The 144,179-nt window shown below is 40.2% G+C and overlaps 2 protein-coding genes across 5 annotated transcripts; both read right to left on the bottom strand.

The window, feature by feature from the left end:
* Window positions 1–40,904: 40,904 nt before the first annotated feature.
* Window positions 40,905–42,989, bottom strand: BBS10 (Bardet-Biedl syndrome 10). The gene is made up of 2 exons (XM_051795908.1): window positions 42,775–42,989; window positions 40,905–42,706 (listed from the first exon to the last, which is right to left on the bottom strand). Exons 1-2 carry the CDS (start codon window positions 42,972–42,974, stop codon window positions 40,933–40,935), a joined length of 1,974 nt encoding a protein of 657 aa, XP_051651868.1. The 5' UTR covers window positions 42,975–42,989; the 3' UTR covers window positions 40,905–40,932.
* A 776-nt stretch (window positions 42,990–43,765) lies between these two features.
* On the bottom strand, window positions 43,766–129,877 carry OSBPL8 (oxysterol binding protein like 8). Of its 4 annotated transcripts, none has more exons than XM_051795904.1 (24): window positions 129,733–129,877; window positions 99,542–99,647; window positions 94,066–94,102; window positions 91,643–91,780; window positions 74,356–74,426; window positions 70,944–71,024; window positions 69,969–70,070; window positions 68,551–68,754; window positions 63,979–64,063; window positions 62,705–62,876; window positions 59,204–59,438; window positions 57,666–57,850; window positions 56,877–56,958; window positions 56,077–56,175; window positions 55,521–55,617; window positions 55,111–55,209; window positions 53,529–53,626; window positions 52,164–52,253; window positions 51,458–51,594; window positions 50,964–51,149; window positions 48,568–48,655; window positions 48,062–48,164; window positions 47,397–47,502; window positions 43,766–47,163 (listed from the first exon to the last, which is right to left on the bottom strand). In XM_051795904.1, exons 2-24 carry the CDS (start codon window positions 99,581–99,583, stop codon window positions 47,028–47,030), a joined length of 2,673 nt encoding a protein of 890 aa, XP_051651864.1. In that variant the 5' UTR covers window positions 99,584–99,647; window positions 129,733–129,877; the 3' UTR covers window positions 43,766–47,027. The 4 variants fall into 4 exon arrangements, with proteins under 4 accessions (XP_051651864.1, XP_051651865.1, XP_051651866.1 ...); XM_051795905.1 differs by having other exon boundaries at window positions 91,643–91,777; XM_051795906.1 differs by lacking the exons at window positions 94,066–94,102; window positions 129,733–129,877 and having other exon boundaries at window positions 91,643–91,777; window positions 99,542–99,557.
* Window positions 129,878–144,179: the final 14,302 nt, after the last annotated feature.

Genomic DNA, 144,179 nt, shown 5'->3' with positions numbered 1-144,179 from the left:
AAGAGTATAAGAAGCTGACTAAAACCAATTTTTTTTCAAAGAATAAAATCCCTTTTCTGTAATGAAATATGCCTTTATATTGGTGTTTGATTTTTTTTCAGCCAACTGAACAAACACAATAGCAGACGGAGCCCCTGTTTCTTCTCCCAGTATGTTCGCAGCTGGAATGTGCAAAGCCTTAATCTCCATTTAGAAGAATATTAGGAAACATATTTACATTCAGTGTTGCTATGGAGGCTGAAGGGTAAATAATGATGATCTCAATATACGGAGATGGTTGGCAAAGTGTTAGTAATTGGGACTACAATACTTTTCTATCATACTGCAATATTAGAAGATTTCTTTAGAAAAATACCTGTTTGATACATTAATACACACAACATATACAGAATTTTACCAGTATAATCCTACAGAATACTGAGATCATTTATATGGACTTTATTTTTAAAAAGAACAAATTCTGAAATTATTTTTTTAGTATGACAAGGCATAATCTGCTAGTGACTCTCTAAAGACTAGGATACTTTTAAGCTACAGTTTGGGAGAAAGAAACCAAAAAGTTGGGTATCCTTTTTACTATGTCTGATTTAAAAAAAAAAAACATCCCTTCTGGGGTCAGCCCTTCAGTAATGACCTCAGTATGTGAGGGTGCCAATTAAATTTGGTGTTTACACAAACTTATGAGGTTTTGTTGGTCCAGGGGCAGACGATGGGGTGGTAATCAGATGACCCAGAGGACTGAAATAGCAGGAATCAAATTGCATCCAGCAGTGCAAGGTGGAGGACCAGGTACCAGGGGACTAATAAGACCGTAAACCCAGAGCTCATCAGCTGGAAACTGCAGAGGAGGAGGAACACTTCGGTACAGCAGCCAAACTCAGGGTGACTATGTGCTGGCAATGTGGTGCCTCCAAATGTCCCTAAGGGGGTATTTCCAGGGGCAGGTAAATATAAGACAGTGGCTATCTTAAGGTACTATAATAGTTTGATACTATGAATGATTAATATCATAAATGTTAGAGATTATCAATACATCAAAACCAAACATAAAATGGAGTAGCAGAGCAAACCTCCCACCTGCCTTCAGTGTAGAGTTTGTCCAGTTTCTGACACAGCCACATGCTACTACAGTAGATTGGATATGAAGAGCCAGCTTGTTCCTGGCTAGAATCTGCCCCACCTGCCTTTAAGGACAACTCTTGCATCATCCAGACTCCAACATCAGAGCCTGCCACCCAGGCTTGCTCTAGCACCGAAAAGGAGCAGGTATTTTAGGAGCTGCGATGTGTCTGATCTATTTTAGACAGCTACTCTGGGATAAGATGTATCATGCCCTGGAAGTGCCTATTCCACTCTGTTGCTAGACACCTACATCTGCTCTGATGACTCCCACCCTGCCTGCCATAAGCAGGCTCAGCTGTGTCAAGGCAGTCTAGCTGACTTGCTAGACAAACACATTCCTCTCCGCATATTACTATTGACATTCAATATACACAAGTATTTTAAAAATTTTATTTACTTTTTGGGGAACTACTATTTAGTTAGTTATATTTTTGTTCAGAATCCCTTAACAGGTTTGAAGAGTGAACTTGAGTTTGAATTTTTGAATGGCAAATATCACTTTAAATACTTACCTGTTCAAGAATAAGTATTTTTCCTGGAAGCTTCTTTCAGAGAGTTCTTTGTGGGGGAAGAAAAAAAAGATATTAATTACTGGGGACTTTTTGCACTTGTTTTTAGAAAACTGGATTTTTTTCAGAATATATATAATAATTAGGGATTTCTGCCCCTTGTCTAATTTAAGTAAGCTGGCTCTGAGTGCTTGTGAGAATCCCAGTTGCAGATTTTGGATCTCATTTTGACTGATGCATTCTTTGTTTCAGTATGGCAAAAACTGAGAAAATGAAAGATTTTAACATCATTTATCTTGGTTTTACACCAGTTACAGGAAATTCATTTGCTGTTTCAGTCATGCCTTGTAAGTGATTGAAGGCCAGTTTTGCAAAGCAGTACATTCCTGGGGTGATATCACTTGTTCATGCATGAATCATAGGATCCTAGAATCATCAAATGGTTTGGGTTGGAAGGAACTTCAAAGGTCATCTACTTCCAACTGCTCTGCCATGGACAGGAACACCTTCCACTAGACCAGGTTACTCAAAGCCCCATCCAACTGACCTCGAACACTTCTAGGGATGGAGAATTCATATTCCCAAATTGCCCAGAACACATACATTTGGGAACGTTGAGCCTGTATACTGATGATCAGGGCCTGAAGTGCTTCCAAGAGAAAGCTGTGGGTAATTTTTCTTGGAAAACAGGAGAAAAGAATGTGATTGTGTCTCTTCCTTCAACATTGCTGAACACCAGCTCTGTTCCTAGCAGACAGCCGTTACTTATTACGTCTGAGCCTTGCCATTATTTTGAGGCCTCAACATTAATGTTGTTGCACTCTGTTATGTTGCTTGAGGTGTTTTGAGGCAGTCCAGGCATACACAGCAACCTCCGAGCAGCGCATACCTGCCCTGTATTCACACAGGCAATCCCCGCTTGCTGAAGAAGTCCTGCTCAAGTAAATGGCAGCACCAGCACAAGTACAGATCTCCATAACCAGATTGATCACTCTGGAAAATTTTGCCATCAAAAAAAAGACAGCTTTCTAGATTTATGCTTTTCATATTCGTGAAAGATGGCAAAACCGCAGAAGAACAAAAGTAAACACCATGCATTATTTAACAAGTATTCACTGCAGATATTTTTAAGATTACCTGCAGAAGACTCAGAAAAACGTGAATAATTAATGTCCTGTGGAGTGGAAAACAAGAGAGCTCTCATGCAGTTTGCCATGCTGCCTGCCTGGTGGTCCTGCTGGTGGTTCAGCTGCACCAGTCACTGTAGAGATATTCTTACAGTGTGGTGGTGTTGGTGTTCTCAGGGCCATGCTCAGGTTCATGAATGCACCTGCAGCCCTATTTCCACTGGCAGGCAGTACATCTGCTTTCTCCCTGTCCTGAGAGCCCAGAGAGGTTAGGAGTGTTGGATTTTGGCTGGGTTTCCCTGGCATTCGCCTCAGTGTTATTTCCCTCCAGTTGTTGTTTGCCATGGCACAGAGTAAAAATGTCACTAAATGCAACTTTTTGATGGGTTAGGATTTGAGGTGGAGGATGGATGGAAAAGAGTGGAAGTCCTGTTGGGATGCCACATCTATGTACATACGCCTGCTTTGAAATAAAAAGGAAAAATACAGAAGATGGAGTATAAAGCACACGTTATTAGCAAGAAGCAGAAGACTAGCAATACTGGTTGGGACTGCCATTCCCTCCTGAACAGTATCCTCTGTCTAAAAGCAGCTTAGCACAGCTGCTTCCAAAAAAGAAGAAAAAACCTGGACACTGCTATTATTGAGTAGTTTCCTCTGGGTAAAATGCCTTTCATACCTATATTAAATGAAGGGATTGTTATGCTCTGAGAAATGAGTATTTGCACTTATGTCAAAATTCATGTCTTTTTATCCTTAGCAAATAATCACCTCCAGCAACATGAATAGAAATAGAAAGCTTTTCTTAAACAGGTGCAAGGATTTCTGCATTGCAGTCTGGGTATATGGTTTGATTCTCTTCCAGTTTCAAGTCAGTGAAAATAAAAACCTATAATGAAATAAAAGCAATGAAAAGCAAGCAAAACTAGGGCAGAACAAAGCAAGAAATCTTTAAGAATTTAATTTCAGAGACCAAAGAGGGAAGGCATTTTTAAGTGTTGCAGAGTGCAGGAGAGAGGTCATTGTCGTTCCAGGATGGGTTAATGCAAAGCTGCAGAGCCCTGGGAAGGTGGTTTGCTTTCTTCCCTCTGTCTACTATGTAGATATGGCCTTTGGGTAACCTGGGCAGCAGAGATGTCAAGAAATCAAATTGAGTTTATTTTTTTGGGAATACCCATCAAGCTGCAAGAAAGAAAAGGTCACTATCTATTTGACAGGGTTTAAAAATATTCCCCAGATGCTATGGCCAGTGCAAACACAAAGCTTGCATAAGTCTGGGAAAGCTGGAGTGGTCCCAGTGGTGCTTCTTTCTCTGTTCTCTGAAGAGAGAAGGCAATGAGAAAAATTAACTGCACTTTTCAAATTCTTCTAACTGCATCAAGTGTAGGCTTTTATATCTGCTTTATTGTATTGCAGGCATTGCAGTTAGAAAAATCACTGTGGGATTTGTGGGAAATTTGACCTTACAGGACACCTCTTTCAGGAATGGTTGCAGGTAAGTCCTCTAGAGCACCATTTAATCAAATGGTGGCAGCCATAAATTGTTTTTTCACAGAAGCCAGATAAATTTAAAAGAGTGAGATGCTGAATCTTGAACACTCCAAAACTAGTGAAAAAACCTCCCCATTTACTTGCAAATAGCCTTGATTTACTCAGATGTAATTAAAATTTCATTTTTGTTAAAAAAAAAAGTAAATTGTTACTCTTCTACAAAGAGCTATTTTTTAATTAGAGAAACTTATTTCTCCCTAGCACATTTATGGCTTTGTCTATGTTGAATGAAGTGTTGTGGATTCGAGAAGCATCCCCCCTGCTGCCCCCTATGCATTGCATTCAGGGCTGTACAGGTACTGGGTTCAGGAGACAACAACACACTTTTGTGAGATCTTCCAGGCAGGCATTTTGGAGCCATTGCAAGTATGACTCAATATCTGGAGGTGAGATCATTAGGTATTAATAGTGATGTTGGTTTGCAGATGGCACACAGAGCCTAAGGGACTGATGACTGCATCTCTTGTTGTGCACTGGAAGGACAAAGTGCCCAAGCAGCACATTGCTTTGTGTTTGCACAGCCATTGGCTGCAACTGTTGTCCCGAGATTCTTCTCCAGCCTGGGCCATGCATCTTCCAAACGGACAGTGGGCAAAGCCAAACATCTCAACACTGGGCAGTGGGGCCTGAGAGTACTTCCATGGGTGTTTGGGGGGGTGTATGCATGGGGGAAGGTGGAGGCAACCACAGCACTTACTGTGATAAGGATGGAGCAGGGGCCAAACCTGGCATGAGAGGAATTGCCCAACAGCTGAGTCAGAGCCCAGATGCAAGAATCACTGCAGCCACGTGATTCACAGCCCTTCTTGACTTCACAAGAAACATAGCTGGTCCAAAAAAAAAGTCCACCCACATTTTATAGGGGAAAAAAAAAGGCGTGTTTTTCAAAATATGTTTGGTTTCTCCAGGTTTAGTCAATAAGCTGAGCTCAAACTCCTGCTTTAAGTTTGCAGACACCCAGACACCCACAGGTTTCTCCTGTGCTCTTGAGAGTGAGTCAGGGCCCTCACTCCCGCTGCTCCCTCCCTGTGCAATGGAAGTCACCAATTTCCTTATGTCACAGGTGTGTGGTCAGGCTAAGGGCACTGAAAGCCAGGCTGGCAGAAAAATGCAGGCACAGACCCACTCTCAAATCCAAAAGGCAAAGAAGAGCTCTTTCTCTGGAAAACCTTTGGCAATGAAGAAAAGAGTCCTGCTCAAAGCCCCTGCCAGAGAGTTGCAAGTGAGTTTCTGTATGCAAAGAACAGAGTTCCCCTGGGAAAAGACTTCTACTGTAATTCCCACCTGGTCCATGTTTTTCTTTCAGCCTTTATTCACTGTTAATTATTTTTTGAGACTACCCATTTCTCCTGTCTTTTTTCCCCAGGTAATTGCTGCAAGGCACTTCAGCGTTAATAGGCCATGTGTTTAATTTTAGCTCCACATTTCTTTAATGTAGGAGAAGCTGGCTGATGGCAAAATAAGCACCTCTAGCCAGAATGAACAAGTCCTGACTCCAGTGCCCTTCCAGATACTATTTCATAATTTTTTTCAATGAAGTGACAGCAAATACCTGGTGACCTGCTGCACAACAATCAACATGTGGACTCCTGCCTCTCTATGACAGGCACCTACAAGGTAGAGACTGCCTGGAAGGGCAGAAATGCTCCCAGTAAATTGTGGGGCACCAGCTTCACCTCTGCTGCAGGTGCACAGATACAGTAAAGAATGGAAGAACACTTCAAAAGGACACCATTCCTCCGTACAAATTGCAGACTAGCCCCTCCACCCCAGCTGGAAGGACTTCATGAAAGCCACATCAGTGCTGAAGCACCCAAAAAACCATGAAACTGTACAGAAGATCTAACAGGTGGTGATGGAGGGTTGGGACAAAATGCTTGGATAGCCCAGAATAAGCCTTGGGCTTCTGAATAGAATTTGCCAAACAATCTCCTGGCCCAGGCTTGTAGAATCTGAAACAGCTTGTGTGCCAGCACGGCAGGGTGGTGCAGAGCCCTCAGGAGTGGAGATGGAGCTCAAAGATGATGACCATAACAGATCTGCATACACTCTTCACGAGCCATGAGATGTCCCAAAAGAAGGAGGGACCAATTTGAAATCAAAAGGTATCTTCGGTATCTTCAAGTACCATGGAGGGGTGCCAAGTGCCAGAATTATTGTCTTTGGGCATAAAGAAAATCCAGGAGCAGTGGAAGTGGGTAAAACTCATTTTGTGTTACAGAGACCACACAGGAGGTAGAGGATCTCAGGATAGAAATCATCAGATGGACCGTGGATGTTTCTAGGGCATGATTAATCTCATCCCAAAGAAGATGTTGGCACTCAGTCAAAGGAACTGTACCATTTCTCAGTCACAAGACTGCAAAGGTACATCCCTTTTGCATTAAAAGAGAGCACCACCAGAATGGTTCAGTCACAGGTGATTGCTGGGAAAAAAAATAGACCCCCATGGACAGAGAGAGATCTTTTGGGCTACAATAATACCAGGAATATAACTCTGTATGATGGGACACAGCCTTGCAAAACAATTGTCACAATGATTAGCACTGTAAGGCCAAAGTGGCTCCTTCCCAGACCCAGTTACGGCTACATGGGAAAGCTCTTATTGCTAAATAGAACTTTTTTCAAAGGCATCAGGGTGTTCATTCAAAGGAGCTAGAGGAAAAGATGTTTAAAAGGTCAAATCTGAACCTTTTCATTTACTTTAATTTAATTCTTTTAATTTCCTTAGGGAATTGAGAAGTCTAAGGAAAGAACCAGATATATTTTATACTGGTCTTAGATGAACAACATTACTGATACATTGCTAAGACTTACTGTGTGTGCAGAAAAACCCAGGGAGGTAGAATAGGCCTTTCTCAGTAGCATCTGGACAAACCACACATATGTTTTGGCTTTTTATTTTTCCAAAACTAGCCCTTGCTGAGGCCCTCTTGTGTCACAGTTCCTGCTGTTACTGGTCCAGGCATTGTCAGCCTGGCAGGCAGGCATGGCAGCAAGAGGCTGGAGGTGGTGAGAGGAAAGGAGATGTATGTGGGGAATGTGTTGTAGGAGGATAGTGGGGACCAACAGGGTATTCATGCCCTGGATGAAGGGGCCCTGGGAATGCCCCCACCAACACTGAGGAATAGGAATGTTGGGTTTCAGAGAAGACTTGGTGTGACCCAGAAATCTCAGAGCTGGTTTGTTCGTATTTAGTGGGTATGTTGTTTGTATGCAGCTGGAGGTCTCTCTGAGGTCCACATGGGCTGCTAGCTGCTGTTGAGGGGGTGTCTGAATGAGATCAATGTGGCGAGTTGGGAGATGCTCTCTGAAGAGCTGCTGGATGCCGCAAGTAGGGTTGTGCTCAGTCCCAGTCAGCCACAATTAGACACCAAGAACCAGAATTCTGATAGAACCAGAATGCCTGCTGGCTTGTAGTCTGAACCACAAAATGTGAAGAAAGGGCATGGGGCAGGAAGGGCACCATGCACCATGGAAAGCCCAGGGGACACCACCAGAGCTACAAGCTTAATGCCTGACCTCTTCTAGGGGCAAAAGAAGATGGGGTCCAACTGTGGGAGCTTTCAACTCTCTTCTGAGTAACTGCTGCTCACAGGCTGCTGTTTGGCCTTGGGACTTCTCACACATTTTGATTATTTTTGAGGGTCATTTTAAAATTGGCGAGGGTACCTACAGTGGCAGGTCTGACTCAGCAGTGTCTTGATCACTGAGGCACAAAAGAGGGAGAGACACCTTCAGCCTTGCACCATTGCCCAGTGTCACAAGGCAACAAAGCTCCTGGTTCCCCCATCTGCCCTCACCACTCCAGCACCTCAAGGACTACACTGATGCCTCGTGAAACACCCACCCACAGCCTTGTGAGGGGTTGTACAATGGGCTAAGAGGATTGCTTGTCCATCAGATTGTCAGAAACTCAAAAAGCTCCAAAAAGTCAATACATGTGAATACTAGATTCATCTCCTTGAAAACATGTGTGTGTGAAGGACTGACCAGCTGCATGGTTTCCTTATGACTGTTTAGCATGTGACATTTTGACCAGGGCTGTGATAGGCGGCATCTTTTAGCAGCCTTTTAGTGGCCACGTCATGCTTGAATATTCTACTTTGGAAGAAGCATGTGATCTTGGCATTCATTTGCATGATTCCAGATTTTCCATAAAGCTGTACTTACCCCCACCAGAAAAATGTAGGACTGTATAGCTTAATTAACTGGAACAGGGCTTATTCCTGCAGTGTTGTGGTTGCTGCTCAATGTTGAGCATGAATTTTGACCAGTGGGACACCCTTCTCAGGCTGGCATTTATTTTATATTCTGCTTGGTGTGCATGGTGCTTTTAAATCTCAAGGCTTTTCCTAATTGTTCCCTAGACTAGTTTTCATATTGACCTGAGGGCTGCAGTGCCAGAAGTTGCACCACCACAGCCTTCTCTAAAGCACTTCCAAAACATTTCATTCACCATGTGTGGTCGCCTGCCAATGACTTACTCAGCAGTTAGGAGGAGCAATGTGACTTTGCTGGGCTGTAGTATAGCAGCCTAATTACACGAAATGCAGAGCTCTCATGACTGCCCAGCCCTGGCACCTTGCTGATTGCACAAACAAAACCTGTAGATGAAGGCTGTGTGTAACACTACCTCTTTGCAGGGTGCTGACACAGAAGTGTCCTGTGCAAGCAGCAGAAAAACAGGAGCCAGGGCAAGTCACCCCAGGACTGGGCCATGTCTGCAAGGAGAAATGCCTTCTGATAAGCTGCTCTTTTTAGTAGGTGGGTCTGCACACTTATCTTTGGGTTTGAAGGACTTTCTTCAAAGCAGGTGGCAGGGAAAAACACCACCTGTGGCTTGAATGCTCTTGGCTTCCTTATGGCCTTCCCTCAGCTCCCCTCCAGGAGTGAAATCTAGGCAAAGGCAAGGATCACCTCTCTTGTATCAGCAATATAGTGCAAAAGGATAAGGAGACAAACTCTGAGATTTCACCCAAGAAAGGACAGAACAGGGGACTGGGGACTTATCATGGGGCAAAAGTGTGGAGGTCAGGATACCACCCATCCTGGTGTAGAGCTGGGCAAGGATGGGTGAGCAAGCCCCATTCATGGAGACCAGTTCATTCTGTGAAAGCCATTTTGCAAAATCTTGCAGTGTATTTTATCTCTTTTTCTTATTTTTAACAGCAGAACTCCATACCAGATGTTCTTTCATCATCTGGCTTTCCTTGCCTGTTGTTGACAGTGATGCAGATCCTCTGAGGGCAGAAAAGCCACACAAGAACTTAGATTTTGAAACATAAAGCTTAATAATTAAATAAAAACTTGCACAAAGATTAGGCATTTTCCTGTAATTAATACCAATCTATAATTTTTACTAATGAGCATTTCAGCCAAGAAATGCATTTTCTAAGTCTATAAACTATCTGCTGTATTTTCCTGTGTTCCTTCATAGTCTTACAATTATCAACACTCAACATGTTTTTATCTCCATAACAGAATTGCCACCCGTGATCAGGAACAAATGTATCTGTATGTCATATAGATATGTACCACTATCCCAAGTGCATTACAGTGTGGGTTTGTTGTTTTGGAGGGGTTTTTATTTTGTGGCTTCTGTGGCTTCATAAATAGATCACTGCTAAGAAACATGAGACCATTGTCAAATTCTGGTGTCATAGCTTATGCATTCCTGTACGATCTGGGAATCTGATGTGACCAGGGGAATCCTCCTTGCAGGGGGGTTGGACTAGAGGTACCTTTAGATGTCCCTTCCAACCCTATCCTGGCCTCTGGGTCAGTGACATCTTGGTCCTTGTTCCCAAATCTGGTCTATTTTGCTGAGGATTAGGATAACAGGCTGGAAGATATTGCAGGAGTATTTATGTTTGAAGTCACTTTTTGGGTTCACTACAAAAGGGAAGCCAGCACTGGTGCAGGATTTGACTGATGAGGATGAATATGATGCCATCTCAGAAACAGGGAAAGTGAAGGAAGACATTTAGGCAGGAGGTGTTGGCTCATCTATGTCAGTAAGGCCAGGGCTTTCCTGGAGAGGGGGAAGAAGGTGTGTGTCTCCTTGAAGCCATGTGAAAACAGGGAGAAGGAGAGGGCACATAATGCTGCAGAGACCAGCACTCTGTGTCAGACAGAACCAATATGGGGATTGGAAAATCCTTCTTATTGGACTTATGAATTAATACTCAGACCTCAGGCAGGGAGGTTGCTTGAAGGCCTCCTTGTGTGTAAGTTTGTGTAAAGGGAGGAATGATGATTGGGATGACAGGATGCAATAGAGGCTCTGCCAGCCATGCTGGATGTCCTTAGCATAGGGTCACCATCCTAGGGCACAGACATGGGGCTGCAAACCCATGTGTCAAATGCTGTAGCAAAGCCTGATCATCCAAGATGGCATGCAGTCCTGGCCATGTCGGCAGCGGACCATTCTCCAGGAAGCAGTGGTGCAGGCAGGGATCAGTGGGGGATGCACCCCTGGGATGTAGGTGAAAAGTGTGAAGAAGGTCCTTTCCCCACATGAGTGTGTCCCTCCCGGCAGCATACTGCACTTAGTGTGCAGTGTTGCATTCTCCTAAAGCTTCTTGCTGCCTTTCAGCTGGAAATGAGCATTACTTAAATACTTTGAAGGTGCCGTGTCATAATTCCCCCAACCCAAAACGACAGATTCTGAAAAGCACTTTGTGATGAATAAATGATGTGACAAAAAGGAAAAAGAGTGAGTACGCAGGCGCTTCCCCCCCTCACATGCATGGGCAGAGCTCTTCCCTACTGCCTCCTCACAACTTCTTTACCCCTTAGATTTTATATTCATACAAGTACGCACCCTATACTCTAATATACCCTATAGTGTAGCTTTATGATCCTCTCAGGTATCATTTCATCTACCAGCATGTAACCAGAACATGCTGCACAACCTGACCCACCTTTGAGGTAACTCATTTATGCTCCCTCTTTGCATGGTTGAGTTGAAGCACCCCACAGCTGGCCCATTGCTCAGTGCCTTTGTGTCCCTCTGCGCTCCAGTGAAAGCAGGGCACCACATCCAGTGGGCTCCCTCTCACAGCCCCCAAATACATGACTGCTCCTGCTGCCTTCATGTAAATGAAAACTACAGATCAAAGACTTAAGGGCTAGAAAATATTCTAGTGTTAATATTTATTCATTCTCCTTTGGCAAGTCAGCTTGTTCTTTGTTAAGTAACAGCTGAGAAAGAGGCAGTGGACAGGAGTGCTTGGGGAGGGAGAGTGACGGGCCAGCAGAGGGAAGAAAGGGATGGATGGGACTCGCAGTAGGAGCTCCTAACTCCAAAACCTGAGCAGCTCAACCAATACATGCTGCCTGTCAGAGGTGAGGAACAGATGAGGCGACAGGTTTTCATTTAATAGGGAAACATAATTTTGCAAAATGCTGCCTGTAATGTTTTGCCTCTCTGCAGCACAAGTGGTGTTTGTGGGAAAGCTCAAGCATTTGCAAGTCACTGAGCAGGAAACAGTCACTCTCCTGTTTCTCCCAAGTGTCTGACTGCCTGGGGAGCAGCCATCCCCTGGACACATTGAGCCAAAGTCAATGGGAATGCAACATTGTGGGTCTGCTTCTCCGGGGATACCGGCACCCTTTTTTGCAGGCAGTGTGCTCTGTTCCTATCAGTTGAGCATGAGCCACATGGCACCTGGAGCAGTGGCAGGACACCCAGCTTGTTAGGTCCTGCTCAGAGCTGGGTTCTAGGGGCCCAGCTCACCCTGCTAGTCAGAGTCAGTGCACAGGCAGAGCAAGGAAAAGGAGATGTGGACATCTCCCTACTCTCCATCTGATTTTCCTACTTGGATTGCAAATTCTTTGGGATAGAGGTCATCACTGGAACACAACTCAAATATGGTTGGGATTGGAAATAACCCAGTAATAACAGGAGATATTCTTTCTCCAGAATGTTCGTTGCTGGACACTCATCTCTTTGGGTGATTCATTATTAATGATCTCCACGTGACTTTTTCTCAGCAGTTCCCTTTAAGTTCAGTTACATGCTTCTTCATCTGTAGAGAAAGAGGAGCTGAATGAACATGTTATCAGCTTGTCACTTTTTCATTCCTCTTTCTGCTGCTGCCCTTCCTTTAATAGTCTGAACCAATTTTAGAAAAGTCTCTGATGCCATTGATGATGTATGGCCTCTGAGAAGTGGAGAGCCAGCCACCAGTCAATGTGGGCTCGCTGTCACTACCAAGGAAAGAGCAATACTAACACAGGTAGTGTTGGTGCAAAGCTGCTGATGTTCTGTACAATCTCCTGCAGCTGCTTCGAAAATTCCATTTTTAGTTCTTTTTCTTGATTAAACTGACAGATCCTACACCTGTTTAAGAGACATTTTAGGCTGAACTGAATTCAGCTATCAGATATAGAGGTACAGAATATGCTACAAGAGAAAAGCAATGAATATTTAAAGCCCTGGTGCCCTGTGAAGAGAGAACTTGTGATCTGCCTCAGTTCCCTTCACTCACACAGTCCAGCATTGTGCTCAGCACAAGTTTTTGGTCCTGGCATTGGCATACCTCATCCTTGTTGAAGGAGGAATAAATGAGGGATGTGAGCCCAGGCATCCCCCACAGCAGAGCAGTGGGTCCTCATTCTGGCTAAACATGTCATTGAATGAATAAAGAGGCAAATCTAGTTCAGCTCTGTCTCAACCTCACTGCTGCAGCCATGAGCATCAGCACCACAGGCCCTGTAGACAGAGCCTGGGAGAGGAGCTCCAGGTGGTAGCTCTGCTCTGTGCCCAGTTTGCCACAGTCAGTGCCAAAACTAACAAAGAAAAGCTATCCAAGGCCTTTCAGATTTTCCTTAAAGTCGTTGCTGAACTTCCCTGCTTGGGCAGGAGCAGTAGGAACAGGGAAGGACAAACCCAGTATTTTTCCTTCTCCATCAGTGAAAGGCAGTAAAAAAGATGAGGGTGAGATGATAAGGGTGAAATCAGCACTCTGCAAAAATCCAGTCAGGAGTCTTCCATGGATTTCAGAATCTGACAGAGAGAGGGGAAAAAAGAGCACATTAAATCTAGCCACACTTGAAAACTATAGCACAAAATCATTCCTCCTCAGATGCCAACCAAAACTGTGGTGGGAGACAGACTTTGCTTGGCTAGAGGTTGGACTAGCAACACACTTGGTACCAGCTGCTGTGCAGGCTGTGTGACTTCTTTTCAAGATATGTATTGGAAGATGTTGCTCAGGCCTTGTAACTGCAAATTCTTACTAATTCTGGGTAGAAAAATCATCCAATAAAGGTGTTTCAATAATACTGCTTATTGTATCAGTTAGCAACAGCATGAATTAAAATCCCATCTTACTACAAAGAGCCTGTTTACAGCCTGACATGCAGGGAAGGCCATTGGCAAGGCTGTAGTTCACAAATCCAGCGAAGTCCCCTGGTGACTGCACATGTCCCTAGGAGAGCCCTCACCCTGCAGGAATAACAGAGGCCTGATGTAAATGGCTGCGTAGCCAACCCAGGAAACACTGGAGGAGAAGTAGCTACAAAACTTTGATGAATGGAGTCTCTGGACTACTCTTCTGCACGTAGGAGCACACTGGTTGCTGTCTCTGTCTGTGGCTGAAACAGCAGCTGAGCATCTCAGTGCCACAGAGTTGCCTCAGAGAAAATGTTCCCATTTGTCAGACTGGTCTCTCCAGGACCGTGGAGCAATTTCTGAGCAGCTCAGAAACATGAGGTCCTCAAATCCCTTATCTGAATGTTTAGGACACTCTCCCTTGGATGGCTGAGGGTTGCTTCAGGACACACACTGGTGACATGTCAAAGTCAGGCTGGGGACCAGCCTTTGTGGGCTGTCCTGTGCCAGTGATGTGGATCTTCCACAGCAGAGGCAATTTTGACAAAGCAGTGGTTGATGTCACAGATGTCACTGACCAGGTAGCTGTTGCTCCATGCCTGGTGAACAACAGGGACCAAATCCCATACTAGGCAAATTCTCTAGAAATAGAGTCCTATAGTTACACTAAATGGGATCTTTCCACATTTAGTTGGGGCATTTTGTTTAAAGTATCCATATGCGCTGATCTGCAAGCAGCAGAAAGCTCTGCTTGAGGCACATCCACATTACAGCTTTTTTTTTTTTTTTGGCCAACACTTCTCATTTTATGACTGTGAATGGTAATTTATATCTCAAGAGATTTATTGCTTTGCTGTCACTCTTCCACCATGGTGCTACCCAGCCCCCAATGCTGGTGCCCAGAGGTGTGCCTTGGCATGCAACAGCATCAGGCAAAACAGGCCGAGCTAGTTTTATCCCTGTGCTCATTATCACTTCAGATTTGTAGATGGCCTTCACACTGAAGTTAGAACAGGGTTCAAGCAACATAACTTCAAATCCCAGCCATGCCAAATTTTCCCATATTCTCTGCAGGGACTTACATAAACTCCTAAGCTGCAAAATGAAGACAAACCTTCCTAAATCTTTTCTGTTCCTAAGGCACTGTATGGCTGGTCTGGTTGGACTAGTTCTTTTGGGCCATGAGCTGGTTCTGCAGAGATGTTTGCACATTTGGCCCTGAATTTGGCTGAGACTTTCTCTCCATGTGTGACAAATCAATGAATAAAGAGTTTACTCTGTCTGGCCTTCAGTAAGGTGAGAGGCTGCATAAAAAGCCTCTGCAGGCTCAGGATGCCAAACAGGGTAGAGCAGCCAGGCACCACAGGAAACCACACAGTACAACAGATAAACCAGTGAGTGTATTCCTAATAAAACTATGCTTTGGCATAGCTGAGATTGATGCTGGTCCTAAACAGTTGTGAGGAGACAAGAAGATCCTGTTGGGAACTTGCCCCTCCTTAGATCCATGTTCCTGCTCTTATACATCCCCAATGCTGTTCAAAAACATTGCTGGGGGTATTTGCAGCTTGTGCCCATCAATCTTCAGCAACTCATCAGCAGTGACTGTTGCCGAGGAGGTCGGGGTAACTTGTGCCAGCTAAAACTTTGTCCTCCTGTCAAAAACCATGCCAGGCAATCACGACATCGTACCCCAAGCACAGAGGAAATGGCAAGGCTGTGCTCTCGTAACTGAGAGCAGATGACAGCTCAGGGTTATTCTATTTATTTTAATTTGTGGTATGCAAATGCAGATGCTGCAGCAGATGCTCTGTACTCTTTAGTCAGAATATGTTTTCTGAATGTCACATTAGTGATCTTTCCTGCTTTTTTATCAGGTTGCTGATCCTCTGTATAACATTTCTCTTTAGGGCTTCTTTGTTATTTTGCCATAAATGCTGCAAAAAAAGCATTTATTCTTCTAGAGGTTACTGTGATCTGAACATCATCTGGCCCATTTTATATATTTTGTAAGAATATCCACAACCTTCTGCAAAGCTGGTGTGGAGAGACTTCTGACAGTCATCAAGCTATGCAAAAAATCTTAAACTATTCTGTTTGTGGAATTTCAACCGGAAAGATGACACAGTGATGCACTTCACTCAAGTGTCCTTGAAAATACTTTTTATCACATCACTTTTGTGTCAAGAAAGTGCTGAAAGCACTGCTGGAAAAAAATTCAGCATTCAATGTGTTTTCTGAGAGCTTTCCAGCAAACATACAGGAGTGCAGCAAGCCTCTATTTTTATTTTAATATTTGCATAGAACTCCTCATCAGAAATCAGTTCCAGGTGTGCTTAGAGGCACTGGTGAGCTCCAGAAGGGCTGTGGCCAGATAGGAAATGGGAAAACATTCCCTGGTGCAAAAAAAAAAGACAACTGAATAAATACAGTTTTCCATCCTCCAAAAAAGACAGTAGCCCCTTTAATAGCTGGTCAAAAAGCAGAAACAAGGGAACAGAGGCTGGGACACTGTGAGCAACATCTCCATGGGCTGTGGGTTTGTGGTGATGTGGTGAAATTTTGGAGTCAAAGATGAGTGACATTTTCCCATGTAGCTCTGTGAGGATGCTGCAAAGTTCCTGTCTGAGAGTCAGTTTGAGGGTTTTGTTGCTTCAGTCTCTGCTCACCATTGTCTCCCTCAGGCTGCCTCTCTCAACAGGCTGTTTTCCCTCCTTCTGTGCTTCGTTTTGTGTAATAATGCTTTAAAACCTGCCTCTGTGTGAATAACAGATTTTATTGTAAAGGAAATAACTAGAAACATTGTTCTAGAACAAAATTTCTGTTTCTCTGTAAGAGTAGTCAAATTGAGTTGATTTTGCTATATGTTTTTTATTTAAGTACAGCCAGAAGAAACCCTTTTAAAATACGTTTTTATATATATATATATATGTATATATATTTGTATATATATACACATATATATATATATAAAAGTCAGTTCAGTGATACTGTTATTCTAGTCAGCAGTGCCCTGGCAGCCAGGAGGGGGGGGCATCAGGCACAGCATTGCCAGTGGGTCAGGGGAGGGGACTGTCCTGTGCTGCTCTGCATTGGTGTTGTCTCACCTTGAATGTTGTGGCAGTTTTGGGTACCACAATATAAGACATTAAGCTATTAGAGAGTGTCCAAAGGAGGGCAATGAAGATAGTGAAGGGCCTCGAGGGGAAGCCGTGTGAGGAGTGGATGAGGTCACTTGGTCTGTTCAGCCTGGAGAAGAGGAGACTGAGGGGAGACCTCATTGCAGTTACAACTTCCTTGTGAGGGGAAGAGCAGGGACATGCACTGATCTCTTCTCCGTAGTGACCAGTGACAGAACCCAAGGGAATGGCCTCAAGTTGTGTCAGGGGAGGTTTAGGTTGGATATAAGGAGAAAGTTTTTCCCTCAGAGACTGGTTGGGCACTGGAACAGGCTCCCAAGGGCAGTGGTCGCAGCACCAAGCCTGACAGAGTTAAAGAAGTGGTTGGATGATACTCTCAGGTACATGGTGTGATTCTTGGTGTTTTCTGTCCAGGAGCTGGACCTGATGATCCTGATGGGTCCCTTTCAACTCAGCATACTCTATGATTCTTTTATTCTATGATTCTATTAATTATGAGACTCACCTGAGAAAAAAAAATTTAAAAAAACTTCTTTGTCTAGAAAATTATTTTAATTAGCAGTAATTTACTTAATAGTTCTCATGTGAATGATGAGAAAGATTAATGTCACACATTGAAAATACATTCAAGTGACAAATGTGTTTCTTTTACAAGACAACATTTGACTCACTCCAATTTCAGTGGGCACTGGGAGATTAGCCTCTAGTAAATATAATCCTATCCAAAGCTATCTTGCTGAAGGGGGAAAATGTCTGTTCATTCATATGAAGTATTAATTACTCTGACAAGAGCTAACTCAAAATCTCAATCATCTGAACTTATTTCTCCAGCAAAGTTGGGGTGACAAAGGTATGATGTGTCCAGCCCAAGGGGCTTTCCCTACTAGATATTTCTGAAGCCAAGCCACCACACAGAGGCTCTGCATAAGCTAAAATGTGGGCATTTACCTCCTATTTTCTGTGGCAGCGATCAGGAAAATGTGCTTGGAGAAATTACTGGGAGTGCTGCTTATAGGAGAGAGAGCACAGGGTCAAAAATGGAGGTTGGTGATTTTGACCAGCCATTTGCATGGTTTTCATTTGCTGTATTTCAAAGCAGGTACTCTGGTGGTGTGTACAACAGTGTACATATGCTAATGTGTGCCCTCAGTTATGTATGGAGGAGTTCGTTTACCTGTGTGAACCATTAGTTGGGGCCAGGCTTTGGGAGGGGTTGAGTGGGATAGTAGCAGAGTGCAGGGCAGGGGCACTGGCTGCAGTTCATGTCTGCTAACCAGAGCAGTCAGAATTTCTGGGAGATGCAGCTCATACACCACAAAACCATTAGCCCTAAGAAGAGGGAAGCAACGATTGCAGCGAACTGCTTTGAATTGTAGAGGTGTTTAAGCACGGCCACTGTTGCTCCCCAGGGCTGATGATTCTGTAAAAAAAAGGGGTGTGAGGTAACCCCCAATGGTCCCCAACTCCAGCACCGCTCACCCCTTGCATCCTCACAGGAAGGAGGACAAGCTGGCTTTCCCCATCCTAATGAAACAGGTTCATGTTTTCAAAGCGGTTCTTTCCCTGTGCAGTTCCCTGGTTCAAGAAGAAACTCAACCCCTGAAACACCGACCTTAAATTCCCATGGCTTGCTCTGTCCCTGCCTAACGAAAGTGGGGATGGAAGAGAAGGGGAGATGAAATGGTGCACATCAGGCTTCACAGATGGGGAGAGGCCATCTGTGCCTGGCACAAGGGGGTAGGTTGCAGCCCACAGTTTGTCTGTGCAAAGAATAAGGTGAAGCAAAAAATGCTCCCAATAGCATTCCGTGTGTCCCACCCACAGCCCAATACTTCTGTTTATGGAGGTTTCTGACATAAAAATACATCTTACTGACTAATGGTAACTAGCAAATATTACCTACATGTCTTCAAACAACAATATCTGCTTGACAGTGATAGGAGTCAACATGAACAAAATGCTGTAGTCCAGAACAAGGATATCCCAGTTGTTCAGGCTTAACACAGCATAGTTCAGGGCAGGACTGAAGTCAACATTATGGACAAAAATAAACCCCAGTTGTTGGAAGCCTTCAGAACAAAAGCAGGCTTGAAGCACAGCCAGTACCCTTCTCTGATGCCTCTCCCACGAGGAATAGTGAGGAAGGCACAAAGAAGTGGGATTTTATTTATTTTTAATTAGCTGCAATGGTGTTTCCCCTCCATCTCACTTGTTCTCGCCGTGGCACTCAGTGTGTGTTTGCCCACCATTTTCTTGTTCACTACTATATTTTTATGTGAAGAAGCACACAATACCAAGTAGGCTATTGCTACTGCCATGGTCTAAGGTCAGAGGAGAGGTGAGAATAGCAGGGAAGGGTCGTGTCTTTTAGACCAAACAATACACTCAGAAAAAATTGGAGATACCTGTGTGCACCAAAACTTGCCAGCTCTTTTCTCCTGCCTGTGTCTGGTGGTCTAATAAAAGATAACGAGCTCTCCTGACAGCCTGTCTCCTGATGCCAAGGGATGTTCGCTTTGCCCTAACATTTTTGGTGAGCATAGAGACTGCAGGGTGCTTTGTCTCTGCATTCAGCAGTCCCATGAGAGCCTTCCCACATCTTTTGGTGGGTGCAGACCCAGAACTCCAAAGCAGGGAAAACCTCCCTTTTGTGCAGAGGAGTCCTTTGCATAGTCAGATACATTATCAGGGTGCACTGAGCCACCTGGCTGGCTAATTGTCTCCAAATGTCTTCCAGTGTGGATAGACAAACTTCAGAGCAAGGAAGCTCTGCATTTAGTGACGTGCTGTGAGAAACACACAACCAGCCAGTTGCCTTTGTCCCCGCTAACCAGTCATGCCAGCTAAGAGAGCGAAGACAGACAAGTCCCAGGCATGAGATTTGCACTGTTGGGCTGGAAGAGCATTTAGTACATGGGCTGGTTACAGTGCAGAGGACAAGCTCTGCAGGGTTTTTTTCCATCCCGGGGCTATCTTGCTTAGGGCTGAGCAGGCCAAAGTGGATGCTGGTGAGCACAGGCTGGGGTTTCCTTGGCCAGTGGAGGTCTTGGCAGTCTCTGCCTTGCAAAGCCAGAGACCCCTGGGAGTCAGGTGGCTGCTTGCTGCCCCAGGGACAGGGGCTGCCAGCAGGAGCAGCTGGATGCAGGGGACATGAGGGATGGGATAGTATCTCACCTTGAACTTTCAGGGCCCCTAGGAGCCTGGGCCCTGTGGCTGGTGTCTGAGTACTAAGGAGTGTAATTTCTCCTTCTGCCCTAAAGGCAAATGGTTATGGCTCAGCAGCAGAGAAAGCCACATGCTGACACCCTGTGGGGCAGCCACAGCTGAAAATGCTGGTTTCCTTGAGCAAGGATTAAACAGCTCACCAGAATAATGTTGCTGTGGTTTCTGACTGATTTCAGTTTTGCAGAAATATAAAAAGAGGGTAAAAAGAGAAAGGGAAAGAGCTTGTTTGCTCTTGTATTCAGATATTGCTCTTTGGAGGCAGTGGCTACACTGACTGCTCATCCCTGAGCTCCCTTTCCTCTGTCTGTGCCCCTTGCATTGACAGAAAAGCAGCTCCTTTCGTGTGCTTGATTTTCATACCTGCACATGAGCAGTTTCCTTTCACCTGTGGTCAGCTGTAGCATCGTTCAGTCTTAGGACTCTAATCTGGTATTTCGTCAAAATTATGCAAATAGATGCCCCTCCTTCCCAAAGTAGTCTGAGTTCTGGAAACTCATTTAGCTATTTCTTTCAGTGAATGATATCTGTTTCAGTTCTGAATCCCAATAAAGATGAGGAAACTGCAGAAGTCTGCTATGCAGAAAGAGATGGTTTTATCTCTTTTTCAACCTGAGATGGAAGAGTCTGTGTAAGCAATCCTAGAGGAGACATGCTCCAAGGACAAGGACAAGAGTTGGCAGGGACAGTGGGTGGCCTTGGCAAACCACCCTGCAGTGAAACCCAAGTAAAACCACAACTCTGCTTTCACCTCAGGACTGCTCATTCTCACGCCTTGCCTGGGAGGGAGCCCAGAAACATCCCACATCCCATCAGCCTCACCTCCACAAAGTTTGTGTTTTTTACTTTTCACGTGCTCAAGCAAAACGGGCACCCAACAACTCTTAGAGCCTGTTCTCTCATGGCCAGGGGATATTTTTGGAGGTGGATTCGATGGACTTGTTTGGTTGGCTTTTTTGCCTGTCTTGCACTGGGTCAGATACCAGTGGCTCATGTTCTCGGGAGGAGGGCTTCTGGCAGGGATTACTGTTGGAAGACATGGCTTAGCCTGCCTTCCTCTCCCAGGACAAATCACCTCTCTGAATAGTGAAGGCCAAATCTGCAGGGTTGGCATGTGCCAGTTAATCCATACTGCAGGATGATTCTGCTCCAGAGGTCCTGAGAACAGCACTAAAACCATCTGCACTTGGGCAATCAGTCAGGAGATGCAGCTGCTTCAGTAACCTCTGATCGCAGCCAGGAGATGGTCTGTAGGAGCCTACCCTCCAGATACCTCTAATTTTAGTCTGGACTGAGCTTCAGAAGGGTAAAGTGAGAATGACTGTGGGTTACTCACCCTCTCCAAGAGTGCGACAGGAGGTACCTGTGGCCACTGCCCTTTGCTGTGGGTAGTGCTACATGGGTAGATCTGAAGCCCTTCTAGCCCTGGGCAGGTGGCTGTGAGCCATGCCAGCTGCAACACCATGAGCCCCTGGAGCCACCACTCCAGGTCGAGAGGCTGCTGATGGAGAGGACTCAGACCAGCCAAGGGCTCATACACAGGAAGTGGCAGCAGAGCTGAGAATTGCCTGTCTTGTACTTCCCAACAACAGGAAAGACACTCCAGTAGGGTCTGATGATGCATCACCATCAGAGCACATCATGTAACAATAAGCTGTGATGCCAAAAAATAAGCCAGATGAAGCGGAAGATCCATATTCCTCCTGAAAGCCCAAAAGACATAACAAGAGCGGTGTGACATTCCCCTTTTCAAGCTCTGGAGGACACATACATCTGGACAGTGGAGCTCTTGAGAAGCACTAACAGCCTGGGGGCTGCTTTTGGCTGATGTGTTTGGGGCTGAAGGAAAACTGATGTCCTTCAGGCTCTTTCAAGCAAATAAGGAGGATGCTCAAGGTGATTGTAAAGCAGTTGGGTAACAGAAATGGCACAACAGTAATTCTTTAGAGATAAGGGAGAGAAAAGAAACAAAGAAAAACTGGCAATGACAAACACCACTGGGAGAGCATCTTGTCAAAACCAAGTAAGAGTCATCTGGGGCTCAGGACAGCTGCTGCTTTTCAGAGGCTGCAGCCTCTGAAGCCAGCCGAGGCCACTGGTCTCAGCTGTCAAGGACCACGAGCCAAGGTCTCAGTTTGAACCAGCCATAGAAAACAAAAGCTGAAAGCAAAAGGTTCAGAGGAGAGTCTCTCAGGCCAACACAGACACACTTTCACAACACAAGAGGCAGACAGAGGTTTGATGTTATTTCTTCTGGACACCCTCCCAGGAAAGTGATGAGCTGCCAAGTACCTCCATTTGGATACTCCATCTGTATCACTCAGGCAGTTTCTCAGGGTCCAAGTTGAAGGCTGTCTTGGTTAAAGTCAAAGTCCCTGGTGAACTCCAGCTTCCCAAACTGGAGTCACCAGTGCTGGGGCTTTGCTGGAGCTTCACAACAACCGTGGTGCAGTGATATCTCTTACTAACAAAGTAGAAAGTGAATTAAGGAGTCTATGTGTTCTTTTGTCACCTGTGTTTCGTCACCTAAAGAAGATGCAAGATGAAAACTTCCCACACAGCAGATCTTACCTCCAAAATCACTTTCCCACTGCCAGTTGCTAGTCCCCAACTGACCAGCAACGAGAAATGAGAGATTAACGGTGTTCAAATGGCTGTGCAGCCCTCCTCACACACCTAGTTGTTTGTTTTCTGTCCAAAACAAGTCATTAGCACAGGTATCCAGATGCCTGCATGGCCCATGCTGAACATTTTCCTGTGCTGACCTTCCATCTTTGCATCCCTTCTCTGCCACCAGGTACCAGTGTTCTCTGAAAACCTTACACTGTGCAGTAAGGGGGCTCTTCATTGAGACTGAGGGCATTGACCTACATAATCAGTTTACCTTCTATTACACATAAGTATATATATATGTATATATATACCTACACCTGTGCACATGTATGCATACATATACACAGGGGCACACATGAACTCTTCATCTGTGTGGTCTGCAGCGAGCAGAGGAGCTTGTGGCCAGAGGTGGGAGGCTTTATGCACACAAGCTGCTTGCACAGGTCCCGTCAGACCCAGATGGGTGCTGAGCCTTTCCCAAGCGTGGTGCTCTAGTGTTGCAGAGACAGGGAGAGCTGCACCACTAAGCCACAAGGCAAATGTGCCCCTACAAGGTCCATCTCCATTGTTTTGGGCAAACAGGTTTGAGTCTGGGTTCAGCATCCCTGGGGACAGCAGGTGACATGCCTGTTGTGCCCCATGGCCAAAGTATATGAGTTCTCTGCCTGATTTAGCAGTGCTCAGTCAAATTGTGACTGCTCACACCCATCTGGGCTGCCTTGAGTCTGCTGAGGTGTCCCAGGATGACCGCACTGCCCATGAGTAAGCCGGAGCTGGCAAGCTGCCTGCCAGAGCACAGTGTGTCCTGCCCCTCTGGCAGGCCCGCAGCTCACTCCGGCAGCCAACTCTTCAGCAAAGCTGAGGTGACACAGCAGAAAGAGCAGCGTTCACTCATTGAATCAATCAAATGGTTTGAGTTGGAAAGGACCTTAAAGATTATCTAGCTCCAACCCCCCTGCCATGTGCAGGGACATCTACTAGACCAGGTTGCTCAAAGCCCCATCCAGCCTGGCCTTGAGCACTTCCAGGGATGAACCTCCTTCCCCTTCTGGAAGGCAGAAGGAAGGACCAAGCTGGATGTTCAGCTGTGTGACCAACACCTCAGACCCCTTCTGCGGGCACTGTGCAGGCAGGACCGGTGGGCAGAGGTCCCCTAGACCTTGCCTGATGCACTCCAGCCACCAGGGCTGTGGCAGGATGCTCTGCCCTGATAAGGCCTTGAATCCCGTCAGAGAATCCCAACCATGCAAGCTACCTGTGATGAGTTACTGTGGTGCCAAGGTGCTGGGTTTAGTGTTGAAGTATGTTAAAACCCGCCTGGTTCACCAAGCTTCAAACACACATGCTGCTTTTTGAAGCAGGATTTGGCAGATAAGCTGCTAGCTGACCTGGCAACACGTGACTGGGAGTATATCACTTTATAACTATGAAAGTCCAGTCAATTTTCATATGGCAGATCCTTCCACATACTTTCTTGAAGTATGTGGAGCTTCTCCTGTAAAGCAGGGATGCCTCTTCATGGTTACTCCTCAGGGGTTAAGCAAAAGAGACAGATCTGCTTGCTGTAATCTTGCGGTGAGTTAGATCAATCTCTACTTAATGATTGTTTCTTTTTGCTAGCTTTGATACAATTGCTTTAATACAGTTGCTTTGACATAGTGCACTATACTTACTATTTTATGCTCTACTATACTTTACTAGTAGATTTTAGCTTTTACACTGTGTAGTAAATAATTCTGCTTAAGATCTTTTGTCTGTTCACTTGTCTGTTCATTTGCCATAATAAATAATTCATTTTATATAAATATATTTTACTTGCCATCATTAAAACCTGAGGGACAAAGTGATTTAAGCACACCTCTCTAATTCCTTAAACTTAAACCATTGACAAAACTGGGGCTAAGATTGGATAGAGATGTACCCAGGCTCCTCTCTGAGAAGGAATTTAGAAAGCAAGGGGGTCCTTTCTGCACCTGGTAGCTCAGTGAAAGGGCTACTCTTATAAACTTTGTCTAAGCCTTCCCCTGCCCCATGACAAAGGTCAGTGCTGGGGGAGGTGAACCAACCAGGAGCACATACAGATCAGGCTGCATGAGCTGTGCAGCAATTTCTGCCTGAGCACTAATGCTTGTGCCGTTCCTGCAGCCTGAATTAGCAAAGGGGAAAGTAACTCTGCTTAGTACATTAAAGCAACCCCCCAAGTCCACATTTCAATGAATTCACACGTGTTCCTCAGAAATTGTCTTGAGGAACAGATGCTTTCATTCTGTGAGGATGGGTATGGATGTTAAAACTGATCAAGTACAGGGTAGGACAGGTCTGTAGCCATGCACAAAGAACAGGGAAATTTCCTGCAAAAGACTGCAGTGGGAGATGTCCTTGGCAGTTGTCCTTCCCAGGTGTGAAGGACAAGATTTATTCAAATCCAGCTGAAGCACGATTCCCAGCAGCTGCAGCAGCCCTCCTTGTACCTGGTGCAAGAGGTGCAGGTGGGTTGGGGGAGGCCACTGCCAGAGTCCTGCAGCCCTCCTTTAAGACCAAGGTGGTTGCTTTGGGCCATGCAGAATGTAGAAACACCTCAGGAGGAGACACAAGCGAGCAGGCAGTCTGTTCAGATTGCTGGGCAGGTGGCCCTAACCAGCCTGTTCTCTCCACTCTGGGCACAGCAGCCCCTTGCAAATGTGAAGGCCAGCACTGTCTGTGTAACGTTCGGTTGCCCTGGGTTTGCTACAAACAAATTGTGCCAGCAGGCAAGCTGCGATCAAATGAGTTTACACCATCTAAGCACTGTGAGGTAGAGGCAGAAATTGTTCAGGAGGGGATTTGGGGAATTGGGTCCTGCTGGAGTTGCTGTCCCCAGGGCCATCACTGCATGGACTCTGCACCTGTGCTCCTCTGGGGTCAGTTCCCCAAAATTTTATTCCAGATTCTGTTTCATGGGAGGAAAAAATTGTTGCAACAGATGAGCTGACAGTGCATAACATATGCTTAATGTATAACATCACCAGGGATTGGTGAGGGAAGGAGAGAAGAAGAGAGAAAAAGAGTCATAGGTGCACAAGGCAGAATAAAAGGAAAGAGAAAAAAAGCAAAGGTAGCAGAGTTGAAAACAAAAAAAAAATCCGCCAAAAATACCCAACCAGAACCCCCAGAATTAAGCCAGTCAGTCTGCCATTCCTCTCTCTCACGGCTGATTTCTCACTTGCCTGCTGCCAATTGCTCACACAGGAATTAGCTAAGTTATAGGTTGCAATTTCCCAGAGTTTGCCTTACTACTCAGCTTTGTGTGATTCCCTGGCAGCATCTGTGCCAGCAGCTACCTCCATGGCAAGGAAAATGGATGTGTTTTTCTTGCTGTTGTCTGATTTAAGATATTATAAGTCTGCAGTTCTGTATCTGGCAAGTCTGCTGCCTCTCCACAGGAAGCTTCCTCCTACTTTTCAGGAAAATTTTTTGGTTGCTGGCCACAAATAGCTGGTAGCTTATGACTCCTGCCTCTGTCTTACAGTCAGTTGAAAATGGATTGTGAGATTCACTTCTTTCACTTAGTTTTCTTCATTATTTTCCATTTAATCAACATGGGCAACATTGTTCATCCTATAACATTTATTAAAAGCAAGGGATAAAAAGCATGACAATGATTCATTCATGCAGAGCACATTTTACTCGGAAGGCTTTGTTTATTTGCTGAGAAAAGGATTAAATTAAAACAAAAAGGGGAAAAGAAACAAAATTAAGAAATAAACTTCTCCAAAGATTTTCTCCTCCTGCAGAATGAGTGGCTGTCCTTTCCATTTGCTACTGTGACTAGTAGCAGCCTAATGACTCCAGCAGTTTTGTGCTAGTGTAAGGGAGCTATTAATTAGGCCCAAAGATTTATTTTACTCTGGAATAATCCTGTGCTTTGCCTTGTGCCAAAATAGATGGGACACTTTTCTCTCTGGTACTCAGGAAGAGCCCAAATTTCCCCCCAAGCATCAAACACTCTGCTAGGAGGGATTCATAACCTCCCATGGTTGGGAAAAGGGGGACACACGTCAAGGAGTGATTCAGCTCTGAGGGACAAAGCTAGAGGCATCTCTCTCATCCCAGGGACTGCTGGGGGAAGCAAGGGCAGCCCAGAACTTCATGGCACAGCCTTCTGGAAACGCTTTAAGTGGCAGCATTAATAGGAGTCCGGGTGTCCCAAAAATGCTCATAAAGGGCTGGGTTGAAGGGGCAGGCTGGAATAGAGTCTTTTTAAATAGGAGTTTTGTACAAGGTGCAATTATAACAGCAAAGCAATTGGTCCAGAGGTGCAGAGGTTGGGCAGGCAGGCACCATGCTGACTCAGCTCCCATGTTGCTGTCTCCACACACAAACCTTGAATACTTTTGTGAAACAACTTGCACTGCAAAGGTTGTCTAACATCTTAATGTTACAATGACAACAAATCCTTGTAACTGATCTGGTCTTGTTTTTTCCTCTTAGCTGGGGTATTGGTGTCCCACAGACTTCATGGATCAGGTGGGAAGAAGCCAGGCTGTGAGCACAGACAGGATCCCCCTCAGGCACAGGGGCAGCAGCTGCTCCTTGGGGATGAAGAAAAGTGTCACAACGGCACAACCCTCCCTCCCAAGCCTGGTTGCACAGTCATGCACCACTCATCAGCAAATATATCAGGTTTTCCTCAGCATCACAATTGTTTCAAGATGTGATCGAAGAGCTGGGCCCAGCAGTGCTAGTTGGCTGCTGCCCAGATCGTGTATCTCCATTTCCCATATGGACCAGATGGACTTCACTGTTACATGACAAGCTCACCTGGGCTGTACTCCTTCCAGACAGCACAAGGAGAAGGGACCACATGTGACATTTTTGTTCCTCCCTCTCTGGAAGGTGATAAAACACCTGAGCGCCAGGACTGCCTCCCAGCACAGCTGGATAATCACAGATGCTGCTTTCTCTGAATTTTCCTACCACCCAGGGGTGTCTGTCCTTGGTAGCTAATGCCTAGCCTTCAAAGGCACAACACAGAGTAGGTCCTGACAAGGGGCTTGCTTGGGGATAGCAAGGACCACCCACCCTGATACTGCTGTCCGTGGAGAACTCTGGATCACAGCCCCATGGTGTTGAGCTGGGGAGTGAAGGAGAGATGAAGTTCAGCCATGGCCCCACCACCACTCACGTGTGTGCATAGGCCTCCATCCATGGCACTGGCACTGGGTCAGCTGTGGGCACTCAGGACAGAGACCCCAAAGGCACTGGAAATTGGAAATGCCAGCTCAGATGTGAGTGAGAGTCACAAGGGAAGCAATGTTAGGGGCAAGAAGGAGAGGAAATACTGTTCTGTGACTAACAAGACCAGGCATGTGCATACCTTAGGTATCATGCACTGTTCCAACTGGTTCTTTTAAAAGTATATATATCATAGGGATAGAAAATATAAAGAAAAAGGTAAAGGGGTTGAACATACAGGTATAGAAAAGCTTTGTATGAGAAAGACTAGACTCTTCTGCTTGGAAATGAGAAATGAAGGAGAGGAAAGAGCATGACCTCTATAAAATCCCTAGTGGCCATAGAAGGAACATGCAGAAAGTGACTTACCACTTGGGTTAACATAAACCAAAGGAACTCAGTCCTCACTCAACCCACCACTGCACTATAAATGTGTTGCCTCAGGTGGCAAAACCTGAACGTTTTGATCTTGGTTCAAAATCCAAGAACATCGATTAACACAGGATAAGGCAAGGCCAGTGGTGGCAATTAAAAATTATATAAAAAAGCAAATCCTCCTTTAGATGTGATGAAAAAGTGGCCTCACAGATGTCTTTCATTAGAAGGTCAGGAGACAGAGAACTGAGTGAGAAGGTGAGGCACAGTGAGGCATCTGCTGTCAATCCTCAAAAATACAGTTGAAATCTACTTTCCACTGATTACATCATTCACACACACTTGAGGAGGCTCCTGCTGCTTAACCCATGGCTTTACCAGAAGAAAGGCTGGATATTTCAGCAGCAAACCTATTCTTGAGCTTTTCTAATGCCAAGGGGGTTGCTGCAGCACAGCAACAAACCAAGCGCCCATCATACCAGCTCCCTTCTCACCAGCCCAGATGGTGAAGCACAGGGGAAAGCAGGGTCAGCCTTCAGCCAGAGCCAGCTGTGCCAGCAGGGACCAGTGGCCTCCTTCAGGACTAGCTCCTGATGGTAGCTAAAGCCAGGTGAGGTTTTAATCCTGCACCATTTCACTCAGTGGGGCTTACAGACACAAGGGTTATTTAGAGATTCCAGCACAAGTAAAGATTTTTTCCTAGTAAGTAAAAAAAAAAAACAGTGAAAAGATGGCTTTAGGATCTTCCAAAGATAAAGCTGCTGCACTGGGTACACCAAGAACAAAACCATGCATGGGAAAAGATGCCTTTTTCATTCTTACTAGCATCACAGGAGCTGGTAGATTAAAAATCAATAATAAACAAGTAAATAAATTTTAATATATTTGTGGTTTGGATATCTAACAGTCATTAGTCTTTTTGCAGTGAAGAAAAGGCCAGAGAGAAAAATATTTATAGCAATAACTTGCTTTATGTGCTTAAATTGAGTAAAGAAAAGCCTAGTTTGTACCCTGCTGTTTAGTAACAGCTCATTTCTAGGTCTCTGACTCACTCGAAGCACAGCAGCCATGTACATTGTTTACTGAACTGAAGCAAAATCGTGTGCAGTGCTTACAGATAGTGTCTGATGCTTTGTAGTGTAGCAGGCAGCAAGTGCCTGCTGTGGTTGATTTATACCTGAAGCACAGCAGAGGTACACAATAAAACTCAAAGTTGCAAGAAGGACTTTGGTTATTTCCATAAGGGCAGAGAAAGCAGCAAACACGTAACGTTCTCCTATCCACAGCCAACTGGAGTTATAGCTGGACCAACTTCATCTTTTCCAGAAGCATGTCATTAGAAAATGACTGGATTGAAGCCATGCATAGAGATACGCTTAAATAGTGGCTTGTGCTCTAAGAAGCCGACTGGGGAGACCAAATAAAGTCGTGACTAGGGAAAGGCCTTATTGTGAGGACACAATAAGCAATATTTTAAGACCATGAGTAGGAGTGCTTTTTTAGATAATTCATGTTACCTCTGTTGAGAAGGACAGCAATTCCTGCTCAATCTACTGTATTACCTTATGACAATGCAGCAAAAACCATGCCTGCAGTATGCATCTCAGAAATTGGAGATATGCCAATCATTTAAAGGTTATTTGATCCCATAGCTTACCCAATAATTTCAGGACGTCTGAGGCTTGCTGCTCCTTTGTTGGTGCTGCAGGAGCACTGTACAGACAGCAAGGTGTGAAAGCAGTTGCAGCACTTGAGCACCGCAAGCCATGGTGGCATTTGCCTGGTGTGGCATCCCTCCACAGGGGTTTGGAGTGTGCTCTGCCATCCTCACTCAGAGGCACTGCCATCTCCTCAATGGTCTGGAGCCCCTCCAGCAGCTGCTGCACAATTCCACTTTCCCCCACCAATGACACATGGCATGGAGTCAAATTGCTTGGGAGCACTGCTCTGCTCTGCTTTCCACACCTGCCCAGGGCATTGAGCGTAAAATGCTCCCTTCCTAAATGAGTCTTGAGGAACTGGGGCCCCTGCAACACAGTCCTGAGATCTATTTTAAAAGAAAACCATGTGAAAATGATCAACTGCTAATAAATACCATAGTCTTGAAGGGTTGCTTGTAGTCAAAGCATAGCATGTCTCAGAATGGGCTGGGAGTGATTTAATACACTGACAATCAAACACAATCCACGGGTTTCGGTAAGACTTCTGAAAAGTCTTCTTTGAGTAAAGCCTTGTGGCAGAACACAGCTTCATTTTCAACTACAACTTTCAATACTTTCAGGATTTCATTATTTTTCAGCCTTTTAAAATTTGGTTTTCAGATTATTTCTTAGCTGTTACTCAATGTTTTTATTAGTGTTAACTAAACCCAGGAAGCATTTGCAGTTTTAGTCTGAATTAATCCTTTATTCCTCATTGTTTTAAATGCATGGAAGTCAACCGAGTTGTTTCGTTTGATGTTCTCCATGCCACGGTGAATTCTGTGCTGGTAGGACTATAAATGGGCCACGTTGTTCATTAATTACTAATCCCTGTCACTCACATTTTCTGGGGAACAAATGCCATATTTAGTCTTTATACTTGGAAAAACAAATTTGGAGAACTTTGAGGCTATTTTTCTCAATAGGAGCCTTTAGAATATTCCCTAAAAATGATAATTCAAGTCAGATAATTCAGTCATGTAAGTGTGAGTAAGTGCTATTCATTAACTACGGTGGAAATTAGACCCTTGAATTGAGAGGCTAATTAAGATAATTATATCTAAAGCCTGAAAGAAAACTACACAGACATTTCTTAAAATTTCATTTGTACTTATGTAAATCTGGACCAACTCCACTGTCACTTTCTGGATTTATACCCAAGTAATTGAAATCACTATTGAGCCCTTCTAAGCTCTCAATATCAGAAAAAGGCATTGAAGTAAAACAATTAACAGTCAGGCTGTGTTTTTCTCTGTAACTTCTAGATTAACTTAATAACACAATGCTCTTCTTTCCAAACATACTTTGCCATTCTGATGGATAACTTATTTTTAAAAAAACCAAACCAAAGCCCATGATTAATTTAGAGGGTTGTCATCAATCTAAAGAGCTGCCAACTTTTACAACATTAGCAAATGAAGAAAGTTGAAATGCTCCAGTGTCAACTACTGCCTCTTCCAGAGGGGACATTATTTTTAATCTGTGTCTTTCCTATGATAGGAATTTTCTCCTCTGCTGTTTCTTGTGACTGACAACTTCAGTAAAAGATCATTAAGTAAAAAACACTAAATAAATGCTGTATGTGAACCAAGTAGAAAAGTGGACACAGTCAGTGAGGAACATCATTAAATTATACACAGGTAGGAATTTTAACAGTGTGCATTCATGTGCAATCACCTGCCATGCAGTCATCAGGAAAGTGAGTCTTTCTTGGCTTGCATTTGGTAGAGAGGGTTGGGCAGATTTCTGACAAGCTATTCTCCCTCCCACCCCATCCCAACAGGGATATAGCTGTAACCAGAGCTGTGCCAGTCTGTCGGACAGGGAGCTAATGTGAAATGAAAGGCAGCCTGCCCAGACAGCTATGAAGCACTGAGCCCTGTAGTCTGCTTATCTCTTACATCCAAAATCTGTCATGAGAAACTGGGAGAGTTCATGGCTCCCTCTGACCTGGCTCGCCTAAGACAGTTCCAGGGGACACATCCCTCACATCTAAAATCTGCAGACAGGCAGGCATTAAAAACGCTAAAGATTCAAACCCTATCCATCACCAAAAATACCATGTTATTCTATGTTTTGGAGCTGGTTTTCCTCTCAACCTCAAAGAACTGAAGGAACCAAGAGCAACAAGCAGCCTGGAGGAGACCAGATGCTTCAGTGAGAGCTGTTGGCAAAGAGTTTACAAGGATATATTAACAGTAAAGAAAGAAGCAGATGGAAAGAAGGGCACCATAAGATAACAGCAGGACTACTAGCTTAGCCAAAGGGTCTCTCCAGTCCTTTAACCTGTAGGTTGACACCTTCCAAACAAATGCTTCAGAGCTTCTCAGGATTCCTAGTTCCTCCATCATCCTTTGGTGACATTTCAAGATCAACAATGCCTGGAGCATGCACAACCTTTACTTGGTTTCACATGTGGTGTCTGGAGCAGAAAGAAGGGCCTCCAGTGAAAGAAAGAGGTTTCCTTTCATCTGGGGTAAAAAAGAGGTAGAGGGGAGCCAGGCTCATTTAGTATATAGGTGCCTAAGCTGCTTTTGCATAAGGCCCTGAAGAGTATCCAGGATACCTGAAGCAGATGTGGAATCTGAGGCTAACATCTGTTCTTATTACTGATACGAAGCGTTGTTTCTTTCTTAAAAATTCTCTTCTTTGGAAGGTTTTCTAGTGCTGCACACAGCAGTCAGAGAAAGATTGCCAGCCTCGGCATGGGAGGCTGCTGTGTCACGGGGAGTGTTAGCTTGCCTCTGGAAGACAGCCAGCTGTCTCCTGCAGCTCTGGCATCTCAGTGGGAACTGGGAGTCATTGCCTTGCAGACAGCAGATATCCTTGGCTTGATAAATAAGCATGGTGCTCTCAATGAAACCAGAGACAAATGCAAATAGGCCCCTTCAGTCCAATCCCTGACTCCCGTTCCCATTTCACAGCACTTACAGTCTGAATTCAAATTTGTGGAGTCAATGCAAGCTCTCCTAAGTTCAGGATCAACCCTTCCCAAATGTCCTTTGCCTCATAAACCTAAAACCTTCAAGTTGACATCCTGTGGGAACCCATGTTCTGTAGAGTATCTTGAATTTAGGAAATAAAAGAGGTCTCCATTTCACCAAATGCAAAGGGGAGTTCAAGCTCCAGGACTGTGCACTCTGTATCTTTTCCATTTGTACTCTGGATTTGATTTTTATTTATTAAGACAAATCACTGCAAGTGACTTCTTTCAGCAGGCAGTAAGGCAAGGCAGCTTTCCAGCTATGCACAGCTCAGGGCATGAGACCAGTCTGTCCCTCCTGGTCATGGCAAAGCCCAAAAAAAGCTTCCCCCGCTTCCCAGTTTCATCAGTACTCTGACATTTAATGTCATCCACACACTGGTGTGGTTGGGATTCTCCTTTGCAGCAGCAGTCAGATTTTAATCAAAATCTGTTGCTTGATTTATGATCAACAATAGGCATGAACTCTTTTTTTTTTAACATAAAATTGGGGTTTCAGTTGCTAATGGTGTATGATTCAGTTCTCTCTGACTTTCCCGTATAATCTTCAAGGTAATTAGTTAGCTTTTTTAATACAGTCATGCCTCTCTGTCCTTTTCCTTGCTGCTAGGATGCTCTGTCAAGGTACGTGAGGAAGCTAAATTTCAAAGTCAGAGCATTGTAACAACCTGACCACAACTAACATGTGTAACTCTACAAATAAAAATCTAATACTTTACACATTCAGAATACAAGAATTCCTATAGAAAGGGCAACCTGTGAATTAAGCATTAAACAGCTGACTCCCAAGCAACCCCAATCATCTCTTATAACCCCTAAAAGTGTTGCTTTTGGCTCACTGGGACAAAATCTGAGTAAAATTACTTCCTCCTCTTTTGTAGATTAGGGCTGAAGCATTGAAATGGGGATTAGGATCCCAGATAAGTATTTTATTTTGAACTAGAGGTTTGTGTTGGACCTGTTATAGTGTAAACACAAAGTTTCTAGCATTTTTTAAAAAATGTGGTCTCCAATAGCTATGGAGAAAGAAGCAAAATATAATATAATATAAGATAAATATAAATATATAGGCATTGGACCACTTATTTTAATGGCAGTAGTAAATCTTCCAAAATGTGGACTATTTCACAAAGTTAAAATTTAGCAATCTAAGGAGAATTGCAAGACATTTTTACTTGTGCTGGTGATTCACAGAAGCAAATATTGGAATTTTGTGACAAGTATAACCCGCTAAATGATCTCTGTCTCTACATGTTTCATTCCAATGTAATCATCCAGTGTTACATGGATAGTCTGATGCACACTTAACTCAGGCTCCCAGCAAACCAAATGACACACTAGATAACAATTCAGCATGTGTTGCTCCCTAAACAGTAGATCTGGACTTGGATTAAGGAACTAACAAATCAAAAATCAGGCTGCACAGGAAGAATAGAGCTTCCCAGGCAGTGCTTTTCCAAACACTTCTCCTCCATTGCTTTTAGGAGACAGAGCCAGTGCCAGGCAGTATGGCAACACTCCTAGTTGTCTGACTATGGAGAAGATCATATAACTGACCTGGACACCATTATACCACACACAGGCCATGCAAGCTACAGGAATGAGGCAGCTTGCCCTTGAAGGCTGGCTCAGCCGGGGATACCAGGGCTTCTCTTCACACCTTTTGGAAGTCACTGCTATGGGGTCTATACCACATATCCTGATTATCACTTGTTCCAAGCTGCTTGGAGTTCAAGTCATGTGCAATGGCTCAGGAGAACATAGGAACAAATACAGGGCTGCAGCAAGGGAAAGGGACAGGCTCATTTTAAACACTTCACCGTACTGCATGCAGAAATCCTTAGTATGCGAGGGAGTCAGTGTTCTATTGGAAGGGAAAGGGACACAGCAGTGGTGCCTGCTTCCTCATTAACAACTCAGTTTTCCTACACTAGTCACGGGTAAAGGAAAATACACAATATCTGCATTCTTGGCAGAAGCAGTTTTCCACATTTTATAAAAAGATAATTGAGAGATTGAGAGGACATCCAATGCATTAATTTTTTTTTAACAGACAATGATTGCACCTGCATCCATCCCTGAATTCCTAAAGATTTAAAGCACAGCCTGAAACCTTTATGAATATGAAGCCCACTAATATCTCATGATGAAAAATTATCACATGGGCAACAACTGACTTACTCCAGGCTTTGCAGTAAATAAGTGCTAGCAATGATAAAATCCCGGGGTCTTAAACTCCTCCTCTAGCTGATGTCTTCACTCCATGATATTTAACAGCTATTCCTGCAGAAGATCAACTGTTGGTTAGTTATTTCTACAAGAAATGCCTGTCACTGTGAAAAGTTTGAAAAGTCCTCAGCATTTGCTTTCTTTAAATTGAATATTCATATCTGCTGTTCTCTATTGAATCATTCAATGACTCTTAAATGTAATTTTTGAATAGGGCAATTAAAAATATCTGAACAGATAAGTAGTAAGTCAAGAGAAACTCTTCCATCTAAGATTTTAACAGAACATGACAACTTTCTACCTTCAGGGAAAAAAAAAAGTAATGGCCAGTGTCACATGGCACTTCAAAACAGTGCAAGGGAGGAAAATAAGTGAGGGAAAACACCTGTCACATTATGGAAACTAAGGACAGGTACACACACACACACATATTTTTTTCCTACAGATGTGGGTGTTTTTATGAGTGGAACACATTTATTCCAAGTTCAAAACTGGAGCTTTTAGAAAGCTCACGATGACAAGTGCAACAACATTAGGAGTTGTAGAGGCAGCATTTCAAGGCACTAGCATTTATTCTACTTTCTGATGTGAACACCCACTCATTCTGACAACAGAAATCCAGTGGGAATAATGAGAAATTTATTTCTCTGCATTATAGATTCAGACTTTGTTATGAACCTGAGCAGTGTCAAAATCCAAAGGTACAATTGTTAAAAGGTTGCATAATTTATGAGTTACTAAACACAGTTTGCAGGTGCTGCTGGTTCAGGACCCAATCCTAATCTCAGGCACACACTGTTATAAAACTCTGGAAAACAAAATCCACTGCTTTTCTCCAATGGTTCATAGTATCAGATTTCCAAGATACTCAGAGATGTTTGCTGTGTTTTTATTATAATTTGATCTTCGCAGTTAAAATGTTACAGCCAAAGTCAGGCAGTTACTGAACCATTACGAAGCTTTTAAAATCCGATATTAATCATATTTACAAAATCCTAGAGACAGCACAGAAAAAATGGTTAAAGCACAAATATGTTAAATACAATAGCAAGAAAATGATCTATGATCTTGTTCACACATTTTATTTCAACCATGCATTTTTTTTTCTGTAGGAAAAACAATGAGAACAGTTATTTAAAAGAAAAATCTGGTATCAGTCATCATCTGCTCCAAAGTACTATGCAATTAATTTTACTGGGCTGGTAGCCTGTCAATTCAGTATCTTCTGATCACTTGAATACATTTGGATTAGAGGTCTGGAGTCTGAGTACACGAGGCAGAAATGTGCTATTTTCAGTGGGGATAGACCTTTTTCATGGTCATAAGTGCTAGTTATTAAACAAACAAGATGTTGTCAATAACAGATTGGTATTGGAAATCTTGTAATCTATAATTTTTAGAATAATTGTTTCTCTTGAAACTGTTCAGTCTTATGAGAAGTCAGAACTACACAAGAAACTTAATTTTTCCCTACAATAAGGAGGCTAATGGCATTGAACTCCTGTTATAATTCACTATGAAAAACAAGCTCCGAGGTCCTAGACAGGCTTTCTATGCTCAAACACAAGTAAATTTAGATTCATTATCTAAGGCCTAGCAGATGGCAAATTTATCAGGCGATGATTTATAACTTCAATAACAGCTCATGCAATTCTTTTCAAAGCAGTAAACCCAGCAGCTTCCCATTACAACCCTGTGTTTTCACAGTATGACCTGTAACATGAACTGGCTCAGTGCTCCCCAGGCACAAGGCACCACACAAGCTCAAGCCCAGAACCTCTGCTCACCGAGGCTGGGGAGCCAAGCACTGTATTACTGATGACCCCTGCCTGTACTTTGCAAGTACCTAGGGATCAAAGCACATTCCAGAGGCTCGGGACAGTGAGGGTAAAATGTGCTATCTAAACAAATGTAATCCACACCCAGTAATTTCTCATCCACTCCTAGACTCTTCAAGCCTCAGGAACAGAAATGTGCATCTCTTATCTCAGGCTGTCACAAGTTTACAGCCCAGGACTCCCTTGAGATATGCAGACAGGCTGTCTCCACAGCTCCTAATGCTTTCCAAGGTAGCTACTCTTCTACATCAGCACAGGAGAAAATTAGTTTCATGGATTTTTTGTCCAGTTGGCAACCGTCTTCTGCTAGTCTTCCAAGGTGAGAGCAGAACTTAATGCCTTCCTTTTGCTACTGCATCCCAGGGAGGTAGGTGTGAAAGCTGAGGCTGTTTCTTCCCATTCATGTATCTGAGACTCTACATTCTTCCTTCTACATGACAGTCCTTTTCTATGCTCTACTCACCATTCAATCTTCATCTTTTCTCTGCTCTTCCTTTTGAACTGGGTCTTCTTATCTCCTGACTTGTCTTATTCTTGTCCCTCCTCTCCACCCACACACCCATGGAGTTATTACTGTATTACACTGTCTCATGAGCTTCACAGTCACGCAGAATAGAAGCAACTAAAACAGGAGGAGAAAATTTCCTGCTTTCTGGATGATTACAAATTGGTTCCTCTTCATAAATCCAAGCCATGTAAGTTCTGCAACATTTAGGATTATAGCCCAGGTGCCAAACTTCTGAAATAGAGGGGAGCTCTAGAACAAAAGAATGCTGATAATACTTGCTAATAACTCTTAAGGCTTAAAAAGTGTCTCACTGGAAAATTCTGCAAGGTGACAAAAAGGTCTCAAATTACAGGGAATGCAATTTTCAATACTTGCTCTATTATAAGCACCAGTAGTTGGGAAATGCCAAAAAACCCCTCCACTTACCTACACCACAGCTTGCAAGATTTACTGAGCTGCCAAAATTCATTCATAAACACTCTGGAAAGGTGAACTGTACAGCTTAGGCTAGGCACAGTAGGTGTCACACTCTTAGGTGTGACTGCTGGAGCGCAAGGGCAGAGCTATCCCCAGTCCCAACAGGAATGGCAGAAGCTCTGCTGTGGGGCACTGGTCCTCAGGATTATACTCCTAACAGCAGTACTTTAAAAAACACTTATGCCAATAAACATCTCCAGTACAGTCAACACTGATAACAGACTAAATTTTTTTGAGCATTGTGTAACTATTTTGTACCTTTTTCAGTACTGCATCAGTAATTAGATGCCTCAGAGTATTTCTGATTTTAGAAAACAGCTCCCAAGCAGTTTATTTGCCCTATGAATATAATCCAGCTGTTTCTACAATGACTTTCAGTGTTCTAAAAGCAGTGGCATATAAATATAATCCTTATACATGATATCAGACACGTATCAAGTCTAATGTTAAAATCTCGGCAGACATTACTCTCATCTGGAACTGTCTGTTCTGCCACATACACTGAGAAATCCCTACCATGTGTTCCCTCTCTGCATTCCCATTTTAAGGTAATATTTAATCAGATGCTAAGCCTGCAAAACGAAGACACCCACTGAAAGTAGGTCATGATTATTATCAAAAGCAAAATCACCATTCTGGATTATTTTACTGGGAATCTCAAAATAAGAACAGATTAGAAATTCTGTTTAGTAAAACAATACCTTTTTTAAAATATCTTAAATGGAAATTTTATCTTTTATAGTGATTTCTGCTGTAGGTGGCTTAGGACACAGCCATGCAGGACACAGTATTACTGATGTGCCCTTAATCCCACACTAAACCAAAGCCTCAGTGTAACAGTTCTTTTATCTGCTGGTGACTTTGTGAGAAATAAACTGTCTGCTGAACTAGCACAAATGGTGTTCCTATGGAAAACTATATTGTATTCTTTTTGACAGAACTGTTTTTAGAAAGAGTGCACTGCTTGATCTATCACAGAAATAAACACTGCTTACATAGTCTAGTCTTTTACTGAATCATATAATAAAGAAGGAGCTACTATATATTACATCTATTACATTTTTGCTATCATTATTTTTAGTTTTGGAATGAAAAAATTAGAATTTCTATTCCTGGATATAATTATTAGCTTAATATTCTCAGAGGGAAGTAATTTACATAATTCTAGATCCAAACATCTATTTCTAGTCTCATTAACAGACTATAAATGACACCTTGCACAAAATGATGCTGCAAAATTATAATTGTGTTTATTACGCCAATGCATTTCCAAAGCAACTGGTGATAAATTCAGACATTACTCTCTTGATTTGTTCAGTCTTAAGAGCAATAATGTGATAAATGCAATAGTAAATAGAGCAAGTATTTCATATTTGTGTTTACTAGTGACGAAACCACACTGTTTCTTAGATTTCAAGATCAAGATGTAAACAGAATTTTGCAACTGAATATTGAAATAGTTTCTCTCTTAGCATGAGATTTAAAAGAACCTCACTAAAAAAAACTATGCAAGGGGATGGATTAACCTAAACAAGCATAGAAACAATTCAGAAATCAAACCAGGAGTCTCTACCACTAATAGCAGATTTGTCACATAACAAAAAGCAAATTTAGAACAGATGTATGGAATTCTAGTGAAGAATTTAATCTTCCTTAATCTTCTCACGTGGTGTGATTAATGCCCTACCTTTGGGCTCTGGAAGATGATTTATAAAGATAACAACAGAAACCATATACATTTTTCTGCATGCAAAATATACAGAAAAATATAAAATATGCCACTATACAGTTATGCTCCTAAACAAAATGTTGCAGTCGCCTATTCCCTCTTACAAATGTGATTCAGCAGTGTGAGATTTGTGACACAACAGAATAATATTCTTTGTTGTGCCTGGTTCCTATTAACGATGCTCTCTGTATAGCTGCCAAAAACGCTAAAGGTCAGCAATCAGCTAAGCATGGATGAAAATGTAAGGCCATACTTAGGTTGCGTAACTTTCACTACAGAAACTAAGCAATGCCTATTTGGTAAACAGGGAGACAGTGTCCCAGAGATCAGTGAGAAGGACCAGGGAAGGTGCAGAGCAGGGAGCCAGCTGGGCCAGTGGCAGGGATGGAGGCTGGAGGAGAGCTGGGGAATGGAGGCTGTCTCAGTGTGATCCCAGCACCTGTAAAAGTCTGTTCAGACTCGACCCACACACAAACCAACAAATAAAAACAGACCATTCCCATTCTCAAGAGTTGCATGCAGCATGCAGTTTCAATCTAGTCTTATTGTACATTACTATTCATGCATCTTAAAAACTGTTTTTTAATTAAAAAAAAAAAAGGAAACTACCTGCCTGGATATGTGAATCTGCTACCTGACAAATAGGATTACTTTGCTTAAAACGCACCTACACTCCTTGCGGTTGGGGTGAGCACCTTCAAAATAGTCTGTTGAATTTCACATGGGGCAGAATGTAAGTTTGCCTAGGGCTGCAGAAAGGAGAGTTAAAACATCAAGATTTTTTAAAAAAACATTCTTTTAATCTTTGTCTATCAATACCAGTATGCCTGCACTTTACATGATATTTTGAGTTTGGATCTCAGTCGAAACATGTGTCCATGTGTACCTGACTTTCACTTTGCATGGAGGACAACCCATATTTAGAAATATAATAGAATAACAGCACAAAACAGAAATAATCTCTGGGAAACAGTGCATGAAGAAAAACCCATAGGTTGCTACAACCTCAGTGCATGCCCAAACACATCACTCCCTGTGGTGTGTAAACTGAGTCAACACATTCTCCCAAGCTGTCCCAGGCTATCTTCAGCTGGTTAGCCCTTTTTTTCCTTTTCTTCTAAAAGAAGTAGCACATTAGATCTCTAGACTTAAAAAGATATCTTTTAGTCTCTAGCACTGAATTTTGAGACACATCCATTTGACAAGAAGACATAAAGACATAAGACATAATCAAAACCATTCTTTATTAATGATTTCAAAAGTCATCTTCTGAATCATGGTCCTCAATTTTTTGCACCGGCTGCTTAATACCAATTATTAAGTCAATGGAGAGAAGCTCTGTAACACAATGAAGAACTGAAACGACTAACTGGTATTTGCAATACACTGACTCTAAGCCTTCCTTGTTCCCTGGCAGTGGTTGATTTTTTCGGAGTGAATTAACAGCTTTGAGATAAAATTTGGTAAAGCTGTCTAGTTCTGTTGTCCTGTACAAGGCCTTAGGGATACTTAGCAAAGCATCAGCAACCACATTAGATACGACAGCTACCTCTGACTGCTGACACTGTTTTGCATAGTACTGAATATAATAATGTAAAAGGATTTCAAAGTAACCTCCTACTGGCAAAACTGATCCTGCTTCTATGAGGGAGCTGGAATGATCCTGTGCAATACCTACATAACTCTCTTCCTGTTTAAATGGAACTATATTGCAACATGTTTTCTCTAGACCTTTGCCAACATCCAGGAGCTCACACCCAGTCACTGTATCAGCGTTACATGCCAACACAGCAGTGCTGTAGCTCTTTTGCTTGTCCACCAGTGAACTACTCTCATCAGGGGCTAAAATTTTTGTCCCTGTTTCATCACTAAGTGCTTTCAGCTGACATTCAGAAACCTGGTTACTATTACAAGAAATATTTTCTACTACAATTTGTTTCTGAGTGGGTGAAGAATCCCAACTGCAAACATCTGAGGCTTTGTTCTGGCTTTCACCTTCCGCTTTGCATTCCCCCCTCTGATCAACTGTTTTAAACAGCTGCTGCAGCATAGTGAAGGCCTCTTGTAAAGCAGCAGCATGTTGCTCATTGACCCCATCGACTGGCCCACAAAGGATCAGGCAATGGGGCTGGAAGGCACACACACTGGTGAAACCAATGTGGACACATCTCTTGGAGCCGAGCAACAAGGGCTGGCAAAACGATGCCACCGCAGTTTCAGTGATTTCCCTGTACATGTCATCACCAAAAGGTGCATAAGGCGAGACGCCGGTGATTTCACTGATAAGGGCCATTTCTTCCGACAATAAGCACTCTACAACAGAAACACCATACAGTTGGGCATAATAGATAACTACTTCGTCTTGCTTTGTGCTCGACAGTAACAGCTTAACGCTATTGCTCTGCAAGTGTTTCACTAAGGCTTCTGTCCTCCTTGTGATCCAGCGCAGGGAAGCCTCATACTGACCCTCGGAGTCGACAACAAACTCGACGCCGGGGGCCGTCAGGACGGGCTGCAAGGGCTCGGTGACTAGCAGGGCCCGCAGCTCCCCCTCGGCCGGACAGTAAGCGGCGAAGTCCCTGCGGAGGACGATGCCGGGCAGGATGGTGGAGCTGGCCAGGGGCAGGCCGGGCACGGCGGCGTGCAGGGCCGCGAACCGCCGCGCGAGGAGCCGCAGCGCCTCAGGGCGGGCGGCGGCGGTCGGGGCGCAGCGGCGGCACAACTCGGCGCAGAGCCGCGCCAGGCGCCGCCGCTCGCCAGGGCCCAGCCGGCCGGCCAGGTACGGCTCCAGCAGCGCCTCCAGCAGCGCCTCCGGGAGCCCGGGCGGCGCCGTCCGCCAGTGGCGCCGCAGCCCCCGCGCCGCCGCCCGCTCCAGCACCTGCGCCTCGAAGGCCCGCAGCGCCCGCCGCAGCCCAGCGCCGCCGCCCGCCGCCCGCAGCCCGCCCAGCACGGCCGCCAGCAGCACCACGAAGCTCTTGGCGCCGTCCCCCGTCGCGGCGCGGTGGCTGCAGGCGCGGGCCGCCATCACCCTGCGGGCACACGGGCAGCGTTAAGGAGCCGCCGCCGCCGGCCCCGCCCGGCCCCCCCGCCGCGGTACCTGGCCGCAGGCGGCTCCAGCCTCAGCGCCTCCAGCAGCCGCCGCCCGTCCCGCGTCGGCACCGCCTCGCCCGTGGGCCGCAGCAGCAGCGCCCGCCCGCCCCGCGGCCCCAGCGCGCCGCGCACCGCCCCCGCCAGCGCTGCCGCCTCCTGCCACAGCCGCGGCAGCTCCGGCACGGGCTCCGCCATCGCCGCCGCCATCGCACCGCCCCTTCCGCCGGCCGCGCGTCACGGCCGCGCCTGGGCAAGGGCCGAGGGGCGGCCCGGGGGACGGGGAGAGCGGGAATCGGTGCGGCCCGGGGAGCGGCGCACAGAGCCGAGAGGCTGAGCCGAGGTGCGACACATCTTTATTGGAGGCGGCGGCGGCGGATTCCGCCGCCCTGTTACAGTTCAGATCCCTCACAGAGAGCGGTGATCCCGAATGACGGACTGCGCGGAACACGCGGGGACGGGGGAGGCGGGCGCTGTGTCCTCCTGAGGGCTGATTTTCGCGCTTGGCAGAGCGGGGCAGGGCAGAAAGGAGAAAAAGTTAAAAGAAAAGGCCCAGATAATGTCTCCGTGAAGTTCTTACTTCGTTATGGCTATTTCTGTATTACTACAAAGTAGTGCAGCTTCACTGTAAACACCCAAAATCCTCCACTTTCGGCTCACCAGCCAGAAAGAGGGAGTAATGTAATGCTTTAAGAGTTTTTTTTCCCCTGCCAGAGTCTGACTAAGCAGGAAAATCAGTTCACAAAGACAAAAGCCCTAACAAAAGGTCAGATGTTACATATGGCACAAATTTGACAAATCTTTACATGTCTCGGAACAGCAAGAAACCCATCAGGAAGGCACTGTTTACAATACTTGAATATCTGCTAAATTTTCTGTGATTTGAGGATACTCTTGAAATAAAAATAATTAAAACTTACAGATGTACAGAATTCTTGTTATACGTTATTTACACAAACAGTGGTAATAACCAAAAGTAACAGCATTTAAGAAACTGTAGGAAACATTGAATCCCAAGTCTATTTCATAAACACTAGTCCAGCAAAAAAAAAAAAAATTGCCAAAGGCACAGGAGAGCAGCAAACAACAACCAAACCAAACCAAACATGACACGACAACCAGGCTATATACTCTCATGTAATGTCAACTATTTAAAAGAAATCAACATGTGAAATGCAAGAAACATCATCTACTGCTGAAAATGATACTTGTTGCATTTCACATGGCATATTTACTTTTTCTTAGCTTAGGTCATCTGTACCCACCTAGGCAATCTGTACCTAAATGGCAAATTAAAGGCATAGAGTGCATTTGAAAACAAACAAACCCAACAAAACCACATGGCAACAAATTCTGAAAATATTTCCTGTACAAGAGAAGAAACCCAAACAAAACAAGATTTGTAAATCAAATATGAAGTGCTGTTTTAAACTTCAAAAACTAGTAGGAGGCCACAGCTCTCCGACATCTGCAAACTGTACAATCCATTTTTATAACTATGAGCAGAACTCAGTCTTAAGCAGGCAGGAGAGTCAAGATCTGCTGTACATCATGGTTAAACAGGACAATGGTGATACACTAACGAAAAGGCTCCATACGTGCCTGTGACCAGCTGTACTGTAAAAATTCAAGAAGTTTCTTTGTTCTATTCAAATGAGGGAACATCATATAGAACCCATCAGTATGTTTTCACTGTACTTTTCAGAATTTATCTAATCATACACTCAAGAAGTCTGCAATTTTACTTTTCAAAAAGTTTCATCACATATCCTTTACCTTTTCAGATCATCACTAAAACGACTTTTACAACAGAATTCAACTCTAAAAAATAAGTTGAAGAGGAAAATAAGCATAGGGATTTTGTCTTGCTCTGTTCAAGTGCTTTACTTATCTTGAGCTGAGCATGAATTTCAGATATGGAGAATCTGTTTAGTCTGACATTGTCCAACACCAAGCTGCAAGCCAGCTTGCTGGGTCAAATCCAGTTACGACCAGGCAGTCCATGTACAAATACATGCAAACTGTGTTACCTACTGCTCTTGAACAGAAGTGATTAAAAAATGAACATGAAAAGGCAGAAGGACATTTCTATTTACAAGGGAAATAGAAACTTATAACTATCAGTCAAGAGTTTCAGCACCACAAATTTAGCAGAGTATTATTTCAGGGGATTGAAGTCATGGCCCAAATCTCATTTAGTGGATTATTCTCATGTACAGAATATGTTTAAAGGCTTGAACTGGATCTTAAGACAGGTGAAGCTTTGACATCTGAATGCAATAACGAATGGCCAAATTCCAGGCTGAGAACGTTAAGTGAAAGCTGTAATATTCTGCTTTCTTAATGCTATTTTATACATGGCTAACAACTTCAGTTTCCACTTAGAGACTTAGGCATTTGTAATTTTTTGTTTACAAAGGGACTTTGGTCTTGCCCATAGATGCAAGATCTGCTTAAGGTACCACATTCAGAAAAATTATTCCAGACCAAACCATGCTAACGTGAAGCTGTAAGCAATATGCTGAAGTTGAGTGCTTACACAATAAACTTTTACATAGCTAAGGCTCAAAGAAGGGGAAAGGTAAAAAAGAAGGGGAGGTGTGTGAAGCTGTCAGCCACAGAAATATATAAGCTAGACAGATAAAAGAGTAAACAGTATTTTCACTAAATACTAGTGAGACTGATGCAGAACAGAAAGGCAGATCACCAGGTGGGTCAAGGAGGCTACTCAAGGCAGAGGGATAACCTGGCCATGCCAAAAAGCCAAACATGCCCTTTGAACTGTTCCACTGCCCAGGATGGATTTGATTCCTGAGAGGATCCCCTGAAAATGAACTTGTCTGCACTTCACATTGTGCCACTCATCTTCCTGTTGTCTCATCTGGGTAACTGAGAGTATCTTTACAGTACTACAGCTTCTTCTTGACTTGGTATGCTTGACTGGCACAAGGAACTCACCAGATAAACACCAGCACTAAATTTTTTTGCTGAAATTTTACAAATTCTACACATGCATATATTTCTTCAAATAAAAAAACATTAGGAACCCTGCTTCTGAATTGAAATTTCATCTTCACATTAATTTGTATGGCTACAGCATACTAAGTAGGTGTATTCATGTATTCTGGTAGGCAGTATATACTTGCAGTAAGGAGGGATTTCCTTCCTCACAAATACTTACGGTTTCCCTCTCATTTGTTTTGATATATGTGGTGTTAGCCACTGCAAAATTTCTGAACTTTCCCCTTGTAAACACACGTTTTCATTTGCAAGTGAACTCATGACAGTACCTGAATCCTGTTCTACATTGTCTGCCTTTTGGGAGGTTCAGCTCAAGCTACACACTAAACACACCTCTTCGTCTTCACATTTTGTTTCAAAAATAAGCAAGAATTCTGGCATCAGCAGTCTTACCCTGACATGGCCATACACAAATCTAAAGTCAAAGCTGTAGATTTATCAAGACTTACAAACATACCAGAAATTCTTGACATTTGCAGTTCATGAGAGAGAGTAGACCAAGACAGTACCTTCCTGGGTGCTGTACTGTTAAAAATGTGCTCTGTACAGTAGATGCAGGAATGTTTTTATGAAGAATCTGAAGTTTTAAAACTATAAACCAGCTGTCTTTCAAGCCTATAGTGATTCAGGATAAAAACTTCATACTTCCAAAACAAATCAGCATGGCATGATGTTGCAGATTTCCCAAAGACTTCAGCTTTTTACTTGCCAGTTCCTAACGTTCATGATTTTTTGTATAATAATGTATTTGTTTGCCCTTAAGCAAAAGCTTACTTCCAAACTCCTAGCGCCATTTACAAAAGCTGTTGGCTACTTCAAAAGTTCCTTTTTTATAAAAATGATAAGTTTATATGTAACGAAGTATGTTTGTTTATCATTCTACCATAATAGGAATCACATCCTACCTACGAGGTCTGACCTCTGAGTTTTTAACTTCATCTATTCTGTGGTGAAGATTGATCAGTACAGTGTATGATGTAATATAAACACAAGGCTGATGTCGTATGACTACGAGACAGAGGCACACACCAGGAGCAAGAGTGTACTGGCACTTACACAATTCTTACTTCAACTGGGTAGACAGGAGTATGATTCTGAACCATGAACACTGACGCAAAGTTCTGTGAGTTGTTGCTACACGGTTCTTTTAGATAATATTGCATCATTTAAAGTCCAGCTTAAAATATGGTCCCCAGTAACAGTTTGATCGTTCCAGTTTGAGAAGGCCCTTGTTCACACTTCCTATTTGAACAAGAAATTAATGACAAGTTGTAGTAGAACCAAGAGTAAAATGAAGACATAGTGCTTAAACTGCAGGAAACGGTAGTCCACGGGTGGTGAATTAGAAGAGACTCTATTTCGTAGAGCCATAATGTCCCTGTAAGATAGAAAACAATATCCTGTAAATTACAAACTAGACAATTTGGCATTTTCTACTATGTTAAGGCTCCCTATCGAAGGGAGCTTTTGAGAAAAACTATAAAATATCAATGAGCAATCAATATTTGTAAAGAAGAATAAAGACAGCAAGGCTCTAAAGCAGAAAATGGGAAAAACAGCTATGGAATTACTATTCTTTAAACAATTTTCAAGCATTTTGATTAGTACTACCTCTTAATGTCTTCTTGTGTTTCCTTTATAGATTCAATGGCACTCTGCAGTTCACCAAGGTCTGCCCCTTTTTTCCTTATTCTGGTATTATGCTTCAGAAGTTGTGCTTGAAGGATAGAAAAGCCAGATGTAATTGAAGTGACTTCAGCCAAAAAAGGAATAAAGTACAAATGACTAACTAAAAGTTGCAAAAATGAGGAGAAAGTTTTCTAATTATTTTCTACTGAAACCTTTATTTCGGAGTCACCTATAGCACAGAAGGACAGCAATTTAGGCGCTTGAAATATCCTTAACTCACAATGTTGTTTAATTTTTGCAAGCATTATCAACAACAAAAATCTGCCCCCTAGCCACATACTAATCTACAAATTAAAACAATTCATCTTGTTTTAAGAAAGAAAAGAGTTTACAAACACCATTTTTTCCCCCCAGGTATTAAATATGTGCAGCATTTAAGCCTGCCTACCCTGCATTTAAAAGGAAAGTTTGCAATTAAAACCATGAGCTGTTCTGCTCCTTTGGTTTTCCAGAACGTGCTTCACATCGTATCCAACGTGATATAAAACATAATACAGTCACTGAGATAAGAAGAGTATGTGTGACTCTGAACTCTTTAGCTGTCAAATAAATTTATTATTTCTGTATGCAAATGTATCTTTTCATACCTTCACTCCCAGAGGAATCCTGGTTATCAGGCTCCGGTGATGAGAAACCACACTCTCCTTTCTTCTGACTGGTTGGCTTTCGTTTAATTTTTGGAACAGTAACCTAAAATTGATAAACCTACGTGTTGTTTCCAGAAAACCAGAACTGTAGCAAAGCAGGACATTCTAACAGTTACAGTTAAAAGAATAATATTCAATAGAAGTCCAAGTTAAAATTTTTGAGGCATAAGCAGCCTGAAGTTTGTGCATCTTACCATTTATAGGATAATACACATTAAACTGCTGAGTTCAAGTTTGCATATTTTATATTCCCATCCATTCAAGTTCACATATACTGCTTAGGATGCAACACACAAGTGAAAGACTATGGACTGGGTAGACAACATTTTTGTTGGATAACAGCATTTCCCATCAATCCCAGTGCTCTGATGACCTTTATACAGATAATGCATAATATATGCAAGTCCCTGGATCTTGCTGCATGTGCTATCAGAACTGGAACATACCATTGGTGTCCGATGTCGAACTTTGGTTTGGATTGTGCCATCTTTTTCAAACTGGATCATATCATTCAAGGGGTCCCATGGTCTGGTACTAGAAAAAGGAAATATTATTAACACTACAGTGATTTAAATATTTTCTTGCTCAGTAACTACTCAGTATGAAGAGGCTAAAGCTCTCCCTATATAAAACTCAGACATGGAATAAGTGATCTGATCTTCCACTTATAGCCCAGTCCTAACCTAAAGGGCCAAGAGAGACAAAAAATAAACTTCACATCCAGGTCAAATCCTCAGCCAGCTGGTAAGAGTACAAGCTATTGTATTAACCAACAATATCATTATGAATTTATTTGGCCAGTGATATGCATTTGTCAAACATGGAGAGATTTCCTGCTTAAGATACAGTTATTATTTTAGAACTACAGGGAAATTAGGGGAATTTAAAAATTATTTTAGTTTTTGACCACTTTTTGTTGCAATTTTTTTTTCTTTTAAAAGATGCCTAGGAAGAAGAGGTTAAGAATCAGTTACCTCAAACCTGCTTTCATCCCAAAGGGGGCTAATAGTAATCAAGACCGGCTTCATGAGACACTAATGAGCTATGCACAGTTTTCTTGTTCTGATTTTTTAAGAATTCTTTTCCAAGTATAGCCTGATACAGAACTTAAAAAAAAAAGCGTAAGACACATAGCTCAGTGGAGAGTAACAAGTAGCCAAAGGCAAAGACCAATGGTCCCACTGACTACAGCTGTTCAGTGGACTGTTTCAGGAAACTGCAAGTGAGCTGCATCAGGGTTGTTCTGACGTGCAGCTTTAGGGAGAGTAGATTAAGCATGGATTTCCTTTCATGTGCTTCTGTATGCCTTTTAATAGTTTGTAGATGTTTCATGTGTGGTGAACACAGTCCTGCACTTAACATCTTAGCTTAACCTGACTTGAATTAAATGCCATCTGAGGTAACTGGGTTAAGAACTAGGCATTGCTCTCTTCGGTATTTGTAATCCAGATGCCTAAATCTATAATCCAAATACCTTAACAAATGCCACAGCTCACTGACCACATCTTTCACAGTGAGCATAAAAGACTGCTCTCTACATGGACCAGGTGGTTAGCCAGCATTATACACTTAAAGGAGACAGAAGCTTCTTCCAAGGAATGCTGACAGTGCAGGTTGCTTTCTAGCACATAGTAAAATTTCCATGGCACATCCTTGAACCACAAGGCCTCAAGGACACATGAAATAATGCAGATTAGCAAGATAGGTATTAAAGTCGCAGGGGATAGTCTAACAGATTTGAAGTACAGTACTTTTCCTAATTGTTTTACACAGCGTTTGAGAGTATGGGCAGTCAATTCAGCTGGACTGTTCTAACAGGAAGAGGCATCAACAGCACTAGAGGGTTCAAACCAAGAGAGGGTGTGTCACAGAGCATTTAATCTAGTTAGGGAATTTTTCTGCTGCTGGATGTTTTCAGTGCTAAGAGTCTGCACAAACTTAAAAGGAAACCAAGGAAATTCACGGAAAATAAATTTACTGAGAGTTGCTAAATACACAGGTTCTCTGCTTGGTTCCAGGAAATCTCTAAGTTGCAAATTTCTTGGAGACATGAAGAGTACTCAGGATTCTTGTAGTCTTCTCTATACATATACTTAGGCCACGGCCCCAATATTTGCCATTCTTCTACAGAAAGGAGAAGGTCTCCCAGGTTTAGCCAAAGGAATATACTTCAATCATCCATGGCATCAGAGTTACTCAACTCGGTGTGTGTCATCCTTGGATATTTTACTTTTACAGATTCTACAATATAGAACGATGCTGGGTACTGAACAACAATCAGTAAAACGTGGATGTTCTATGAAAACCATCACTAGTAAAGGCCTCAGCTCCAAGCTGACTTTTGCAACATTGGTGAGAACACAGAATGCATCCCAGCAGTCAGGGAGACAGCTACATCTTCATCTTCCAATCCAGATCATCACAGAGATTCACGCACACACGTGTACGCTGGGCATATTCGACAGCCAGGCAGAGCCACCTGGTCCCAGCATTAAGCATTGCTGTCAACCTGTTATTCTCAGAGTTATTCTAATACATAACAAATTAAACGGCTCAAATCAACTAAGCACAGGCTTCTCTGATTTTCAGACACTTGATTTTCTGATTTCCAGCTGGTATGGAAAATCTCTGTAGCTGCTTTGGTCAGTGTAGGGGGGAAAAAGGGAGCACAATAAACCCCAAGGTGCCATGCCCAAGAAAATCTAGAACATAGTATAGATTTGTTACTATATGTAAGCTGTATGTCTCAGTACTTTTGCTCCTAAAGCCACAGGAAGAGGCTCAGCAACATCACCTCAAGCACTTAACAAGCAGTTTTTGCTACAAGCACTTCAAGACTCACTCAGCGTATTTGTAGTGCCATTCTCCTGTGACTGAATCCTGATCAAACAGCTTGCATGTCCACTCTTCACCCTTAAGTTTCCTCTCTTTGGCACTCTTTCTTTGAGCTTCTTCCAGAACATATTTCTCTTGAGTAGCTTCTGTTTGGTCTTTATTATTTATTGCTCTTGTCACTTGTTGCCAAAGCCTGACAAATGAACAATACACAGACAGAATCTGGTTGACAAAATAATTGCAAACTATTTCCTCAATTATAGGTTAAGTAAATAGACCACCCTCCAAACAGAACATTACCATTTGTAATATGTTTATCTACATTTCTACCATGACTTTCCATGATTGTAAAGTTTATAAACAATGATCTTATTAAGTGTTACTTGTTTTACAGGCCAGTATCATTAAACATGGAAAAGAAATTATAATTTGCTTATAATTTGGAGAAGATGATGAGTTTCATTTTGTCAAAATAAATACATGGTTCTAAAGTGAACTTACTTCTCTGACTCAAATTCATCTTGCTCTTCAAACTTCACTGTGTATCTAGGTAATCTGCGCTGCTTGATATCAGATGTTGGGTTCCAGAATGTCTCTGAAATACCTGTCTTCTTGTCAGTAATAGTAACTTCACTGTCCTGTAACAGATATGGTTACCTTAATTGTAATTATGTCAAAGAGTGCCAAAATTACAAAAAAGGGAGGAATAAGTTTTTGTGGTTTTTTTTGTAATGAGAATTTATTTTCTTTTGAATGCATGCAGTTAAGGATATTTAGATATGCTAAGTTTAAAATTCTATTTCTCCCTTTTGTAGTAGGTTCTAACTTGGAACAATGGAATCATTACCACGTTCAAAAACCAGCAAGGCCATGTCACCTCACAAGAACTGGAACAAGCTTAAATGTTTCATGTTGGTGCCATAACAATTCTTCATAGTACTAACACATATACCAAAACATTTCACAAGCTTCATTGTGAAGAAACATTTTACTTTCTTCATTAACTATTCAAACATGCACAACTTCTCCATTTTCTAACAGCTACAAATAGCACTATGTTGATTCTATACCTTCTTGAATACTTTCTATAAAAGCAGTACTTAACTCTTTTTTTTTTTAAACTTGGGTCTTTTTTGTAACTAAGTGCTATTTTCACCTGTCTCAATTGTCAGCCAGAATTTAAAAAAGACCATCACTCACTACTTACCCAGTGACCCTCTAAAAGAGCCAGAACTTCTTTGCCAAGCTTAATTTTCCCTGATATTTGGTTAACACTGTCGTTGTTACCCAAAAAAGGCTGCAAAATAAAAATAAATGGTTTCATGTTTATTTTGATAATCTATTATTTTTGTTTCTATGTTTAGTGTTAAGGAAAAAAGTGCATTTATGAAATGTGCTGTAAACAGCCCTGATGGCTTTTAGTATTATTTCTTCCGATTTAATTCCCAAAAGAAGTCTAAAACCACAGTAAGTAGTTTCTTCAGGCTATTTTTCAAGAGATTTGATGAGCAAAAGTATTGTCTAAGGAATGTGTAAAGAAAACAGTAAATAATGCAGAAAACAGTGACACAATAATATCCTGAAGGGGACAGTCATTTGCTATGGTAATTTCACCAATTTGCCAAGGACCATTTGTTATGAGATTAACTCTTGCACAAACACAACAATTCCCCTGTAATTTCAATCACATACAATTTCCCTCTCCACTTGTACACTTGTTGGCAACTATTTATTCAGATTTAAATCAGTTTCTGCCTCAAAGATGGCAAACGTATTTTTCAGAAGTAGAAAGTAGTAGTATTAGTAGAAGTAGTACTAGAAGTAGTTTAGAAACGTTTGTTTAGCTTATGTGAATGGAGAGATGCTCCTACATTATGCTCAGCTGCCAAAAATAATCCATGTAAACTGTTGCTTAGCACTGGGCATTAGGCTGACATAAATCTTAGCCAACTGTTAGCCTTGGACTCATTTTTATTTGAGGTGTTGTGAGCAACTTAAATTTACCCAGGATGAAAGGGGAACATAGGTGTGAGTTCTCCTCCATGGGCTCTCTAGGAGTTTAAAAAGACCCTGAACATTTTCAGAGAAATAAAAACTACCAAGGTGTATTAACAACAACACACAAAATGCTTGAAACACTGATCAGATCACTGAACACTTCTCCCTGTTCCAACACTTTCCTAGACACACACTGTTGCCACTGCTGAAGATGAGACAGACCATTGCTTTTTCCCCATTAGAGCTGTTCTTAAGAGTCAACAACAATATGTTTGCATCTGTTATCACCAGACATGTATAGAGCACTGTAAATTTCAGTCAAAACCTTTGGATTCAGAAGAATACATTAAGAAAAGAATGACAACTCCTTTTATTAAAAAAATAAAACCATAAAAACATCACAATTTGCTAGATTCAGACAACTGGAAATGTAGCAGTTAAAACAAAAATTCCTCTATTTTCCGAAAGATAATTCCATACTAAATCAGACCATATCTAAGGAGTCACCTAATGATTTTTTTAAGTATCATTATGTTCATTCTCCTTTTTGTGCCCACTAGCAGCATTTACTAACCTTGAGTTTGAATTCAATTGTTGCACTGTAGCCAGTTTTCTCACAGGTGATGTTGACTGTTCCTCCAAGCTCTAAGGTCATTGTGCCATAAAGAATTCCTGCAAGAGAAAAAAAAAAGGTAAAATGAGTATTTTTAACGGAACAAAACAAAAAACATAAGCTACGTGGGTACAATTCCTAGAGTAAACATGCTTGTGCCAGAGGAAAAGTTGTATTTTCAGATGACCTTTCCTAACGATAATCATGATCTTTCTGCCAAATAAGATAACCCAAACAGAAACAAAAAGATCTAAGTGAATTACAGATAAGCAGGAAAAACAGTTTATGAAGACATATCTTTGGCAGCATACGCTGCTGGCTCTAGCAAGGGTGATGTTTAGTCTTATTGGAAATGACTGGAGAAGGGAAGCTTCTGCGGCTAAGACAAGAAAATAACCTACAACAAAAAGAACAAAGAAAAACATCCCTCGAGCAGAAGCAGTATGTGCAATCAGACCACAGGTGAAGGTAATCATGGACAACCAATATAAAACAACACTGATCACCTCCCTAAAGACTTCTGGAAGTACAAGATTGACAATGTTGAGCATACTTTCCTTCCCATGTCTTTCCCTTGCAATCCAGTGCTTGAAACACTGAATATATTTTACATACAGTGGATGGATGTGCAAATACCTTTGTTTCACCATGCACATTCTCCCTCCCTGCATATTCTTCTACCTTTCTCCCTCTCTATTAGCTTTACTAGTCACACTAGTCCTCCTTCTTCCTGTTTGACTTGAATGTATGAATATATGTTGTCTGGTTTAATTGTTTAGTATTATTTTAGTCAACAAAGCCATAAAAAAATTGAACATAATATTAAAAACTTTAAAAAACAGTGGAAAGAGAAAAGCCTACTAAGCTCATGTCAAATTATCTAATTCTGCTAATTGATCTTCATACACCTCAAATGAAGAAAGTATTATATTTGCTGCCCTTATAGTCGGCCTTCTGAAAGAGAATTCTAGCTATTCTGAATGAGAATTTTGGAATATATGGGTAGACAATCCTGAATAAGTTTCACCTTAAAAATAAGCAATTCTACAATGTATTTTGCACCACTACTGACCTTCCAGAAAGCTTTACAAACCACTGACTGGTTTCCCATAAAGACAAATGTTCATGATTTACACTTGAATCACAAAGCGTAGTGTAGATACTACACTGCCTTCCATGTTTACAAGAGGAAAATATTGGAAAAGCTCAAAATCATTCTAACAAAAAGGCAACTCCAACAGTAAATTAGTATCATGTAGTGACAGCTGTATATATATATATGCTCTTACTATTTCTTACTTTTTATGAAAAAAAAATCTTTTTCTGTGCCAAAAAATAAAACATGGCTTAAACAACAGATGTATTTTTCTCCCTATAAAATATGCAGAAGCCTAAATCCACCAATGTTGCCAATGTTCAGAACACTCTTCTCAGATGACAGGCTTGAATCCAACACAGTATGTTATTTAGAATAATGAACTATTTAGAATAACAAACTTGTTCTCAAAACTTTACCATCTAGAGCATGAAAAAACCCCACTACCTTTGCAATGAGCATATGGCATTGTCATTACGTAATCTTCTCCCCTATTTAAAAATGTTAGCCGTCCTTCTCCATCCAGTATGGCAGATAATGAATTCCCTGAAATTCAAAAACAGAATATCATATTTCTCACCCTGAAAGACAACAGCCAGTATTTCCTAATAACTGAGCAATAAAATTAAGAACATCAGTATATTTAGCACTGCAATCTGTTCTGTCTAGTGAAGCCACTATAATACAGTGTCTCCAATTAAAAATTAAAATACTCTAAAAATAGAAATTAGAAAAGATAATACAACAGTCAAACATTAATTCTTCTAACAGCCTTCTTTCACCCACAAAACACAGCTCAAGTGCACCTATTTTACATTCCTCAATAAAAGTACAACCAAAAAAACCTCATTATTTACCATAGAACTTTGATTTGGCCAGAATGCTACCACTAAGGCAAAAACCATCCTTGCGGTTGCTAACATAGAAGGCAGATATTGGAGGGTGATGCGATACCTGTGGAAAAAAACCCACATATGTGAAAAAGAAAAAAAAGAGAGGAAAAAAAGAAAACCAAGAACATGCAATATTGTATAAAACTTGAGCTAATAATGACAGAATGTAAACTTCAGGCTGCACATATTAGAATACAGTTAATTTATGTGAAATGTGGCTATAATCTTTATAGACAAAGATCAAGCAAATACCTACTGAATTACAAGACTTAAGAAAATTAGCATCTGACTTTTCCTGGAGTAAGAGGGAACAGAAATGCTGTAAACATTTCTCTCTATCTCTCTAGGAAGGGACACTTAAAGGAGACATCTGTAAGAAAACTATGATCACCAGGAGAGCTTTTAGGATACTATTCATACATTTCAATACATTTTCTGAAACTACCATGTCATTTCACTAGCACAAATGTACAACACATTTATTTTTCTTAAAAATATTTGTTCCAGTCATTGCATCTACCTGTTCTGCAATATAAAAAGTCTTGCTATTTGTCCTTGGATGAATCCACATGCAGCGGAAAGTCTCTCCAAGTATAGGATTGTACGGCTTTTTTAGTCCCTAAAAGGAAATAGAGAGTAACCACACTATGCATGTACACAAGCCACAGTCTGTCACTGAAGATAAGACACACACAAAATAATAATAATAATATATATGCTGAAGGACCTGATATATGTGCTAAAGTATATAGTATTTTATTTCATCATTTCAATATTGTGCTCAGTTATTCTGCTCTTCATTCTAAGAAAATTGTCATACATTTAGTATATCCAGAAAACTATTCCAGGCTATGTGTAAGGACACACAGAATATAAGATTTTTTTTGGTAGAATTATTACAGAGCTTTTGTCTGAAGTTAGGTAGTAAGTACTTACTTTCAATACTGTTTCCCACCAACATGACTATAAAGAGTATTTAGTGAAAAGCTAAATGAAGTAGTGGAAACATTAGTCCTCCAATTGCAGAACGTTATCACTGAAGAATGATAAATATAGAACTGGCTTAACTTTATCAAAAAATATTTAGCTCAACTTCTACTCCGAGGGACAAAAGAAATTGAATAGAGTCTATTTTAAGAATGGCAAGGGACTAGAAAGTTCCATGATCTATTGTGTAAAAAATAAAACCTAAACACTTAACCTTGCTTTTTAAAAAAATGCATAACAATGTAATTTAAAAGGAAAAATTTACTCCAGCACAATCCTAAGCCTTCAAACTAGACACAATGACTAACAACAAAATAATACGTGGAAGTACACCTTTGGCTTTTTGTAGAATCCTGACAAATACCACTTCACTACTTTTTTCATGCGGTTGTAAGCATTCTCTTCAAGAGCAGCTCTGTGAAACAGAACACACAGACTGTCAGCTTATTGAGACAACACAATCAGTATTGTCTCAGCTATAACACACTATCAAATGTTATGACATATCTTGAATCTATGAGCTGACTAAAACAACAGGTTTGTGATTTGCAGTACTGTAAAACTTTCAGCCTAATCTCACCAAATTCAGAGTTTTCAAATAATTTTCAGAAAACTGAAATCAAACAAAAAAATCAGAAATCATATTTCCATATTTGAGTCTGTTCTTTGTAACAATAAATTCTGTTCCACCTCCACTAAAGTCTTCCATTTATAAGATACTACTCCAGAGAACCAGCCCACTCATGTGCAGAGCTCTGAGTTCAATAATATTTCAATTTACAGTCTTTAATTTATTAGCTACATTTGAGCAGGCAACTAAAAATCTGGACAGAACTTAACACTGTATTAAAAGTTTAACTGGTACTGGATTACCATTTTAAATATGCTTCTTTGGGAAAAAATAATTAAACTAATTTTGAGAAGTCTTCTAACCAGTCTTCAGAAGCTAAACTGCAACATGATTGCTATTAAATTACTAAGAGGGGCCAGACTTCAAGATGTACTATATGAGTTCTTAGGCAGTTAGCTTTCAGAAAACAAGGATATCTGACATTGTTGCCCTATTTTAATTAAAAAAAAAATAAATGGAAAGAATGAAAACCAGAGATAGAATTTACTTACTCAGACAAAAAGTCTGCATGGTAGTAGTAATCAGACAGCTTGTCCAGGAAAGAGCGAGGTTCCAAGATAAATGTAGGCAGTACAACCTTGGACAAATCCATTCCTGGCCGGACTTGCTTTAATAGTGTCCAGATCAAACTTTTATTTTCTTCTGACACTACTTCTGTCTGAGCAGCCTCTCCTGCCTAGGATGAACCAAAAAACGCTTACAGAAATGAGAAAGAAAATAATCCTCCAGAAGACAGGTCAACATTTCCTATGGTTGCAGTGAGAATGGAAAATGGATACTTAAAATGAACCACTCAGAGATGCTGAAGTAACTATGGAAGAAAGATCAGGTTTCTATAAATACACTTATGATACATATTTAATAAAGTATGATAAATATACTATTCAGCATTAAAAACTGTTTGTTTGCATCAGCCCTAGACAAGAAAATCTTGAGGTAGAATATTGTTCAGAAAACCTTCCTTAGTCCTTTCGTAGGCATCAAGTGCATTACTCTGTTCTCAGTGCATGACTTACACACCAAAGGGCTGTTCATTCTACCAGCTTTTCCCAACCATGAAAGCTGACACATTTATGCTTTTCACTGCCTTGACCAGTCAGCAGTATCAGTGGTTTTTCGTAAAAAAAACATATGACTTAAGGGTAAATGAGAAAATCAGCAGTCACACTCCAATATGTTCCCTTCTGTCTGAGGGAAGATATTCTTCCTTACAGTTTCTGAAATCAAAAGCAATAGTTGTAGGAAAAGCAAGCAAAAACACCTTTTCAGAACAGTTCTAAAATGCATATTCAAGAATTTGTTGTCATCCTAAACTCCTCATCTTTCCTAAAATATTGCTTTGCTTAGACACAACAATAGAAAGCACTAAAGCATAAAGTATGCAAATTCCATAGGTATGAAAAAATCTCATAGTTAGCACTTGAGGAGAAAGGAGAGATTTTAGAAGAAAGTTTATCTCTATTTCTGTTATTAAGCTTTTTGGTTTACAAATCCCTCTCATATTTGCCTGTGTAGATACATAAAACAACCTGCAGAAGTGGGATGGTATCTGGGGTATCATTAGAATGCAAGGTGACATCAGGAACGCAGCAAGCTTTCCACTAAATTCTGCAGATCCCACAGCTGCTTAACTCCTTGCTGACAGTAGAAAAAAGAAGTGTCAGTTTGCATTCAAATCTTCAACTTGAAGATTTTTACTTGAAGAAAAACCAGGACTAAGTTAATAAAAATCAAATAGAAGTAACAACAAAACAAGTAGTCATGGTCAACTTCTGCTGCAGATGGTCCTTTCAAACAGCACCTTCTGTCTAAGCAATATTCCAGATAATTTCATTATCTCTGTTAAAATCTCATACATTAGCACAACAGTGGCAAAGCAGAGTGGGTGAACAGAACCTTTTCCACTCATTATTACTGAAAATATGGAAAGCCAATCCTGCAAGTCAGCTTTCAAGTGTAGTCTGACCCTTAAAATACCAGCTTTCTATTTGGAGAAGCTGCTTGCTCACTACATCAACAGCATTTATACCTCCCCAAGTTCTTCATGACTCTGTTCTAAGTAAGTAGTTTCCTTGATATCAATTGGTTCCGGATCAACAAAAGAATCATCCTGTCGCTCTGATGTGTCGCTGTCGCTTTCTTCGCTTTTCCCCAATCCTTCGTTATCAGACTCCTCGTGGTCATGGTCATTTTCTTTATCAGATTTGTCAGAGTACGTATCTTGATCTTTAAAGTGATGCCTTTCAACTTCACTGTCATTTAGCCTATTAAAAAAAAAAAGGCTAAATTAATCTTCAGCTTTACACAATAATTTCATTGTTTCCAAACTAGGATCTTAATAAAATATATACTAAAATTGCCAATATCAAGCCTCATCTGGTAGCAGTGTCAAACTAGCTTTGCTGGAAACATATAGGATGTCCTCTTCTCACTGAACTGTCAAACATACCAAGTTTAGAATAGTTACACTGGAAGGGACCTGCAAGTGTTCTGGTCCAACCGCCTGACCAACAGTTGAAGCACGGTATTAAAGGCATTGTCTAAATGACTTTTAAACACTGATGAACCTGGGGTATCAACCACCTCTCTAGGAAGCCTGTTCCAGTGTCTGACCATCCTCTCAGTAAAGAAATACTCCCTAATGTCCAGCCTAAAACTCTCCTGATGCAGTTTTAAACCATTTCCATGCTTCCTACCCCTGGATACCAGGGAGAAGAGTTCAGCAGCTCCCTTTCCACCTCCCCTCCTCAGGAAACTGTAAGAGAGCAATCAGGTTGTCCCTCAGCCTCCTCTTCTCCAAACTAGACACACTGGAAGTTCTCAGTCACTCCTCACAGGACATGCCTTCCAGCTCTTTCACCAGCTTTGCTGCCTCCTCAGGATAGTCAAGAACCTTCATATCTTTCTTAAATTGTGGGGCCCAGAAGTGCACACAGCACTCAAGATGAGGCTACGTGAACACTGAATACAGTGGCATAATCATCTCTTTTGACCAGCAGGTTATCTGGGTTTGATGCACCCCAGGATGGGGTTTGCCCTCTTGGCTGCCAGGGCACACTGCTGATCCATGTTGACCCTGCTCTCAGCCAGCATCCCCAGACCTCCTTCCACTGCCCCTCAGCTGGGCCCTAAGCCCACTTCATGCCCAACGATCACCTCAGCACCCCCAGGGCTGTGGTGAGAGTAGGGCTGGTCTCCAGCCACTCTTCTCCCAATTTATACTTGTGCCCAGCGTTACTCTGTCCTAGGTGCAGGCTCCAACATTTGGACCTGTCAAATTTCATGCCTAACACTCCAATCTACCCAGATCCCTCTGCAAGCCCTCTCATCCCTTGAGAGAGTCAACAGCATCTCCCAGTTTGGTATCATTAGCAATTCCTACATCCAGATAACTGATAAAAATACCCAACAGAACAGGCCCTAGGACTGAGCCCTGAGTGACACCACTGGCAACCAGCTGTCAGCCAGATGTAGCCCCATTCACCACGTCCCTTTGAGTCCTGCCATTCACCCAGTTCTTCAATCAGCACGTTGTGACTCTCCTCATCTCATAGCTGGATAACGTATCCAGAATGATCTTGTGAGGAACAGTATCAAAAGCCTTACTAAAATCCAGAAAAACACTGCCTTCCTTTCATCCAGTAGGCAAGTGATCCTATCATAGAAGAATGCCACATTAGTTAAACATGACTTTCCCCATGCTGACTGTGCCTGGTGATTGCACTGTTCTTTAAATGTCTTTCAACAGTACACAGTATGACCTCTATAATTTTTCCAGATACTGAGGTTAGACTCACAGGTCTGTAGGTTCCTGGGTCTTTCCTCAGGCCTTTCTTGTAAATCTGAATACTGTTGGCTAATTTCCAGTCAGTGGGGTCCTCCTCAGACTCCCAAAGACTCTTGGTAGATGCTTGAGAAATTTCCTGCCATAACATCCACTAGCTCCTCCAGTACTCTGGGATGTATCACATCAGACCCCATGGACTTAAAAACATTCAGCTGATACACTGATCTCTTAAAATTTCAGTGTCCACAAATGGAAATTCACTACTAGCATTATTAATGACTGAGGCAGAAAAAAAAAAGCAGCATTGAATGTGCCTGATTTTTCTTCATCCCTGTTTTTCAGGTGACCATCTTTAACATATATTGGTCCAATGCTTTCCTTGGACCTCCTGTTGTTATTAACATACTTAAAAAAGCTTGCTCTCAGTGGAAGCTAAAATTGCTTTCATCACCTTTCTTCTCCCTCTTCTGCCAACCCCATTAAAGCTAGACCTGCCAGGTTTTCACTTAGATAGTTAAACACACTAAATAATCTTAGAATATGCTATATCAAAAGATCTACTTAATTAAAGCAATAATCTTAATTAGACTTAACAGCTGTAGCTAATTGCTGTGATTGCAATCAAGGCCAGCAGCTGATATTAATCTACTTTTCAAGAGTACAGATCTCCAGCTGAATTGTACACAGCAGTTATATTGTTTCTACAAGATAACAGAAGGAGCAAAACTGTAGCTGAGCCAAGCTTGGTCATCTGGATAGGGCCTTGAATTGTTGCCTCTGGCAACAATTTGCCTTTTTTGTGCTTTTCTCAGACCATCTATTCCAAAAATAATTACATTTTCCCAGCTTAGGCCTCTGTCTCAAATACAGGAGCATACTCTTAACAGCAGTACAAAATTCCTGCCCTCTCAGAAAAGACAGATGGACAGCAAAGTCTTCATAGGTGGGAGATATTTGAAATAAATATATGTCCACCTGAAAGTATATTGAATTAGTGGAAGTCTACTGAGAGAAACTGTTCATAGCACAAGCTTCAGACCCAATTATTTCAAATACAGGACTAAATCTGTTATAATTTCTAATGCACTTGGGTAACACAGTTGAAGCATTTGAAAACACCATTCATTCACTACACTTGTTTAATAATGTATTTCCACACAAGTTTATGCTCTCAAAAGCTGGCTGAAAGCATTTATTGAAATAAACAGGGAGTTAGTCAAGGGCACTCACACATTAGATACCAAGTGATACCAGCAATTTTAACATCTATGCATTTAATTTAATAATAGGGTGACTGAATACATCCATGGTTCAAAGATGAGACATGCTGAAATAATTTAAAGAAGATTATTCATTTCTATTCATCCATTAAGAACAGCAACTTAAATTCACATCTACCAACTTGTGCCACATGTACTAAGCTTCTTATCTTCTGGTGAAGCTAACAAGAGACATCAACTTAAAATTTTCATTTTTTTATCTTGAACAGTTTAACCAAGTACTTAAAACTTACTGATTTGATACTCAGCTTCAAGTTCCTTGGGCCAAACTTTCCTCTGGATCCACTTTGCTTGAAAAAAGATTTTTTTTGTTTTATGTGCAGAGTATAAAACACTGTGCAAAGAAGGCATGTAAAGAGAACTCAGGAGCAAAATGAACTGTAGCCTTAATGTCCCTGTGGAGAAGTCATCGCTACAAGGTTCTGCCAAAAAGACAATCAGGTTTAGTAATTAATTCACTTACGGTAGGTTTTCTCCACTGTGCATGTTGTTGGCACGAAGCAGACCATAGAAAGAGACATGACTACTGTCTGCTGAAGAGTTCAAATCGTGTTCTTTACCTTCCCTAATCATTGTACGTTTAAGCAGACTTGAACATTTCAGTGCCAGCTCCAAAGCATCCATCCAACACCTGCCTAAAAACAAATTTAGTATTAGACTAAAAATTAAGGATTGAACAGAACTATACTACTTCCATTTTCTAATTGGGAAAATTAGTCTTTTAAGCCTGCTTACATTGCCTTTGAAGTTTTCAGAGTTGTTCCACGTTACATGCATTAGATTTTATAATCTGGTAGGGACATAAGAACAACTTACAACTACCCAGCTCTGGTACAAGGATGCTTCAGAGCAGGACATGCAAGGTAAATCATAATTACATTAGAGTATATTTCAGCATTTCTTCCTTAATAAAAGTCTGACTCCACCCAGGCCCTGACTGTGAATGCCTACGAAGTTGCCTGCAACCCTGCTCTAATTCTGAAGACTAAGTAACTGCATCAGTTGGCAAAATTTGCCAAGTAATTTGATAACAGTGTGGAAAAAGACAGCATATAAATATTGTTTCAAAATATAAAAAGCAGATATTCTAATTTTGTTTGGAAAAAAAAATTACTAAAGAAATTTGTGTATTCTTTCCACTTCATAATTTTTCATTTCTGTATATCAAATCAATTTCTCAATACAGAAGGCAAACTATTTTTAAAGTCTGCAGGGGTATGCTTAATTAACTAGTAGATGAAAAAGCACCTGCTAGAAAGGCTAAACAACAGTCTTAAATTTTGTTTTCACACTGTAACCTTGGAAGGTACTTGCACTGATCACCTCCTTCCCAATGAAGGGTGTTACAAAACTAAGTCTTGAGGGAATTTTTACTCCTAGAACTCTATGCAACTGCTGCACTTAACACACAAATGCTTTCATGAGAATGCATGCACATTAGCACTTTAAAAAGGCATTAGCTTGATATTTAGACATACATTAATATAGCTAAATCATAAATAACCCCTTCCCCCTCCTCTACCCTGTCAACACAAGGCAACTGCAAGGAGTTTTCCTTCAATGACCAGGAAAATCTACTAGTACCAACACAAATGAATGTACTAAATTAAGGGAGAACTTTAACAACAATTAAACTGCAATTAAAGTGCTGTAACAGATATGATAAGACAACTGAAACCACCTCTTTCTAATAACTAACTGTTGTCACTGCTGAAAAACAATGAAACATCTATTTACCATCTGATTCTGAAGCGGCTCGGATGATCAAATAACTGCTGGGCAATGGCTGAGTTATAGAACCAACTGCTTCACCTTTGGGACCCTTGAAACAGATAAAACAAGGAACAGCATCAGATATTTTAACTCAGTTTTGCAGTTTATCATTTAATGTAATAACAAGTTGACACACTGCAGGGCTATTTACTGTCACTCAGCAACATCTAACAAAGACATGAATGGAAAGATGGACAGCCCTCTTTTACTGGATTTCTTCTTCAAAGTCTTCATTCTAAGCATAGGACCGAATTCGAGCCCACTTTAAAAAGAATGGTCTTTGGGATTAAAAAAATTTTTGATGTGGTTTTTTCAGTCTTTTTTTGTGTAAATCAGACTTGGCATAGTAACTTGGAAAAGCTCTGCTGATGCTACTTATAGCAAGATGACAAAAGCATCAAAAGGAATGGCATGGGGGTCACCCTCACTGTACAGGAATTCCTGCAGATTGGTGTAAAGAGATCACAAAGGACAAGCTATTCCTCTTCCACTCAATATTTCAGCTAAAGAGGTAAGACTGAAAACAAGCAAAACAAAAGACATGCCTGTGGGTTGATATAAGTGAATTGATTTACAACAAATATTGCCTAGCAGAAGACCCCACATTTGTACAGCAACTGCCTTTTCTCCCCCTCAAGTGTCATTTGCTCTGGATGAGAGCAAAGATTTCTCTCAACTCATAGAAGGATGCTATGGTTCATAGAATAGAGAGACACCAGTGCAAGCCAAACCCTTGCAAAGAATGGGAAGTCTTACTCAGGGATCTACTTCATGTTTATTTTATATGCCAGTGTGTTTGGTGTCCCAACAGCATCCAGAAATGCACAATTTTTGCCTGTCTTCAGAAAACAGATGAGTCAATTGTTATTTAAATAAAAGGGAAATAACTGCTATGTATTGCTACTGAAACCCACTAATCCTTTCTCCCTCCCTCCTCCTTCTTCAACTTCTCTACCTATGCAGTAGTCAATTCCACAAAATATTCAGATGCCTAACTGTAAACTTGTCATTTTATCAAGAAAAAACCAAGATGATGACTGGGTCCACAAAAAAGACATTTAGATGCTTAAGTCTCTCTATAAAGGGCATCGGCAACCGTGCCATTAAGTTCAACTAAAAGATACACAGAGGATATCAAATGCCAAAGTTTTATATTCACTATGAAGTTCTTCACATTTCACATTTAAAAAAAAATAAAATCCAAAAGACCTTTCCATTTCATTTTGGAATAAAATGTTAAATAACCATTTTAAAGCCCCTTCCAAAAAAAGTTTACATATGGTAACATTAAGACAATTGATAGGCAAAGAGGGCTGTATAAACATACTTGAAGCTATCACTGAAAGCTGGGTTAAGTCTGCCTAACTGATGAGTTAACACACTTTGGTCTTCACTGATTTCCTCCAGAGAAGCCTAATGAAAAGCCAGTACAATGTTTAGAAGAGGGAATTGGAAAGCCAGCAGAAGTTTTGAGCAAAAGCAGATAAAGGCAGATTATTTTAGAAGCAAGCAAATGAAACAGCCAGAACGTTTCTGAGGGTGAGAAGCGGGTAAACAAGTAGTCTTGGTGGCACTTAAATACCAATATAGACAAGCTAGTGCTGGTGTAAATGATGTTCAGAAACTCACAAAGAGTCAGCATAGAGTAACAGCAATTGGGTGTTAGAAACAAGACTCCAAACCTCAGTCTCCCTCTTAGTGAGCAGAAAGGTGTGCCTATGAAAAGTCTTTGGTGAAGCAGCAACACTGAGATTAGGAGTTAGTGGGTACCAAGAACCAGAAGGGGCAACCCCATGCATGGCCACTGCTCACCCTAAGGGTGGGAAGACAGGGAAGAAGCCCACTCTCACCTGAGGAGGGGAGAGCACCATGGCAGAGCACCACGCCAGGCAGGGGTGGGAGAAGTGCTGGGGTGCTGCACAGAGGGGCCATGGCACCAGCACTGTGCACAGGCCTCAGCCATCACAAGTCCTTAAAACTCTTGGGTCACAGGACATGGACTAAGGGTGGATTTCTGCTCATGAGATCTGTCCTTTAAGTTCATACTGTGGGCACTTTAGGGTATGCTACTTACTCTGTACCAAGCCACTATAATTTAGAGATGAAGTGTAGTTTTAGTGTCTGGTTTTGCTTTTTTTTATGCAAGAAAGTTACGCTCCCCCAAGTGTTTTAACATTACATTAAAACCAAATGAGTAATTTATAGCAAACATTTACGTATGTTGACTTTATTTAAATAACTGCTCATGGATCTTGATTTTCTCTAATGGATTGCTGTTCCAAAGGCACTGGATACTTTTCTTTGATACCACCCATTATGGTTTCAAAATCAATTTTCAGTATGTTAGTGTTCTGCACAAGAGGCACAATAGTTTCCATGTGCTAGGTAACTTTATGTGGATTGACTGCTCCTGATGGATGATGCTACAACTACTCCGAGGCAATGGTCAAGTTAAAAATTCCATGAGATTAAAAAACTTTTGAAGTTTACTTCCTACAGATTATTCATGCCAATAAAACTCAAATGCCATGAACCTTCATTCAAAAACAGCAATGAAAACTGATAAGCAGCCACCCCTGACTAAATTTACTCACAAAAAATTATTCACATTAACTTTTCTAGTTATTAATTTTAGGAAACTGAAATGGCATCAGGACCAGGCACATGAGAAAGACAAAACAAAGTACAGTGCATCAGCTACCTCATCAGAGTGTAGGAGGAACATCAAAGACCACAGCAACAGGCTTAAGGGAGCATGTGAAGTGACTGGTCACAAACTACTGCAGGAGAGAATTTGCAGTCTGCCACCACACTACAGGAAGTGTGTTCAAGCGAGAAAATCTCCCGCAGTACTTAACACCTCTGTACCTGTTTCTTGCAATGCCATCTTCCTGCACTGACTTCAAACGAGGCTCATTTTGCCTTAGACTTGAGGCTCTTTCTGGTAAATCTACTCTAGATCAGTCAATTGCTATTACACTTATGCAAATTTGCCTCATGGTAATAAATCTAGGACATTATGATTGACTAGGTAAACAAGGTAGAAAAAGGTTTCAAACTTCAAGGCCTTTCATCTAATAAAATCCAGTAATTCTCAACTGCAAATAGCCATACCAAAATGAACAAATGCCACTCCAGCTCTCAGCACATTTAGAATGGACAATATCAACTGGTTCAGGTTTAAAATTTGACCTACCTTAAAAAAGTAAAAATCTGGTGGGGCATGTCCTCTAAACTCTAAACATCTAGTTAAAAAAAACAAACAAATCCATTTCTCATTGCCAAGCAATAAAGAAATATAAGACTGATTTCTGATCTTCTGCAGACAGGCCACCACTTTGCAATGTATGTATACATGTCATAAATAAGCACATTAACACCAAACGCTACAGCTTTGGAAAAGGATATGAAGTTTGTATTCTGCAAATGTGAGATCACTAATTACTGAAAAGTCCTCCTAAGCAATAATAAAACAAAATTATTCAAAAGCAAGTACAAATGATTTGATCTAAGTTTGGTAAATTTAGATAACATTGATAACAATTCAGAATGATCACAAGCATCAGGAATTATACTGACTGACTTCCCTAAGAAAAGGATGACAAAATCAATTCAGCATATTCAACAGATGTGACAGTACATCTGTATCAATTTAAGATTTAGAACATAAGATAGTTACTAATTGTACGATTGTAAGATGTTGCAGAGGGCATAATTAATTAATTATGACAAGGTTCCTAATATTGTACGGTAATCTCATCTAATGCAAGATGTCACTTCAGGAGGAAAATATGTTCACTTGTGCTGTGCTTCCACACCCCCTCTCCATGTAAACACAAAACAAGGACTACAATAGTTTATCAGATTGTAAGCAATGAGTAACAGCAAGCATTAAAGATTCTTTTGAGAAATTAAAATAAACCTTTGCTGTGCAGAACACACACTGTGCATTTCAACACAGACAGGAGCAGCTCACAATATTATGCCATCTATGACAAGGCAAACAGACATCAGAACTGGATGAAAATATTTATCTTCCTAACATTGTAGCCAAAACCGAGTAGACTTGGCTAACAAGTTGCAATATAAGCTATTATTGAACAAGGAAGTTACTTGAATTTCTACTCTTACAAGCAAATTGAACTAGGGTGACATTTTATTACAAGAATATAGAGTTGGACACCAAAAAACATTTATAACACAACTCTTTCAATTTGGCAAATCCCACCCTAATTTCTCAGATTTGATTGATGTAAAATACGTTAAACACTCCTTCCTTCATATGATTGCCAGTGATGGCATTACCCTCTTTAATGGCATCCCTTTGCACACCACACTTCTAAAGCTGTTTACAGAGCACCATAAATCAAATAGTTTTTCTGATGAACAGGACGAGATGTTGAAGGCTTATATTCAGAATAAAAAGACCACTAAAGTTGTAACAGAAAATGCAGTTCAGCTTTTCGTTATGGTTGTCTTTACTCATGGCTTGCTAATGCTACTCATCCTTTAAGAACCATGCATGCTACCACTAACCTTTATAGCCCATATGGACTGCTCCAAAGGATGAAAAAGTTTGAAACAAAAGCCATCTTTTTTAGAAGGCCTCTCGATGAGTTCACAAGCATTCAGGAGCACTGTTCCTACCCACTGGCCATTTTTGGGGGTTTTGTAAATAAGCAACACTCCTGGTTTCAGTACACACCACAGTTTGGTCCAGCTTTTCAAGGTACCACGAATCTAGAAGATAAATAGTTACAGTTATATCTGAGTGAAATCAATACCAAAACCATTCCCCTTAACAAAATTAAAATTGAAATTATTTATTAGCTTTTATTTCAAAGCAAAGTTTATCAGGTCTATCAAAAGTTTGTCCAGGTTGATCAAAGAATACAAAGGTACAATTTCAATGTTCTCTCTTCTGTTCTCTCTTTATGAGTACTTAATTCTACAAATGCATATACACACATCCAGATATAGGAAGTATGACAATTAATCTGAAACCTTAATGAATTTTCCTATCTGAAACATATTTTATCACTAGCATGAAGACAGGATAATCTTTGGAAACAGCTCCTCTGAACACAGGGCAGACTTAATAAGAAAAGCAAGATATTCACAAACTAACTCATATATATTTGAATTTCTTAGATAAAAGCTTTTAGAACAGGTGTTAGCTTCGATATGTATGTGAAATAAAAGAACCTTTCAATTCTCTGAATTTCCACATCTCATTAGACTGCTTGCATCAATTCTGTCAATTCTGGATTTTATTCACTTCTGTGTCTGTAGGACTGAATGACAACTTGATCTCTGGGCAATATTTTAGCCTGTTTACACTGATTTTTGCAAAAACTGGAGAAATGTTTTCCTGGCAAGTTACTGTTTGGTTTTTTTTTTTTTCTTGCACTATTAGTACAGTACTACTGTACCATTTCTATCCAAAGATTATATTTACAAATGTAAGGAATATGTACAAATATATTAACTGCACTACTGTTGATAACATTGACTACTGTCTTTGAGAAATTAATTCCTTGCCTTTTGTACCAGTTAGTTCTTAATAGAGGAAAAGAAAATCACCAAAATGCAGAAAGAAACCTATATTCAAATATCTGACTGAATCATTTTCACTGCTGTTATGGATGTAACAGAGCTTCACCTCAAAGTGTAAAATGAGAAGGACAAAATAAGAATTGCAAAACCAGCTCATCCAAAGTTAATGGCTATACGTGCAAGATGCATGTGACTAGGGTGACTGCAGCAAGTGGCAGTTAGGTTCCTCTATTACTCCCCTAGGATTTGAGCACAGAGACCTTGGGATGCGATTAGTGGCTGCTGTGCTTGTAGAAAAACATTAACAGCAAGTAAAAGATTGAGCCTTTTCTGTTCTGGTCAGAAAGCAGCAAGCAGCTGCTACATTTTCAACTCAGGTTTCACACTTGGATTCTGACCTTCAACCAGTCAGCCATAACAATAACTGATGGGTCCGTGATCGTGCTAAGTAATTCTTTTGTGGCTCTCTTCTTTTCTTCTCTGTAATTTTTCTTTTGAACCTGTAAATAAAAATATTTACAATGTCACAGCCATAAGCGAATTATCAGCATAAAAAGGCATTGATCAATACAAGATGAGGAAAAACTTGCTAAATTCGATTTGCAGTACAGATACAGAGAAGTAGCTTTAAAACACAGTATTTGACTTCAAGGTACAAACAACTATTTCATGCTCTGTTTCAAGAATAGCTATGATGTAGGCAATTTCAGATTCTTCTGCAATTTGCTTTTAAAACTGAGGACTTAGAAACTCCTGTTAGAATCACACAGGAGAATAAACAACCAAACCAACCTCCCTCCCCTCTTCCTTTCCTGGTGTAAAGCAGAAAACGAGAACTAGGGTAGATTCAGATTTACAGGTACATTATCTGATCAGTAGTCTTTATCCATCAATTATGTTTCCTCCCCAGTAGAAATTCGCAGCAATGTATCTCCCTCTTTTAGAGTCAAATAATTTTATGTTTCTCCTGACATGGTATCTGCCAAATAGTGGAGTATGGTACTGTTACAAACACAGGGGGAAGGCGGCAGTGGAAAAACTACAAGTAATGCATTCAAACTGTAATTTTGATAATTCCATTTATCATTTCATTGCATGTAGATATCCTGAGGTCGCTGCCAACCTGAATTATCCTGTAATCTTCTGAGCTACCTACAGTCTTGTGCCATCTTAAAGACTGCATTATAGAAGCCCATTATGCAAGTAACAGTACAGTAAAATTTGAAGAGACTCAACAGCACAACTTCTCACAATACTTAAATATTCCATAAGTCTCATGATTATTTGGTATTTTTGTCTTCTCATTACGGAAAAAGGTAAAATTATGTGAATGCATTTGTAGTTCATAAGGAGTTACTAGGAAATTAATTCACCTTGAGAGATTCTTTTTTTGTGAGTTTGCTTGAAGGTGAAGAGATGTCCTTCTCAGAGCCATTGAAAAGTTTGGATTCAGACTGAAATTCACAAAACAGATAATAAATAAATTACCATGATAGATACAAGGATATATTACTGATGCAGGTATGTTAGAAAGTGTTTGCAGTGCAGTTATGTTTGTAAGGTTCCTGTTCCCACTCACTTCTCTACTGTTTTCTCCACTTTAAAAAAAAAAACCAAAGCAACAAGCCACAACTTGTAACATGAGCTATTCACCACCTATTTATTGAGTCTCTTTTCATATAGGTTTTATGGGAAAGAAGTCTGTGATTCCCCCAGAAACAGCTGAACTACGTACAGTATATATTTAGCTCATGTAGCCTGTTACTTGATAGAGCGGGCTTGAATAGTTTGGCATTATTTTAGCAGAGAGAGAATGTTTTAGGCGAATCCCGGTATTTAAATACAAGAGTCGTTCCCATGATATATGAATCCCAACGTCTTCATCCATTATGAAGTCCTCCAAATGGACTGCTATAGAGGCACTTACCCTGTAACTCATGAAGGAAAATACAGCCTCTTCAATCTAAGATTCAGTGCTTTATAAATCACCAAAATAGAACTGTCCACTAATGGCACTTGTTCTGCTCCTTGCTCCTTAATCTCACACTGATTACTTTGCAAGTCATCTCCAAGAAGCTCACAGTGGCAACAAACAGGGGAAAAGACTTAGGTTTGTTTATGACACCCAAGTCCTTGTTCATGCAGGACAATAAGCTGCCTCAGCACCACATGATTTCTCCCCCCTCGCCTCTTCCACGTCTTTTAAGGTTCAAAGTTTACTTGTTGCACTTGTTGTCTACTAGTTAAAAGGGAAATCAAGCCACCAAATATTCACTGTGGGATACAGTACTCTTTGGGGGGGGCAAAAAAAGGGAAAAAGAGGAGTCTATCACAGAGTTCTCACATCATTCCTACTGGAGGTCAGAGAACACTGAGTGGGTATCCACTACATACAAACTTAGATAAACTACAAAGAGTTCTATTTCTTTGTGCGCTGAAACATAAGCCTTTGGGTGGACCCAAAGTTTCTGCCTTGTCAAAAAACCAAATAAATAGGAAAATCAATGTAACATTCTAAACTGTGTATTCAATTCAAGGACAGTTCATGAAAACTGCTTCTCAAGCTGCTCAGCATTTCAAATCTCAGACTACAGTGCAAAATCTATTCACCGAATTTGCGTTCTGGAATACTATAAAATGACAATCAAAAAATATGCAAGCTTTGAGGAAAACTTACTGCAATAATAAAACAGTGCACTTGAGCACTCTTAACTCACAAGCTGCTCAAAAAAAAAAAGAAACAAAAATTAAAGGTTTACAAGCAGAATAAAGCAATTTAACTTTATTCTACTTTCACACCTTTTATTCTAAGGACTAAGACTTTACAGGAATCTACTTAGTTACTGTACAAAATACATGCAGTAACTGGAAAAATTGTAGCGCAGCATTATTTCAATGGCACATAAATGTTCTTTAATTTCCATACATATCTTAGAAAAACGAAGCAAACCTCTTCATTTTGTAGTAAAGGTATGTTCTTGACATTCAAAATTTAGCTTTAATATGAGCATACACCTTGAAATTAAATTCCTCTCTCTAGATGTTAAAGGAAATACAGTACTTTAAATGTAATAACAGAAGAGGGGAAAAATGCTTATCACTGTCACATAAGAAGAGGTAATGAACTCATTATGCAAGCTATAATGGAGCAACTTAAGCAAAACATTCATAAATATTCTAGTTGCTCACTAACAGAAAGCTAAGACAATCCAAAGGTCATGCATATAAACCAGTAAGTATCACAGGCTACAAAAACTCATTTTCTCATTGTCTCAGTTTTAAAGCTCACTAATATGACACTGAGTAGAGTTCTACATTTACCTGTCCAGTGGATTATGAGACAGGTCAGTGATCTGTGTATTTTTACGCTAATAACTTCCTCAGTGTTACATCTACACAAAGCGGATGGGATAAAAAATTTAGAAGAAAACATTTTAAAAGAACCTGCTGCAACTCCCAGCAAGGTACATTCAGTACCAGATTCCAGGCAAGTCTCATCACTGCTTTTCCATTCTCACTTAGAAAGAAGGGCTGCTACTTCATCTCCGCTAGTATAATCAAGCCTCACATGCAGTAATTGTAAAAAGACAGATGAAGAAGAATATCTACTAGCAGAAGTACGAATATTGATCTCATCTTTGATAGCAGAAAGACACAAACAAAAGTAACACCAAAGAACACAAAGACTTAAGATCCTGGAAAGACAAGAACCAAGAAAAATAAATGTAAGAAAGAGAAAAAAGGAATTGGATAGTTAAAGAGAAGTGATATAGAGTGTCTGAAATAAATGCAAGTCAAAAGAGACCATATTAATTTGATTTCCAAGTCAAAAATTATGTAGATTTCTGAACCAAAATAAATATTTTGATCAGAAGCAAGCTGGATGGTAAAGTATACTTCCTTGATATTCCTGACAAGGAATCCATTCTAGGATGCAGTAAAGCTAAAAGATATGAAGTTTTGTAATTCCAAGTCACATGTAAGACACCAACAGCTTGAAATGCTTAGCTACACACCAAAAAATGCACCATCAGCTCCAGAAGCTAATTCTGGAGATACCATTTCAGCCAGGAAATGCTACCGTAATCTTTAAGTCTCTTGGTTTTCCTTCAATATCTTTGTAACGTTTCCCTTTAAGGCTCTGACACATCAAATATCACAGAAAAATTTGTGTCAAGACCTCGAGTGCAACTCTTCTGTTTCCAAAGTGCGGTTGCCTTGGCCAGGACCACCTCCAACAGGTGCAGTGCCCACCTGGCAGCAGAACGCTGTGGGCAGAGCTGTGCACGAGAGTGGCAAAACACAGGCATGTCTCCCATTCCCGCTGGGAGCTACTTGTGTTCAAGCTCAGGTCCTCACCTGCTAGAGTAGCCCATACCTGCTGCACCCTGACAATCTGTTTAAGTGTTTGTTATCACATTTGCCTCTGTAAAAAGACATCCTAGCAGAAAATAGAAAACCACAGAACAGAACAGAAACACAGCTGGGTAAGTTAAAGCTTTTAAACTCTACATATGGCAAAGCAACATCCCACCCTAAGATGATAGGAAGAAGAGTCCATATTTCATTTTCACTACTTTGATCTTTGAACGATAAACTTTCACGTGATGTCATCCAGGGAACTATATTAAGAAATTCAATTTAATCTTTACCTATTGCTGATTCTGAAGAGTAATCTTCAAGATTATCTACACAGAAGTTAAGTATATTTGCCTTTAATTAAAAATGCATGACTCCTTTACGTACTAACATTCTTAAGCCAAATTAGGAGGTTGGTTTCCTTACCTTACTTTTTGACATAGAATATGCTGCATCCTCTTTACTTTGTGACACATCATCCTTCCCTCTGTCAAAACCTTAAAGAAAAGACAGCATTGTTGCAATGATCTGAAGATATTAACATTTTGTATGAGCTAGCCTTTGAAATAAATTTGCAAATTGTGTTTAGCATAAAAAGGCAAAGTGCAAGTAGATCGGATTTTCAAATAATGTATACGTACCAGTCTGTCTCATCAGCTGAAAATGTACCAGCTACTACAATATACACTAATTTAATACCCATTAAGAGGCAAGAACAGTCCACTGTATTTGGAAAATGCTGCGCCCGATCCAATAACCTGATGCATTGTAAATATAATGTGCCAACTTTTGTCCTTTTATCTTCTCATTCTCTCCTGCTGCATGCATGCAGGTACAAAGCAGAATACTAAATAAAGCCTCTTCTGATTTGTTCATTTCTGTAGCTAGAAATAATTGTTACATAGCACCTACATGAAAGCCCATCTGATCACCAATCATGTTTTTTTTGCAAGAAAATGGAAAAAGTTCCTTACATTAGCCTTGAATTTATACTTTCAACTTGACAATGAATAAGCCTAAGTACAAGGTTTTATCTAAAACAGTTGTTGAAATCTCACATTTATCTTCTGTTACTTACAGTACAAACCCCACCCTTTCCCAGTATCCAAAAAGCAAAGTGAATCGGTGTACGTGCAACTATGGAAAAGAGGTTCACAACTGGCATGGGTGCTGCCACACAGCTGTTACATGCCACAGAACATACACTGAGAACCTAGCATCCTCTTGCAGAAAAATCATCTACTCTGGTTACAAGACACAACATCTCAGCAATCCATTTTATTTGACAAGGGTGGTGGTAGCCTAAAGCTTTTATGAACAGGAACAAACCAAATTGTGCAATGCATTTATCCGAGTAAGTAAACATGCCATCATTTGCACACTCTCCGGAGAGAAGGCAGATAACTGTGAAGTCATCCATGGATTTCAAGAACAGCCCAGGCAACTGAGAAGCCTGGTACGGGGGTGCCCTAGAGCTGCGGCCCACCAGAGGGCACTGCACCAGCAGGCAAATTGCATCCACAGACACCACAAGCGCTTCAGAGCACCCGTTTGAACAGGGTCCCAACTTTGAAACAGAAATTGGTACTTAGAGCTCTGAAGTGAGAAGAGTTATCAGAGAAACTTCTTGATTTCACATTCTTCAGGAGAACGTGTGTATGTGCAGGCAAACTATGAGCCTTGAAAGAATTTTTATTAACTCTCTGTAGCAGTGTTGAGTAGTTTGTCATTGTAGGATTTTTTTTTTAATTAATATCTTCACCCTTCCACAACGTACAATACAGAAATTATTCATTTATCACAATTACATACATTATTAAAACTATACACATCTTGGGAAGTTTCACAGACTTAAAGAGGCATTAGGTTGATCTTCAAGTTACATGAGAAACTGGAGATTCCTCTTGGTTTTGGTCTGGTAATCAGTCTTTTGTTTCTTTTTGGGTTGGTTTTTGGAGGTTTTTTTAATTATATTTATTACCTTTTGCAAATAGTCTTTATTAAGACCAGGTTTTTAAAAATTACATACTGCAATACAAGATTTCATTTTATGTTCACACAAAGGAAACACTACATGCCTTAAAAAAAACCAAACCAAACCAAATCAAACACCAAACACCAAACAATTTTTATACATCTTTGCAGAAGCCATTCTATGCACAGTTTATTAAACCCTTCATTTTGGAATTCTTCAAACACATCTGCAATAGGTTTGTTCAGCTAATGAAAACCTGTAACGCAGAAGACCATTTGATCACACGGAAGAAGTACCTAGACAGGCAGAAGATTTGTAGGACTAGGGAATCCACAAAAAGGCATGTCATGATCTAGAGACCATAAGCCACATTTCATATGTGACACTAAATACAAAAGCACTTTTTTACAGCACTAGTTATCACATGCTGAAACAAAACAAAGGTTGCTTCAAGCCTCAGAGATCTGCCTTAGTTCACTGAGAAGTTACCAGATCAGATGTCAGGCAGTCAAACACACACCAGAACCATAGTACAGAGGCTTAATCTTCACCCCAAAACCCAAAGAAATCCCTCAATAGGAACAAACTCCTACTGAAAATGCAATGCAGGCCTTTTCTAGTTACTTTCCCATTTTTACCAATTTATTTAATGGCACATACAGAAGACATAATATGTGCCATCAGCGAGGAACTGCTAAGTCAGCATTATTTTAACAGAAGAGAAGTTATAATTCACAGTGTGCTTTCTAAAGCACAACGGCTTTAAAGATTTTATACATCCTTATCTAACAGACATACATTTTTATTTTCACAAATACTTTTTATCAGTATCACCAAGCAGAAATGAAAACATAAAGAGCTATTCTGTCCCAGAGAACTGGACATGAAGACCAAAGTTCAGTTCCATTTCCATGAATTTTACCTCCTTCCTTTCAGTGCCTTGAGCCCAAGAGGTGTGCATGTCTGCTGATTCATAAACATGCCACCACACTCACTGTTTCCTTCCTCACCCACATGCACAGAAAAGGGTTCTCTCAGGGGTTCTTTAGCAAAGCCAAGTCAGGGTGCTGCACCTGCTGGTGGTGCACCTTGCACTGCTCCATCTCGGTCTGTGAGGAAACCCAGTCAGTCAACTTCACATCTCACACCATCCTACTTGTAATATCCCTCTGTATAGAAGGGATCAGCTCACTCACAGTATAGATGGCTTTTCTCCCTATGTGCTAAAATGTACGTTAAAAAAATTAATCCTAACTCAGGTGCTAATCCAGACACAGCCTCAATCACTACAAAGACACGTTTTCGAGGGAGCCTCTATTAAGATGGAGACACCCCAATACTAGAAAGCAGTCTTACTTCTAACAAGAACAGTTTGATACTAACACCTGGAGGTAAATTTGTACTGAAACATCACAAAAAGTTATATGTGGGACATACACACTTTGCCATGGAAATACTTGGTCAAGGAAACGACAACAACAGAACAATTATACTCACAGAATCATCAATAAGAAACACTGTTTTCACTCTTCCTGCTACCAGTTATGAAGAATAAATCTATGGATTTCTGACAAATACAACAGCAAAGCCAAGAAAGCTGCATCTCTAAAGGTGGGGTTTTTTGTGCTTTTGTTCACCCCAACAGTACTAAAAATTGCACCACAAAAAGACATTGAATCAGTGTCTGGAGCAGAGACTACCAGGGTATGAGAGGTTAGAGGCAAGGTCCGATAAAAAGAAAGTGTTTTAAGCTTTTCAGTGCTTATCAGCAGTGGTCTTGGACTTAATATTTTAGTTTACTTTCTCTTTCCCATCTTGTAATTCAATCAGAAACTCATCAGCAAAATAACCTGAGGTCACATTTCACAATGGAGAAATTCAGGTGTTGGAGATGCAGTCCCTTTCTCTACTTTCCTCTCTATTAAATCCCTCGAATTTGTGTATGATTTTCTATCTACAATCCTGAAAGCAATCTTCAGAGTTAAGAGCTCCACTACGTACTGCATAAAGCAGTTCTCAACACCAGGGATTGTGTTCAAAGCAATATTATATCTTAACAGACTCTCTCCCAGTGTGGCCTTCCGTGTCTTAACAGTACAGGCCCCATGGGCTCTGAAAGCTGATCCCAATGCCAGTGCAGTCAGCTGCAGTTCATGGTTCCCTTAGAAGCCAAGGGAAACTCTCCAATAGTGTGTTCCTACTGTGAGCACTCATCAAGTCCTTCCAAAACTTGCAGGCCAAAACCTACATAAAAACTCATGATGAGCTTTCACACCGATGCAAGAGCCTGACAACTGCACACAGTTGAAGAAACTAGAACCCTCTGCACACAAGATGTCGATGAAAAAAAAAATCCAACAGTGCTTCTTTAGAGACTGAGCCAGAATATGTAGTCAATACCAAAAGAAAAAAAAAATCCTTCAAAACACTGTTGATGACAAAAAATGAGGATTAAGTTAAGCTTAAAGACTGCTTAGGATAAAGTCTGTAGTAGAGTACCTTTTCAAACAAAACTGTCCAGTTAATACATTTCGATTTTCAAGCGTAACACGAGGATTATTCTTTAAAGTTGCACCCACAATATGTCCCTTTAATCAGTTTTGTGGTTTTGTTCACCCCAAGGGAAAAAGCAAAACTGACCATATAACTCCTACATCTCAAATACTAGTTTTGTACCTCTCAGCAAATGCCATCTGCAATTAGGACACATGAAAAATTACACCAGAAAAACACATGTTACTTTCTAATGTCAGATCTATTTTATCCATAAAAGAAGTAATACCTATTCACTGGGAGATCCTTTTCCAACATACAAAAGAACCAGTAAAAAAGCAAAGCAATGCATTAAAAAATCATAAATAGCAAGCCAAGCAACAATATTACTGACTACAAAATGAAAAGAAAGGAAGAGCCCAATTTGATTACTGGTGTGCATGTGCAGTTGTAAAGAACAAATAATAGAGCTGAAAAATTATATGCTTCTGGAAGAAGTATGAGCTACATTCAGTGGGAAATATCAATACTGGTGCTGTACAATAAACAGGTCAGAAAAAAACCAAAATAATCTTTTTAAAGAATTGAACACAGGGAACAATAGTCTTTTCAACTGACTGATTTTCAAAAGCTTATTGACAACCAGTTTTAAGAATACAGTCTTGTATTAACTAATTCAGATTCCTCCATGGATTATGAAATCGAAGTAATCAGAAAAGTAAGTAAAGTCCTTTTTATTTTCTCACAATTGTGTTTTCTTTTGTAAATACCATATAAAATAAACAATAACTGACTGTCAACATAAGCATCTTTTAGACAGGCAACAACTACTCTTTTTTTAAACAAGTCTAAAAGACTACACCTTCCAGCATATTAAGAATGTTTTAAATTCTTCAGAGATATATGAAAAATTCCAAAAGAGAAAACATTTTTAGTTAAATGTTTACACTTGAATTTTTTCATTAAAAAATGCAGAACAAATGGAAAACAGTTAAGAAGTCTTCCATTGTCCACTTACGGACAGCGATCAGCTTCAATTGCAAAATTCTATATGAAGGAAGCAAATACAAAACAAAACCTTTTTTGCTTCAGTAATTACCAGATTACATGTATTTATTTTAAAGATAGGAAGGATCTGTCTAGTTGCCAGCCCCATGCTTTCAGGCTTTGAGATCTTTATTTCCTGAGCAGTTTGAATAAAACAGTGTTAGATGCTTAGCACAAGGTTAATCATCTTCTGAAGCAGAGTGAAAGGAAATGTTATAGGGTAAAACAGGAAGTTTAATAAGATGTCATGTCTCCCATCCGTCTGAGGCTGAACGCACCGCTCCAATGATTCTGCAAGCCAGGATTGGCCACTGATGCAGAGACCCTTAATCACCAGTTTGCAACCTCTCCTATGCGCCGCACCCAACTCTTCTCCATCTCTTCAGAACCAGGGCTTACAAATTCAGTGAGCCCTACTGCAGAAGATGTGCAATGCAAAGTGAAAGCTATTTTAGTCCTCCCTCCCCTTCCACCCATGGGACTATGCAATAAAGTGCGTGTGTGCGCATGCACAAGATAAATCACACTGTACACAGAGTAATTCTGGTAAGTATGCACAATTTCTACAGTGTTCCCTTTCAGGAAGAGGTGACCTGGTAACACATTTTCAAGTATTGAAGCTTCCTGAAATAAACTGCTGAAATTCAGGTATCTATATCAGAGGGGCACACTACGGACAATGAAACTCTAAAAATTTATTTCAATATTCCACTCCTGATTTTCAGGAGACAACAAATCTCAGCAAAAGGCGATTCAAGCCCTTTCAGGGGTTATAAATCTTAAAAATCTTGCACTACAGAGTTTAGCAAGGCTATGTTTTCAGCCCTCATTTTCTACCTTGTTATTTTATGTCAAACCACTGACGACAAGCATGCAGATTCTCCTGCAGTTTGAGCTAACTGAAAACCTTCTGTTGTACCTTACTATTTTAAAACAAATCCATTGGGGGGGTGGGGGAAGGTAGTGAAATGCACAAGGGAGGAAGGCATTTATAAACCCCATCACAGAACAACAGTAATTAAAGTCCAAACAACCAAGACATTCCAGTCAGTCTCCATGCATACACCAGTGCATTTTTAAGCAAGATTTGCAGCAGTGTAAAAGCTAACTTACTCATTTGCCCATCTGCAAATCTTGCTACTATGAAGAGCTGTTACCTAAATGCACAGAAGCAATACTCTTTCTGATTTCTACCAACATCTCAGTACATTACTTTCATTTAAGCTTAAAAACTGGAAGTGGAAATTATATCCTATTCTGTATATTTTAAGAAATGCAAGACCAAAACAAACCTGGTAAAGCAGGAGAGAGTTCATTATATCCTCCGAATGAAGCATTCCGGACAAGCTTTCGGCCATCAGTTCTTGGAGAAAACACAGATGAAACCCCAGCACATGAAGAAAACCTACGTCGCACTGGACCCTCTTCCTTCATGAGTTAAGATGTTTGTGTAAGGATTATGTTCTCTGTGAAAGCTGGTTAGCATTAGCTGCTTGGAATAAGAGTGTTGCAGTAACAGCTTTTTACCTCACATTCTGATGAGTAAGATATAAAAAGGGGGGGGAAGAAACAAACGAAGGGCACACATGAAAAATGCAGTGAAGAGACAGAGGCTGCCAAATCAGCAGCAAGCCAAGCAACACTACACTCCTCTCATCAAAGCCATTACGATGCTTAAAGTGGAATGGCTTTGCTTCAGGTCTTCTTTTCCAGAAATACACATCTCATTTTTTACATCTCAGTTTTGGTCCCACTCATTTCTAAGCACACAAAAATGGTGTTTATTTAGGTTTTAAGGATTCCTTAAATCAAGTTCCTTTTAGTCTTTCAAGTCCTAAATTTCTACTGCAGAGAGCACAAACTCATGAGCTATGTGGCTTCCCCATTTGATATCGTGGTACACTACAAAAATCTGAAAAGGGAGTCAATGGTTTGCATTATGCAGCCATGCTGAACTTTCCTGTTGAGGACTTACCTAACTAGTTTTTATCAACTGATTACCATAACCTAAACATCTTCATTTCTTATTTAAAAGGTGAGGTGATTGCTTTTTCTTCTCTAAAACTCTCTCATATTTATATATACAAACCAGTCTGACACCTGGAAAAGTTGTAATAAATAATCTCCACAAAAAAAGGTTTTTTATTGTTAATGCTCCAAATATTTTATGCAATGAATAAAACACTTTTAAATGGACCAACTTAAATTTTAAGCTTAAAAAATATTCCAGTAAATTGTGCTTCAAGACTAGAAATCTCCTGATCCAAACTCTTCTTGCTGGCAGCTACCAGAATAAAGTCAAATAAGCTCTCCCTAACCTCCTTCTCCTTAGTTCACCTGCTTCTCTGCCCTGATGACTACCTTGCATGGGCACCCTCTTCCATATTTGCAATTTCCTTCCCATTTGGTGTTTCTCTGCTGATCCTATTTTCCCCACCACACCTTATTTCTGACAAAATAGGTTTTGAAACCTTCTCTGTTTGCAGGAAAGCAGAAAAATAAGACACTAAGAATTGGCTTGCAAATAAGAACTTGCCTTATCCCTTACTCCGTAGTAGATATCTCCTTATCTTACAAAGTGAAACACAGCCCACAAATTAAATCAATGGTAGCATGAATGTGATTAATTCTCAAATAATACTGTTTACTCCACCTGCTTATGCAAAAGAAAAAAACAAATCACTATAATTTCTTCATGCCTTGTAACAGACTAATGTCCCAATATATGATAAGGAGAAAAGATGTACCAGAAAAAAACAAACATGAGGCATTAATTAGCCATCAAGAGAAACCATTATATGAAATATGAAAAACACCACTCACTTGAGCACAGGGAGTGGGAAAAACTGGATGAGCATGTCAGATATTCAGGCCTGTCTTCATTTATCCATTACTGTGTCTCACACTTCTCTCAGCTGAAGCAGTCCTTGTCCAAATGTCCCGGAAGGAACAGGAAAAGCAGATGAAAAACTAAAGGAGTGGAATGCTGGGGCAATCAGGAAGAAATGCAAGGAGGGAGAACAAAACTTTTTTTTTCTCTCTTTTTTTTTTTTCTCTTTTAATAAACAGAGCTCCACATCACTTCTCCAAATCTATCTGCTTAACTACCAAACAGAGCAACTACCTTGATCCAAATCTATTCAGAACATGTATTTTCTTTTTTTTTTCTAATTAAAATAGAGAGAAAGCTGCAGTAGAAGAACTCTCCTTACACTCAGAAGGAACTGTATCCTCTCATTACAGACCTATCTTGCCCAGTTAATGGGGTTATTATCTCCTCTTTCAAAGTCAGGGTTATGACCCTGCCTGGAAAGCTCTGCTGACACTGGTATCAGGACACTTCCATGTCTTGTACCAGAGTAGCTGGATCTCACAGACTAACAGGAGGGGAGGCTCCAGCATGAGCCACCCACACACCACTTGGTCTGCATGTGCCAGTTCTGGAGCCCTACTGACCATGACTCTGCTAGGGTGGAAGAACCTGCCTACTTGGTTCTTCCACAACTTAGTCTTCTCTGCCAATTTATGTCCACATTACGAGAAAGTGAATAGACTTCCAGGGGTTTGACGAAACAACATAATCCTGAAGGCTTATGCCTCTCCATGCCCTTATGTCTCTCCATGCCCTCTCAGTTCCCTTGACACTATTCATGTAGCCAAACTGTAAACAGGAACAGATTCAAATACCTCTTTCTCCTTCCTATGACCTCTTCTCCATTTAGAAGTGAAAATGAAATCTAGGGTAGATAAAATTAACATTTCAATATGGATAATGTTACATTTCCTCCCTGTGAATCTTTCTCCAATCAGAGAAACTATTACTCAGGTATTCTAAGAACCTTGGACTTCGACTAAACAGCAACCCAGGACAGGCAGGCTCTGTGCCTCTTGCCAAGATATGACTCTGTCTCACCATTACAAAAGAAGAGGAAAAGTGAAAATCAAATTTAAGCTTCCTCCTTTATCTTCCCCTTCCCTCCCCTCCCATCATCTTCATGTTCCACTTAAATCTGCAGCGGTAAAACAGTTATTTATAGTCACACCATGTAAAAATTCACTAGTTCTCCAACTTTTCAACACCTTGTGATTTATTATGCCTGTGAATACCTCTATACACATGCTCATTTGCTTCTACTATTTTAAAGTAGTACGTGTTGCTCCAGAGACACCTGACAAAACTGAAAGGTTGTTAGAGCAAAAGGAATCTGCAACTTTTAATAAACATCAGGATTTTTCTACGTGGTGTAATTCTAAGCTCAATTTTATTTTAACTCTTGAGCATCAGCCTGCGATATTAGAGGGGTTTCTGCTCTCCATACACTCAGTGCTCAAAGCTCTGAGAAACCCTTTTAATTCCTTGCAATAAATTGGATTTCTGAAAGGAAGAAGAGGTACTTTTAAGTAGTTGAAAGTGTTTTTATTTGTACGTTCTGTATATGACATTTGAAAGGTGCACTTCATTAGCCATCACATATTAGACAAAAAACCCCATTAAATCCTTCTTCTACTTCTCCCATCCCTGAAAATAAATTTAGACAGAACAGATCAATGTACTGATGAAATCAGACTTCAGTGATCTTAGACTAATGTCCCAGGAAGCCTTCTATCCTTTTGATATTAGTTCCCAGTGCCTTAATAAATTGATATAAAATGTACTAATATACACAGCTCAGAAGTGTACACAGTTTCAGAATACTCAGAAACACAATTACAGCCAAGTCCAACTGCAGAAGTCAGACAGAGCTAAAAAGCCAGTATAAAAAAGAAAGCACCTGCATCCTAGCCTAAATGCATCAGGTGTGTACCAGTGTATCAGTACATGAAAATATGAGTTTTCTCATAATAAAAGTTTACCACATGAAAGTAGGCACTAGACTAAGTATAACACTGAAAGGGAGAAAAAGCATCCTGGATTTCTCTGTTTTATATAACACCTAAATCAGTAGGAAGACAAAAAAGCCCATATGACTGAAATATTTAGTTCATGTGTCTCAGGCTTGAGGGATGGGGGAGCACAAAGGGAAGAAACCATTCTCAGTTGATCTGTTGAACACCTCTCTAGAGAAGGAAAACTTATCTGTTGTATAAATTTTTCTAAAAGGCAGAATGCATTTCTCATATTAGCTATCCAATCAGGGCTTCTTCAGTAATAAATGCTGGCTGAAAAACAAACCATAATCCTGTGTTTAAGACATTCTTCCAGGATATTGCCTGAAGCAAAATGTAAATCTCAGTATACAAAACAAATAGAAGACACATGCAATTCGAACAGCTCATGAACACTTTTGACAAAGCCTGGTTTTAGCTTTCAAACATTTCTCCAATTGAAAAATATAGGTTTATCAATAAAGACATTTCTGAATTGTACAGGTATGAGCTCCAAGCATGGAAACTGAACTCAAATCAAATCTAATTGGACTATCCAACTCAGAAATTTTAAATGTAACAATCCTTTTTATACAGATTTTAGCAGTTTAAAATAACAATCACATTACACAAACTGATACTAATGTAGTAATACAACTAAGAGTATATCTAGTGATACAAATTTTAAAAAAATCCTTTTCCCCTTAGAGGTAGGTACAAAAGGAAAAGCCAAAATCTTCTCAAAACCAAACTCTGTGAAAGGTAAAGGGAAAAGAAGGAGGAAGGGAAACTGTTGGTGTAGTAGAAGGCAGCAGAAGCCTTTTAGACTTGCATTTCAATTCTGACAGTAATTTGCCCTGACATTTTGACAATGCTACCTTTCGCAGTAGAATTCTCTTCCCAGTCCAAGAAAAGAAAAGGTCATAAATAATTCTCTACATGCAGCATAAACACACGCTTTGCAGCACACAGAAAACAGGAAAAACAAGAAGACCTATAAAATTTTTATCCAACACCTGATTTTTGTACATGAACTTGAAGGGAAAGTAGTTTTCTCCTATTTAGGGTATTAAAGATATACTTGCCTTCAGCACTGATATTTGATTCAGAAAAAAAGATACCTAAGCCATGAGGCTACAAGTTGGGAGAGTTTCTTTCACCAAATATTCTTCTGTTCTCTGGTATTTCCAAGTCCAGTGCAGTTTAGCTGAAGAGTAATTCCAGAGGCAAGCCTGAGAGTGGTTTTGAATGGACACCACATGCACTGTTGACAACTGTACTTGGCTGCACCTCCTCACTTGCTAACAGCCTGCTCAGCTCCTCCCACAGAGAGTAAACAGGCCTGCTTACTGCTCAGGTCTCAACCTTTGTCATGTCAGCCCTTATGAGATTCTCAAGGTCACAGCTCAGGTTCAAGTAGGCCAGAGATTGTCATGGACAATGAGAAATTGCTTGAGCTGTTTCACAGCAATCAGCCTTGCTGTGCTTTTGAAACTCAGTAACACACTTTCACAAAGCTATAACCCACACAGAAGGGAGGACATGCAATTTACCGGAGCCACAAACACTGGGTGGAGTAGCATTGGCAAGTTTTAATAAATACACAATGACTTGCAGAGAGGATTGTGCCAGACTATGCATTACAGTAAGAAAGCAGGAGGTCAAGATAATATATTCAGGAGACTAACCACACACAGCAGAATTTAAAACATTTTATAAGAAACTCAGTCTGATAACACAGACTAAAATCAGATTATTTAGGGCTCAAGCTCCTTCCTCCATTACTGTGACCAGAACCCCACTCACATCCCATTTGAGACAAGCATCACTAAAGTTATTTGAAGTAAGTTATACAATTTTGTGGAACTGGGGCTTCACCTTCGTGAGGAACTCTTTGTTAAAACCTTAAAAGTGACCACCTGTGTCACTGGGGTCAGGTCCCTGCAGCAGAACAACAGATATTAATCCAGAACTACCAAAAGAACAACCAGTGTACATGGCTCCTATACACTGCTGATTACAAGATACTTCCTCATCATCAAAAGACAAGGCAAAACAAATTAAAACACCTCCCAGTGAAGCATCAAGAAAGACCAAGAGTCTGCGAGCATGATGGCTTGCAGGGTTTTAGAAAGAATTCCTATGGGGCAGGAGAAAGCAAGTGTTAACATTTTTCTAAGACATTAAACCCACTCTGGAGAGAAGGTGGTTTACTTCAGAAGTAATACTTACTGCTAATATGGAAGTATTAAAAAAAAAAAAGCTTTTTGGAGGGTCTCAAGAAGGCCTTAACAGTTTCTTCTCTAGTGCTGAGACAATGAGACAGACTTACGGGAAGATTAAGTGAAGTAACAAAGCATGACAGCCTTAGTAATAAATTGTTCTTATTGTGTCAAGATAGTAATTTAGCCATTCTTCAGCTTCTCTATTCAAAGAACAGACATAGTGAAGGGAAACAGGAGACTGCATGAAGTTATTTCCATGACTAAGTTTGTCTAGATGTACAGAGTAAGCTCAAAGGAAAACAGAAATCGCTATCAAAGATTAAATATAACCCAAATACTCAAGAAACAGCTTGATCTGGAAACAGATAGATTGGCAAGATTTTGCCATCTGCAAGCCAAATACTACTATCAAAAAGAATTATTAACACACTGAAAGCACTAGTTGAAAAAAAAAAACCAGCAGGAACTAGCATTTAATCAGTGATCAACTCCCAGTGGAGTTATATCCTCCCCTGTGCTTGATGCATCCATCTGCTATAACTATGGGCAGCAGGATTTCTCTCTCCAGCTCCAAGGCAGTTCCTCTCTGCTGTGGTGCCAGTCTCATGCATCCACATGAAAGAACAGGCTCTTGTGACCTCTTGGCAGAAATGTGCTTCAACCACCGAAGCCAAGTGCCCATCTCAGGTATGAGTTGCCAATATTTTGAAAAGGGTTCCAGTTCACTGACATGGGGCTGCATCTTTCCTTCCACTGGTCCACAGCAACCTGTCTTCCACTGACAGCTGGTTAAGAGGAGATGTGTGCTACGCCTCAAGGGCTTCTTGCACACCGACCACCAGTGGCCCAAGAACAGGGATGATGGGTCAGGAGCTCCAGACACTTCTTACATTTCTTACTGCCCAGCAAAACAAAACGTGTTACTGCTATCAACTGAGCCAAACAACCAAAACAAATGTTTTTTAAAAACTGCAAGTTGCACAGGTCACAACAAACCAGTTTTAACTTGTTTGCTGCCTCAGGCAGACAGACAGTAACATGCGAGTCTTGTATTTTCTTGGTCATTATGGATCCAAAGGCATCTATCTCATCCCGTGCATACCTGTTTCGGTTTTGTCCCTTTTTGCCCCTTTTTCCCATTTTCCCTTCCCCTCTCCCCTTTCTTGGGAGTTGTACATAATATCCTTACTGTATATAACTGTATATATGTAAAAATACACATATATTTTGGTATAATTTGGTTGGTTTCAGTTTCTCTCAGTTTCTATAATTTTTTTTCCCTTTCCTTTCTTTGCCAAAAAGGAGAGGGAGGGGAAGGGCTTTTGCTGAGCATTGGAGATTTTGGCAGGAAGCCAGCTCAAACTTGCTCAGAGAAAAATCCCTACCATCATTTTTTTTTTTAATATATTTCCTTCAAACAACCTTGCTGAACCTTTCTATGGAAGCAAGTCTGACCTCTACACCTACACATGCCAGTCAGTAGCCTCAAAGGTAAGCTACTTCAGCCTCAGAATAAAGGACAAAGATTATACAGAACAGCAATATTGTAAAGAGACTTTTGCTGAACAATCACTAGACAATGCTGCCAGATCAAACTGTTCTCTACCTTTGTAAAACAAATCTGCACTGGACTCCTAAAAGAAGATTCCTCATCTCCGGCTCAGACAACATACGAAGTTCCATCTCACAAGGTGACAGGAGTGAGGAAAGAGGAAGACATGTGTCTTAAGCTAAGCAAACAAGTACAGGAAAACAGAAGCTTTCTGAATTCCAGAACTATGGTCACACAGTATTTATACATGGGAGCACCTAAAATTATAAAATATATACCACTTACAACTTTACACTGGTACATTACATGGTTCTTTTTCCAAATAGAAAGTCAATGGCCCAAACTGACATTAAATGTTTACCTCCACTTCCTCATATTAAAACTCATCTAGTTTCAACCGTATTTGTAATACTTGTCATTAGGATCTTACTTAAAATAGAAGCAGAAGACACAAATGAGGCTTATTCCAGTAGATTCGCCATGAGATGGAAAGCATGACTCTCCTTGGACAGCTGCTGGCCAGCCAAAGAATCCAGCATGCATGGTGATGTTTCTCTGCTAACATCAAAGTTAGTGCTGGATGCTCCAGAGATTGCCTCTTGATAGGTTTTGTTTCATTCCAACTCACCTGGTTTTGAACTACAAGCTCCATACAAAACTGGCCTTGCAACACAGGCACTTTTATTCAGGCAGCAGGAAGCATAACCCAGGTAATAGCAGCCAAATAGGATTCGACAACATCCAACTGTCCAGCACCAAAAGCTAAGTACCTATGTCCCAGCTCTCCTTTATATACATGTAATCAGTTCTTTGTAGACTGTACCACACATTTTTCTGTTTTGATTCTCTTTATCCTGTGCCCAGCATGATTTTGAATTATTTATTTACATTATCTATCTCCTAAAGATGAATTCAGGTGCCAGTGACTAAAAGTTATTCACAGTAAATGCCTTTAAATTCTGTATTTAAACGTTTCCTATCTCATCATACAGGCTTATTGTAAATACTGTTGTTAACTGGATTTCAGTTACAACAATTAACCTCAAATACTCCATCACTTTAAACTCTGTTTTACTTCATATTTTTCAGGCTTCCACAGCATCTCTTTTTCCCATATGTAATAAGCTCACATTTTCTCTAGTACTGTAATTTTGCCACAGGAATAACTACCATAGAATATTCACCCAATTTTTACATATGGGTCATCCCCCTCCATAAAAACACCTCCTGAGTTGCAGATAGGCTACAAGTTAGTAACTGTGGGTTGCTGAAGCCTAGCCCACATCCTATCTTTTCACTACTCAAATTGAATGCAAGCCAAATTTCTTGTTTCATGAAACTACAGCTTTATTTCTAGTAGTGCCCCTGGAAGACTAAGACAGTGATGATTGATGCTAAAAAAGGCATAAATACATTTAACCATCTTAAGTTCACTTATATCAGCCCTGAAATAATCAGAGGGAAAAAAAATAGTCAGGAGAGAGGACAATCTCTGCAAGGAGTTTGATGTAGCACCACCAAGTCTTAGGGCATTTAAAGCCCTTTTTAATGATATTCCTATGAGTGAAAGCCCTGAAAAAACCACAACAGTTTGACTTTATAGATTAGTGGAAACAGCAACACTAAAAAGAAGACTTTATTAGAATATTCAAATACACATATAACTACAGCATTTGTCTAATAAGGGATACAACACAGTAAATAGGGAGAATAACAAAAAAATTTTTTAACCCTAATAAAAATTACAAACAAGATATATATGTATATTATACATATATTTCCAGAAAATATTTCCAGATTAAGCATAACACAAGCCAGAGAACATCAAGAGTTGTCCCAGTGAGATAACAGCAGCTATTAGAAAATACATCAGAGCTAGCTATGGGTAATACTGAAAATACTACCATAATAACTTCAAATACACTAAAAGATTACTACTTTCAGCATGGCAACAACTATCTTTTGTTTAAAAGTTTTTTTCTTATCTAAATAGTACTGAATGAGTGTGCTGGTTTAAAGGTAAACCAGCAGGGGAAATGAACCCAATTCGAAAGAGAGATTATAAATCAGAATAACAATTTAATAAAATAATACAATAAGTACGACTATAAAGACAAACAATTGGTTTTAACCCACAAAACCCAAATGTATAACCCAGCACCCTGGGGCATGAACAGAGTGGTGTTCGTTGGGCCCCCTGAGTCCAAAGTAAAAGGAGAGGGGAAAACCTGTTGGTGAGAGTGCTGGTGCAGTCTGGTCAAGAGTGGTGATTGCAGTCCAGTTCAAAAGTGGTGGTTGCAGTCTGGTTGAGAGTAGTGGTCTTCAGTTTTCCTCTGGATCCCACGAGTGGTTAAAAAACTCCCAAAACCCCAAGATTATATATCCTCCAGTTCAGGCAGGAGTGCCCAGTAACCTCCCTCAGGGCGGGGAGTTCCACAATGGGAGGACAGGAGCATCCTCCTATCTCACAGGCCTCTTAACACCCAGTTTATAGCCTGAGGTGTCAGGCCTGCTCTGGGCAGATGGTGTAAATGGTCTATTGATAACAGTTTCTGGGAAATGGCATGGGAGACTATAGAATACACAGTTTTGGGTTACACCCATACAGTGATGAACTTGTCCCAGCTGTTCTAACTAGGACAACAGGAAAACAGGAAAATGATTTAAAGTTACCTGAGACACTGCCTTTATTACTCTGACACACTAATATTACTTTGACAAAGCAAGCTATGGGAGTTAGGGAGGTTCATACCAAAAAAAGTAAAAAATAAAAAGTCATTTCAGGAACACTACTCATGGGAAGAACTAAAGGAAGCATAGATGACTAGCATGGCTGCCAAGAGTAAAAGGGAAGAGAATATTAATTTTAAAAGCCTGAAGTTTTCAGTAAGGACTTCACACACCATAATAAACACATCTAATGATATCCTAGGCAATAAGACAATGGAAGCAGTATTCAATGCAAATAAGCACAAGGAGAGCTTGTTTATTTGCTTGGTTTTTTGTTTCTTGAACAGACTATCAACATGACAGGTCTGCTAATGAGTTTCACTTCGCATCCAGTCAATTCAGATGGATCCACAGAGAGTTTGTTTTCAAGAGGTTTAGCAAGGCAGAGAGACTGAAAGCTGGCAAAAAGTTGTGTTAAGGCTTTTCTTTTTTTCACTTTTCTAAAGAGAAGGATCTTTCTGTTAAAAGATCTTTGCACAAAGATTCCAGGCTTAGGTGGTACATCATAACACTTCTGCATAAAGACACAACTTAAGTACTGAGAAAAGAATGTTACCATTGGTTACACACAAATATGATTTCCCATTATATGGCCTGTTGTCCCATCATAGCATGCTTTAATAAATTAGTGCACTACATAATGAATTTTTTCCTGTTTCAGATTAACACTTAAGGATACAAATAATTACATACAACATTTCAATATGCTTTCTTTCTTACCTCTTTATTGTAAAAAGCAGTGGTTTTGAACCAATTTTTGGAACAGATAACTAATATCAGAATTTAAGTTCTTGAAAACCTCTGTAAAAAACAGCTTTGTCTTACCATGGCTATGGGAAGTTCCTGGGCTCAGACACGGCTGGAGTAACTCTTTGGTAGGAGTAAAATAGGCTTCTTTCCCCTGTTGTTGGTTCATTTTTCCTGGAGTTACAAGCTGTGATTCATCGCTGTTTGTTACCACTGCTGAAATACAAAATGATGCTCAGTCAATGATGTTACGTGCTTGTGCATAGATTTCTATTAAGAACTTCACTGCTATTTATGAAACTGGTATTCAACTGCTGTCTTGCAAAACATTTCATTCTAGAAAATGAGGTTTTCAAGCTAGAAATTTGCTTTGGAGAGGATGGCTAAAAGAAGCCAGTAAGACTGGTCTAAGACATGAGACAAAAACAAAACTAGGAGGAGGTGAAAAGGCTGCTACTGAATACAGATATAGCATTTAGCTGTAACTTCTGAAATACTTCTTTCTTTGCCACTTTTGTGATAGCCACAATTCAGTCAACCCAGGAAACAGCTTTGCGGTGAAATCTTGGCAAACTAATCAAAACCTGTAAGTCTCAAAACCCACACTCAGTTTCTGACTAATCTTCAAAGCCCTTACACTTCCCAATGAATTTACGTGAGAACAACCGAAATAGGACTTCTATGGGTTTTTTAAAATGTCCCTGGGAAAGGCCTCATCTAGTGAAATTATAAGGGGGGGAAAAACACATCCTATGAAGAAAGCTAAGAGAGTTGGGGTTGATCAGCCTGGAGAAGAGAAGGCCCTGGAGAGACCTTACTGCAGCCTTTCACTATATGAAGGGAGTTTATAAGAAAGACTTTTTACCATAGTCTGTAATGACAAGACAAGGACAATGGTTTTAAACTCAAAGAGGGCAGGTTTAGATTAGATATTAGGAAAAAATTCTTTACTGTGAGGGTGGTGGGGCACTGGAACCACCTTCTCTGGTTGCCCAGAGAAGTAGTGGATGCTTCATCTCTGGAAGTGTTCAAGGCTGGGTTGGATGGGGCTCAGAGCAACCTGAGCTAGTAGAATATGTTCCTCCTTACACCAACGGGGTGGGTCTAGATGATCTTTAAGGTTCCTTCTATTCTATTAATCTAATTCTTCTTAGGTTTCACATGCCATTTCTGCCACTTGAAAAAAAGATTTGATATGCATATGCTCAATGTGTCTGAGAAGACATACAATGGCATTGCCAACCATTCCTTCCACTCAAAGGCCTCAAAGTGGTAATTTGTTTTTAGACTTTCACTCAGGCTTCAGAGCAGCCACCCAAGAGAAAGACCACCTCTCTTCCTACCTTCCTTCAACTGAGTGAGTTTAAACTCATATCATCTATCTTCTTGAAGACAAGCAGAGGATAATTTTAGAGAAGAAACATTAATTAATAAATGCCAAAGCCTCCTCATGACTCTTTAGAGGGCACATTTCAATACCAACAGAACTGTTATAGTTGAGAATACATATTTTGTTCATTTTCATCATACTGCCCATCAGATTACTAATACACAGTTTTTCAGTACAATTCATGCATTGAAGAAATACAAATCAGGGTATTTACAGCCAATTTATTTCAGGTAAGACTATGAAAGAAAAAATCTTAAGTGTCAGATTCCCAGTTCTGTTTCTATAAGGAGCATATGAAAGTGCCTATACCCCTGAAAATAGTACAATGACATCAGATATAGGAAAAGGTTTATTATGATTCAATTCAACATTGTTTTCTTAATGTCTATAATAAGCCACAGCAGCTAAGACCACAGCTTCTTCGCAGATTTCTTATCAAAAAGAAACAATTTGTACCTGCACCTCTCCATCCCCCACGCATGCAAACTCTCAATCCTAGGCAAAATTATTCTGCCAATCATACTATCATCCTAATGCCCATGAACCAACAGCACCAACAAGTCCTTGGCTGAATGCAAGCATATAAATACCCAAGTCTGAAGTTTTCCCTATCACTTCACCAGATCCATTTCTGGAGTATTACAGTATATACGCCTGGTCAGTTCTGAATATGTAAAATTGTTGAAATTAAGTAACCATATAGCACTATAAACAGACAAGCTCAAAAATAAAAACGCTTCTGAACCATTATTTCCATATCTTTACTATCTATACTACAATAGCATTTGAAGGTTTCATCTCAAACACATAAAAATAGCTTCTTCTCTTCCAGATAGGTAATATAAGAAATATATTTTTGGCGGCCATGACTGAGAGAGGTGAAGAATAAACTTTTCCCTCTTAAAAAAAAAAAAAAAGTTAAGGTAGGGAAACAGTCAGATGAGTGGCATGCCAGGCAAAATACTTTTCCAACAGCAAATTTTCATCATACTTCAAATTGTCAATTATGATACAGAAGAAAACCTAGTATTTAGCCCAGCAGCCCATATGCAAAATATATGCTATTATGAACATATATGCAAACATACTGTAGAAGAGAGGAGTTACTTACTTGATGGTCCATGAGAATCTCTGTTCTCACCATGTTGCTGTGTACACATACAATTGAAGAACGAAGAACAGCAAACATAAAAATCCAGGTCAGGAAGAAGCAAGTGCACAAAAGCAGCAGCAGCGGGAAAGAAGACAATTAAAACAGTGTTAGTTCATAACTAAAATACAACATGCACCTCAATGCCAAAGGCAAGACCTCAAGAGACTTAGCAGACCTTAGTTCAGAAAAGGTGAAGCAACAAAACTGACAAATATGCTTATAGAAAAGCATTATTAGAAGCTATCATTAGTAAACAGCAATTACCTCAACTGCTTATTCTGAGTGGAACTTTTCCACTAGCAATTTAGTGCTAATATGACTTGATGCACAATGTTTTCAAAAGACTGAAGCTCTGAAGAAAGTTGAAATAACACAAAATTTGTTTCCAAAACCATTCCACTTTCAGACAAGAGTTTTGGAAAGAAAAAACCTTTAACACCATCAAAAACATGCAAGCACCCACTAATGCTTGATCCAAACCTAACTGCTTTTGCACACAAACACAAATTAGAAGCCACAGATTCAGCTCATCTACGAACACAGGTAATATTTTAAATGGCTTAGGATGCAAGACAAGCAGTGCAGTTTTAAATTTAAGAGGACATTTTACATCATCATCATGACGGCTAGGCTTCGCGAATGAAGATTTGGGAAGGACATCAAAGTACTTCCAAAGAATCATGTAAAAAAAATTATTTGTGGTCCACTGAATGCATCAAATATAGGCACTAGTGGAGGGTAACTACATAGTAATAGCCTGTACTCCTTTCTGATATCTGATCTGAAATCTTTTTTAAATCATTGCTAACCAAGACCAAAATCAAGGCTAAGATCCCACTGTGCTCAGCTGTGTACAGATGTAAGGCAAGTTCCACCTACGTGTTAAAGGATTTACTACATTTGAAGTCTGTGAAAAGGAGAAAACAAGTATACTGATCAGCATGAACATTTCCTCCTTAAAAATAAATCCAAACATGATGTATCTTCTATATCCCCAAGAAAAAAAAACTTATATTCCATAAAGAAGAGAAATTCTTGCCCTGCTTTATAGAGGATCCAATCTTGCCTCTCTTTATCAGGACTAAACAGCAGGAAACAAAAAAGAGAAAAATCATAATCAAAATCTTTGCAAGTAAGTATCTTCGCTTGCACTCTTGATCTCAAAACAGATTTTTTAATATATTTCTTTTTGTTAACCCTCACATTTGCCTCTGGGTGTTAAACTGACAGTGCAATGTGCAAATGTAAAGTATTGCAGTGAGAATGTAGCAACTGCAGTACACATCATTAGAAATGTGAGGCAACCCCTCTTTCATAATTCTGTAGTTTCCGTAACAAGATTTGATTAAACAATGAAGGCTGAAATAAAATATAAGCAAACGTGGTAAATAACCTTCAATTCCTGTCAGAGACTAAATTTACATCAGAGTGAAATGCTGCTAAGGGAACCCATGAACTTACCAGGTTTCGGTACTAGTACATGAAAAGTATTCAAGAATTCAGCGGCTTTCAAGGCAAAGTGTTTCTTTTAACGTACAGATAATATAACTGCAGATTAGGAAACAATTTATGTTTGGACTGGAACTGTACTACCCTACGCTGATTTTAGATTCAAGAGAATAGTGACTGACAAGAGAGCAAGAAGCCTGCAGTAACTGTACAGAGATCCAGCAACTGACTGAAGGACAGAAAAGAACACTGCTATTCAGCACTGGTCTGCTTTATTTCACACTAAAAGCTGGAAAGCAAGAGCACAGATCTGGAAAAATACATTGTAAATGGACATATAGGATCAGAAGTGTCAGAGACTGAGACAGCATGTTCACTCGCAGTGAGTACTTACATGTTGAAGAAATAAGAGTGAAAAAGCACCGCAGCAGATTCGGTCTCACTGCCTGCCTCTCAAGCAGCCCTGGCCAAGATACAATATGACACCACAGAGCAGGGTAACCTGTCACCGGAGACGATGGTGCAGGGGCTTTTCATGTAAATATTTTAGCATTGCATGGTTAATCCTATGAACTGGTACAAACAGCTCCTACACCAGAGGGTGAAACACAAGCCTGTCTAACTCTGTCCTTGATCTTCTCCAACAGACATCCTGTTTACACACCAAACTACCTCCGTTGCTGGTCAACCTCCTCTCTTCATTAGATGTATTTGGGCCTGTGTATTTACCTAAAATACGCAGAATATATATTTCTAAACACTGATGCAAGATGTTAAGGTACTGAAATGAGATGATTTTGGGCAAAAAGACCTCTTCATTTTCTAGTGGCCTACTGCACCTCTGTCATCTGCAATTCATATATCTGCAGATTTGGGATCCAAACCACTAAAGGAACAAAACATGACAGTTCTACTACTTCAATGTTTGCTCTGAAAAGAATGTTCTCAGGACATTCCTGCCCATCACCTCCCACAACTCTTATTCTAAATATGCAAAATTAAGAGAAACATATGCATATTTCCAGAGACACAGCCTACTCTTACTTTCACATTATATAATTGATGACTTTGATTATTACAGATTACAGAACAAGTCCTTTGACAAGGCAGGTTCTCAACACTACATGTTTAATTTAGCTTCTACTGAAGCACAATTCCCTTGAAATGTCACTACCAAAACAGACAAAACGTAGTCCTCCTCACAGAAAAGTTTTTGAGTAAGATTTAGGAATAAAACCAGCAATATAAAGCATCCCAGGAGACAGCAGCCATAATTCTGGTTTTATACAAAGGCAGCTCACGTGCTTCAGAAAAGCACTATTTTTAGACATTCATTTCTCAGAAATAAAACTAATAACAACTGCTACTAAACTTTAAGTTACATCTGCCAAGTTGTCCTGAAAAACAAAATCCTTTTCCTGTTGAATATTAGGGGAAAAGAAAAAGCATATGTCATACTAACATGTCTGAATCTCATACTACAAAAGATAAGTTTTTAAAATAGATTTACTAGTTGTACAATCAAAACCTACAGCTACATTTTTAATAGAGTTGAAATGCACATTCTAAAGCCAAGTTAGAGTTTTCAACCCTGCTGAAGACGGACTTTTCCTGAAGGCAGTTGCTGAATATGTGTAAATCATTAAGATTATTCCAGTTACATTTAAATTCAGGACCACTAACCCAACCTGCAAGTCTGATCAGTAGAGAGGACTTCTATTCTATACTTCAAGGAAAAAAGGTACTTCTATGTCTACTGATGTATTTAAATAGCAAGGACTGACTGTACAAGCTATATCACAGGCAATTTATTTATTAAATATATGTTTTGGTAAAATATAGAGGCAACTAAAAATTAGTAAAAAAATAATTTTGAAAAAGAATAGTTTTTACCAAACATTTTCATGTAATGTTCTGAATTCTGAGCCAGTGAGGGTTGTTTAAATTAAACTACTATTTTATAGAAAGATAGGCAAAAACTGTTCTCAAACAAGAACTCAAACCAAAGGTTCTAGTATTTTGCATTGTTTTAATGGTGTCAGACTACAAAAATAGTTTGCTGAGTTGTCACAGCCGTGTTCGGATTTATTGCAGTGTGTATAAACCTAATTGTTAGAAAATATAAGAATTTAATATAAGACTTTTCTCCCTATATTGATTCTGAAAAGATCACAGTATTAATTTCTGTAATCTCCTCCTCCGTTTTTTGTTTGTTTGGTTGGTTGGTTTGGTTGTGGTTTTTTTTTTTTAACACACAAGCCAAAAAAAAACAAATTAGAGAGCTGACACCTCTAAAAAAGGGCTTTTTCAGGTACCTCCTAGAAACATCCTAAAGAACTTAAAATGGTGGGAAAAAAATGTTGATCAGTATTCATCGTGCATGTTCCACCTCATGTATTTAATGAAGTTTCATCAGACACATGGAACTTAAAAAATCCTCAAAACCAAACCAACCTATTGCAGCTAAAAGTCTGGAATACAGAAAACTTTTAAACATGATTTCAAAAAAATTAAAATTCTGGGAAGAGTCAGGATTTGCATTGATTCAAGGTCTTCAAAATTACTGGGTCGATCTCTCTTAAAATGTGTATGGGGGTTTTAATATTTAATTTTCACTTTTTTTACTATGATGTACACCAGATCAAGAATGTTAGACTACCAGATAAGCTTTCAAAAACGTTTTTAACACCTGCATGCAAAACAAAAAACTTGACATTGTAACTGCAGTTAAGACAGACATTTACCCCACTAGTTGATATTTTGGTAAGAAATGCTTAGAGTAGCCTATAACAGTATACCATCAGTTAAAAAAAATTATTCTGAGATTACACTTTAGGTGCCTAAGCACATAGGACAAAAGGTAATCTATTGTTACACTTATGATTCTCCTGAAGGAGACTTGGTAAGACATACAGAGACTCATTTCAAGATACCTTTTAAATACCATGCTATTCTGGATGCACGCCACAAAAAGAAGATTAGCACATTTTATGTGTTTTGTAAACTGGCACTTTTTTATTTTAGGAAACAAGGAGCAGAGCAACTGAACTAACAGGATTTTTTTTAAAAAAAGTCAACAGTCGATACTCATAGTACGTTGCATCTGGGATATAGATGTGTTGTCCGTGCAACAAAACAATGAATTTGTTTATTACAGGAAAAAGTCAAGGATTTTCTTAATGCACTGCAAAATAGTTTTTCTACAAATTCATCACTTCAGTTAAAAAAAGTAATAAAACACTTGAACAAATTAATAGCTCTGTGTAGTAGCTGACTGTCACAAATAAAGTTTGTCACTAATGAAGTGTTAAACTTGACCTTCACCACAGTTACAGAAAATATATCTTATTTTTGCCTTTGGGAGGCAGTGCTTTCTATCATGAAGCAACTCTGGAAACTGAAAAACATTTCCTGCTTCACCTATTAGAGTGCTTCTACATAACACAGCTTGTGAAAAACCAAATTCTTAAATAATTTGATTACAATGATGATGAAGTGTGATACAACTCACTAGCCTTTCTTGGTTTTAAACTGTGCTTAGAAAGAGTTTCGCTACATCAGAAATTTTGTTATCAGTACAGATTATCAACTCTTAACCTTAGAGTGCTCTGATAACATATAATTATCACTCCTCCTGCCTTTTCTGCTCCTCATTCCACCAAGAAATACATTATTTTTACTATTGTCCATAGTCACTAACTAGCAAAATGCCAGTTAGACAGAGGAATACTTTTTTTCTTTGGGACTCTAAGATAAAATCCAAAAAAGTAAATCAAATCCAAAATCCAAATGTTTTTTGACATTCAGCCTTCTTGCCATGAGAATCTAGGAAATGGTACATGATACTACACGATATTTGAAATACATTCACCAGAAAAGTATCAATTCAAACCAAAACTGAACAGATTCAAGCCATTTTACCCTCTCTCTGCAAAAGTATCTTCACATTCATCTCATTACACAAAGGCACGTTTAAGTTACTCACTGAATTTCTATCAAATTCCCCATCAACTGGAGTCGTCTCCATGCTGAAAGGGCCTGTTGTCTGTCTCTCTATCAGTTAGAGTTCTTCCATCCTGCTGCTCGAGATTCTAGAGAAGAAAAATACAGTAATTCAATTCCAATCTGTTAAGAGAGCTACACTTTATCTCCCATAAGTTTTAAGAGTGTAAATAGTCCTAAATGCAAACTCAGCATTTTACAATTGCTTGCAAAACATGGACATTTACCCAGAAAAATCAACTTTTTAGGAATGGATAGAATAGTTTCAAATAAAATGACCAATACAAAAGCTACTCACACAGGCAAGCATTAACTATTACAAATAAGGAAAAGTTATGCAAAAAACCCAGAAACCCACAGGTTTCTTGCTGTATTTCCCCTTGTTCCAGAGTTCCCAGCAGCCACAGCACTCCCACCCCACAGGCACACAAGCTGTTTGCGTACAGAAAAAGCTATTCCAGAGCAGTCACAGTTGAGGGCTTCCCAACACAACTCTAAAACCAGCTGTGTATTGCTTTGTGGAACCGAGACACAGAAATTAAATAATTTGTGCCTGCCAGCACCCTCTGTGGCAGAGCAGGCACTCAGCTGGAGGTCACCACACACAGACAGAAAGCAATGCCTCATTCTTTAAGTGTTTCCTATTTCATTTTTTTGCAAGAGAATGAAACCTACAATGAATCATAGTATTCACAGCACATCTGAAGTCACAAGTGAGACAAGAAAATGCTTTGGAATCAAGCAAAACTCGGTAGAAAAAACATGCTTTAACCACTTATTCATTTAGTGGGTTTCAGGGGAGAAGCAGATCAAACTGGGATGCCTACTGAGATGTCCAACTACAGTCACTGCTCTGCTAGTCTCTACAAGGCCTCCATCAGCAAGATACAAGCAGATGAGAAAGCTGTACACTGAACTGTGTGAAACAGGACAGTCAGTATTCCGCAGGAAGAAAACCCTGTGGTTCCACTCTCAGCAAAGCCATGCTCTCTCCACCCTTACCACCAGTCAGAGAAAGTGTTTCATCAGAGAATTACCCCAAGGACACGTTTTTCCCTTTCATTTTGTCTTGGGTGGGGTGAGGGGGCAGGAAGCACTAAATTACAAACTAGATTGCTAAATCAACACTTGTGCAAGAGCAGGGGTAGCATGGAGATGGTGGGTTTTTTTTTTAAGATAGGATGTTATCATATCGTGCTTAATGTATATATCAAGCTACAGCAAGCTTTAGTAGAAACAGTTTAAATGAGGACAGAAGGGTGAGGTGGGAGGAAGTATCCCCACTAGGGAACCTGAGGAACATCCTGCATGCAGGAGAATGGGAGAAAGTCAAACGGATGACCAGAATACACAAGGTCTTGTGTTTCAAGGCCTGCCTAAGAAATAGACACTCATGAAAACAAATATCACTATAAAGAATGAACATTTATTCAACTACTTGTAATGTTTTTATTATCCTGTTTGTTTTGTATTATGTAAAGCACATTAGAATTAGAATTTTTCCTCAGGAAAAACATACAGTATTAACACACTATAGCAATTTACCATATATCACTAAAACACAAGAGGAAGCATTAAAAAAAAGTTTAACAAAATGACTGAGTGCTAACAAAATTGCAAAGTTAATAGTTCCCTATGACTTAGTCCAAAGAACTGATGAGGATATTACTCAAGCCCCTGAGTAATTAACTGAGGTGGCATGTAACTGGAAAGCGTAACTGGTAAGTGTATGGCTACATGTTCTCTACATAAATTAGAAACAGCAGACATCTGAAAGGAGATTACTACAAGTGATTAATTTGTATTAATAAAAGGAAAGATAGCATTACCACAGAAGGAGGAATTCGCCCCAGAAGGTCTGTTTCCCGGAGCAGCAGGCACTGCGACGCATACCTTCCACGTCCCAGCGCAAGGATGCAGAACTGGGTAATGACTTGATGTCTGTTCCTTGTCATCTCTCCCCCACATGCCCATTTTAGGTTCTCTTATTAGCAGGAAATTCAGCAACACCAGACTGCATGCATATTCAATTTACGGAAACACTAAACTCTTTTAAACAGGATGAAAAATGAGTTGCATAACAAACAGATGTATGCACTGATATTTAAAGCAGTTTGCCAGCTTTTTTTAGTTATGCAAACTTGCAACCACACTCAAGTTATCTGAATAAACAGATCTTTCCTGACACAGGAACATTTACCCTAAAAAACTTTTAACCCATCTCTATATTTAACATTTTTCAACTCTTAATTTTTATTGTCAATGCTCCTGGTGTATTCTGCTCCTCCATTTGTTCACATGACCACAGCCACTACATCCCCTCCTTATCTCAGTCTCACGAGCAGTATCATCAGACAGGTACCATACTGTCTAATCCCTAGCATTCATGGTCACTTGTGGTGCCCAAGACGCTCATAATCCAGCAGGGTCCCAAAAGCTGCAGTGAAGTTTTCTGGGATAGGGAAGGAGAAAATTCGGCCTGCTCATGTTTGACCAGTAAAGCAGGTGCAGAAATGGTTAAGGACTACCTTCCCTGACATTGCTTAGCTTATGAGTAGACAGCCAGCTTGGCTTATTTTTTTTGGCAAAATGAAAGCTAAAAGTGAACAACATTGCTTCTGAAATATGCCAAAATAAATATCAAGGAAGGAAAAGGGCTCAATCAGCAAAAGGAGAACATATTTATTTTGAAAATTACAGAATGCTTCTAACCATCTGAGCCCCGAGGCTTTGAAACAACGTTCTAATCAATGTAGGGAAGGAGAATTTATTTGTAAATGCAGCCAGGTTACTATGAGGGGTGCTTCCACAAGTGAACAAGCTCTTTTTTACTTCGGCTAACCCAACCATTAGATTTGAAGATACAACCGATGTACAATTGTTTGGTTTTTTTGGTTTGTTTTTGGTTTTTTTTAGCTTTTGGGGGACATTTATCACATGCCTTTGCTGCTCTCTCCACATTCCCAAGTGTTTGCAGTTTGGTTGGTTTGAGGTTTTAATTAACAAATGTTCCTTCACAATCAGAATTCTTAAAAGCTTAAGTGTTCAGGAAGACACACACACAAGCTGAAATTATTTGAAAATAACTATATGATGGCATCCAGCTAGTCATCCATTTTTCTTTTATAGACAATGGATACAATCCAGCTCTTACAAAGGTATCACTTATTTTAACGCAGCTGTACCTATCAGACAAATCATGCCACAAAAGAAGCTATTTCTCTCCAACTGTGAAGAAGGTTGAACAGGTCAGAAACATACCTTTAATGCATACCTTTAAGCATACCTTTAATCCCTCTTATCACATGATCCATAACCTGTTCTGTTAACATCTGTATTCCATCTTAACTTATTTTGATGATGATACCAAAGTGTGTGGTGCAGCTGACACACTGGAGGGGAAGGATGCCATCCAGAGGGACCTTGACACACTTGAGAGTGGGTCTGTGAGAACCTTAGGAAGTTCAACAATGCCAAGTACAAGGTCCTGCACCTGAGTTGAGGCAATCCCAAGCACAAATACATGCTGGGTGGAGAATGGGTTGAGAACAGTCCTGAGAAAAACAAATTTGGGATACTGGTGGATGAAAAACTGGACATGACCCAGCAATGCACACTTGCAGCCCAGAAAGCCAACCACATCCTGGGCAGCATCAAAAGAAGCATGGCCAGCAGGTGACTCTGTCAGGTCACTCATCAGGAGGTCTACTTTGCTCTCACAAGACCCCAACTGGAATACTGCATCCACCTCTGGGGTTTCCAAGATATTAAGGATGTGGACCTGCTGGAGCAAGTCCAGAAGAAGGCCAAGAAGAAGATCAGAAGGGCTGGAGCACCTCTCCTATGAGGACAGGCTAGGAGAGTTGGTGCTGTTCAGCCAAGAGAAGAGAAGGCTCCAGGAAGACCTCACAGCACCTTCCAGTACCTAAACAGGGCTACAAGGGAGCTGGAGAGGGATTTTTTACAAGGGCATGTAGTGATAGGACAAAAGGGAATGACTTTAAACTGAAGCAGGGTAGGTTTAGATTTGATATTAGTAAGAAATTCTTTACTATGAGGGTGGTGAAACACTGGAACAGGTTGCCCAGAGAAGTTGTGTATGCCCCATTCCTGGAAGTATTCAAGGCCAGGTTGGACGGGGCTTTGAGCAATCTGGTCTGGTGGGAGGTATCCCTGCTTATGGCAAGGGGGTTGGAGCTACATGGTCTTTAAGGTTCCTTCCAACCCAAACCATTCTATGCTTCTATTATTTTAACAGATTGCTTTGGCCATTTGTAGTTTTTGTAACTATTGGGGTTTCAGTTAGTTCCACCTTGAAAATAGGAAAATCCTCCTTGGGTCTCCCACATAAGGAAAGGAAAGCATGCATCAATGAAAGCTACTACTCTGCATGGACAGGATCTTTTTTAACTATCTACACACATGGATGCTTAAATGTCCTGTGGGAAGAGGTAAGAAGACAACTCCCACCAATTTAAAAAAAAATATCAGAAGCCATTAAATGTATGTCTCAGTACTATAACGTTACATGATATTTTCTAAGATACAGTTACACAGATAACAGAGCAAAAGCAGCACAAGTTGGGTGCCTTGGCCATGAGAGAAGACTGTGGCAGCAAGCCTTTGTTCAGTCTTTTAGAGATCAGTGAAGTGGATTTGGCAGTACTCTGCATTGACTTACAAATTCCCTAAGTTAACCAGATTACATGAACTTTTACTGTGGGGAATGTTTGTTTAACCAAACAAAGGCATTAGTAGGAAATACAACCCCCTTTTTCTGCCAGTATAAAAAAAGCTCCTCACCAAACATGATACTTGTTCCAGGCACATTAGAGAATTTAGTCCTGACACTGTGGCAGTAATATCCTATTGGAAGTACTTTTCTAACATTAAATCATAATTCAAACCACAAAAAGACTCTTCTTCCCCTTCTCCCACAGCTTAGCTTCAGTTCAAACACTTCACTAAATCTGGAGAGTTTTATCAAGAGTCTTTGCCTGATCTCATGGCTGAAAGGGGTTTTGCTTTCTCCCTAAGTACTATCACCTACGGTCATTAGATATGGCATTTGCACTGCAATACTGTTTTGTGATCTGTTATAGTATTTGTGATCTTGCACTCCAGCATCACATCTCACGGGCAAGGTACAGCCTCACCTGTGGTCTGCCACCGGGCAACACCAAGTGCATGGTGAAATGGCTACTGCATGCCTTTCCAAAGGGGAAGTGTTCTCCAGGGCTCTGACCTCCAAACTGACCTAAGTTCTGCTGGATGCCTGACTTCTTTACTTAAAGCCTAAAATAAGTAAAAGCACTTAAATTGCCTGAGATGTGTATCAGATAAGAATATACTGCAATTTTTTTTAAGATGACACAGGCATAATAATACACTGATTTCAAAGATCAACATGGCAACAAGGACAGGCAAGGCATGCTAGGAAAACAGAAAATTAGTTGTTCACATTGATGTCAAGAAGGATAAAAATGCACCCAGGTCCTTGGTTTGGTCACCCTCATAGTCAAAAAATGTTTCCTGATGTTGGGACAAAACCTCCTGTGTTTCTGTTTGTGCCCATTGCCTCTTGTCCCAACACTGGGCACCACTGGAAAGAACCTGGCTCTGTCACCTTTATACCCTCCCTTCAGCTATTTATACACATTGATGAGATCCCCCTGAGCCTTCTCTTCCCCAGACTAAACAGTCCCAGTTCTTTCAGCCTTTTCTCATAAAAGAGATGATCCAGGCCTTTGATCATCTTCATGGCCCTTCATTGGACTCTCTTCAATATGTCCATGTCTCTCTTGTACTGGGTTGCCCTGAACTGGAGCCAACACTCCAGATGTGGACTCACCAGTGCTAAGTAGAGAGGAAGGATCACTATTCTTGACCTGCTGGAAATGCTTTGTCTAATGCATCCAAGAACACCATTCCCCTTCTTTGTGGCAAGGACATGTTGATGACTCGTGTTCAACCACTCATCAGGATAACCAGGTGAACCCTAGGTAAGCAGTTCTGAGGTGTGGTTATCAGTTCTGTAAGGTCCATAAGGAAGTTTAAGCTAACACTCTTAAGAAAGGTATCTAAGTGATGAAACAAACAAATAAAAAGGAACAAGTTTAATAGAAATTAAGAGCTAGCAGGTATAGGATCAGTTTTAAGAGATTAAAGGAATCTACTTTCTAAATCTAACTAGGGTGATCAAACCGAGGCTCTCAATCTAAGTGTAACCCATGCTGTCATTGAATCCAGTGGACCAGAGGAACTGCAGCCTCCTAGTTGTAGTGTAAGGCCACAGATCATCCATCCCTCTTAGCTAACAAGTCCACACACCAAGCACACTTCATTAACAAGCTACAGATCAGGCCAATTTCTTGCACATGATACAGTGCTACTGAATGCCAAGTACTCTGTGTTTGTTGTGATTAGTTCCGAGGAAGCAGGAACTGAAGCTCAGTTACTGGTAAACATGGAGGAGGGGCAACAGGGTAAAACGATTCAGCAAAATATCTGGTAAACAAAGAAATCACGATTTTTCCTCAGCTCTCAAGCTAAGCATCTTACACTATTAAGAGCTTGGAAGAACTAGGAAGATGTTGCATTGTGCAATTCTAGAAGAGAAATTCGAGAGTTGAGTAAATCTCTAGGTTCCTTCTACTGTTAAGTCAGTCCAAACAGAAGAGCTTGACAAAAATCAGTAATTATATAGGAGAAGTCATAGATGACAAACGACAGTTACATTAACTCTGAACTGGAATGTTTGAATGCTCAAAAGTCTGCTACGAGTATAAGCACAGCAGAACTCAACAACTGCCTCAAGTCCCCCAGGTATACTGTGATCACTTAATGCTATCAGCCACCAAATCTACCTTGTACATAACACTTCCTTCCACCCCACGTTTCATCACCTGCCTCTTCATTTCCCAAACAGTCCACATGCAATGAACACTATTTCCTCTGTTTCTGTAGTGTTGTTTTCAGAAGGGGAAAAAAATATCAAATACCAAAACACCAAAAAACAGGAAAGTTGAAGCTTAAGAAAAGGACTTGAAAACATCTCTAGAAATAAGTTAGCTGAGGTATCTGGACTGTGCTTCCACTTGCCATCTTTTGAAAGAGTTAGATGGCAATGAACACCAAGGAAAGTGTAGCAAAGTTCTGAATATCCACTGCAACTTTAATAATTACTACCTTAGAGACAAACTTTAATAGATTACTACCAGACACAAACTTGTTCTGATAAAACTAGAGTACAGAAGAGATGGTAAGAATAACCATCAGGTAATAAAATCCATCATCCTCTCTAAAAGCTAAAGCCCAAAGGTTCAGGAGTCCTTTGGCCATTGAAATACACTTCAAAGCTCTCCAACCTGTCCCACTCTTCAAGATATATATTCTGCAAGACTGTTCCCATAATTCAAATGAGTTGTTAGTCTTAATAGTAAAAATGTCTATTTCTTCACTTATAGGTGTCTAGTTACTTGAAGCATTACACAGTTTGCCTCCACAAGACATTTTTACCTAGGGCTCAATCTAACTTTTGAGTATAAGAATAAGAGAGGCAATAAATCATTGGTTTTGTTCACTTAAGCTAGAATCAGAGAGATCCTAGGAAGCTTCATAAAATATCCAGAAGATTGTTTTTTTTTTGCTTCATTGTGAATTAGGCAAAGAAGATTTAATCTAACCTTACAACACCAAATCTAGCATTTTATTTTTACATACCTTTTTTTTCACATTATTTTACTGCAGTACCAACCAGTAAAATAACTATGTGGATGCTATACAGAACCTTAAACAAGGTTAAATTGGCCAATGACAGTTTTGGTTTTGAAGAAAAAAGGATGCACTCAAAGTAATGGTTAGACACATTGCAAACCATATTCGTTAGGCACATTCCAAACCATATTCCTTTCAGAACTCTGGCCTGCAACTTAAGGGTACATTTGCTATTTGGGCCTTGCATTTTTTCCTGCACAACAACAAAATCTAAAAAAGGTTTAAGAAAGCAACATGTTAAATTTAGTACTTTAAAGTCAAGGAATCCTGCCTTTCTTCTAACAGCATTAGCAGTTTTCTTTCACATCTGTGAAGGTAATACTAATAGTCTTTCACACACACCTGCATCTCCTCAGATATCTAGTTAATTCATGTTCATCTAGAACTTTGCATTAGAAACCAAGATGCCTCTCATAATAGCTCAGAGTATTAAAAAAAAAAAAAAAGAAAAAGGTTGTTCTGCACTGTGATGAGAGGCCAGATGGCACCCTGTCATTTTTTCTCTCTCATTTTGGCAACTGTATGAAGATGCAGTGTGACACATTCTTCTAGAGATAACTGAAAGGGATTAGGAGATTACTAGTCCCCCACACCTGGTCCTTACCACCTCTTTTCCCATTGTGGCTTCTGCCTTTCTGAACTGTCTGTGTAGGTGCTCCCTAACCGTCTTCTGTCACAGAAACCCCCCTATTGCAAATTATTTTAAACAGACACTCACAGAACGCACATAATCTAAACTGAGCTAGGTCATAGGACTCCTACAGGTCTGGTACAGCAGCAGTAAAGAACAGCTGAGGGTCATCTTTTAACTCACCTCCATTACAACCATAACAGCCTCTGTAAGCACAGACTGTGCTTACAACTACACACTCGCCCAACACCTGCAGGATATGAAGGGAATCGAGCCAAGGCAAAAGGAAAAGCAATGTTGTTTTTTAAGGTTTTTCTGAAATGAAAAAGTAAGATAAGTCAGCAGATATGTTTCCCCAGTCAAGTTGGATAGGTGGCAGAACAAATCCTTCCGTTTCTGATGCTGGAGTGGAATCAGTTGCCATCCTGAGACAGGAGATAGATCTGGATTTCCTCTGCATGGAACATTCCAAAACAAAATCCAACCTTGCTTTTCCTAAAAAAAAATACTTCACCTTGGCAGACATTACTGTCAAACAGAGAGTCAAAGCATTAAAAAGAAAGAAAAAAAATACTATTTCAAGACTGTGAAAAACATTTAAAGAATATGAATAACAATTCATCCATTGTGCTGAAAAAAACTCAAGAAGGTATTAAAAGTCTAATGCATCAAATGATGTATCTAAACATCTTACAATGAGATGATATAGAAATATTTTAAGCCTTACTTGCAGGTCAAAAATACAATCAACTGTATAAGGAATAAAGTTGCAGAAAGCTGTTCTGAGAGTATATATAAACGATTGCTTTCAAAGGTAGCAAGCACCACTGGAAGTAGTAATAATTTTTTTCACCAGCAAGTACTGTTGAAGAATAGCATTAATGTGGAGTGAATAAAATAGATGATCTTTATTCGTCCAGAGCTCCCAAACACCTACCAGTACAGAATCACTTTTCTGTACCCCAATGGCTGTTTCAGTGAAATAAGAACTGATATTACCTCTCTAGGTCCTGCTAATGAGCATCATGAATACATTTCACAGGAGCTCAGGTAAGAGAGTAACTACAATCCTAATTTCTGCTCTAAACTGAAATACATAAAAGAGAAAAATCAATGGAAGTTCTAAGATTAAAAGTGTGAAAGAAGACTTAACACAGACAAACATGTCTGAGTTGAGCTGTGCTTAGCTGCAACACAGTTATATTATGTTTGAGAGGTTTTTAAGAAATGGACTTTCTACAGGATTAAATTTGGATGTTTCTAACAGGAACCTAAATGTTTATTCTCATGTACAATTTAATTTCCGTATCTTGGCAGCAGTACCTCTTCTTGATATTAAAATAGAGTTGATGACAAAAGAGATGGCCTTCATTTGGATTTCTTTTGGCTAGTGCTAGAAGGTAGTTTCCACAATTTCAAGATAGATAATATCTGTATGAAAATTTAGGAACAAAAGGTCAGAGTAGCCTACTGCAATAGGAAAAACTCTAAAAATCCTAACTTAAAGTAGCAGCAGGTTCAAACAGGCAGTGATACTATCTGGCTTACACATCATGGTTTATTAAAAAGATTTAGAAAGTCTAATTTAGATTTCCATTGTTGATGCCAAGTTTATCTTTTTTCACTCTAACACTGAATTAAAATAAGCTGATGAACATAACTTTGTTTTTCAGGTGTCAGTGCTACTCTACACGTTCGCAATTCAGAATCTTTCATAGGTTTTTTGTCAGGGTTGGTTTTCTATTTGGGGAAGTTGGTTTTTTTAATGGGAGTTTTTGCATTCTTTTTGTTCTGTGGGGGTTTTCTAAAGACAGGAAAAAAATATTACAAATGGACTTTGTACAGCCTTAACAAGGACTAGTGCTTTTAGCACCAAACATCCAAGCTTGTCTTCTGAAGCTACTGAGTAACTGCTGATCAACTTGGATTTGGAACTGCTGCAAAAATCTTACATAGCTTTTAGTTAACCAGGATACCAATAACATTAAAATGACATAGCTTGATCCACTGGAACTGTAAAATATTGTTGCATTGCAGACTTGGCAAGTGACCTAGCACTAAACCCCTTGTTTACCCACCTATTTCTACAAATTACATGCTCCTCCATGACATTTCTTTGGGCGAGGAGAAGCACCTAGCCTGCCACATCAAGCAGCTATGGAAGAATTACAAGCATTATCAAGTGACAACGGACCTGTAGTTCACAGCCCTCAGAAATCAGGTCAATATCACTGCCTAATGCAAGTCAGGCAACTGCTCACACTCTTTGCAACAAACAAACAAGAAACTTATAAAAAAATAATTTTTGCCAGAGCTGAAAATAGAAGGTAAACCTTTCACACATCAAAGCCAGCCCTCAAGCACAGGAGTTAGACATTTTGTTCCCAAAGCTATCCCATTTCTGAAGAGCAGAATGTTTTTTGCTCCCAGTATTGGGAGGAGACACCAAGATTCTTCACAGCAAGAAACACATATCATCAGGGTACATTTAACATTTTGCTTCAGGGACCAATAAAGGAGATACTTTCTTCTCTGCCTGCATGAATTTAGTACATGTCATGGTTGGGATAAAGGGTTCTGTTCCCTGACAACCAGGGAGTGGTTGTAAGCATGTACAGGAAAATAGTCTTGACACTTCCTTGAAAGTTCTTTGAAATGCTTCAGAGAAGAAAACAAAGAGAGAAAAAAAAATAGCATCCTGGACAAAGAATTATTGTGTTCAAGGCTAAACAAATATTTAATGGACGAGGCACCTCCTCCTGCCCTTCCACCCAGTCTACTCAAGTAGTGGGAATTCTCTTTCCCATAAAATGGTTTAAGAGGGCCATCAGATAGCTTGAACACCTGATTTAAAGTGAATACAATCCTCTCAGTTGTGCAATACCATAGCATTTTGTGATAGGAAGTTTTGAATCCTGCTTCTCCACCATCCTCTATCCAGCCCCCCAATGCTCATTTAGTTAAGGGAGTCAGAACAGCACGGTGCAGGTTGTGAGAGACATCGCAGAGTTCAGCAATGCAGGGTCAGACAGAAGACAGGCACAAGTGCTTGGAAGGAAGGATGCAACACTTGTGAGCTCAAACAAATTCTGTTGCTATTTTTATAATAAGTAAGAATAATTCCAAGAAAGAATGTATTTATCTTTCACAGCATTACCTCATTCCAGTACTGTCACCCAAACTGACAAGAGTTATCAGTTAATAACATTTTATAATTTACTTTCATATTTAAAATTACACACAATACCAAGATAACACGAGCTAAACTACCAAGATAATATTAGCATAAAGCAATTCAATACCCTGTATCTCTGCCACAGCAGTTAACTACACCTCTGTGTATAATGTTACACATTTTATTCCCTTGGAAATACATGCATAAGCTGCTTTCAAGTCTGGCATGTAGGAAAAGAATGAAACGCTAATTTCTATACTTCACAATGTATATGGAGCCAGGCAGCAACAGCTCAAAAGCTGTAACTGAACAAAAACGCATGTCCAACTTACTCATAGAGTAAGAGTCTGTTCCTGGGGCACATCCCATCTCTGATGCTCACTTTCACACATTGCACTGGTATGTTGGAAGGAGGAAAACTGCACGTACCCCTTTAGACTTCCTGCAGGAGCAGCTGTAAGAGTAACCAGCACTATGTGCTTCCAACTATGTGCAATGCTCAAAGGGGAGATAGGAGAAGCCTTGTGGTCCTGCATTTTCAGTTCACTGTTAACTGAGTGCCCAGACTGAATATCCAAAACCAGCTGTCACAGATACAAACCAGTCAACTTCAGCAGGTACACTGCAGTTACAACTACAGTCTTTAACTTCTAAAAACTCTGATTTATCGAAGAAATCTTATAATGAACATGTAGGAGAGTAAAAGTTTGTTGGTTTGTTTTTTTCTCAAAATTGTCAAAAAGCACGTAATATTGATTTCAATGACATCAACAAGCATGCAGAGCCTCTGATCTCAAAAACACCTCAAAACACCTCAAAAAACACAGGTATACATAATCTTTTCCATAAGAAAGGATTTTGTTCCTTCCTATTGTAGCCCTCAACAGAATTCAGAGAAGGATGAGTTGTCCGCCTCCTGATGATCACAACCTGAGAAAAAATACTGTAAGCCAGTAGTTCTTAATACAATGGCATGTTTTACACTTCCGTGATGGCTTCTAGAAAGTCTGTGATATTCATAATTTCAGCTTTTTCATATTCAAGTTGTCTGCAACAGACACTGAATATAAAATTAAGGTAACTCCAGGAGTGCTATTAACTTGATAAAACCCAGATTTAAAGTGAAAAGCCAGTTGGATATTTCAAAGCCCAAACTGTAAAATAACTGAGAGGCTTACCTATCGAAACCACCTAACAACAATAAGCACACAAGCAATCCAGATACGTGACGAAGTAATAAGCAATTTCCGCCCCAGGAGAAAAGCACTATGCCAACACTTCACATACAAAGAGAATTGACTGTTCCCAAATGTTGGTAAGTATAATTAACCTTCATAACCCTGTCTTTGGCCTTGAACATTAAAGCTGAATTCATCTTGAAAACCAATTAAAATGCTAAGCAGTCTATCTACTCTGAGACTGGAGAATATCATACTGCATTCAATCAAAAAACAAAGCATAGCACAATTGTCTCCTTAGACACCTTCGAGGATCTGTTAGCTGTTTAGTAAAAATCATAATTCATAAATAAATCACATTTTAAGAAGAACTGAAAAATTCTTCAATTCTTCACAAAGATCCCAAAACACGTACAGTTTATGAAGGTAAAACTGAAGGTTTAACAGAAAAAAATATCATCTTTCCTAGATGATAGTTATTTCCTCTTAAAAAATCATGCCTACTTGCCATGAAATTCAGATGCATGTGAATCTCTAATGATCAGGTTTCTTTTCAACGCCTTGGTTTTGTTGCAGCTGGGGCAATCACTATGTTACTCTATTACCACACCCTTGAATAATGAAGGGAATAGAAGACTATAGTCACACTCCTAAATATCAAAGGAAACAGAAGACTATAGTAAACATATGCCCAGTCACTTACAAGAGCCTTTCAGAGTACCCAGACTCTGAACAAAGTGCTATTCCGCATGACAAATGCTGTCACAGGTGCACACCAAAAGCACTCTCTAGGTTTGCTTAAAAGTAAAATACTACCATTCCTGTTTTCCAAAATTTTCCATTTGATGTTGAAATTCATATTATACTAGAAGATTTTAAGCCAGGTATGAAATTCTGCTCTTTTAAGGACAATACAAGTTTTTCTAAGCTGTTCTGGTACAGGAGGCTGTTGCATCATAACAACAGAAAAAAAAAATCTGTATCTCTCTGTACTTTCTTGTTGCAGCTATGCCTTCATATTAATCATCATTATTAGTGTTTAGCATCAGAACAAATAAAGTCATGCTTTTTTTTTCCAGTTAAGACACTAGGTAGAAACATTTTCAACAGAAGGAAAAGCAGGTAAAGCAATTTGTGATTGTTTAGTGATTCTGAGCTGATGAGCACCATTTTATAGTTACAATTCAGTTTAAACATCAGAATTTTGTTTCCAGTAATATACATGCTATATCTTAGTATAACTTTATTCACTACTGAAGTTCAGAGTGGTGTCAATTATTTTTTTCCATTTTTAAAATTTATTTTCAAATATACACAATATATCTGCTCAACAAGCATTTGTTTGGGTATATAAACGACTTTGAACTAGCTCTTCATTTCAAAAACAGATCCTTTATGAGGTGGCTAAAAGTCAGAATCATCTCCATGTTCAGTTAAGGCATATTTCAAGTCTTACAACTTCCAAGGAGTTCTCTTGGTTGCTGTTCAGTTACCCTTGACAGTGCTGTAGATGGCAGTATTTCACAAAGCTGACCTCCCTGCCTCCATCCTGGGCAAGGACCGCAATACAGAGAATATTGTTGAATATTATTGAAATACGCTGTAAGGGTGCTGCAAGAATCTTCAGTTCAGGCACTTCCAGAACATACCTCACATGGTAAAAAAGTATGCAAGATGCATTAATTAGAAAAACAATTTTCTCAGCTCACTAAAGAAATAGTAATAAATAATGCCAGTTAAACAAAAATTTTTAAGGTGAGATCATCCTTAAAACAGAGATTCACAATAAACTGTTCCTGCTATGGGATTTGAGCACACTCAAAACATTTCATTTCGGCTGACCAAAACGAAATTAGGTTTTCTGTAGTAACCCTGAAATCCTGATGAGAAAGAGCTGTTCTTGTGTAGGTGGGTACACCTGGACTCTCTGAGCTTCCAATTGACCTGAAATTGGGGCACTTTCCAGAAAATAATGGCCTGCACAGCAAACATCTCAGTTTCACAGTGACAGACGGCTGAACACACTAAACTGTCAGCAACAGTTTCCATGTAGAACCTCCCAGAAGCAGTCACTTTTGTCTTAAAGTTGACTGTCCATATCATGAGCTTCACAAGAACAAACTACTCCTCGCTCCTGGAAACAGAAGTCACATGAATCCATGTATACATTGCCTTGACCCATAATTCCCTTTCTTCCTAAAATTTTAACTGGAGTTGACAAAAGCAAAGTACGTTCTATCCCATTGCAAAAACTCTTAGAGGTTCTGCTGCACATCAGAAGCAAATTGAATCAAGAGCAAACTATGCAAATCCCATGCCACCATCATGGTGGGTTCACATTATTTCATAATGGGTAGAAAAATGGCACAATCACTACCAAGTCAGTAGCTTTAGGAACCACCTCACCAGCAATTTCAATGCTCCCCCAGATAAATGCCTCCTCCTAGCTGCGAGCCTCATTATGCATCTCAAGCGAAGTACAAAAACACTAGCTCTCAGGACACAGAGCATGCAGGCTTCTCTTTGTAATGCTCACAAATCAGAATTCATAAGAGGTTCATTTCCATTCCCTATGAGGAAGGACGGCCTGCTAAAGATCAAAATTACTTTCTTTGCTACTCAGCAAAATGTTTGCTGGCAACTAGAAAATGCATGAGATAGCAGAAACAGTGACAGGAGGAGCAGAAGCCAAGACACAAAATAACATGTCATCTTCGTTAACTCTGCAAACAAAGTCCAAGGATGTAATGGAGAGCAGACTGATACCACTGCATTCCACCAGATCTGATATCAGCAGTAGGGTTCCTACAAGTAGTGCTCCTAGCAAATAAATTTATGCTGATGGCAACCTCCCTGGACACAGTTTTGGGAGGAGTGGAGTGTTACTATATTTGCTTGTACAGCTTACGCTTGCAGTAATTTGTTTGAGGAGGGAGGAGACGCTGACATAAGCACCTGCACTGCAGCTTCTCTCACACTGTTACAATAGCACGATCTTTGCAAGTTAAGCAGCAAAGACTGCCACGCACAGGATTCAAATAGACATTTAAAATTTCACAACTGCAAAATATGCATGCATCATGCGAGCTTACATCAGCGAACACCTGTATTTTCCTTCAGAGAAAGTAAAGCAAAGAACAAGAACACAGAAGAATGCTACTAGGTCTCTGAATTGCTAAGACAGATAGGACAGCAGCAAAGAAGAAACAAATATGCTACTATATGCTTAAGTGAAAGAAGACAGCTAAACGTGTGGGGCTAAAGATAAAACTATTATGCATGGAATACTGCTGGGATGGAAAAAAGACATTTAGAAGTGTCAGAAAATAACCAAAACAGTTAATGACATAGAGTCATCACCTAAAAGATGGCTACAGCAGGACAAACACAGAAATAATTTTTTTAAAATAAATCTATTTTTTTAAAAACACAGAACAAATTTCAAGCAAACATGACCCTGTAACAGAGTGGTGACTAAGGCCCCCAGACCTCAAGGGGACTTTCATTCCGTATTGAGGGCAACAGCAACATTGTGTCAAAAGAAGAGGACAGGTTATAAGTGAAGTTGGAAAACTGTACCTACTACAACTGGAGGTGGTAATAGAAAAGCCCCATTATTTATTCTCTCCTCCTTCAAGACTCAACTCTTGGGACCCCTGACACCAGAAAAGGAGGTGAGGACTTAGTGAGAGCTTTCAGATTGCAAATTAAAACCCCGATAACATGCACACACCTTCCTTTACTCAGGTCTTTTTCCAAGTCTTCACCAACATCAAAGTTGTTTAGAAATTACTTTCCCTACTCTACAATTTCCCTTGTCTGGGCTGCCCTGCTGCAGAACACAGAGTGCAGCCTGCAGAAGGTCAGCTATAGCAAGTTACAAGTCATAGAAACACCAGCTACTCCCTGACAAAATAAAAACAAACAAGAAAATCACAAAAACCCACCGCATTTCTCTCTTCCTTCCCTCCTCCAAGAGTTTACAGACAGAAGTGCAAATTCAAACATCTCTGCCTATCAAGGCATTAAACCATATTCAGAAATTCATTCTACAAGCCATGCGCTCACTTCTACAACACTTCCCCCAACACCTTAAAACCAAATGAATCACATAAGATGCTACTCATCTGGCAAGAAAGACAACCCAAGCTTCTTAAGTCTGCATTTTTAAGATAGAAACATCTGCTAAACAAGAAGTTTTAATCACCTACAAGAAACGAACAGTGAAGGACAAAAACAAAATAAACACCAAACTGTTTAAATGAAATTGTTTGTTAACAATGGAAACTTAAGCATTTTTTAAAACCCACAAAAATGTCTAGAAAATGCCTATAATGAATCACAGTCCAAACTTATGTTTAATACCTCAGACATGTTTCAGCTATCATTTCTGGACGCTGTACGCTGAGAGTAACATTAGGTCTCCGTCACTCTAGTTTCCTCTTCCTCTACCATGCCTGTTGGCACAAATGCTTTTGTACAAACTAAATTCACAAAAGGTCAACTGCCAGACAATATTCTGTATACAGAATTAAAAGCAAAAAAGTTAAAACTCATTGTCTGTAGTTCTTAAGAACAATACACAATCGATTTACCCTTAACACTGTTTTTTTAAGATGCAACAAGCCTTAGCTTCCTGAAGTTTAAAATTAAAACCAAAAACGTCAGTGGTTTGAGAAGCTGTTTGAAAAGTGGTTTGAGCCTGCTGTTACTACACAGCAATACCACAGTGTTACAGAAGAATTACTGGTCTCTTTTACGAAAAGTAGACTAAGCCATGCAGTCATCTAATTTTTCTGCTGGATCTTCATCAGCCTGATGCATAAGCTATTGTTGCAAGTTCTGATGAAGAAGACAGGAAGATATAATTTTTAACTGTTCACAGCATGAGAAGTGTCATACTGATAACTATTTCAGAGGCATAATGAATTCTTGTAGCTGTAATAAGAGGAAGGAGGAGTCCACAAATTATAATGCAGAATAATTAAGGAATGGAGTTCAGAAATAAATCCATGTAAGGGAACAAAGAACTATAATGCAAGAAGATAGGCAGAGAAAGATCTGCAATACATTTGTCTGAGATTCCTATTGGCAAATATTTAATCTATAGAGCTGTAAAGGTAAATAATTTCTTCTCTCTTCAAATGAAAGACTACAGGTGATACTTGGAAGCACTCACAGACTACAGCAACTGAAACAGTACAGCTCAATGTTGACTTTTACCTTATTCTTATTCATGCCCCAATTCCACCTATGCTGTTTATATGGCAAATGCTAAAATGGGGGTTATTTACATTAAGAGATAACACAAGTCCTGTTCACAAGTGGGTTATATTTACAAAAACAACCTGTCAATCAGAGAGGAAAGTGACTTAAGCAAAAAACAACCAGTTTTCTTCATTTCATAAAAAGGGATGAAATATAATTTGATAATTGATAAAACAAACAGTAAAAAATGTGTATTCAAGTTCTTTTCTGGTCAATTAGTAACAAAAAATAAATATTTATACGCAAAAAATGGTACAACATTCAGTCACTGATTTGTTACGCTTGAAAAATAACCACCACCTACCAGATCTTTAATCTTTTTGACATAAATCAAGCTCTGTATAGGAAGAAGGTAGAAATCAACAATGAGATACACAAGGACAAATTTTTAAAGTTCACTGAATATAAATATTGTTTATAAGCCAAAAACATGAGGAAAGTATTAAAGATTGTTTTAATTGAACAAGAATGTGTCTGATCAGCAAGGTAGTACATACAATTTGTAACATGTGATCTGAGAGTGACTAGAGCAGAGATCTCCAAATTTAAAAAGAAAACAAAGCAAACCACCAAAAGCCAAGCCCTCTGACACCACAGGCCTCATTTCCTTACACCAGTTCTTAGCTTGCATAGAAATAAAGTATGTTTCCCTGCTCCGAGCTGAGAACCAAAGGAGTATATGACACTGAAAGAAACTGATTATTAAGCTTCAAAGAAAATATTCTTGTTAATGAACAGAGAGGAATATTGAGCGATGTTCTTTGAAGCACTGACAGTAAGTGGGTATAGTTAATATTTAATTAAAGTAGCTGACATGGTACAGACCCATCCGAACACTCTGTCAGGTTTCTTTTTCACCATTTTCTCTCATTTTATAGGGCAGCTCATTGATCTCTGTTCTGTGTTCTACCTCGATTACCATGTACAAGCTTTCTGCTACGTGCTTCTTTGCCTTAGCAGACTTGCTTTTTTAATCAAAGAAGAACTTTTTTCATCAAGGTAGAACATTCATTCTTGTTGAAAATTTCAAAATTATGTCTTAGAACCTCTCCTTACATTCAGTAATTTTGTGCACCATTTAAATAGATGTAATCCTCATTTCTGAAGAGGAGGTGTCTCCACTCAGCGGGTTAGAGCATGGTGCCAATAATGTCACCGTTGTGGGTTCGATCCCTATATGGGCTATTCACTTAAGAGTTGGACTTGATGATCCTTGTGAGTCCCTTCCAACCCAGAATATTCTGTGATTCAGCTTACAAGTATCACAAGCTTTAAGTCCATGCTTTCCCCTTATGATTTTCTATCCCAGGTATTTTAATGTAGCGGTTTGCATTAAGGTTTGTCCTGACCCTTTTCAAGGCAGCACAGTTTAGTGACAGTTAAGTATAACTACGATCCTATTTGCAAGATACAATCAAGGTACTGTTTGTAAAAACAGCAAGCAGTAAATCTTTACAGGTAGGTTAGTCCGGGGTCCTTAGTTCTGCGTACAAAACAAGATTCAAACGTTAGTTTATTGGCTTCTCTCTACAATCACTAGGAGTACGTTTTAATTACCGATGAGATTTTTCATTTGCTAACAAAAGAAACACTACAAAATTGCAATTTCAGTACAGGAAATATGTGCTATTACATGAATCTTTCAGTCTCCAACAGATCATAAAAGACAGCCCAGCAAGATCTTTAGTGTTAGAATTGCAATTTTTTATGTATTGTGCAGACCCAATTTAAAGTTGGATTTTTTTTTTTAAAATACACTAATTGAAGCAAAGATATACCTTCAAAGTCTACAATTTGCATCATACAGATTAATAGAAGTTGCTTTACTTACCCATACAAAAAGCTTCATTTCTCTAAAGAAGACTGCAAATAATGAAGTTATTTTATATTATATGTATAATTTTATCATACATAGCATATATATTTATATTTGTAGTATATAATATACATGTTATATTATTAAATAATATTTATTAGTATATAAATAATGAAGTAAAAATAAATTAAGGACTCCAGGTCACAGCTACCCAAACTGTTGTGTTAGCCTAAAGACCTAGCTGAGAGCCCTGAACTGAGGATTGCCAACTAGCAGTTCACAGGAGGTCATCTCCTTCCAATGTCTTACTAGTACATTTATTTTCAATGCAAATATATACATGCACACACGCAAATTATGTTCAGGTTCAGCAAGTCCTTGCAGTGAAGCAGATACTACATGGGCACTGTGCATATCACATAGAGACAGCACACACTACTGTCTAAATAACACAAGCAGGCCTATCGCTTCAGAAAAAACAAACAAACAGAACAACTAAAAAGCCAACCCCCTCCCCCAGCTAGTAGTCCTCCGCAGTGTCTGAGCTATCTGGAGAGAATACAAGCCACAGTTAGTCAGATGGTGCCTACAGTTACAAGAAATGAGAAAGAAAATTCCCTGCAGCACTCTGATGGTGATTTTTGTAGGAGACCAAGCCAGGGGAAAGATGGAAGTATCCACCAAAATTGGAACAGGTAATGTAGCTGGAATTGCAGGACAAAGTAGACAGGTCATATCTCGCAACAGAAAGCAGTAATCCCAAACGCTTTTTCTTCAATAAAACTAACAAGAAGGCGGCCCTCACTATTCTATTTACACAGAAAAAATGGATGGAAAAGAAGCAAAAAGGCCACCTCAACATTAGCACAGCAGATGCCATTACGTTAGGAAAGTGATGGAAGTCCTCTTCACTCACAAAAGATACTCCTCCATTAGTGATGTGCACCTTACATCCACCCTCAGTATGTTAGACATCAGCTACAAGAAGCGTGGCCAGATGTTCAGTCACACTAAGTTAACCCTATCTGTTACTTCAGATAAGAATTTTAAGACTTCCTCAATCCTCCTGCCCCTCTCCTCCATGTTACTATAATTTTCATGACATTGCCTTAATTGAAAAAGAGTATGATTAGGGACAAAAACCACAAGACAATACCACAGAGAACCACAGAGGATTGTCAGGTCTCCCCATAAGAAATGGAATGAGTAGAGGAGCAGAAAACTCATTCAGAGGATTACTAATGGTCGAGCATCTGAAGAGCTGGAAAATATGCAAATCTAAACACTATTATTATTGTTGCTGAAATTTCCTCTTGTAAACCTTGTATTTTGGTCCCCCAGCACAAGACCTAAATGACTTCTGATGCACAGACTTCTCTCTTTGCCTCCCAAAGGGGAAAGACAGCATTAAGAATAACATAGCACTAACTTCTGCTGCAGCATAATCAGTTATTCAACTGTACAGCTCATACCAGCAAAATTAAACGTGTTTTCTAAAATTACATTGTCTGGTATACTATACTCAGAATAAATGTATGGTGGCTGTATAGTACATATAATAAATCCACTAAGATTAGTCAAAGCCAAATTTTCACTGCATTTGCCCCAGTTTTACAGTGCAGAGTATTAACAAAGTTTAGCTGGTGCATAGTACATCCATGAGCCAATATTGTCCAGAAAGATAATAAGCAATGGACCTCAAGTTGCTGCCTATTTCTGGCACAAGTCTACAAAACTTTTCCCTTGCATTTTTTCCTCTCAATAACACTAGCTATTATTTGAAGTCTTCTACAAATAATTTTTAAGCTTTTTTAAATTTATTTAACTCTGCTTCAGCTTCCAGACAAAGCTATTTCCTCTAGACTTGAATTACACATATTCATAATTACTCAAGGACTGTTTGCTAAAAGGAGCAATAGTTGCGCCATTTCCAAGTCTTGTCATTTTTATCATGTTAATATTTCAACTCTGGATCACTCCTATATTTCTAGGACTAGTATACTACAAAAAGTTAACACTTCCCTTAGTTAGCAACCGGATGTCTTCAGATACTTTATTCCATATTTATACATGGACTACGCATTAATAAAATCAGCATGTTTCAAGTACTTGAAGTATATATCCTTTTTTTAAAGTTACTTGGTCCTTTTTGAAAAAAAATCCAGTAAACTTGAGTGTCCAATAGTCCCTCAAAAAGCGCAGTGCAGCAGCTTCCATGACATATGGAAAAACAGGGCAACACTGGCATTAGTGTCACCAGTGTATAAGAGTATGTGATTTCTACCAAAAATAATTAAATTATACATCCACCTACTTGGGGAAAAGAGGTCCACTTTATAAAGCACTTGGTTGACTTCACAGGTTCTCTTCACCTGGAAATGATGAAGGCCTGAAACAAGGCTTCCCCAGTGTTCAGACCGCCTCCACCCAGCACCACTCCTAGGGTTTACATTTAGTTTAGCTCCTAGTTGTAACTCTCTGGAGTTACTCTGTGTTCAGGCAGCACACATACAAATGCAGCTTGGAGTTCAGCAGCCATAGTGTAGGTGGCAACACTGGCAAGGAGTCTGCACTACTGCAGTGTTCACAGGAAGCACAAAGATTATCTGTGCCTGTCCATGAAGTAGATACACCAACGATGAACTGCCTAAGAAAGAACAAATAAATGAATCCATCAAGCAGGTGAGGTGCCTCATTTTCATACTACACATGTGAGGGTTAGGATAAGGGAGAAGAAAAAGCTAAGTGGTTCACTCTCAAGAGTCAAGCCCAAGTAGCACAGACTGCATTATATGCATTAAGGTATAACACATTTGTTTCAACTAAAACATTATCCATGCATTATGTAGTCAATTGCACTACTCTAAATAGACATTAACTGGCTCAGTGACACAAATAAACTTGTTCATGTGATTGCTTTCCACTGGAAAAAATACTGAAAAAAATATCATGAGAGGCCTGCTTACATCAAAAGCCTTAAAATAGAGCTCTTATGAGACAAAGGTAAAGTCGTGCAACGAAGGAGATTGGTGATCTTCTACAGCAATGCTAAATATTTGGGTTTGGGCTGTTATGTATTTAGAGTTTCAGACAAACTCTAGTATGTTTCAGTCCCTCTCAGACTAGTTCCCAGTGAGGAACAATGGTAAACCCGCTCTCCTGGTACAGTATGGTGCTGCTGGATGCGACTCCCACAGTTGCAAAACAACAAACTGCAGTTTATTCAGGCTCACTGGTTTAATGTCTAAACAATATCCTAGCTATCCCTTCTGTGTTAAAGAACAGTATTTGGTTTATGCAGCATAAAGGTTCACGAGTTGCACCAAAATCTCCACTGCAAATAAACTGCCTCCTCCTTCTCCTCCTAGCAGCACTGGCATTCCACTGCACAAAGAACAGAACTCCTACGCTGCTCCTCTCCACCACCCATCCCCATGCACAAAGGAGCACGGCGCAGCAGGTCCCTCAGGCAGCCACCTCTGAGATGAGTCTGGGAGGAACAGCTTGAGCAGGGGGTGACAAATTTGTGGAGATTTATTTTGAAAGCTTCATATGGCTGTGAACATTATTTTTCCCTAGCTCCAGTCATACACTTCACAGTATTTACATCCCCTGCAGAAACAAACCATGCTATGGCCTGCTTCTAAAGAAAAAAGAGTGGCCCATAAGCAGCTATTTACATCAGAACTAAATGTGCAAGAATAAAGAGAAAAGTATGCTATTTGGTACTTAAAATGGCTTATGTCTGTTACCACGTATCCTCATACCAAGTGATCTTTCCTGTTACACTTCAGTTACACAAGGGAAACTAAGGTTTCAAGTTTCTTAATTCAGTGCCATTTAAGGAGTATCTAATCACAGATTTACAGCATCATCACACTTCTTTTTAAAACCTGCAAGGACTGTAAGACCATAAAATATGAATATATTAACTAAAAAATTAGGTCAATGTAATATTTAAGCAAACATCACCCATGTTACCAAGAAAAAGTATTCATTTTGCCCATAAAAGCATCCTTTCTACTACATGTCTTTGAAGTAATTAGGAAGAAAAAATCCACAAAATTTCAAGTAAAGGAACTTGTTGTGTACCTGGCCAAAAGTATTTCATCAATCTTAATATGTTGCATTTCGCCTTTAGAATAAATCCAGGAATCTTTTATAATTCATGAACTAGAAACCAACTGAATCTATAATTTACCACACAAATCTTGTATCAACAGTATAACACTCTTTTTAAGTATCACCATCTAGTTCTAAGTAATAAATTGTTTGCCTTAACTCTCCAAATCATCTGTAAGAAATATAAAATCTAAAGAATATTTTTGAGGAAAAATATGCAATCACTGAGATGTGGCCACATGAGGTATTTAGAAAAAAACCTACTGCACGTGAGACAAAGCCAGGTTTGGAATGATACTTATGCTACTTGAAGAGTCAAGGTGTGCTGGTTTAAAAGTTAACCAGCAGGGGGAATGAACCCAACTCAAAGGAGAGATTATAAGTCAGAATAACAATTTATTAAAATAATACAGTAAGTACAATAATACAAACAAACAATTGGTCTCAACCCACAAAAACCCAAATGTGTAACCCAGTACCCTGGGGCCTGAACAAAGTGGTGTTCCTTGGGCCCTGTTTGAGTCCAAAGTAAAGGGAGAGGGGAAGAACCTGCTGGTGGGAGAGCTGCTGCAGTCTGGTTGAGAGCGATGAGATGCAGCCGTCCTCTGGATCCCACGAGTGGGTTGAAAAATGTTCCAAAACTCCAAGATTATATATCCTCCAGTTCAGGCAGGAATGCTTGGTACTCTCCTCAGGGCGGGGAGTTCACAAAGGGTGTGAGGACAGAAACATCCTCCTATCTCACAGGCCTCTTAACACCTAGTTTATAGCCTGAGGAGTCAGGCTCTATGGGCAGAAGGTGCGAATAGTCTATTGACAACAATAGTCTAGTTTCTGGGAAATGACATGGAAGGCTATAGAATACAGTTTTGGGTTACACCCACCATGCTCTATGGGCAGAGGGTGCGAATAGTCTATTGACAACAATAGTCTAGTTTCTGGGAAATGACATGGAAGGCTATAGAATACAGTTTTGGGTTACACCCACCATGATGAACTGATCTCAGCTGTCCTAACTAGGACACAAGGAAATCATTTACAGGTATAATTCATTATGTTAGGGTGGAAGGAGAAATGAAAAGTGTCCTTTAATTTATTAAATCTTGGAAATGCTTTATCTTAGGAATAGATAAATAATGCCCAAGCCACAGTCAAGTACTCAACCTGGTTTACTAGACCACCTTCTTACTACCAGTTAAACATCTGAATTCTAAAAAAACCCACCTATTTTCTGATGCGTACTTCCTTAAATAACTAGAACTGTCAATTAAAAGAAGTGTCCTACAACACGCATGCTTCCATAAGCTGTGCAAGAACACTAAATTTAATAAAAATATTTTTTTCACATGTTTAAATGACCTGTATTACAGCTGCATGTCCAGGTTCAATCCGTTTCAAAAGCAACTCACTGGTCTTTTGAAATAATCTTCAAAATACCATGGCTTCTGTTTGCAGGTATGCAAAAGATAACTCTGGAAAGAAACATGCTGGTTTTCCTTATCTCAACTGAATAGTCATATTAACAGCTTCTGCAGTACTACAACACAAACACTGGGTGACAGGATTAATGCACTGGAAAATGTATGAACATACAGACAGCATATGAACTAGCTCAAGCTTCGATGCAATGAGAACACTTTCAAATGGACGAATGAATGCTTGAATGAAAAAAAGAGTACGATCATATACACACATTCCACTACTGTGTCAAAGTCACTGTTAACCTTCAAGAATTTCCAGACAGATGTAGTATTTTTAGTGGATAGATGATCAGTGCTGTATCCTGTACTAAGGGAACATGCAGATATAAAACCTCATATCCACAGTTAAGAGTGTGAAGAAAATGAGGTTTATTTATTCCTCTCCTAACACCAGAAGTCCAAGCTATTTCCTCAAAATTAAAATCTCACTTCCAAATGCCTCTTACCATCTGTCAAGCAGTTTTAGCTGTTCAGAAGAGGCTTCTTATGCTACTGTATATGTTACATCTGCAACAGATTTTCTTCTTGTAGAGTACAGATGGAATAAAACATTGTTTTATAACAAATATAGCAAAATACTGCACCGGATTTCAACTGTGTACAATTCAGAACCAGTTACTCTGAATAAAACACTTCTAACATATCTGCTACTAATCAGCGGCCTATTATGAGCACTGTTTCCCAAACTTCACTTGATCCATTTAGAGGATTCAACACTGCACGTAGGCCTTTTTTTAAAAGTCAATGTCAGTCCTCGAAACATCAAGATCCACCAAGTCTCTTTACTACAGTATGAAATTACAAAAATGAGAAAAACCACAAGAAAAGCATGCAACTTGCTGTTCCCACAAGTTGAAAAAGTGTATGTTTTAAGATAAAGCTTCATAAAGCTGCTTCAACTGTGTCTAAACTGATGGGGTTTCTTAGGCAGAGAAACCATCTCCTCAATCAGAAGCTAATTTATAAAAACATCCCTGAAACTATGCAGATTCTTCAAGTCCGGGGTTCCAATTAGTCCATGAGGCAGTAACAATATATCTCCTCTACTAATTATCAATACCATGAAGTATTTATTGTTCAAAGTCAGTGACTTATTTTTTATACTTTCTGGTTACAATTAAACCTTCTAAGATCTAGAAAACTTGCAAAAGTCACACCTGTCTCAATATTTGTTCATATGTTCTCAACAGAAGCAAGAGCTGTACAAACCCTTTACGTTACTCCAGCTTTAAACTCAAAGCATGACTCTCCACTCTGTATAAGTGGGAAAGCTGTAGGTAGCAGACAGAAGGCAGGAAAATATTGACAGGCTGAAGCTAAACAGAGAGGTTATCAACCCAAAACAAGAGAACAGCAAAAGAAATCACTCAAGCAAAATCCAGAAACAGTCCTCTAAAATGAGTCAAAGCCTTTGGAAAAAAAAACAAAACATTTTTTTGTTGTTATGGGGGGTTTTGTTGGATTGTTTTTTCTTTGTTTTATTTTAAACCAAACCAAACAACCAAGACTGCCTATCACCTCTTCTATCTTAAAGGATATATATTTCTGAATTATATTAGCACCAACAACCTATTATAATAAAAGTTAATTGTAAATATTGTCTAAAAAGCCAGGAAATATTAATTAATTCAACATCATTATGACAACGTAAGAATATAGAGGGGAAAAAACAGTAAAAACAGTTCACTCAGGAAAAAATCTAACGAATCACTCGACATTTAGAAGTGTTTTTTTTTACTTCCTCACCAATTCACTGAAATAGCCTAGGCGAAGAACTACGCTGCTTCACTTCCTGTAAAAACAGCAACTGCACAAATACCTGCCTCAAAAAGCTTTCTATTACTGCTCCTCTCCTCTCCAACAGTATATCTGTTGAAGAAGCAAGATCTTCATTAACAGCATACTGTATTATGAACCACAATTTACCCAACCAAGATGTCCACATTACAGTCTGGGGAACAGGATCATCGACTTCTGTGTTTATACTACTTCTATCACACTGCATAGACTGAAGCAAAACCCACACTTGTAGGTAGTAAGACTATGCTGTTTTCTACAGCTATCACTATTTCTTCACAAGGTCTTTTTCTGTCTTCCTTTACAATTCTCCATTTTGTCGAACAATAAAAATTGTGTTTAATCATAAATTTGACTAATGCACAGCTTGATACATGTTCATTAAAAAGAAACAAAACTAAAGCAAACCCCATTGCTTGACCCATTGGGAAGTTTTAAGTATATGACATCAAGTAGTTTCTCCAAAAAATTTATTTTCTGTTCTGAAACAGAAGACCAAGAGACTAACAGATAAGTTATCTGACAGCCTAAAGCAAGAGGAATTTCACAGCACTAGGAGGGAGAAGTGAGCAAAAACCCTTAGAAGACTCCCCTGCATGCTTCAGGAAACAGAATTTGTGGGAAATCGGGGAGGGGGGGTGGGGGGGGCAGGTGGTAAAACAGTAATCAGTGAAGAGATGAAAGCCTAATAACTGACTTGACACAGTTAATTAAAACTTGGCTGAGTGCTCCACGCAAAGATTTACTGGATGGAGAGGAGGCTGGGGCACAGCTTCACAGAATACAAAGTATGCATTTTCTTGTACTAGGTAATTGCACAACCATTTCTTTGAAAGCATAACAGCACACAAAAGAAAATGGGTAAGTGCTGCATCACCTCAGACCCTTTTTGATCACTTCAACAGAATTTAAGAAAAGGCTATCTAAAAATGAGCAGTCTTCAATAAACTTCCTTTCTCCCAAAATTACTTTCCAATAATTCCTGCATTTTATTTCCCTTTTGAGCAAAATTCTGAGATTATACAGGTAGCACTATTAAAAGAACAGGAGAAGCCTGACTTTCTGTCCCAATTCAGTTCCCTGCAAAAAGTATACAAGTCCAGTATTTTTTCCTGCAAATTAGAAAATTCCTCCTTATGTTGTAAGAGCTAACAAACTTTCACAAGCATTTATAGAACAGAGTTTGAAGTACTCTGGAAGTTTACACGTGCAGCAGAAATATGAGCTGGATGGCCCTTTACTGAAAAGTCAGTTTTTAACTAATTTGACAGAGCAGCACGTTTAAAAGGAGCTCTTTCCCTCACCCATGATTAAAGTAGAAAAAAAGATCTATTCATTGCTAGGTCTAAGCTGTATCAGCCTCGACAAATTCAGTTTACTTACAACACGATTTTTAGAGTCTTTTCCAAGCTAAACGACTATGCTCTACACAACTCTACAACAATAAAAAAAAAGGAACCAAAGAGCCGGCAAGTGACCACAATCACACATCTCTCTTTCCCCAACTAGTTTCAATCCTGAAGCAGATGTATTAAACCAGCATCCGGAAAGGAGGGCTCTAATGCCAAGTATTGGAAAGTTGTATAATCACAAAACAAATTACTTCAAAATTCAGGAGTTTTGATTAAAAACTAGTACATGGCTAAAACAACAAATGACCTCAAAAGCTTTCAGGGAACTCTAAAACAAAATAGCACACAGAAAATTTCACCAGTCCCTTCTACAGCTACTTGATAGCCAACAAATGCAATTATGTTCTTCTCTTCTTTTTTATGTCGTTTAAAACCAGAACTGTATCAACTCTCAATTCTCACTTGCTGACGAACAGACCTGACAAAGACAAGTGGGAAGCACGACTCCATATATACTTCTGCTACTGTCCATTCACTGCAGACTAACAACTCAGTATCAACTCCTGTCTCTTTAACGCTTCAAACATGAGGTTGATAATTAACAAGCATCAGTAGGGTCACAAATACATTAAAACTTAATGGATCAAACAGATTTATATTTTCTATGATTAAACTGAAACGATTAAAATTATGAAAATTGACAGATGAAAAACAGTCGTTCTTAAAAGGTTTCCTGTCCTCGGTCCCAAGAACTGTTTGGACAGCAGCAGCAATGAAACTCGTTAGAAACACCTTCAGTAACACACTGAATTGATGGCTTTCCTCCTTTCATAGAAGGAATTCTATAGCGCGTTGTTGTAACACACAGTTTGTGAAGACTACTATTTCAAGAAAACGTCTGAAGCTCATCCGAACGATCACCGAGTACGTTAAGCACAAACGCTCTCAGAGAGGAGGGGAACGCGCTCTTTCCGAAGTGAGCCATTTAGAAGGCCTGCTAACAGAGTCACAAGCGCGGCTGGCAGCAGCAAGGGACCAGGGACAGTAACACGGATCTAGGTTTCATTCCCCGCGGCATTGCTGCGTTAGAAGACTGTTTTCCCAGTGGGAGGGGAAGGAGGCTGCCGACGGTCAAAGGAGCTAAATTTTAACTGCATTCCGCAGGCGGTTTCCACCCGTGGCTGGCGGACCCCGGGGTGTCCCGGAGTGTGATCGCGGCAATCAGAACAGCCGGGGATGGTGAGGCGGCCCTGCAGCCCCCGGCCGAGGTGCCCCGCCTCACCGGGAGCGCTGGGGTCCGATACCGACCCGACCTGTCTTGCCCCGCTCAGCCTCCACTGCGGGACCCGGTCCGGCCACCGCCGAGCGTCCGGCAACACCCACCGCGGGCCCAGCACTGCCGGAGACACCGAGGGGCTCCCAGAGCCCCCTCCCGCCCAGCGGCGGCGGGGCGGCAACACACTCACCACCTCCTCCTGCCACCGCCGGCAGCGCAGCGCCGGCAGGGACCTGGGTGGCATCATGACACACGCCCACCCTGACTCCCGTCCGCTGCCCCAGACCCGCCGCTGCTCTCACCTCTGCCCGCAGCCGCGTCCGGCGGGAGGCGCGGAGGGGCAGCTGTCCGGTGCGGGGTGGGCGGTGGCCGGGACCCCTCCCCGCCGCCGGCTCCGCCTGCCCCGCGCGGCACCAACCGCTCCTCCTCCTGCCGCCGCTCCTGCCCCGTCCCCGCTCCCGCCGCTGCCGCCGCTCCGGCCCCGCCCGCGCGGCGCCACCCGGTCGCCGCTTGATCCGCTCATCCGCCGCGGCGGGAGCGCGCGCGCAGGCGCGGCCGCAGCGGTCCCGCCCCGCGGCCCTGGAGCCGAGCGGGTCTCCCCGGCCGGGGAACTGCGGGTTGGGGGGGCCCGTGAGGGAGCCCCGCAGCTCACACGGTCACTGCGGTACTGCTTCCGTCCTTGCAGCGCTCTTCTTGCAAGCAGGAGCTCTATTAGCGTGGTGTTAAGGAATAACATAGGAAGCCGAAAGGTAGTAACAATGGAAATAATATGCGGTCTGAAGGATACCTGTAAGTCAGCAAGAGGCATGGTCTCTCCCAACATCCCAGCAGGAGCCCTGCATTGCTTTTTTTTTTTCCTTCCATTTTTGTTCCGTCTCAAAATGGGACTTCTCAGAATCACAGAATCAGTTAGGTCAGAAAAGACCTCTGAGATCATCGATCGAGTCCAGCCTATGACCGAACCAGCCTGTGGTCTGCTAGAGAGACCAACCCCCACCGGCTACAACTTCCTTTCACGTAGTTGTAGAGAGTGATAAGGTTACCCCTTGAGCCTCCTCCTCTCCAGCAGCCTCCTCTTCTCCTAGCAGTTTTAAACATATCCATGGTAAGAAGATCCACCCACTGTGAGCAACTTTGATCTGTTACTGTATTTAAAATAACATCAGGATATACCTCAGATTTTCATCAGCTGTCAGTTGACAATACTGAAAACAGTTGTAAAATGCTGCATAACTTTTGGAAATACTGAGCATCTTCACTTATTTCGAGGGAAAGTACTGTCAGTACATTTAGAAGACATCTGGCACCTTCAGCGCTGATCTGCTCACTAATGACGCAGAAAAGTTGACAAAGGATTAATGTTTCCAACTCTGAAAATAAGCCTTTTAGCTCAATCTATTTTTCATAGAATTATCTGCTGTACCTCAATTATGTAGCAGTGTCACTAGGAGTCCATTATCGTGGGCTAATGTTCCACTCACAGTCTTTTCATTCTGTTTCCTTGAATAATCAGTCAATTAAAAGGCTGAGTATTCCTTCCTCAATACTTTTTAATACTTCTGTAGAAAGATAGACATATATTCCTGACTGTGGAAGATTGCTTTGTCTTCTCAGCAATGAGGTATAAAATGCTGAATAATAGAGAGAGCAATTCTGTTTTCATCATTAGATATGAAGCTTCTTTGCACAAAGCTTTTTATAATTAAACAGTATTTCTCTCTGTAATGAGATAATTCACTCTTGCAAGAGTTACAGGGGGTTTCTTGCTGTAGAGCTTTAATTTGCAAGGCTGGTCACAGTCTAGGCAATGGACTGAGTCTAGCTTTGGGAAGCAGTCCTGCACATGTGTGCAATTTGTGACTCATTTATGTCTTGCCTTGTGACAGAGCAATGCTTTAAAAGCTATTTTTAAGGTCACAGTATTTCACACTTTAACACTTCGAAAGTTTCATTAAAAAACCATGGAATTCTTCGAGTCATGCTTAACAACCGTGGAGGGGTTACAGTTTCAGATGTACAAAGGATGTGATACCAGGCTGTTGTGTGCAGCTGGAAATTGATTCGCTGAGTGAGTGTGCCAGGGGAATCCACGTTATGGTTACAAGCCAGGGGAGGGAGGTATAGCAATGAATATTCATATGTCATCTGAAGCGGCCACGCAGCCCACCTGGCGCGGGAAGTTCGAGAGGGTTTTTGGTGCGGGTCAGAGTTGCTCCAGGGTCTCCCTTCAATGTCATTAATCGTTCCTGCCACACCGGAACAGCATCAAAGCTGCCTCGCTGCCCCATGCCGGGGTCGGGCATCGGGGATCGCACCGTTGCCTTCGCCACTCACTCTCCGCTCAGGTGGGGAAAGAAAAAACGTGAAACGGATCGCTGCCCCCCCGCGGGACCGCGACAGCCCACACGGGGAGCCCCAGCCATTTGCCCGGACCGCTGCCGAACTGACCCAGATCCCACCGCATGATTCGCTGCTCCCGCTGCTCGCTTGTGCCAGAGCAGCCCCTGCTGCTGCTCCACAGCCCAGCCCAGCCAAGCCAAGACACCGTGCCAGGGGCAGCATGTGGCAGGGAACAAAGAGACTCCGAACTAATACCACCACTGCAGTTAAGACCTGAACCTGACCAGGTGACGTAGAGTGGCCAGTTTAATAGTGTAACTCCTCGTGAGCAACACAGTTTGCTTGGGTTTTTGGTTTTGCCCCTGTTCTCCCATTGTTTCTTTTGTTTAGTTGGGCAGACAGGGGTCGTTGGCGGAGAGGACCCTCTGCCATTCTCTTTCCCCGTTGTTCCCAGGGACCCCACGAGGCCGTGAATTCCCCTCTTTTTGTGGATAAGCGGGTTCTTTTATATCTTTATGGTGCTGCTATTTTGCTTGTCAGTAAATTGTTATTTTTTCACTTATACCTCCTTGCATTTTTGTCTCTCTCTATGTTTGAGGAGGGAGTTCATTTTACTGGAGGTCCCACCCCAATATTTGTCTTTAAACCAAGACATCACACTATGCTTTTTGCTTCTCCTGACCGTCACCAGTAAACTCTTGTTATTTATTTCTTGGAGTGCTTTTGTAGCTTTACAGAGTTCTTGTATTCCTGTCTGTGATAGAAGGGGGAGGCTCGCAGCACACCAAAAATACAATAGTTTATGGAGAGGCTCAGACCTCTGCTCACGTGGCTTACACTGAATCACATACATGCTGATGTTTTCATAGTTTACACAAAGCTGAATTATATCACAGATATTTTGCAATGAAGGACCTCTTACGGGGAAAATGCGGGAAAATGACCACAAAGTATCATGTTTTCAGATTTGAGGACACAGAGAAATTATGAGTAGTGGGATCTTGTACCTCACTCCATAGGGCTGTCAGGTGGAAGAAATACTCAACTGTCATCACAAATACATAGAATCATGGAATGTTTTGGAGGGACACCTTCCACTAGACCAGGTTACTCAAAGCCCCATCCAACCTGGCCTTGAACACTTCCAGGGATGGGGCATCCACGACTTCTCTGTGCAGTCTATCTGAGTGTTTTACAACCCTCACAGTAAGAATTTCTTCCTAATGTCTAATCTGAATCTACCTTATTTCATTTTGAAGGTATTACAATTACATAGTCATAGAATGGTTTGGGTAGGAAAGGACCTTTGAAGGTCATGTAGTCCAATCCCCCAGCAAAGTGCCTTCATCTAGACCAGGGTGCTCAGGGTCTTGTCCAATCCAGCCTTGAATGTTTTCAGAGATGGAACATCAATCACTTCTCTGGAGAACCTGTTCCAATGTTTTACCACCCTTCATTATAAGAAATTTCTTCCTTATATCTAGTCTGGATCTGTCCTCTTTCACTTTGAAGCTATTCCCCCTTGTCCTATCACATGCCCTTGTAAAAAGTCCCTCCTCAGCTTTCTTTTAGGTCTGCTTTAGGTACTGGAAGGTGCTGTAAGGTTACCCTGGAGCCTTCTGTCCTCTGAGCTGAACAGCCTCAACTCTCTCATCCTGTCCTCAGAGGAGAGGTGCTCCATCCCTCTGGTCATCTTCATGGCCTTCCTCTGGACTTGCTTCAGCAGGTCCACATCCTTCTTATATTGGGGATCCCAGAGCTGGACTAGGGAAAGCATTTGCCTGCATCTGTGACCAGGTATAAACCAACAGGAGGCCCACAGCTAGTAGGGAAAGAATGATCTATTTTTTCTTGTAGGAACACCATAACTACCAACCTTGTTAATATGAAGGTCAGAAAAAGGATATGAAAACTGCTGCATGAAAGGGGAGAAGCTGTTTCATCTTTGACATAGGCTTTTAATTAGACCGCGTTTCCAACCCATTTAAAATAGCAGGGATTCAAGTAACTTTAAGGTGGATCTGATGTTTGAGGTTGTCAGGGAACAGTAAGAACAGGATTGTTCCCTGAAGGGAAAGTGAGCTAGGAGTCAAAAAGGGTAACTTAATAACTTAACTACTCTTACTGTCAGGGCAGGGACTTCACCATCCAGGACCCACTCTCACAGTAGTTGAGCCAGGTAGACCTAGAGACAGAGGTAACATTCATCCAAGAGTCCAGATCATAAAGCAGTATCAGAATGAAGAGAGAGATCCAAGGTGAAGCCAGGAGCAAAATCCCTCAGTCATGGTTAGGGTGAGGTCCAGCAACCACCAAGGCAGTGAGACCAAGCTGATGTCAAGCCAGGTAGTCAGTCCACAGGTTGAGGCTTGGATCAAGAAGTACTATGGCATAGACTTAGTACTCTTCTAACATAGCTCAGGTGAAGACTGAAGGCCCAGGGCTAAGCTTAAATAGAATTCTTGGCCCTATGGGTATAAGTAGGAGCTGCAGATGAGGCTGCTCATAGCCATTAAGGTTTATTAATGCACTCAGGACCACAAAGAGTTCATCTAGTCCTTTTTTCCTTACAGAATAAAATTTACAGTAACATATTGAACCAAGCCTTTCACCTCAGCTACCTACAGCTGCTCCCTCCTGACTCAACTCTTGCAAAAGGAAGGGTGAAATGGTGAGCAGAAGAGCTGTGTGCTAGACATGAGGCTCAGCCACAGGCAAGAACAGCTTCCATGTGGAGCCTGGGAGCTTCTGACAGTGCTGCCATCTCATGGTTCATTCCCAAGTTCATCTGTACTTTGGAGCTGAAGGTGAACAACAACAAAAAGGCAGAGTGTTTTGTTTTGTGGTTGTACATATCTTTGATTATGATATGCTCATGATTAGGGCTGGTAGGTGCTATAGGAACACAAACAAGGTTTGTTAAAAGAGAAGATAAGAAAATTTGCACTATTCTCAGATAACACACTTGCAGAGTCACTAGAGGATTATTCATTGTAATCCTGCTGGGTGTTATCTTATTATCTAGTGGTAACACTCACCACTTGGGGCTTTAGGGGTAAAGGAAAATGGAGAAAGACTAAAAGCAACAGTAAAGTCTGAAGTAAAGTGAGAAGCCTACAGTCCTGGCAAGGGAGACTTCTGCACACATTCCCTGTATTTTTTGGTTTCTCTGAAGTGTATAGTAGTTTCCTGCTACATCTGTAGGCGCAGAGAGCTCTGACAGCTAGGGAAAAAGTAACAAAACTAGAAGTAAACTAGAAATATTGTATTAAAAACATGAGGAGGAAAGCAGTTTTATGTTTTCAGGGAAGCTGTCCTTTCCTTGCTCCTCCTGAAAGTTTTGGCTTCCAACACCTGTCAAAGAGAATGGAGGGGTTTGTTCTCAGCTTGAAAAAGAAAACATTTTTTGTGAAAGTTAAAATTGAGATCTTAGTTCTAATTAACAAATCTTGGTTTTAATTAAAAAGCAGCTGGGGTTGAACAAAGTAACAAAAGACTTTTTAGGCAAATGCTCACCTGAAATGGTTTTAGCCTGTTCTGAGGAAAGCAGCATAGTTTTGTGTCCCTCCATGTCCCTCTGTGGGAGACCCTCAGTGCTCCTGACAGAGCCTTCAGCTCTGCAGCCACTGAACACTTCTGACCTCTCTGCATAGCTCCGTATTTTGGAGAAATTATCTGCATTCTGACATCAATGAAATTAAGAGTTTTAATTAAAATTAGAAAGGGTTATTATTTGGTGGTAAGTACATTGTACATGGTATGAAACAATGTCTAGTAGTAGCCTTTTTGTGATGGAGTTTGGTAATACATGGCTGTTTTAGAAGCAATGTTTTGAAGCTTTAAAACTACAGACATTGCTAATTATTTGTCTCTAATTTGAAGTCAGCATGTTTGTGCTAATTAAAAATGAGATGACAATGTTTTCACTTTGATTCTAAAAGCTGTGTGGCAGGTATCTGAAGTATTTATAATTTTCAGTACAGAAAATCTCATTGTCTTCAGTTTCTTCACAGTTATGAATGCTATCCTTATGAAACTACTTTTGCTGCAGTAATCCATCACTTACTCCAGTCATGCACAGGACTAACATAAAAAAAATCAAACTTAGTTTTCCAGTGTTAGATCACATTTTTATTTTATAAGGTGTAGAACTACTCATTCTGTCACAGACATTGGCACTACAGAATGTTCCTCCTTCCTTTAGATCTAAGCTTGTCTCTATGAGATATGTCAGTCCTGATCTTTTGCATTATATTTAGTTATTTAGGACATGATGTTACAGGATTTTTAATTCAACTCAGGCATTTTTCAAGTACAAGCATATTTTTATTCTTCTGCATCACCAGTTCAAGTATTCTTAGCCCTGATCTGGTTTGTCATTTTTGCAGTTTTCAGTATGCTCTTGTCTGACAACTCCTCTTTAAATATCTGCTGCATCATCTCCTTTTCTGTCTTGAAGAAGCTCTTTCTCCCCCTGTGCCTCTTTTTAGCCTCCAACTTTCATGCAGAGAGCTTCACATTTCTCATGTACAGAGGACTGATCTTGATAAGATTATATTTAGCTGTATCAGTAGGATTTTAATCCAGTAATCCTACTGAGAGGGAATTCTCCCAGCAAGGAGACCTAATGCCCCTGTTTCATCTTCCACTTAGCTTGCACATCTTTGCAGTCAGTTTTCTCAGAACTTTTTGTATTAGTGTTTGTTACTGTGAGGAAATAGAAATAGAAAACAAAAATGCATCTACTCTTGCACTGAATGGTAAATGTACATGAAGGATGTAAAACATTCACATCATACAAAATGTCAGTTCTTTTTGCCTGCTGGGGGGAAATAGTAAATGAATTCCTTATTTTGCTTTGCTTCCTACATGGCTTTAGCTTTCCCTATTAAACTCTTTATCTCAGCCCACAAGTTTTCTCATTTTTACCTTTTGGGTTCTCTCCCCAACCTACAGGTGTGGGGGAGTGGGTGAGGGAAGAGCTGCATGGGACTAAGATGCTGGCTGGGGCCAACCCATTGGCACCATTCCTTTACCACATGCCGATTTTTCAGGAAGGAAGGAAGACATGCACACATTAAGATCAGGATGCTCCAGGCTGAACCTTCATTTCCAGAATTTCTGGCTGACATGTTGTGTTTTCCTCAGTGTACAAAATGGAAGAAAATATACTCAAATTCATAAAGACTATGTCTTTCAAAAGGACATAGCCTACTTGTTGCAGGAGGAAGGGACCTCCATAGCTGTGAGGTTTCTTTCTGGTCCCTTGTCAAGTTACTGGGCAGAATCTGCTGGTCCTTCCATCACAGGCTTTTTATCAAGGCTCTCTTTTCAGTCTCCTTTTGGAGTGCTTTTGTTCTCTGGATGATTCTTTCACCCTTATGTTTTTTCCAATAACTCTCTACTATATTGAATGCAATACTATTATATAGCCTAAATTTGGAAAAAGAAAGTTCAGTTAATTCGGAGTGAGTCCAGGCCCTCCCTTTTCTCAGACCTATTTTCAGTTGCTGGCTATGCAAGATCATGCAGCTAGACCATGATAGGTATGAATATGGTTCTCTTGTGACTAGCTGTTGACATCAGTGCTTCAGTGGAAACAGCAATTGCAATTGGTCCTTAGCAGACTGCAAATTAAAGCTTGTGTATTGCTGTAAGCCTCCCTCCTGACCCTTGATTGCCAGCTTGATTCATACCCTTGATCTATGTAGGTTTTGTGTCTTTATGTTGTATGTCATTAATGCATAATCCACAAAGCATACTCTATTTCCAGGCCTCATCTTAACCTTAAGTAGTGTTGACCATGTATCAGTTCCTTCATTTTCTTGGCAGATAGCTAAGTTCACTTAGCTTGTAAATGCTTGGTCTCTAGTACATCATTACTGAAAACAAAACATATATTCACTGCTCAGGGTGGTTATATAGTCAGTGCTTGGGGGATTTTGTCAAAGAAAGTCTGCTGTCACATTTGATTTCCTCTCACAGACAAATATTCATTAATTCAGTGTAAAGAATAGACCTCTCTCAGAGTCTTATTAGGATTTTTATTTAGCAGTAGGGCAATTGAATCAAGACTCCATCCACCTCTGCAAATGTGTGTTGTGATTACATGGTCTCCAGCCTGTCAGAAGCTTATGAAACATTTTCTAATCAGGGAAAGGCAACTCAGGCAATTTTCTCTAGTTCAGTTCTTGTACCACACAGTTCCTGTGTTATCTGACACTTTGTTTATGTCATAAAGTCTGATGCAGAGAAAACTATGTAAAAGCAATACATCCCACATGTTTTTAGGTCCTTACCATGTCATGCAATTCTATTTTTCATTCTTCATCATGTTTTTATTACCTTCTTAATGTGTTAAAGGCCAGTGTCTCACATCTGGACTTGACAGCTGATCTTTATATGCTGAGAGCTATGTTTATAACTATAAACATCACAAATTAAATATGATGTGTATGCTCACCATTGCCCCAGCTACAAAAAAATTCTTGTCATTCCTCTCTGCTTGTAACCTTGCTGTCTGCAAATAGAGTTGGAAGTTGCCTAAATGGCTCTGCATTTCTGTCTCATGAAATATCTGAGCTGTCTTTTCCTTTTAGGTTTTATTTGTGTGAGTGCAGTTGCCATGAAACTTGTCCATGAGCAACAGCCCAGGAGTCCTGAGCCCTTTATTTATTTCTATATTATTGAGGATGAGAGAAATTCTAGAGGCCTGTGAAATGGAAATCACAGTGATGGTCTTTGAAAGGATGGAAGAGGAGAAGAAAGCAACCAAGGAAAATATACTTAGCCCACTTCCAGGGTAAGTTATCTCTGTGTAAACACTAGAAGATAACAAGATAATGAGCAACAGCTGGCATTAATAAATCAGAAAAAATCATGTTGAATTACCCTCTTTTCTTCTACCTAAGGAAGTTTCTGAATAGGAGGAAATCAATGTGATATGTTTTAAATTTAGTAATACCTTAATACATAGGAAGATGCAGTCTAAATATAACATCTGGAGAGTGGGAATATAAGCTACTCTTAATTTTAGCTTTCTGGTTTGAAAAACAGAAAAGTTGCCAGTGACTCTTGTGGGTTTTAGAAAAGGGTTAAAGGTAATATAATAGTATCCTTAATTTCATGTACTCTATTGAAATAAATGTGAAAGTTCTCTGGTAGCGAGAACTCTGGTAGTTACGCTGCTTTTTCTTCTATTTTTGCTTGTGTAAAGGCTTTGTGAAGTCCAGCCAGTGCATAGCATTTGTTTGCTGAAGAAAAGCATTTGCATAGTTTAAGTTGTCTTCAATAGCCATGAAATCATAGGACTGAAAAAAACCACTGTAGTTGGACACTTTATTACATTATTTTCCAGCGTGTATTTCTGACCCGATTCTGCACTGTGGTACTTTACTACAGAAATGAACCCACCTCTTCCAAGTGAGTTGCACCAGTGGGAATGGGTGTAGATTCAAGCTTATTGCATCCTGAAGTCCGAAACCCAAAATTTCAGGGGCTGATTTTTTTCATGAAAGTTTTAACTTGGCAAATAGCTCCATTAAATAGTGCTTCTCATAACTAAAAATGGCTGAATCTGAACCTAGATTATTACTTCTAATAAATTTCAGTGACTCTGAATTCAATTCTGCCTTCCTGGGTAGGGTTCTGTTAAGTCAATGGAGTGATCATTACAGTATAAACTGAGTAGGACTAAAACCACCTGCTGCTTCCCCAGTACTCAGAAAAGCACTGCTTGCTAGGGGAATGTGTTTTGAGCTGCTATGCTTCATACAAATGATACAGCTGTGAAGTCTAGAATAAAAAAAAACCAGCATAGGAATAGGCACAGGAGAAAAAATGTGGAGGTGAGACCTGAAAGCAAATGAGATGAAAAGAGAGGGCGTGTGGGACAGCAGGACAGTGAAAGGCACAGCTGTGCAAGTGGGAGGGGGGGAGAGCAGCTACAGATAGGTACACAACCTGTAAGCCTCTGCAAAACCAGCCCAATTCTAGGATTAATAAAAAACCTGGGGGGAGACAGTTTTGAATTTCCTGGAATTGCAGGAGGGGAGAAAAGTGGGTTTGGTTTTTTTCTTTTTGTCCTGTTACAGGTGAAACACTCTCAAATCAGGGAATTTTTATTTACTCCCAGTTAGCCCCAACTACTGATCACTGATTCAGATATTGAGTGGGGAAAAAGAGAGAACATAATTAAACACTTTAGGAAACATGTTTCCTTCCTCAAGCTTTGAGAACATCTCTTCTGCTCCCATGCCAGTCCCCTGTTTCACTGCAGGTCACACACAGTCATCCCAGGGGGAGGTGCTGATTGTGTGATGGCTGCTCTCTGCCACTCTTGGTTTCTCACTCCTTCACCTCAGGCCTCCCTTGGGCTTCATGTCCCCAGACAGCATCTTCCATGACATCCCCAGCTGTAACAAAGGTCTTAAACACCTTTTACTTCTGCTAAATCCATGGTTTCCTATGGTACTGTAAAAATGGCTAGACAGGCATTTGAAACACATGCTTTGTATGTCCTAAAACATAGGCTGATGGCCTTTCAAAAGCAATATGCATTTTATTTCACTGTAGAGTGCATTTGCATGTTAAAAGCAATTTAGTAATATAGAAATGGCTTCACAATATCTATAAGAGCTACGTAAAGTATCCTCTTTTTTCATAAATAGAAATGCTGAAGTAGAGGAAAACTTTACCCTGAAAAGACTGTTATGTCTGTGAGTGATGCATTGGGGTATCTTCAGGAGGAGCTTTCTTCCTCATCAAAAGACCAAGGTAAGCTACTCTTCCCAGGGAGCTGAAAACCTTCATTACAACTGATCTTAGTATACTTCCACTGTAGTTCACAGCCACTTGTGTACTGAAGTTTCCTCTTGCTGGTGTCGAGCCCAAATATAATGAATGGAGTATAGGATCAGTTTATAAAGCTACAGATGGCTCCTATAAGCTCTCTCACTTATCCTCTGTGCCCGACAATGCATAAATCACTAGCTCCATCTGGCGCTATTTCTTTCAGCATCTTGGGCATTATAACTCATTAGGAGGTGGCAGGGAAACTCATCCCAAACAGCAAGAGCTTTACCAAAAAGCACAAGACTTTCAACCCTCAGGAAAACCCATGCCTCAACATTTTGCTAGCACTCTGTCGCAGGAAGAAATGCCTGCTTTATTTTGTACTTCGATCAAGGTAGAAAATTGGCTATTCAAAGCCTGGAATATCAGGCAGGAAATCCTCATTCCCTGTTTTTCTGTACTTTGCAGTGAGAGAGAGTGATGATGAGTTCATATCCTGGCAAATCTCACCATAATTCTGTTTGGCTCGGAGTCACTTGCAGTCACTCCTGTGCTTGCCTGCTTACTATAAATAACGTACAGTCAGAATAAAAGAATTCACAGCTTCTTACTCTGTTGCTGGCAATAGGAAGCTATTTTCATGCTGCTTTTTTAGTATTTCGGGCTTTGGCTTGGATTTCTACAATCATGTCTAGAATAAATCACATTAAAAGCAGTTCACTTGTGATACATGTTGAGTTTTGTTCAAGGAAATTTTTACTGGAGGATGAGTAGGGGGGCAAGACACCAGATGAAGGAAATAGTTAATATTGTCTCAGCTACAGAGAGTGAGCAATATGGGATGATGCAGTCTGAGGGAAAGGCTATAGGAAAACAATAGGGCAAACAGAAATGCTTAGGGTGAGGAAAAGAACTTCTGGGCAAGAAGAGGACATCTGTAGCTGGAGCAAGGCTGAGCTCAGTGGCTGTGGGAGACAGAGACAATTGCTGATTTGGTAAGGGTGGGCTCAGGAGAGAGAATTCTCACTTCTACTGATGGGTGTGGCTTTTTTTCTAACTAATAAACCTTTACAAATTTTTAATGATGATGATCTTCTTAACATGATTTGGAAGTTGAATGTTCTCCCTAGCATCTATTACCTTTAAAAATACCCCTTTTTTGATCTCTGAAAGCACATATTGTTTACCTACTATTACTCACTGCTTATCCCCAGTGCAGGTATATTCTCTGTGCTGTGTTCAGACAGGGGTCCTGATTCAAAAGAGTTATTGTACTGGGTGAGTACTGCATCTTGCCAGACACTGAAACAAACCAACAAAGGCACCCTTCTCTTGGTTATTTCCTGGATCTTACTGCATTTCTCAAACACTGATATTCTTCTAATGCCATTTTTTGGAGGGTGTGGCCTTGCATGCATAAACCTGAGTGGTGTTGAGATTCTTAGGTGTCTAAGAAGCAAGAGCAATCAAACAGCTATAAAATAAGGATGTGCTTACAGTCTTTTCACTCACAGGCCTATGAGAGAGAATGTTTTTCTCTAACCTTAGTTTCTAGAATGATGAAAGCATTATCAATGGATTCTCCAGAAGATGTTTTTTTCTCTTTTAAGCAATATCCAGTGAGATATTTCAAGTCTTATCCATGTACAGAATTCAATGACATTTTTAGAAATTGTTTACTTATACCAGTGCAGGCCAATATGTAGGTAGCTCTAAGTTGTTTTATGTTGATTTTTTTCAAGCTGATCATCCAAATAAGTAACTGATAAACTAATGCAGATATCTGCATGGGGGTGTTACATTAGACAAACCAGTTGAAGTCATCATGTAGATGAAGTAACAAAAGTGTGTCTGCAAGCAAGATTCTAGTGTGTATTTTCTATCCTCACTTAAAATCATAAGAATTAGCTGTTCTAATTTTTCCAGTTTTTTTATTTTTACATCTTTTCTTCATCTCCTTACATTTCCTGCATCTCCTTGCATATATGCATTTTAAATTATTTATGACGTTGCTTTCTGACACTCCCTGAGAAAATCTATGATGTTCTTATCTAAAATACCTCATGCAACCAAGGAACTGATTTTTTCACAAACTATTTTTCCTGCATTTTTTTTCTAATTCCGTATGTGGCTTTAGATCAGAAAAGCTTATTCTTGTTTGAATGTAAAGCATCAAAGGATTCCAGCATTATATTCTTTTCTAGTTGTACGATGAAAAGAAGTGATAATCTACAGCAGTAGCTTATAACAAGGAAAACATTCTGCCCAATGCATTTTAGTCAGGCTGAAGTTTATGATAACTGCTGGATTGCTGCAAATGCACAAAATAGAAATCGGTGCAGATGTGTCTTGCAACTACAACTTCAGGCTGTAACTTTGTAATAAAATCATCCAAAGTCCTCATTCTGCGTCAGCACGTGCTTGACTTCCATTGTGCAGAAAATTCCCTAGAACTCAGTGATCTGCCAGAGGTAGATTATCGATCTTCAGATACACTGCAGAATGTGACTTTTCTTTCTTTTTTTCTGCAACTGTCCAGGAGGGAACGAGCAGTAGGCTTGATGGATTTTCACCTTTTCAAAGAACGGACTTCAGATTGTTTGAGAAAGGTCCTTTTACATGATTCTTCATATTATTCTAGGTATCAGATGCACAGAATGCAGAGTGAAACCTACTGTTTTAATTTATGTACTTGAAGAGAGAAATAACATATAAGATCAAAGATACCTTAGCTACCTTCCCAGATTTTCATGTGCTCCTTTTTGTTTTTTCATAATGCAGACAGCTATATATTAGGCCATAAATCATTCTGTTTCTTTTGATGGCGTTACTGCAGGTGACCAAAGCAGAATAACAGTGTTCAAAATATGAGTCCCGTTGCTTTCGGTTTCCTTGCTTTTACACATGGTAGAAAGAATAAAATAAAATTTTTTAAACCTGTGACTTGCCGATTTATGGAAGAGTTTGGCTCTTAGATTGTATGTCATTATAAATGGTGTTTAAAAACTGGGAGTCTAGAGTATGTTGAACACTGGGGCTACATTATGGTAGTAGAAGTAGTGAAACTGAGGAAGAATAGAGCAAAAAACTTCTCTGTCTGCCTGGCTTCCTGCTGGTTTTTGTTATGGTCCATCGTAGCACAAAAGCTAACTTAGCTGGAAGAAAAATACCACGAGTATTTACAGGGGTAAAGGGCTAGTTAGAGTTGCAATAAATGTCTGTGATACTGCCAAGCTCCATGTGACCCCAGCAGACCCACCCAGGAATGCATTCCTGGTGTTTTTGTTCTTGGGTTTGCTGCAGGAGTGAGGATGGTGCTACTGGAGAAGTAGCATAGAAGAGGGCCATAGCTATTGCTTTGGCTACCACAAATGCGTCCATCAAAGCCTTGGCAGATGGAGCCAGGATGCACAACCAAGCTCATAGGCATGTATGTGTGTGTGTGTCTAGACCTGGTGTCCTGCGTTTGACATGGGACATAAACACCATGAGGTAGTGACGGCAAATATGCCAGTCTTCTGTCTTCTTTGATAAAGGTCTGGAATTGAATGCACTATCATAGGCAGGGCTGTTGCCATAATGTATTCTTCCTTCAGATAACTTGAATTATGTTGAA

This window comes from Manacus candei, unplaced genomic scaffold (genome assembly GCF_025592945.1).
Source record: "Manacus candei isolate 608988 ecotype Guabito, Panama unplaced genomic scaffold, ASM2559294v1 h1tg000043l, whole genome shotgun sequence".
Taxonomy (NCBI): domain Eukaryota; kingdom Metazoa; phylum Chordata; class Aves; order Passeriformes; family Pipridae; genus Manacus; species Manacus candei.
Note: the sequence above shows the minus strand (reverse complement) of the source record. Positions and strands in the feature narration are given on the sequence as shown.

Excerpts from the sequence above, each read along its gene's own strand:
- OSBPL8 (XM_051795904.1), bottom strand. The coding sequence starts at position 99,583 with ATGGAGACGACTCCAGTTGATGGGGAATTTGATAGAAATTCA. Across the intron at positions 68,755-69,968 it reads TTATGGCTGACTGGTTGAAG|ATTCGTGGTACCTTGAAAAG; the intron begins GTCAGAATCCAA and ends TTTATCTTCTAG. Across the intron at positions 48,656-50,963 it reads TGGCACTACAAATACGCTGA|TACCAGACCATGGGACCCCT; the intron begins GTGAGTCTTGAA and ends TCCTTTTTCTAG.
- BBS10 (XM_051795908.1), bottom strand. The coding sequence starts at position 42,974 with ATGGCGGCGGCGATGGCGGAGCCCGTGCCGGAGCTGCCGCGGCTGTGG. Across the intron at positions 42,707-42,774 it reads CTGGAGCCGCCTGCGGCCAG|GGTGATGGCGGCCCGCGCCT; the intron begins GTACCGCGGCGG and ends GTGTGCCCGCAG.